Raw genomic sequence first — 144,179 nt, forward strand, 5'->3', positions numbered from 1 at the left:
GGTTGGCCGTGCCGAGCCGTCTCTGGAAGAAAGACGCCATCTAGCACAAGGCCTCTCTACCCTGGCAAGCCGGAGCTTTAACGTTTCCAGCCAGAGCTTTTCGGATTGTTTTCAGTGCTGTTTCTTCAGTGGTTGCTCTCTGGCTGTGTGGAGTTTCACCCTGTGCTCACACAAACTGGCACTCAGCCATGTGCAATGTGTTGGTTACATGGGGCTCTTGCTCCTTTTTGGCATTTTATCTAGAAATTTCCAGATGACCTGGTTTCCCTAAACTTCAGTTTCTTGTTTCTCAGACTCAGCAAGGCCTCTGGTGTGTTTGCATTCTCCTCTCTGGCGCTGTTACATGAGAATCATCTCCACAGCTGTATGCTCACTTCAGCTGGCTTCTTCCCTTGGCTCACAGGTCTGTGCTGCCTCTTGTCCAATGTTTGGAAATCTCTGCCCTGTTTCCTCGACTCGCTTTCCCAGCTGTTTATAGGAGAGTGAGTGCTGCATTCATTATTCCTTTGTTGATAGAAGCAGAGCTGGAATCTCGGAGGTACCCCAGAAGAATTTGCTGAACTGGATTTGGTCTGTGAGAAAGAAACATACATTCATTGCAGAATGACCAAGTGTTTGGCCTGAAGTTTGGAAGATGGCATTACCATTAACTAAGACTAGATCAGCTTTTTATTAAATTAATTAATGCTTTTTTTGAGATATGGTTTTTGTATATTATAGCTTTGGGTGCCCTACAACTTACTTTGTAGACTAGGCTGGCCTCGAACTCACAGAGATCTGCCTGCCTCTGCCTCCCAATGCTGGGATTAAAGGTGTGTGCCACCATGCCTGTCTTTTTATTTATTTTTAATTTCTTTGTAGATCAGCCTTATGAGAGTCTAAGCATGTTAAATTTGAGAGGCCTGTTACACCCAGGTGGGCATGCTAACATTGCTGTTGGATACATAAGCCAGGAGTTTAGAAGTCAGGTTACAAACACAAAATTCAAGAGTTGTCTGGGCATAGATGGTGCATAGAGCCCAGCCTAGTTACCATCACTAGGGAAGTAAGGCTAAGCAGAAAAGAGACGCTGAAGAAATCTCAGACGGTGTCACCCCCATCCGACCACTCTATCTGTGCGATCCGCCTACTCTGGCGCTGACCTCTGCTGGCCTGACATTTTCCATGGCCATCTGGATCTAGGCTGACTCAGAAATTTCTTTAACCAGTGAGCGGACAGCCACAGAATCTTCTGGAACCACTTAAGTTTCACCTGGCTCCAGCAGATGGGCTCTTCTGCCAGAACACAGGATGGGAATAAGATAAATGACCTATAACTTCTAGAGTGAGCTGCACCTTGGCCAGAACCCCTTGGCAGTCCATGGCGTTGCTCATACTGGGGACTCAGAAGAGGAAAGACCAGACTGATCGCCCTGGGCCAGATGAGTCATGTTTTTTGATTCAGATACTATCCCTGGCAATGTTACTCTGTGGCTGCCCCCTGTTATTTCTCAAAAGATCAAGTGTACATTCCAGACACCCCCAGTTTTCCTATGGAAATTAGTGATTTGACCGTAACTGCTATTAGCGCATTTAAAAATTACACGCATGAGCCAGGCATGGTGCTGCACGCCTTTAGTCCCAGCACTTGGGAGACAGGGGCTGGCAGATTTCTGAGTTCCAGGCCAGCCTGGTCTACCAAGTGAGTTTCAGGATAGCCAGGGCTGTTACAAGAAAACCTGTTTCAAAAACAAACAAACAAAATCTTGCTTGTGTATTTTTTGTGTGTTTGCGTCGGGGGTGGTGGTGCAGAGACCATGGCACACATGGAGGTCAGAGGATCCATTGCTTCTTTCCTTCACTGTACAAACCCTGGGGCTTGAACGCAGATCTTCAGCGTTGGTGGTAAGCACCCTTACCCTCTATCTCGCCAGTCTTATTAGCATTGTTCAGTCATGTTCAAGAACTGTTACACAAATATTCCTCACGAAAGTGTTAATAAAAGTTAAAATATAGGGCTGGAGAGAGATGGCTCAGCGGTTAGAGCACCACTGCTCTTCCAGAGGTCCTGAGTTCAATTCCCAGCAACCACATGGTGGCTCACAACCATCTGTAAAGAGATCCGATGCCCTCTTCTGGTGTATCTGAAGACAGCTACAGTGTACTTATAGAATAAATGAATAAATCTTTAAAAAAAAAAAGTCAAAATAATATAGTTTCCACTGCAGGAAGAAGTGGGTGGGTCTAAGCTTTTGGGAACACAGGGGAGAACTCACAAAGGTTGACTCTGGAGAGCAAGGGGGTGGGAGGCTCAGATCTTACAGAGTGGAGGGTGGAGTCTGCTACAGACTGAAGATGCATGGAGCAGAGATGTGGCACTTTCTGTCACCAAGGATCCCATCTGGCCAGAGGTGAGGTTTTCACCAAGAGCCTGGTTGCCTGGTGCAGGCAGGAAGCAGGCAATTTGCTTCATCTGAGGAGGTGACGTGTTGAATCAAGGGTCTGGGTTCTTCTGGGGAGGCACAGAGGACAGTGGGAAAAGGGAGCTTTACTGTCTCTGCTAGCCCTTCAGCCCACGCTCCAATCAATCCCCTGCCACGGGACCCAGGGAAAGCCACCGAGCTTTGCCATTAGGTAGATTCCCACGTATCCCAGTTCACACATGCCATTCACCCCTGCAGGCTTGTCAGAAGTGGTCCTTTCTAGCCCACAGGAGGCTTTTACAGAGGATGCTCCTTGCTCCATACTCTGCCTATTGCTTAGGGGTGCCTAGGAATGGCAGGAGCTGGGACACCGAGCAAGGTCACCGTTAAGGTCAAGTGAGGACGAAGCCTCCTTCTCTGATGCTTCCATCTCCCTCGACACTCCAGGGCCCATACTGTCCTGGAAGCAAGTCTCACTTTGCTCTGACCCTTGGCTTCTATGAAACCCAAGGCCGTGATCTAGCTATCCATTTCCCTCAGATCCTAGCTTTTCATCCAAAGAGGACACCCAGGGCCACCAAGTACATCCATACATGTGACATTCCTAAGCTGGCAGCTGGCCCCATATTGGTGTACTCCTGCTGCCCAAGGGAGTGACATTGGAACTCTGTAAATAGAAGGCTTTGGGGGACGCACTATTTCCAAATGGACATACCAGACACACCAAGGCCCACAGGGGTTTTCCAGAGCTGGAACTGCTAGTAAGCTAGTTTATTTAATCAAATCCTATAATGCTGCCTTTCAGTAATGCTTGGAAGAGCTGGAGGTGTAGTGCGGTGGCATGTGCAAGGCTCTGGATCTTTCAATCGATTCAGAGAACTTCAAATAACCCTTGGGGAATTATGTGCATTTTGGAGGAGGTGGGGAGGTGCTGAATGAACCTCGGTGACATGGTACATTTGCCAACTCCATGTCAACAGCAAGGCCAGAGGCTTGAGAGTCTTCTTCATCAAGGATTACCTGGTATGCACTCACTGCTAGAGGAAAGAGCTGCCCCTGTCACCTTTAAAAGGCTTTAAAAGTAAGCAACACTGTTGACAGGAGTGGGAAAAGGCTCAGCCTATAACATTTTAATCTTAATCCATGTCTTGGTACAAACCTGGGAAGGGTCAGGCAGAAGACGGCTGAACAACAGACAAGAGATGCCATATTCTGTATGACCCTGTAAATTGGAAGCCAGCACCTGAAGTACACAGGAGGCATGGACTTGCTGGAACCAATGTCACATTAGTCATTGATAGTGTTTGGCACCCATGTGACAATGGTAACAAATCTGACTGGTACCAGAAGTAGCCTGGGGAAAGATGTCACCGTGGGAGCAAGACAGTCTAACCAATGTTTTGCATGTCAGTCTTCTGGATGGGGTAAAGTGGGTGCTCACACAGCCAGGGGATATGCTCTGCACTTTACTCTGCTCACTGTCAAGCTCACAACAGAACTAGAGAGCAGAACAGAACCAGCTCTGCAGGGCTGCTCTCATTTCCTCGAAAAGGTGGGTACATTTGCAGTAGGGGAGCAGAGCTGGAGGCCAACTGAGGAAAGGGAGAGTGTGTGCTGTGTAAGCAGCCTGGGGCTTCTGGCTGTCTTGATATAAATCTGTGGTTTACAGCCCTTTTCAGCTGTGGGCAGCAGATAATTTTTAGTGACCACCTGTTGTAGACGGCAGTCTCAGAGACACATAAGAGGGGTACTGACACAGCATTGTGCCTATCATGTGAGCAACAACTCCACTCTTCTTGCCCTATAAAAGAATAATGGCTGACGGTATCTAGAGTTGCTATTATGCACCAGGCAACGTCTTTAAAAAAACACATTTAAGAACCATATAAACCAACTTTACAGACAGGAAATTGCCCAGAGCCAAATAATGAAAACATGTAGAATAGAAGCATTTGTTAGCTTTCTGTTGTGGCAAAATACTTTGGGTAAATCAACTTTCACAAGAGAAAAGGTTTGAGTCAGTTTCAGCTTCACCCAGGGTCACCTGGCCTACTTCCCGACCAGTGGTTGGAAAGACCTGGGATCTGAATGTCCCCTTCAAGGCATGATCCCCACTCACCTAGCTTCTTCCCACTAGGGCTGCCCTTTGAAGGTTTTATCATCTCAACAGTACCACAGGCCAGCCTTGATCAAGGTCTACCAGGGGATATTTCAGATCCAAGAACTACTGATGAACAGGAGGGGACTAAATTCTAAATCTTTATAGGGAAATGATTGGTCCTTGACACAAACAGGTTCACTCAAGGGGTTTGGCAATCTGATCTTTGTTTCTCTCAAGTGTTGCCTTGAGGTCATGAAGCACCACCGATACAGTAACTTCCTGTGATAACTGACAACCTATGTGTCACCTTGGACCCAGGTGAAATGGAAAGCTTGCCAATCAGGGGCATTTTGCAATGCACAACTGCTATTCCTAAGTCTACAAAATGGCTTAAGTACAAATCTGTGTCAAGACAGAAAAGGACCTGTGGTAGGTTAGGGGAAATCAAAGAGAAATGGAGTAAGTGGAACATTCCTGTGTCCTTGAATCCTTTCCTGGTATAGCAGGGAAGGGGGTTGAGCTTTTGAAGCCACGCAAGCCCTTAGGAATACAGCACTTCTCAGTTGTGTTGATGATTGCTGTAAGTACTCTAAAAACGCTAACCTTTAAACCACATATATGTATAGAGAAGGCATACATGTATACATTTTTTTCTTGTGCACATGCATCTGTATGTATAGAAGTACAAGGCTGACATCAAGACTCTTCCTCGGTCATCTCTTCCATATTCTTTTGTTTCTGGTTTTTTTTTTTTCTTCCGGTGCTGGGAACCGAACCCAGGGCCTTGAGCTCGCTAGGCAAGCGCTCTACCGCTGAGCTAAATCCCCAACCCCTCTTCCATATTCTTTGAGAACCTAGGACTCTCTCTTCCTAGAGCTGAAAATACGGAGAGTCTTCCACACCCAGTTGGCATGTGCCACGCCCAGCAATTTTGTGAGTTCTGGGGATCTGAACTCTGGTCCTCATGCTTGAAGCACTTAATTCACTTAATGCAGAGTCCTCTTCCCAGCCAGGTAATTTTTTTTTTTTTTTAAAAAAGTCTGAGTTTATCCACAGCATTCTTTAGTAATAATCCCATACACACTCTAGCTTGCACTCAAATATAGGCCCACATAAAAACAAGCTTTAGACAACAAAATGGCTAAAGCCCTAGTGAAGCATTAAATTCACTTCAAGTTCAAACAAACGTGTCCCGCTTGCCTTTAACTTTTAACCAATTTCTTTTTTTTTTTTTGGTTCTTTTTTTCGGAGCTGGGGACCGAACCCAGGGCCTTGCGCTTCCTAGGTAAGCGCTCTACCACTGAGCTAAATCCCCAGCCCCAACCAATTTCTAAAGGACCAGCACACAAAGATTTTTCCAATATTTCTAGACTTTGCGAGACAACTGGTTGATCTGTAATCTGGCACGGGTTCCCATGGAGCTTTGTGAACCACAGTAAGATGACTGAGCAGTAGCAAGTGCCTGCACTGAGCCTTTCTGAGGACTGCCAGTTTAACCCTAGCTTCCTAAGACACTATCCGAGGTTCCCTTCCTACATTCTCTGTGAGATGTTTTCACTGCCTGGTTATGGGAGACTACTTACATGCGACTTCTGTAAGAATATGGCCATAGGCTAAACTGTTTGTAAAAAAATATGTGTGGGAAAGGAATATGTGTGTCAAGGAGAGCATGTGATGGTGGGCCCCATAATACACACCAGTAAATATGCTTCCTATCCACAATGTACTCAAGTGTTAGTGCACGTTATTTTTGTTTTGTTTTGTTTTTTGTTTTTGAAACAGGGTTTCTCTGTGCAGCCCTGGCTGTCCTAGAACTTACTTTGTAGATCAGACCAGCCTCCTGCATGCTGGGATTAAAGATGTGTGCCACTACTGCCCAGTTTAGTGCAGTTTTAATAAGGGGTAGGGAAGAGGTTGCTGGCTGATCCCTTAACACAAAGGCAGCTACACATTGAGAGACATTTTAAGAGACTTATTCAACTACAACAAAGGCTTTGAAAGAGCCAAAAGAAACTAGTATTTGCATAGCTACACTGCTTGAAATGTATCCAAACAGAAAAGTTTGGGATCAAAGTGCTTGTTTCCACAAAGAACTACCTTTTACCTACTCTCCTTTACCAAGTGTTAGACACTGTTCTATAGCTGTGAAGACTCAATGAAGCATTTATTTAACTGGGAGGTGCAGGGGGCCTGCTTAGTTTCAGGCTTAGCCAGTTATCGTGGAAGGAAGCATGGCAGCATATATCGGCAGAAGCCATGCAGAAGGCTGTGGCAAGCAGTCTCCTGAAGAGGGCCTACAGTTGTGTGGCTGAGATGGGTGAACTGAAGGGCTGCTTCTTGGTGATGTGCGTTCTCGTGCTTGTCATCGCTGTAGTCCTCATTTTTCTGACATGTAATTGGGCAAAGAAAGACCTTTCCTGCCTACAGTCTGTTATGATTGATTCCCAGACATTAGCCCACACCATAGGGTAGACTCCCTGCTGAGTCAACATGAAGATGTACTTTCATGAATTAATGTTTAGATGATTCAATGATTTTATAGAATTCTAGACTTGGTTCAAATAAATTTAGGAAGTTAAAAGATAGAAAAGTCTTAGGAGATGGTTTTAGTTGTTTTGCCAGAAAGATATATACGAGCACAATGAGCTCTCACACACTAAATAAAAGCACATAAATTGTACTATGAAGAAAAATAGTCTTGGAACAAATTAATGATCAAGGAAAAACTTTCATTTATTATAGGTCAGGCCCAAGGATGAGGCCATGGGTGTACGCTGTGATAAAGTAAGGTCATGTAAACTATTGCTTCGGACTTAGGAACTCAAAATGAAACACTGCTTTGAACAATGTCCTGCTGTAACTCCCTCATGGAACATTTTATCTACGACGCACTTTTTTTCTTAACATAGGTAACTTTTATCTGAGAAGCTATATAAAGGCTGAGAAAAAATGAAGCCTGACTGTTGGGGCTGTGCTCCATCCACCATATGTGTGTGTACATATACATGATGCAGGCATATGTGTACATATAGGTGTGTACACTTGTGAAATTGATGGAACTGGTGGTTAGGCCTGCCGAGTGTGTATGCAGGACTTCTCCTCTTTTGTTTCTTGTCTGCTTTCTTAAGAGTTCAGTCTCCCAGGCACTCTGGCTGACCCAAGTAGTTAAGTTTCTTTTTCTAATCCCCTGATGCTATCTGCAGGAATTAATTACCAGAAGTTATCAGCTTTTAGTCTAGCCATTTTCTTATTCCACCTCAGTTTACCTGAATGTCAAAGCCAGTCTTTGATAAAACATGGAGCTGGAACAGTAGCTCAGAGCTACATCCTGATCCATAGGCCAAGGGGTAGGGGGTGGGGAGTAGAGGAGAAAGACTGGGCCTAGCATGGGCTTTTGAATCCTCAAAGCTCATCCCCAGTAACACGCTTCCTCCAGAAAGGTCACACCTCCTCATTTTTATAATCTTTTCAGACATTTCTACTTCCAAGTGACCAGTCATTCAAATGAGACGATGGGGTCAGTCATTCTTTTCAAAGCAGAACGCCAAGTAACCCAAACCATCTTAAACATTCAAGGTTTGATGAAATAAAACATTTATTAGAACCTCTTTCTTAGATTATACCTTTGGAAACAAACACATTTTATTCTACAAGCAAGCAAAAGGGACTCAGATAACTACTTCCTTTTGTGTGGATTGCTTTCAGGTCACTGTAGAAAGCTTAGGAAAGGACACTATCAGACAAGGTAAAAGGCTTATTATTCAGGGTCAGCTGAAAGTCACACGGCAGGGATAATCACTACTTCGTTACACATAACCTTGGACACTCATCTGTGGACTACTTTTCAAGCACAGCCTGGAGTTCCTGACAGCCGCTCACCCCAGCTTCACCTAGCAGTGCCTCCAGACACAGACACAAGTCATCCGCTTTACTGACCACCACCACCTGCTCTCAGAGCAACAGATATGCAACACTATTGGCAGTTCTGCGTTATTAAAAATTCCTTCCCACTGCCTACTGCTCAAAAAGCTAACATCACTGCAGACATCCAGCACTCAGTGAAAGCCACTCTGTGTGTGTGTGTGTGTGTGTGTGTGTGTGTGTGTGTGTGTGTGTGTGTGTGTGTGGTCTGACTGTAATCTGACTTCCTTTAATTTTTTTTGAATAAAATTACAGAAAACCAATGCTTATTACTTAATCTCAGTTTGGTTTGTTTTATAAGCTTAATTTACAATCTCAAAGGACTTAAAGTTTTTAATAAAAGATTTAAAAATCATAATAGAAATAAAGTTTAACCAGTCCCCAGAGATTTGAATGGAACAAACTCTGTCCTAATTGTAAGGGAATGAATGCCTTTCTCAAACGTAGTTTCTTCCTCTCCAGGAGTCTGCAAAGGGAGGCATGATGTTCATTTCATGAGGACCCACATGTAGCATTTAAGGCAGAGGCTGCAGAATTTCAAATACTATTTAGAGTCAGCTGACACACTCTGTGCACTGTCTAGATAAAGTGCTGTGTTTATTTTTTGCTTACCAATATACTAGAGAGCCAGTGCCTTTTGAAAAAAGAACAAAAAAAAAAAAAAAAAAAAAAACCCAAAAAAACCCAGGTTCTAGATTTTCAGTTTTATAGTATCGTCTTTTATAAAAAACACTAGTAAGAAATTACTTTATCTTAAAAATCTAATGGCATTTTAAAAAAAAGTCACAGACCTAGAAAACTGAGAATTACACTTAAATGTAGACTCTGGTTTTAGTGTATACTGATTTTATAAAGAATCCCTCTCAAGAAAGTGCCTCCCCCACACATGAGTGATGCTGGTTTGTAATAGAAATCTGGTAAAAAAAATATGGGACCTCCCCAGCTTTCATGGAAACAAACTCAGCTCTCTGTTGTTTTCTCCTATGTTCTCCAAAGACATGACATTGATCACCGCATTTAAAATAATCACGACCTCAACTCAAAATACGGTCATGAAAACAGTATGAATGTACTCCATGAATATCACATTTTCATACAGTTTGAGAAACACACACACAAAATATAGTGAACAAATTATGTATTTCAAATAAGCTCACGATTGCTTAAGGCATCTACCTTCTGCAGAGGATGACTTCAGACTGGCCTCACAGACAGGCCCCTATGCTGGACTAGCGGACACTCTCCAAAGCCACAGAAGCTTGTCTGGCTTTCTGCATCCATGAGCTGGATGTGGTTATCACAGACTGCAGAGGACAAGCCGCCCCGTGAACTGGAGACAGCACTCACCCAGGCTGCTGTGTCTATACACAGTGGGGTTTGACTAGGTCTGCCAAAGAGTATTAGAACTTTTTTCCAAAATCAAAACATGACCATTTTCTTAAAGACCAGATTTTAAAGGCTTTTAAAAAAATCTTTGTAGACCCAAGTTCATCAAACTTTGAGATTAGAATTTATAACTCAGTTGAATGTTCAGGACTACAGAAGTCATCTTGAGTCTTTCTGCGAAAATATGTGCATATCTTCCTCATGGAGTTGGGGGTAATGGTGACCTAGAAGAAAACCAAGAGTTAGAGACACCCCAAGTTAAAGTTCCAAGTCCTCATAGCAAGTGTCTAGGTCCTAACTGCCTTTCTCTTGAGCAAATCAAAATCAGCCCCTCAATCGATATAAGATGTAAAACCACCAAAACCAAAACAAAAAACAGAACAAAACCTAAAACTTAAATAGACACGTGAGGGACAAAGGGACACTGATGACAAATTTTTGGCTAGGAGCACAGAAGAACACTCCTACTAATGTCATTTTCTGTAGCAAATAGCTGAAAATATATCCCTATTCCCTGTCCCAGAAGCACAGGCCAGGTTAAGGACATTAAATGGGCAGGACACTTGCACATTAGGACTAAAGACGCCTCGTTTCTGCCTCTAAGTATGGACTGGGTTCCTCTCCATCCTCCTCTCAACTCAGAGCAGAGCCGTGTGAGCCCAGGACTTCACACTGAGGGACAGCAGTAGCTCTCCGCCGCCCTGCTGGTGCTCTGCAGGAATCACCCAATGCTCAGCCACTTCTGTCTGTACCAGGCTTAGGCTTTACAAAGCTCACCTATTTCTGCCACAATAATTAAATGTCATGTCAGTCAATGAACAGTGAACCTTAGAAATAAGTGTTCAGAATATTGCTCTATGCAAGACAACCATAGACTTGAGGGAAAGCTAACAAATAAAAATAAATTAAAAACCCAAGGATTCTGTAATTTAATTGCTTCGAAATATGTAACTTTCATTTTGAACATAAAATGCAACTACAAGCTGAAAATCTACTTATGGATGTTGGCAAGTCTCCCAAGAATAAAATTTACTTAAAAAAAAAAAAAGCCATACTGTCTACCAGGAGAGATATTTTTGAATCACACTTTGGATGGTGAAAGGAAGGTTTTAGTGAGTCAAGTAGTAAGACTGAGGAACATGAGCAGATAAAGGGATTAATGGACTAATGGCTGTCGAATAATTCAGCACAAAGCTATTAATCTGAGTCCAGACAATCTTGAGAACTGCATTTGGTCCCCTTCAAATAGGACATGCATCCTCCCACACTGTAGGCTTACCGGGCCTGGTGACGTCTTTCCACTCTGTCTTCTGGAACTGGGTGTCTGGGATGATGGACTTCTTGGGGATGAATTCTCCGCCTTGTGTTTGGCTGCCATGGCCAACAACCAGTTCTTATTCTCTGGGGAGCTATTCTCTTTGCCCACCATTTCAGATCCTTCTCCACAAGGTCCCAAAGGAAGAGGCAGTGGTCCACAGCCTTCAGAAGCAAAAGGACTGACAGGAGAAGGGGGCTCTGAGATGCTCGTGCCAGTACCTTCCGTCTTGCTTGATTTGGTAGGACCCGCAGAATCTTGGCTAAGGACTTCCTGGGTGCCGGAAAGGCAGCACAGATCCAAATGAAGACTCTCCACTTGGCCGTCAAGCTCAGTGACACAGTTGCAACTCTTCACACACTTTTGTTTCACACTCTCCAGACAGCTCGAGTCGAGACGCCTCTTCACTCTATTTCTAGATTCAGAGCAAGCATCTGCTTGTGATGACTTCTGGCTCACAGGAATAAGGGCTTTTCTTGGAGATGAGATCTTTGTCTCAGAAGCAGGTGGAGTGACAGGTGGTGATGAGGAAGGTGTTCGGGTCACCCAGTTTCTAAGTGACATCTTGAAAGATGAGGGTGGCTTGGGAGACACAGAAGAGCTGGAACCTCTTCTGCTGACTGGAGAACGGGTCGTGACCGGAGTGGTTTTGACTGAGAAGGTGGGGGTATTTGAGGGAAGGGGGAGGTCTCCCGCACAGCTTGGAGTACGAGCTGATGAAGGAGAGGAAGCAGATGGGCTGCACTGGGACCTGGGGGCTTTGGCAGGGGTGCTCAGGCTATTTGGTGCCGATACTGAAAATGAAGAAGAGCATGGAAATCAGAGAGCAAATGATATCCGAGTCTGGATTTTTCATCAAGGGACACATCTAATGTCATCTAAGGATTGGCTTGCCGGTAAATAGATAGCTAAGATCATTCCATTTCTACCATACCCTCCTAGCACTTTTCCTCCCCATGTCTAACTGCCAGCTTCCTAAGCCCCTGATGTAAAAATATACATTTTACAGTTGTCCCTTTTATCCTATGAATTTGGGAACAAACGTGACATTCTGACATATACATACATTGTAGAGTGATTAAATAGAGCTGACATACTCTATCACCTCCTGAGGAAAACTTATCAATGTATTCCCAGCAGTTTTCAAGTATATCACTATTGCTAATTGTAGCGACCATGCCAGCTTTCCCATGTTTCTGCTTGTATGCACACAAAACTTTATATCCTTTAGATAATTTCCCCCACTTGTTGATCTGCTCTTCTCATAAGCACCTGGTCATCACCATTCTATTCTGGATTTCTTTTTTTTCTTAAAGACAGGGTTTTACACGTAGCCCTGGCTGTCCTGCTCAAAGTCAAGATATTCACCTCCCTCAGCTCCCAAGTGCTGGGACTAAAGGTATGCACCACCACACACTCAGTTCTCCTTTAAAAAAAAAAAAAGGGGGGGGGGGGCTTATGGGTGTTTTGCTTGCATATGTTTGTGAACCCTATGCATGCCTGGAACCCTTAGAGGCTAGAAAAAGGTGTCAGATCCCCTGGAAGCAGAGTTGTTAGGCAACAAGTGGGTGCCTGAATTTGAACCCAGGTCCTTTGGTAGAGCAGCCAGTGCTCTTAACCACTGGGCAATCTTTCCAGCCCTATGTTATTTTTTTAAGACAGGGTCTCGGGTTGAACAAATGGTTCGGTGGTTAAGAGTGCTTGTTGCTTTTCTCAGAGGGCCTGAGAAAAGTTTTTCCCCAGTATGCATGTTGGACCCACATCTGGCCACTTACTACAACTCCTACACTAGGAAACCTGACACTTCTGGTCTGCACAGGCAACTGTATGTAGGTGACATATACTCACATACATAGATAAAAATGAATCTTAAAAACAAAACAGTTTCTCATATCTTTATGACAGAAGTATGGAGAAGGAGGAAGAAGAGGATGAGGAGATGATGTCTTCTTCCTAACTCTAGTCTTTATTTTAGGCTGAGGAAGAGGGATCATGAGTTAAAGGCCAATTAGGGTTACATAGTAAAACCCTGTTTTAAAAAAAATCTGATCCCTCCCTCCAATCTAAAAATTCCTCATTAAGCAGTGTTTTACTGTTTATAAACAACTGTCTTTATTTTCTTGTGATCACACTTAGCATATGCTGATTCTGCACCTTGGACATTATGCATAGCCTGCAGTGACTATGTGAATGCAGGTGTTTCTTCTACGCACTGAGAACTTCCTCTGGCTATATACCCAAAAGTGGGATTGCTGGGTCATATGGAAGCTCTATTTTTAATTTTTTAAAAAGAAATTGCTGTCCCATTTTCCCAAAGCAGTAGAAATAACTTATAGGAGCACTGATAGTGTACCTCCTCACCACATTTGTTACCCTGTATGTTAGTTCGTTTTGGAACAGGGTTTTACCATATTCCCAGACTGACCTTAAATTAAGGATTTCCTTAACCTTCTGGGATCACAGGAGTTCAACACCATGCCTTTTAACAGCTGAGGTGGACTTGTGTCATTGTGGACTGAATTTATATCTTCCTTCGACTAGTGGCATGTAACAATTTTTAACATGCCTTTTGAAATGTCTTCTGACAAATGTTTACTAGTAGCATTTTGCTCATTTGAAATTTTCTAGGCTAAAAACATTTTAACATGAGATCCTGTCTCTTTTACTCTCACATGAATGCAGGGTCCCACCGACATTTCTGGCAGTACACTAAGAAACAGGTGCAGTAACCGTAAACATGTAGCATGGTGCACTGTAACAGGAGTGCAGGTTGTTAGTGCTATCTTAGTCCTACATTACGTGACACTGTTCTTGTGAACATCTGAAGGCCTCAGGTTCTCCAACACAAACGCACAGACCTAACACTTGGCACAATCACTCAGTAGTTGCCTTGGGCTGACCCACACAACTTATCTCGTCACATCTGTGAAGGGAAACATCTTATCCTCACAAGGAGTGATATAGTGAGGTTATCAGCTTTCCGGCTTACTTTACAAATGGCTACTCATTTTCACAAGTCAAAGAATGCCAAAGAACACTCAGAATTCAGCCCCTGCTCTTTGGAAAGCAAATCAAGCTTGTTGGACAGGTCTGTGTCCTAATTCCACACACAATAAGTATTTCCTGAGAATCCTTACAAATTTTATGCTTCTGCCCTCATAAACTCTAACAGCTAATCCTGTATTTTTCACTTATTTTTGAGCTTTCCAAATTAAGTAACAAAAAAAAAAAATAAAATAAAATAAAACAAAACAAAACACTGAAACACTGCTACATTCTCAGTCACAGTCTTTCTGATAATTACTAAATTTCATTTACATGAAAGGTAAACTTAATGGACTGATAGAAAATGTAATTTAGGCTGAAGAGATGGCGGGATTGGGAGATGAAGGTGGTGGCTCAGAGCACTGGACTTTGCAGCGTACCTAGGTTCAGTTCCTAGTATTCATGTCTGTTAACTCCAGTCCTAGAGGGTCCAACTCCCCTCCTCTTCTGGCCTCTTCATATATACACGCAGGGAAAATACTCATTAAAAAAAAGAAAACCAAAACAAACAGAAACAAAACAAAAAAACAAAACCCCAAAACAACAAAAATCAAAACAAAACCCCCATAAAAGTATTTTTAAAAAGAAAAAGTAATAAATCACTCAGCAAAAATAAAGTTTTACAAGTGTTAAAATAACCTTTCCTCACTATTTTATTATTGTCTTGAATCAAAGTTTTTTAATTATTAACTTTTTAAACATTTATTGTGTTTGTGTGTGTGTGTACATGCGTGCGTGCTAGAGGGTATTTTGTGGGAACTAGTCTCATCCTTACCATGTGCATAAAAAAGTCAGGTTGTCAGGCTTGGTTAGTGCCAGTAAGGCATCTTGATAGCTCAAGACAAGAATTTGATACTTTCCCTTTAATTTTTGTCCTTAAGCAAGTGCTTAGGCTTGTCTAAAGTGAATTTGTTCTTCAGTAAAGTCATAGGTGGAAACATCTCTGCCCTAAGCTGCTAGGAAAAGGATGTTGGCTCCAGGATTTGAACACAGACAGTATGGCTATGGCAAGAAGCAGGAAGCTGTCATTGGCTGTACTGCTCAGTTCAGGTTGATAACCACCTCCTCCATTTAAACAGCCCATGTATGTATTGTATAGGAAGTCCTGAAAGACTACATGTCTAGCAACATACCGAATTCAGTGGGGTGCATAAATGGGGTAAAGAATAGTTATCCAAGGGTTTGATTTAATTTCATGGACTGTTAGAAAATGTAATCTGGGCTGAAGAGATGGTGGGGGAGGCGGGGGTTAGGACTACTGGCAAAACTTTGGGCAAATTAAAATTTTGTTTTTAAGTACTACCTAAATATCAAACGATGAAATCCTAGAGCGAAGAATCCCAGCAGGGTAAAGGAAAACAGCGAGCCTTCATCAACATTCTCATTTCCTGTGTTTGTACATGCCGACATTTACCATGTGTTTATTAGCACATGCAAATGCACATGCAGTTTAAAAACCCAACCATGCACTAAGGATCATGCTACCTACGCATACATGTTGTGCCCTTGCTCTTCCTTTTCTCGTTAACTGTTTTTCAGAACTCAGGTGTACTGCCCTCTCTAACAATGTGTGTTCACTTAATGACCCACTATTTTTTATTTAACTTTTGAATGTCAGTCTTTGACAAACCATGTGTGAGGTCTGATTGATTACATGTGGCCGGCTAAGCTGCTGTTCTGAAGACTTTTCCCTTCTTCTCTCTGGTGGTAGAGATCAAACACAGGGCTTTGGACAAAGTAGACAAAAGACTGCCACACATGGAGCTACAACCCTGCCCTACAAGCAAGACTCCACCCTGGCTTCTTAAAGTCAGTTCTTTCAAAAACTTTTAGAGTGCACTATTCAGCCTGTAGCTTCTTTATAGTCAAAGGAGAGCCACTTGGACCAACCATTCAGTCTTCTGCATATACTTCAGGATCCTGCAACAGGACACTACTCACTGCTTCTCTCGACAGCTTCACACGATCATACCCTCTCAGTTCATGTGTGTTTTGGCCCCTTCCTTGCAAGGCAAAAATCCCCATGTTTCAAGGATCTGATAACATTAACTTCACATATAGCTGCCCTCTCACAGAAGACATGGTTCCTTAAACCCTTCACTGATGTAGCCAGAAGAAAGGGTTATAGGATAGCTATCAGATCATTTTTACATCTGCTTCCTAAGCTTGACAGTGAGACCAGGAGGGGGACCAGGACTTTGTGTTTAGTAAGAATTGTTAAACAATGTGAAACTTCATGGCTGATAATGGTAAGGTGCTGACGGAAGCACCAGGAAACTGACAATAATTACCCTGATGTCTAATCAAATGACAACAAACACCTGAGCTTCAATAGTCAGAGCTCTGTATCTTTGCCATTAGGATAATCAATCATCTTGTCATTTAATGCCTAGACCAGAGCATCTCAATCTTGGCTGCATAACAGACTTACCTAGAACTTTAAGAAACCACAAACAGTTGATCTCCACCCACTACTTAAAAAAACCCATGAGTGGCAAAATATAAACCTTTCAAAAGCTCCACAAGTGGTTTTGATGCCTAGCCCAGACTGAGAACCTCTGGCCTCAACAGTGCTGTGAGATCTCTGTTAAAGAAACAGTAATAGAGCAGGTGCTGGCTGGAGAAGTAGGTCAAGGGGAATAAGGCTGTACCTTGCAGTTAGTATTAAGAAAGCCAGAGAGCCTGTCTGAAACTGGGACATACATATATAGCTAGTTAGACAGATAGATAGAAAGAATGAACTTGGCAAAGTAGAGGAACACAATTCTCAAAAAACCTGGCAGTGTAGGTAATTTGGAAGTTGGCTTATAGAGTGCAATGGCTGATAATACAGGAGACAAGGTTAGGCAGGCCTCAGACACACTCTTCCTGAGACTGAGGGCATGTGCTAGCTATCACACATCACAGGTTTGATGACTTTGGTCATCATGAACTTCATTGCTGCTACTACTACTACTTATTGCTGTCCTTACTCCTCCTCCTCCTCCTCCTCCTCCTCTTATTGCTGTCCTTCGCTGCTTTAGCGCTCAGAGCACCAGAGGCAGAGGAGGCATGTCAGTGCTCTCCTGCTGCAGCACCATCGCCTCGCAATGCTGTGCCTGCAACAGTACTCCAAATATCCACATGGCTCACCAATTCACTTACCTAAGTCAGTGAGGCCCTCATAGAAACATTTGACAGCAATTGCCATTCTTTCCTCTCACTATGCTAATAAGCACCTCCTGCTACTTGATGTGTTTTTATCTGAGATTTGAGTCTTCTGGTCATTGCTAAACAAAACTAAGAAGAGTTACATGACAGCCCACAAATATTTGTTAGCTAAATCCATTACTGTGCTTTTCATAGATGATAAACAGAGTCATGATCAGGGTATTTCTTTAAGAAATGCCAAGGGCTGGAGAGATGGCTCAGCAGTTAAGAACACTGACTGCTTTCCCAGGTCTTGAGATCAATTCTCAGCAACCACATGTTGACTCAAAACCATCTGTAATGCCCTCTTCTGGTGTGTCTGAAGACAGCAACAGTACTCACATACCTAGCCTCCCATAATACTCAACTAATGAAACAAACCAACAACAAAAACCAAAAACCTAACAGATCAACAACAAAAAAACCTTGGAGTATGCATGCTATCCTTACCTGGGCCGGTTTTCACTTCCTTTTTCTTCTGAGAGGTCCAACCTACTATGGAATGTTTATCACCTTCTGGTTTCTCCTCTAGGCCTCTGTTCAAGCGCCAGATTTTTAGTGTATTATCATCAGAGCAGGTTGCAATCTAAGAATGAGGAAAAGAATGTGAAGTTCCAAATAAAGTTTCACAACAAAATAAAAAAAGTAGATATTGGCTGAGGCCTCATGAGTGGTGACTAATTTTCTCTGCTGTAATATAACACAACAGATGACATCTAAAAGATCATCTACTTCTATCCCTTGTTACAGAATTATTCTAGATTTCCAATGTCACAAATGCTGTTAGCTTTTTACATGCACATGTGTACCAAGGGAGGACAGAGAAGGACTTCAGATTCCATGGGAATGAGGTTATAGATGGCTGGGAGTTATCATGTACATATGTGCTGGGAACTGAGTCTGGATCCTCTGCAAGAACAGCAGAGGGCTCTCTGTCCAGTACACTATTCTCTCCACAGCTACAGCCTTATAGCTACAGGCTCACTTCTTTTTGGTCTCTAAAGAAGATGGGCAACTCACATCTTTAACTTAACATAACATGTAATTATGGTTTCCTTTTAAGAAACGATTGATCAATATATAACAATTCTACAAGTTTCTTCTAAATTCTGCATGCTTAATCTTATTGCTAAAGCAAGGAGAACATTTCCCAGGTCAGACATAGCCTGTGCTCCAGCAGTCCATGACAAATGCAGTAGAGCCCCTCTCCTCAGAGATGCTCTTCCAGATAGGTAAAGGAGAAATCTGGAAAAACAAAAGTTCACTAGTCTGAAAGAAGTTAAAAATAACCTTTGCCCCTTTAAAAATATCTGACCATTTCTGATCATGGGCCCAAGCCTTTTATGGCAGAGAAAGCCCAGCTTGAAGAGCTAAAGGCAAATGGCCACTAATGCCAGAGCTGTTCCCCAGCATTTGTTTATACAATTTCTCTATTTCAGTCACTAAACAGAAAGGAAAAAAGAACACACGTTCTTTTAACTTGTGGCCCCCAAGAGACTGGCAACATTTTCCTTCCCTTACTGGGAGGCCAAAAGACATATTTTACTCAACAAAAAATGTTTGGAACTCCACAATTGCTCTATAGTGACAATAATCATCTGTAGACACCTATTGTACATCTGCTTCTTTACATTCTTTATCTTATTTAAAAACCCTTTAAAGCTGGGCACAGTGACATACACCTGTAGGCCAGGCACCTGGGAGGCTAGGACAGGAAGGCAGTGAGTTTGGAGCTCTGAGCTGGACAGCAGCAAAATAGTCTCTCTCAAAACCAAAACTCTACAATTTTTTTTTGGTCCAAAGTATAGTGATGAAATGGAAAACATGGAATTCAAAATAAGACCTCTATTCTTGAATTAAAAAAAAAAAAAACAAAAAACCTCAACTTCCCCAATTCTATGCTTTTGAAAAATTTATCTTAAATTAGTTTTAAAAGGAGTGGTCACTAGATGAGTGTAGCTAGTCTTGTCATTTCTGAGTCTTTTCTCATAGGAAATATAATAGTTGGGAAAAGTTGGCATAATTAAATAGTAAAAAGCGGTTTATCGGGGTTGGGGATTTAGCTCAGTGGTAGAGCACTTGCCTAGCAAGCGCAAGGCCCTGAGTTCGGTCCCCAGCTCCGAAAAAAAGAAAAAAAAAAAAAAAAAAAGCGGTTGATCTTAGTTAAGTTCACGTGGTCTGATAACCCACATAAAAAGCAAGGCACGTTACTAGATCCTACATAGAGTACTACAGTAAAGAGTTTAAGAAAGGGCTGAGTAAACAAGGAGCAATGCTGTAAGGACATGACAGTGTCATGATAAAGTCCGTCCTTGTATTCACTTATAAACCAAAGCGATGGAATAGCAAGACAAACAGAACCCTAGGAAAAACATGCAGTTCTGAAACTGCTCAGGCTGCCAGTGCCATGGGTCTGAAAGATTAGAAAACTGAAGTCAAAACCAAGACAAGCAACAAAGCTTCCTGTATGTGAACACAGCTCTACCTCTGGCCCCGTGGCTACTAGTTTCTGATCCGCTTCTAGCAGTTTAGCCTCAGGTAGGTAACTTGCCTGGTTAAGACTTGACAGTAAGCACTGTCATCACTTTGTAGCAAGTAGCCAGCTGTTACTATTAATGTACACTAGGAATATGTAAAAGGGGCAAGAACTTCCAACTCACCTGAATTCCATTTTGTTATTTTCTTGACTCTCTTCCCATCTTCACTTACTGCTCTGAGCTTTAGAGGGTTTTATGTATGTGTGACTAGGGTATGCAGGGGTACACAGAAGCAAGAGGAAGGTTGGGTATGCTCCCCATAGCTCTTCTGAGACAGGGCCTCCCACTAAATCAGAAGTTCATGACCACTGCAGCTAGGCAGGCTAGCTGGCCATCAAGCTCCTGGAATGTTCTCATCTCCGATTCTCAGCGACAAGTTATAGGCATGTGCAGCTATCTGAGCCTTTAAAATTGATGCTGGAGATTTGAACTCAGGTCCTTATGATTGCATAGCAAGTGCTTTTACCCAAGGAGCCATCCTCTAGATACTTTATTTTTTCATCTTAGATTTGGTTTTAAAAATTTTTTATCTATTTTTAATTGTGTTGTGTGTGTGTGTCTAAGCTTGCGACAGCAGGTACACATGGAGGTCAGATGAGTTGGACCCCCTGGAGCTAGAGTCATGGGCTGCTGGCTGTGAGTCTCCTGATGTTGATGTGGATGCTAGGAACCAAACTCAGGCTGACCTTCTAAAGAGCAGTGTTTGCTCTTAACTACCTAGTCATCTCTCCAGACCTTCACTTCAAATTTTAAGATTTATTTTCAATTCAAAATTTCACTCCATATTTAAGAAAAGGACTGACTTAGTGAATTAGAAATCTAGTACACAATAATTTCTCAGATAGTAGAGAAAAAGCGGGGAGAAAAAGTGTGTGTTGTGATGCACATGGGATATACATTCTGGTTTCTTTTAAATGTCTGAATGTGAAAGTCTGTTTTATTTTAAAAAGACCACGGGAAATGTGCAAATCTAGGATCCACCTTAGAAAATCAGTTCTGATGAAGTCTCATCCACAAACCTTGGTGAAGTCTGATGGACACCAGCACACAGACGTGACTTCTTGAGAATGACCCAGGAGTACGGTAGGAGGATGCCATGGCATGGAAACCTAGCCAGACCAAAGAGAGCAAGTTAGCAAAACAATGTTTGCTCCCCCATAGAGGCCAGAGCCTCCTTGACTATGTCTTACGCTTTAGGGTTGTGGATAAAGTCAGAGCTGTCTAAGTTCAACAGTCAGAGACCAGACTATGAGCTCAAACAGCAGCTGGTTCTCATAGAATTCAAATTGCGGCCACTGAGGGCTGAAGTTGAGTTCCAGGTACTGCTCTTCAACCCAGTCCTGCTTTTACACAGTCCAGACACATCTAGATCTTCCATAGCCAGCCACTTCCAGGACTATTAGAATCAACTGAATGCTGAAGGTACCGGAATGGGCAACTAGTTATTTTAGGATAAGAAGAAAGGTTTACTTTTCTGCTTAAAGCAAGACACACTGACTATGGCCAAAATCCAAAGCATCATCCTTTCATTTTGAATTGGATAACCTTCGATTTGAAGGACGGGACATGAGCTACAATTTATACTTTTTCATTCCAAATTTTCAGTTAATCTGTTTGAAGGACAATATAAAATTTCCAGAGAAATCTCACCACATTTTAATGTATTAAGAATTTAGATTGTCAAGTTTTGTGTCTATCACTAAAGATCCTGCTTTCTTATCATTGGATGCTTTCATTGATAGGCACTTGATAGCAGATAGCATTGTACAGTCAATTTTTTCTAAAGCTATCAAAACCTTTTAAAGCACACAGAAACCCCAGCGTAATAAAGAGTACAAGCTCACTTGGCTATTATTAGTACATGTATTTGAAAAGCAAGGTGCACTGTGAACACAGCCCCTACTTTCCTGAGGCTCTGAATCATGGGTCATTTGCAGGAAGGAGGCAACTTTGACAATGACTAAGTCAGCTTAAACTCTTCGGATTACAGCTAAGAGAATCCACACTGGTTCATGGGTTGTCTAACTCCTTTCATTACCACTCTTGTCTCTGTTATGAGGCAGATATATAATGACAAAATTGCAAAAACAAAGACTATACCCTAATTTGCCTCGTTTTATGTCTTAACACACACATAGATCGTTCCTACAATGCCGCAGACTGTAGGTGATTCTTTCACAGAAACATAACTTAGGAAGGATGTTAAGATTGTCTCTTACTATCCCAGCAGCCAGGAATTCTTCCTTTCTATTTGTGATGACCTTAGTCTGTGAGGCCTCTCTTTACTCAGGACTCAAAGATGAAAGGCAGAGGAAATCCTCACACCCATGCAAGCATCTCTGGTAAAACAATCAGGTTATTCTATGACCCTGCTCATTCCTTAGTTTCTAAGTTAGAGTCTACACTGAGGAGAACCTAACTGTATATACAAAATAGTAAAGTTTTAAGAATCACATGACCTTTTCTTCGATATATATTCTTAAATGAAAATATCCTCCAGCAAAATCATACAAAGGGTGACAGCAGAATTTTAATAATAGAACCATTCTGAACACTAAAAATGACCATCAACCGGTAAACAGATAAAAATGTTTTGCCTATAAAACAGAACATTCTTTCACATTACAAGTACTGTAGTAATGTGGAACTTGTCCAAACCTGAAGAATATACTAAATGAAGTCAGATACAAAGTACTACACATTATGTGATGCTATTTATATGGAGTGTCTGCAGTAAGCAAACATCCATGGAGAGAGGAAGATATAGTGACCACAGTGGATTATTAGTGATGCTGGGGAATCAAATGCAGGGCTCTGCATGGCTGAGCAAGTACTCTAACACCTTAGTCCTCTACCCGACCGTAACCTCCGTTTTGGTAAAAAGGGGAAGGAAAGAAGCCAACTGCTGATAAGGTCTTTGTGAACTTTGGTAACAAGGGCTTGGACAGCTCAGGACTATCTTAGGTATCTTACTTCAGGACTCATTTTTTCAGGAATTTCAAATAGCTTTGAATTGATTTTTCCAATTAAGTTTAACATTAATTTGTTATAAAAACCACTACTATAATTATTTGATTTCATTTCTTCCCCTTTGAGTAGGAAGAAAACAAACTATTTTAAAGTTAAAGCACTTTGAGTACTTAAGCATACAGGAAAAAAACCCATCAGCACTTTTTCTGAAAAAAAAAAAAAAAAATCTCCTTACTATGCCCAATTGGAAACCAAATCTAATCTTTATTTTTGCCATGAGATCATTTACACTTCCTAAAGTGTCAGGCTCAGTGTTCCGCCAGTCAGCGACAGAATGGCCATGCCAAATGAGTTTATTTATATCCACTTCAATACTACTCAGTGGCTTTATCAGAAACAGACAGGGGAAGAGAGGGTGGAACAAGAGGTGGGAAATGAAGAACGTTGTCTTTTTAGAATGCTGTGCCTTAGTATTAAGAGTCCACAGATTTAGTCCATTTTCCTTTAGGTCATTCTCTTCTGCCTTAAGATATAAACCTTTGTTTGTTCTCTCCTTATGCAAGGGCGTAGACCAGATGCAGTGAGAGCCTAACCTAACCCACTAGAGAAGCAGTAGCAGAGCTAACCTAACCCACTAGAGAAGTAGCAGAGCTAAGACACCCCAGTGGCTGGGACACTCAGTGAGCGGGAACCCTGTTTAAACTCCTCCTCCTTTAATAATGGAAAAGAGAAACTGAGCCATCTCACTGGGTAAATTCAAGTTTAGGAGCAGCAAGCGTGCCAAGATCTCAAATATCAGGGCCTGCACAGTGAGCTATGTGCAGACAGGCAGAACATCCTGTCTGAACCATGTCATCCAGTGGTGACGTAGAACCAAACCTGGGAATTAAGTAAGAGTCATCCACGTATGTGGTGGTCACAAGATCTCTAATGGGCTAGAAACCACATCAAGTGCTTAGTGTGCACCACCTCAATGCTCACTAACCAAACACAACATTTAAAAAGGATCCTGTGCTAGAGAAATTTAAAGAATTAGCAAGAAAATTTGTATATCTATTTACAAATATATATTTAATTACACACATAACCATGTATAATTGTAATTAAACAACTTATCTAAAATGGTTTAAAACAATGGTTGATATATATGTATTTTTGCATGAATACTTTAATCTAGCACTTATGTATGGAATTGGCCATTCTATATTTGATATGTCTAAATTTTCAGTTGGTGTTTTTCTTTCAGAAAGAAATCGTAAATGACAGACTTGTAGAATGAATGAAATTCTGTGACTAAGTTGGGAGTTAAAGTAGAGAAATAAATGAATTAAGACAGTGAGGGAAGAAACAAAACACAAAGCAAAACTTTGAAACTCAAAATTTTAAATATATAAGAAGCATTTGTACTAGTAATACATGAAGAGGCAGTTTAAAACTCCAGGAAGAATAAAGAAAGCAGGTAAAGGCATTTTTGTAAGATGGGAGTCTCAAATACACACTCATAAGAAAAATCTCATTAGAACTCCAGTAACCAAGATGCGCATTAGAGACAGGCCCAATACAACCGCCTTGGCCAGAGTGGCATCTCCGTCTCAAGACTGTCACAAGAAGCTGTCTGTGGGGACCATGTCATTCTTGCAACTCCAGGGTAAGAATCACATCCTTCTGCACTTCCCTAGGACTTCTTTCCATTAACACCAGTTAAGTTTCTTGGCTTATGGCAGTTGTTTAGACTTTGGGTATGTAAAATATGGTTTTTAAGAAGCATATGTCCACTTAATAAACAGTAATGGGGAAATCTATAAAGTAAGAAAATACTAATACTATTAATTGTATTAAAATACCTGTTAATAGCCTGAAGGCTAGATATTGCTGTAAGAAAAAAGAATAAGAAGAGTTATTATATCAACAGTTGTGAGCAAGTGTTTGCATGACTCTATGATGGATAGTATGATACCCAAGTTTCCAAGAAGCAACAGCATTGAAGGTATTCAGAATTCTCCATCTCCTGACAACCTGTCCAGCAGGACACAGAATGCCCCCCAACCCTGCACTTTTTTTTATTCATAAAAGTGCACAGCAAGAAGCGACCTTGCAAACACTTGGTGGGAAAAGCCAGCAGCGTGTGCTTGTGCTGCGTGACCTCACCCTGGACCACAGCCTTCTATTTGTGTGGGGATTTGACAACTCACCTTCCAAATGTAGGCAGCTTCATCACTTGAACCACTGATTAAAAACTGGTCATCTGGACTAAGACTTGATTTTACATAAAAGGTAGAGTTCTGGTGTCCATTGAAGACAGCCACTGCCAGGGGAGAAAAACCCAATTACTTGGCTGCCATCATTTCCCGTATTCCAATGAATGGAAGTGACTCGTACAAAACACACAAGTGTTATCACCGTCTCAACTTATGTTACCTGACAGGGAGCCAAGTGCCGAGACAGAGCAAACTAAAACACAGATTAAAATAAGGTTTGCATTAGACCCAATCTATTTAACATAGACTTGCTATGGAACTGACCAAATGTCATATGGCAATGTCATGAAAAAGAACGCAGGACGCAATCCTACAGTAAACACAGCCCGTGCCTATCTCAGCATCCTACAGGGTTCTCTCCATTGATAGCGCACTGATCTACCAACGTGAGCTTCTTGAGGGTGCGTCTCACTCTTTCTAGGCTGTAGTGCTTTAAACAGAATAAAACTTCAAGTATTTGTTGCATGAAAAGGTAAAAACAAGTGAAAAGAATCATTTGAATTATGGTTGACATGCCTTAGTTTATTATTTTATTTTTATTATTATTAATTTTTGTTGCTTGGAACTCAGAGATCCACCTGGATTTTTTTCTAATCTAACTACAACAGGCTGAATGACAGATGGACCCAGAGGGACACAATGTATGTTCATCTGTAAACTGCTTCTTTAGGTTTCTCACGAGAGACAGAAACAAATAACCATATCTTGTGCTCTTGAGACTACTGGCGTCAGAACACTTCTAGAAAACTTAAGCTTAGTTACCAGAGAATTTAAAGATAAAACAAGAAAAAAATCTAAAACAAAACATCTGAATGCTTCACAGAGGGAAGGAGGCAAGAGTGAGAATTTCAATGGCTTTGCTTAAGTATCACAGAAATCCATACCATTTAAAAAACACACTGGGAAAACAACCTTTGTGTTTATACCTTTTGAACAAAACCAAAACGTGGGTCCAAAGAGATGGCTCAGAGTTAAGAGCACTGGCTGCTTTTCCAGAGGACTTGGGTTCAATTCCCAGCACCTACACCACAGCCCAACAATAGCCTTTAACTGTACATGCGGATATAACACTCACAACTCAGCACCTCACTGGGATAGACCTACACAACAGCTTCATTCTCACACTGCTTCAAAGCCGGAGTTAGTCATCTTTTGCATTGAACTATGAACGAAAAATTATAAATTGAATTTCCTACTCACCCTATTTTTGTTTTTCTTTTTTTTCCAAAGATTTATTTATTTATTTAACATATACACTGTTGCTGTCTTCAGACACACCAGAAGAGGGCATCAGATCCCATTACAGATGGCTGTCAGCTACCATGTGGTTGCTGGGAATTGAACTCGGGACCTCTGGAACAGTCAGTGCCCATAACCACTGAGCCATCTCTCCAGCCTGTTTGTTTGGTTTTTAAGACAGAGTTTCTCTGTGTAGCCTTGGCTCCTGCACTCTACATGTAGACCAGACTGGCCTTGAACTCAAGAGGTTTGCCTGCCTCTGCTTACCAAGGGTGTGATTACAGGTGTGCACACCACTGCCCTGTTTTCATTGCCCTCTGCTAGTCTAGGAAAAGCTGGTATGAAGCACATTGCAAATGTTTCAGATATAGCAAAAACTTCTAAAACCCAATAGTTGCTTTCATTATAATTAACTCACTTTGGTTTATCATTCTGAGGTGAAGACAGTCTTATTATTCAGCTTAAGAAGGCCTTGAACGGGGTTGGGGATTTAGCTCAGTGGTAGAGTGCTTGCCTAGGAAGCGCAAGGCCCTGGGTTGGGTCCCCAGCTCCCAAAAAAAGAACCAAAAAAAAAAAAAAAAAAAAAAAAAAAAAAAAAAAAAAAGAAGGCCTTGAACTCCTGGTCCTCCTGCCTCAGTCTCCTAAACACGGGATTGTAAGCATGTGGTAATGCCTGGCTTCAGCTTAATTTTTCTATGCTAAACTGAACATGGGATATTAGCAAATTACAACACTGTGAATTGAAAAAAATTCACAAGCATAAAGTCCTTGTCCTTTACAAAGTCTTGGAAAGTAGTTACTAGGTATAACTGTTTATACATACATTTAACTCTATTTTTTGACACAACACAAGGTCTCTTTATTATGTAGCCCTGGCTGTCTTCAAACTCAGAGATCCACCTAGCTCTGTCACCTGAGCACTAAGCATGTGCCAGTACACCTAGCTAGCATTCTAAGCACAAATCTATCCAGAAGAACTATTTTAAAATTGCAGAAAGGCAAACTAAACTCAAGACCCTTTGGTACTATATTATAGGAAAGTATACATAAAATAGTATTCACTTGATAATGAACCAGGATTAGATTTCAACTTATGTGTGTCCTGTGAGCTGGTCAAAGATACCAGGTGTCTTCCCTATTATTCTATTCTATCTCCAACCTCAGACAAGTCTCTCACTGAAGCTGAAGCTTACCAATCCCACAAGACTGGCTGGCTCTAAGCCCCAAGCGTCTCCTAGAGCTTCCCTATCAGAGGCTACAGTGTGTGCTGTGGTGCCTTTTTTTGCCATGGGTCTAATGATCCAAACTCAGGTCCTCAGGCCTGTGTGGCAAGCACTTTACCTACTGAGCCATCTTTCCAGGTCATAACGTATTTTTTTTCTTTCTTTCCTTCCTTTTTTTCCTTTTGGCTGTACTGGGGATTGAATCTAGATCACCAGATAAGTACTCTACCAAAGAGCTAGACTCCCTAGCTGATTTTGTCTTTTGAAAAGGATTTGAACAGTCATGCCAATTATGGTTATTGCTACAAATCATGTAAGCTGGCCAGGGGAAAATATTTAGAAATTTCTCTAAGAGTACAACCAAAATGATCCAACTCCATAGAATTTCAGGATTTCTTGTTTATCAGCACATTTGGGAACTAAATGGCTCTGGGAATGGGATGTAAAATTCAAAGATTTTTAACCAAACCAAGCTATACTTGAGGAAGAACTATAATACTAGTACATATGTAGATTGCTTAAGTAACTGATTATCTTAAAATAATTCAATCCCCAATCCCCTTCTTTTAAAATCTACTAGTCTTAAGGATCAGATTCTATTCTTATATCCTTTAAAATCTACTTACTTAGAAAATTTCTCCTGCATATTTATATACCGTGCACACGCCTGGTATCCAACACTGAAGCCGGAAGAGGGCATCTGACCCCTGTGTGTACTGGGAATTGAACCTAGGTTCTCTGCAAGGGCAGCAGGTACTGTTAACTGCTGAGCCTCTCCAGCCCCCACCTCTAATTTTATATTCTTGAGAGAAAAGAAAAAAAGGTAAGTTTAGGGTGGGGGGACCACCTCAGGAACAAATGAGAAAGAAAGAACCTATCCGGGAAATCTACAATCCTCTAGTTTTAAAAGGATAAAAGTTGAGAACAGTTTTCCTTACGTTGTGAGTGTATCGAATAGAAAGGTTAGGATAATCTTACGGGGGAGAGAGCTGGCTTAGTGGTTTACCGAATTGGTTTTTACAGAGGTTCCAGATTTGATTCCTAGTGCCCATTTGGTGGCTCACAACCATCTGTAACTCTAGTTCTAGTCCTGTAACATCCACAGACATCAGGCATGCACTTGGTACACATACACGTAGGCAAAAAAAAAACAAACAAACAAAAAAAAAAAACACAAAAAACCCCTCATACATATAAAACAAGTAAATCTTAAAAAAAAAAAAAAAAAAAAAAAGAAAAGAAAAGAAAAGCCCTGAATCTAGACGAAAGAGCATGGTTCAGGAGCCTCACTGTCCACCACATACAGTAGGTTCTGCTCACTTGTGAAATGGTCATCGGAGCACACACTCAAGAAAACACCACAGAACTAATTAAAAATGGCAAAGTCCTCATGTGGCTAATGTTTCTTTCAGGAAAACAAAACAAAAATGCAACCCACTACTGAATTATCATTAACAAAAGAGCAAACAATAGTTTGCTGACCAGAGACCTTGAGTAAGTAACTAATAACTTACGTGGAGAAGTCTTTAAGCCAGTCATATTGAACATATAGATGTTGTCATCTGTGCAGTTAGCAAACAGAGTAGAGCCAGTAGAGTCTAGAACCAAACTTGAGTATCCTGGGAAAAGTTAACAGAGTGTTAGTGAGGGCAAAGTGTGGGGCTGAAAACAGTTCATGCTATAAGATAATTCTGTTTCAAAAACATAAAGAAATCAAGACTATATTAACATTTTTATCTTTACATCAATATACTTAACTGTGTCTCAAGTTTTTGCTGAGATTAGCCTGGCATTAACACTTTAATTGTTTTTTATTTTTAACGAAAATTCATATTTTACCCCAGATTCTACAAAGGCTTACCTAGTTTTCTAGTGCTGGTACCTGGGTACAGGAAAGACTTGGATGCTATGGGTTCTTGTCGATAAGCAGTGTAATTCTTGCGTAAATCCCATACTTTGATTATTCTAAAAACCAAGACAAGTACTTCATAAACCGTCTAGACCAGTGGTTCTCAACCTTCCTAATGCTGTGGCCCATTAATATAACTCCACATGTTGTGGTGAACCCCCTCACCATAAAATTATTTTCATTGCTACTTCACAATTGTAATTTTGCTAGTTATGAATCATAATGTAAACATCTGATATGCAGATGGTCTTAGATGACCCCTGGGAAAGGGTGGTTTGACTCCTAAAGGATTGAGAACTGCCAGTCAACACCTATCCTAACAATTTACTTACATGAGTATGAAATGACTTAATCTATGTCCTCTGGCACACTACCCAGGTATACCAAGGACAGCTCACTGGAACCCAATTTAACTGTTTCATACAATTGTTTCCAATGTCAAGCTTACAGTTTGTACAACGGAAACAGATGTGATGTGACCCAGTGATGAGTCACTGACACTTATTCCAGGGCAGTGGGAAAGGGAAGACGGAGGTCAGATGTCGACAGTCATTGCTCCATTGTTCTTCTAGAAAAAACACTTCCTAACCTTCAAGACTGCACACATCCCCGAAACACAGGGTACACACCCCATGCTTAGTTCCTATACATAACTCCTTAACTAAACACATTTTCCTGTGAAAGAGGAAAATGGTTTTCACTTTACCTATTGGAATAATTGTCTTGTTCCTTACTTTTACTTTGTGGGTTATCTAGAGCTACTCATTTATCATAAAATAGCAGGACCTTTAGTAAGACTTTTTTCTTTTAATTAAAAACTTGTACAGGATTGTGTTTGGAGTACAATAGGCAAAGATGCCCATGTAAAGAGCCCCTGCATAGAAACAACCTGTGCTTACTCTGTACAGAAAAGAACAAATGAACACGCCCTGCAGACTTACTTGGCCGTCAGTATTTAGACCACTCATAGGTAACACGTGCACAGAAATATGTAACTGTACTGTTTATGACACAAGCAAGCCACCCACCCTGCAGCAGCAGACACTGCTATGTGCTAGAGACAATGTGTTATCTCAAGACACCATGTATTATCTCAGTTTTTATTTTCCAGTGTGACCTGTAAATCTCTTCCCAGCTCCAGCACCTACTGTGTCTAAAATAAGGCACAGACATAATTACTTCAATGGGACTAGGTACCACCATAACTCACAAAGACAGTGGGGTAAGAAACAGAAGAAATAAAGTCTTTACCCATCCACGGCTCCTGCTGAGACTACTGTATTCTCATCCTGAAAGAGGACCACAGTAACACTCTGCTGGGAATCCTAATAGCACAAGAAAGAAAAAAGAAGGAAATTCTGTTTTGGGCATCGCAGCTTCACCAGGGTACTTAACAAGGTCCTGAAAGCTAGAGCTTCTGAAGCTGCTGTGAGACTGAGCCTCCTAAAGATGTCAGGAGGGTTCAATGATAGCAACATGGCCGCCTAAACAAGACCCTAAGACGCTCACTAACGGACTGCTGCTATCGTGGATGAGGGAGTCTCACAGGGCCCCGCACACAAACATAAGCAATGAAGGAATGCAGAGAGCAGGAGAAACAGTATCCCCCAGAGCAGAAACTTCCTGCCCAGTTATTCCATACCATGTGGTCAGCCCTGAAATCATATACACCACACAAACAGAACATGCTATATTCATATATTTAGGCATGCATGCATATGTGTGTACACAATAATAACAAAGAAGCCATGATTTTGAGAGATCAAGGAGTACCCAGGTAGGAGGCAAGAGTAAAGGGAAAGGGGGAAAGAATATGTTAATTTTTAAAATTTTATTAAAATAGAAAAAGGCAGGGCATGGTGGTGTGCTCCTTTAACCTTAGCAGGTGGGAGGTAGGTCTCTCATGAGCCCAAGCCCAACCTGGTCACATAGTAAGTTCCAGGTCAGCTGTGCTATTTACAAATTGTCTCAAAAAACAAAAACAAAACAAAAACAAACAAACAAAAAAACCCCAAACAAAAAACCAAAACCAAAGGAAACCAACCAAACAAAACCACACTTACAAAAAAGCAAAATGCCCCTAGTCTGGTAAGATGTTTCAGTGGGTGTGACACCTTTGTCAAGCCTGAAGACCCGAGTTCAGTATTCAGAATCCACATGGTAGGAGAGAACTGGGCTCTCCCAAGATGTCCTTTGAGCTCCCATGCATGCCATTTGTGTCTGTGTGTGACGTGGGCACACATGTGGAGGTCAGAGGACCACCTACCAGAGCCAAGTCTCTCTCTCCACTGTGAGTTCCAGGGATCAACTTTAGGGCATCAGGAATGACAGAAAGCTTTTTACCCGCCCAGCCACATTGCTGGTCCCCTTAATCCTTCCCCAGTAATTGCTGACATGTGAACTAAGGAAGCAGTGTAAGCATTACTCCTATGCATGTCAACATTAACTCATCAGCAAGGTGATCAGAACATGTACATGCACTTGTTGTGCAAGCTCGGCAGCCTGAGTGTGATCACAAGAGACCATGGTGGAGAAAGATGGCTTCTAAAAGCTGTCCTCTGATTTCCACATATTCACACCAACATGAGCACACCACACAGAGAAATAAACTGGTCACTGTCCAAGTCTGCTCAGAAGCTCCCTACCGCACAGAAAATGTTATCTCTCTGTGTCTGATTCACCAGAAAATGCTACTATATGTTCAGTTACATGTGCAGAAAAGGCACTGGTTAGGGGAACTTAATCTCCCAAGTGCTACTCCCTCACAAATTCTCTTAGAATCCAATGAAATATGACATTCTTCTAATGTCATCTGGTCTTCACAGACTAGAGTATGGACTGAAAAACTCATGGTTTAATCACAATAGTTTAGCAGTTACACTTCTCCCTAAATATTCAGATCTTACACATAGGAATATCAGAAAACTGCACTGAGATCAATGGCCACTCTCTTTTCTAGAAAAAATATGTACTATGGACATGTTTCAATCTTCTGTCTACTACACATACGACTACAGCAGCACATTCTACATACATGATGTAAACTGCAGCAGGGTCAGGGTCTAAGACAGTCTTATTTGCTGGTATGCCTGATCCATATATTGCAAAAAGGCAAGGCTGCTGATGGGCTGGGGTCTTTATAAGCTGAACTTGACTTCCCACATGCCTGACTCTGCCCTCAACGATGTAAGAAGCATCTACTTACTTTCTGCAGGCATAGCAATTCCCCTACCCCAATGTCACCAGCTGAGTGACTGTGAGTCATCCTCACTAGGCTATATTCAGGAGCTGCTGGCCATCCTCAAAAGACTGGGGAAAGATCTACATTCTATAAAGAGCAAGAGTGCCAGGAGAGCCTAAAACAAGGCCCCATGCATACCCGAGGGTGGGTTCTGGGTGTGTGACTTAGACTTACACAACCTTAGGGAGCCTACTTTTTATTTCTGAAGGCTCCTGTCTTTCTACAAGATCAGAAGGTACACTTATTCTCTCCTGTTGAGATAAAACTTTTTTGCAAATATGACAGTTTATTCACTTTTGTCTGGTTAAGAATGTGAAACCACATTCTTGAAGACTGGGAAAAGATTTTGTACATAAGATGCTTGTTTAAAGTAGCTAGTAATGACTTATGCTGTGACCCTTTAATCCAGTTCCACATGTTGTGGTGACCCACAACCTTAAAGTTGTTTTCATTGTTACTTCATAACTGTTAATTTTGCTATTATGAATTGTAAATATCTGATGATGCAGGGTATCTGATGTGACTCTCAAGGTAGTGCCACCCACACATGTGGAGAACTGCTGGTTTCAAAGCTGTATTTTTATTCTGCACCACACTACTGTGCCCCAAACACCAGGGTTCCCTTAATTTTCTGAATCTATTTCTATCACTCAAGGTGACTTGCTCCTTTTCTCCAAGTCTATATGACTCTGAGATCTCGGTGTACATCTATAGTAAGTACGTGGGATTAGCAGCTGGCCTGGCAGTCAGTGTAGTTCCTGCTTAACAGTCTTTGCTTAAGCATTTGCATGACTGAGCGTGCTTCGACGTTTCAAATATGGACAAATTCTGAATTTAGAAGAACCCACAAAAACTTAATATTGAAAAACTTCAGCACCATGCTTACGGCAAGTTGACGAAAACATCTACAAGTGACTAAAGCTCCACCCATCTTTCCATTACCTATCTTCATTAAAAACAACAGTGCACGTTTCAAAGAGCAAACAAAAAAAGTACATCTATGAAGACAGGGACTCATTTCCCATAAAAAGCTTGTCACTTGGACCTCAACATGCTTCTTCAACTACCTTTTCACCTTTTATAACAAATGCATGTATGCTCAGAAAGTTCAATCTGTACCATGTCTGCTACACAACCCACTGGAGTTAAGAACCATTGTAGTGGTATTAAGCGAGTTTTATACCAAAGGAATTCAGAGTTACATCCATCTTTTTGCCTAACACAATAGGCAAAAGAAGAAGAGAGATTTGATTCTCCCTACTGTTGAACGCCACTAATGTCATGCAGGTGGCTCACATCTACAGTCCTAACACTTGGTCGGCCTAGGTAGAAAGATCATGTATTTCAGGCCAGCCTAAGGATGCAGAGATCTTGCCTCAAAAGCAAGCAAACACAACAACAACAACCACCACCTATTTACACACACACACTTCTCTAAAACCTTACCACAGATGGAGCAAGTCCTTTTGAATTTTGTTTCTTCTTGGGTTTTGAAGGGGTTTGCTTGTCTGCAGTATTGTGAGCGCCACTGATTTGATTCACTTGTCTATAAAATCCATCTGAAATGTTCCAAGGGAATTGATTTTTAGTGTTTTCTGATTTCAAGCTGAAAGCAATATTTAAACATTTACACATAACCTCAAAATTTTGTGACTTTTGACTAACTAGTAAAATATACAATAGTTATTTAAAAAAACAAAAAACCCTGAAGAGGCTCAGTAGAGGTAGAGATCCTGATGATTTGATTCCCAACTCACACGTTCACATGGAAGGATGGATCCACATGTGTACTGTGCTATGTGTGTATACATACACACAGTAAATTAAAAAACAAAAACAAAACAAAAATCTCCCAACAACCCCAAAGAGCCAGTTTATCTCCCATGGTGAGTTTATAACATCACAAAGAAAAACAGATATAGTTATACAGTTTTACATACATACATAATGGCTAAAACGCGTAAACAATCAAGGTATCCTTTAGTGGACGAATGGATACAATGTGGTATACCTGGACAAAAGAATAATTCTGTGCTAAAAAGAGATGAGTTATGACATGACTCCAATTATGAAAATCTGGAAAGTCATGGAAACAACCCAGTGGTAGCAAGGCTTAGTGAGGAAGCATGAACACCAGAGCAGACATGTTTTAGGGCAATGAATGAAACTACTCCGTATTTCAATGGCAGACACATGTCTATTTGTCAATATCCACAGCATGTGTGACATGAGAAATAAACCCTGATGTGAGTTATGGACTTGGGGTAATTATGCATCAACCAACACTTGCCAGCTGAAGGAGGCCCCACCTGAATGACAGGAGAGGCTGCGCATGTGTAAGTGTTCAGTGTACATGGACCTCTCTGCACTTTTAATGTTGCTATGAAATTAAAAACTGCTCCACAAAAATAGCTTAATATTTTAAAACAATACATAATGGGAAACACACCAATGACCATCTCCTTTAATACCACTATTGTACAATACAAGCTTATATTCAATTTAATCATTTTTTAAATGCTAAATTATTTTTCTTAATGTGAGGAGAGAAGGAAGGGAATGTACCCCATGGTGCCAGAGTACAGAGGTTGTAGGACAACTTGAGGGAGTTTGCTTTCTCCTTCTACACGTAGGAACTGAAATCGGGTAGTTGGAGTTTGATGACCAGCACCTTTATCTGATGAACCATTTGTCAGGATGAAAAAGGAAAATTAAAAACAAACAAAAACTGGGTTCGGTCCCCAGCTCAAAAAAAAAGAACCAAAAAAAAAAAAAAAAAAAAAAAAAAAAAACCACCTCAAACAAACCTTTATTCAGTGAACCTATGCATTAGTAGTTTTAATTCTATCAATAATTTAGGTAAACAGAATTATAATTCAGAGACAGTATGAAAATAAAAACATGTACTAATTAATAGCTTTGCAATATTCATTACCCTGAGAACTGAGCAATGAGCAGGACTGGGAACACAAGTGCCCCCTGCTGGCAGCAGAGGAAATCACTAGCATTTTCATTTTGAGTATCTTGTTTTATTAAGCACAGGGTGAGCCACATTTATTAAAATTAAGACAGAACTAGTTTACCTTTTTTGTTGCACCTGGTGTCCCAGATCATAATGTTGCCATCTCTCCCACCAGTACAGAACACAGCTGTGGAAAGAGTTCATCAAGATGTTGTAAAACAAATCAGACATATTCCATGGAAATCACCCAGAGAATGAATGCATTCTCTAAAAGTACTGATTTTGGCGCCAGAGATTATAGTAAGAAAATGATATCATGTACTATCTTAAGTTCTATACACTTTTCACTCATTACCTGTCAATCTTCCTATTTCAAGATAAGTAACATCTAAAAAGTCTTCTTAGCAGGTAAAGTTCTTCTACCTCTGGGTATAGAAGAGGCACCAGCATTTAATAGAACACAGAACTTCCATTTATTTGTAATATTTTATGTTTTAGGTAAAAATGAAAGCAAGGTACATATAGCTTCAGTGGCATAGCGTTTGTCCAGTATACACAAGGCCACCGCAAAATATGCAGTCACAAAAAATTTAAAAAGAAATTGTGCTTCCTATGTGGAAGAGCGAGCAATTAACAAACTGATCAACTATAATAGCTATAAATTGAACAAAGTACCAAAACGACTACCTGAGAGCTTTGTGGATACTGAGTCAAAATAGCTAATTTTGTAGGAGTTCACAACTAAATCAGGTGATTAGACCAGAGCAAGCAAGGCAAGAGGTAACTAAAAGCCAATAGAAAAACCTGCCAGCTTCCCTTCAAGACAGATGAACCATGGAAGAGACTGGGGGTGGAGGGGGCTCTATCACAAGAGCTGCCCAAGCAGGCGAGCTAGACACAGGGAGAACCTTTTACTTGTGTCTTCAAACTCAGCCTCATCTCAGGATGACATGATAGAGGTTAACAAATTGAACTGACAGACCTATTGCCTTCCCATATTAATTACTGCACAACTCTGAGTAAACTAAAAACTGTCAAAATACAGTTTTAAAAAAGCAAATTTTATGGTATATAATATGGTTTGAACAGTGTACCAGTCAGGTAGAAGTACCCTCATCAAAGCAGCTTCTTTCTGCAGCAGATGGAGCTGTTTACAGAGACCCACAGCTGCTCAAAATGCAAACAAGTCATTATTCTATGCTCACCCTCAATTGGTACATCTACAACATAACCCCTATGCCAAGACTCAGTGAATGCCTAGGAGCCAGTGTTACAGATTCTGAGAGCCAGAAGAGCAGAACACCTGCTGTGAGATAGTGACTTCTAGATATAACACAGCCACTGTGCCTTTGAAATCTCAACAGTATGGCTGCCTAAACAAAACCACATAGTGACAATGCCCATTGACATGCTAGCATGGATAAAGGAAATTTCATAAAGCTTCACCCTTAGACAAAGAAGGACAGGAAAACCAATTTCCTCTGTGGAGCAGCCTCCTGATAAATTTCTAATCCCCAGTGGTCAGCCTTAAATACACGCACAAAAAAGCAACATTAAATGGACTCAGTAGGTTGTACATATAGTGTCAGGTCCAAAGGAAACTCTATTTCCCCAAACTCCAAAAGGCGGATGGGGCAAATGGCTATATGTGGGGATTATCAGCATTCCAAAGTATACTTTGGCCTCCAGGCTCCCTTGGCATAAGTACCTGTTACAGTTTTCTAAGTCCTAGTTTTTCTCACCACCTCCTTTACTCTAAACCTCCCTCAGCCCCAGCTACTCCTTCTCCTTATAACCTGCTTCAGCTACACTCTCCCTGTCTCTCACTTTGTCCCTCCTGCTTCGCTCACTCATGGCCAGGTCCAGTCTGCTGGCCATGTTTAGTTTACTTTCTCCCTCAGCTCTATTATTTCCAATGTCTCTGGCTGTTCTCGCTCTCATACCTACAATAAAAGCTTTCTAATACTATGGAGTGGCCATGTTGTCAGTTTGTACATATATACATGCTAATGTGGCCCACTTTCCCTGAGTCAACCAAAGTTTAAATTAACTTTCAGGTTTTATCTCTAAACAGGTGTGTGCTTTATTATACTTCTGATTAATAGTGAAGAAACTAAGGAAAGAAAACTGTCAGAAGGTCTGCCCATGATCAAGCAGAAAGTAACTACAAGAACAGCAATATCCTCCCAGTTACAGACATCTGACCCAGACATACATGTTTGAGAATGTGGACTGACATGAAAGGAGCTAGAGGGGAGAGGTAGAAATACTATGAATACAGTATTCACTTATGAAATTCTCAAAGTAAGTTTAAATTTAAAAAACCCACTGTAGCTGCACACTGGAAACCCTTGATGAAGTAAAACAGACAGCCCGTCTCATCTACTAGAGATGACCATCTAACTAGCATGTTAAATCACCGGGGTTGAGAACCACCGGCTTAGGATGAAGGACTGGCTTCAAACTAGGCGAAGAATGAAAAAGGTTCAAATACGTTTTCAGGAGACAAGGAAGTAAATTTATAGTTAAATTTAATTATCTACCAGAAAATCTAATGCTATTCCTCCTCTTTCTGGCCAAAGTGTACCCATGCCTATTTTACCAATCTTTAGAAGATAGTCATTCAGGAGGTAAATCTCACCAGTATCAGCATGTCCAATTAGGATCATTAGTATCTTGTTCATATAGGGTTGAATAACTGGACTAGTCAACTTTTCTACTATGCTACCATACAAATAATAATAAAAACCCACATAAAACTCCTCACTAACATTTATAGTCTCTCCAGGTTCTAAAAAAAATGAGTTCATACCTCATTAAAAAAAAAAGGATTTATTTATTGTATATATGTGTGTGTACTGTAGCTTTCTTCAGACATACCAGATCTCATTACAGATGGTTGTGAGCCACTGTGTTGCTGGGATTTGAACTCAGAACCTCTGGAAGAGCAGTCAGTGCTCTTCACTGCTGAGCCACCCCACCTCATTTTTATGCTCACAATTATTTTCCTGACTTAAATGATGTTGGACACTAATCTAATTAAAGTCATAAATGAAGGCCCAAGGAAATCAAAATGCTTTTGCAAAGTCTAAAATAAAAGTTGTCTGTAAGTTATTCTATGCATGGCTCAGTTGGGAGGGAGGGCAGGCTGAACGTAATGTGTTTCACTGACCAACCTATGGGGCACTGCAGGCAGTTTCCAACTCAGCTAACCATGCACTTCTAGAAGCCAGAATAAAGCCATGAGCTCCACATCTAACCAAATGAATTTTTTTTTTTTACATGACATTGGCATAAACTTATCCACACTTTAAAAAATTAGACAAAGGCACTGACAGATTAAAATGAGGTAAAAATTTCATGATCATAAATTTTTCCTATAAACGTTATGTAAACTTAAATCTAAGAATTTAACAAATGAGAATATTCTTAACTTCATGCAATCCACGGTTAATGAACAGTTATGTGGGATTAAAACTCATGACATACATTGCCCTTTCAGAATTCCAGCTAAACTGCAAGTACAACAGAATGAACTTAACTTTGTGACCTGGAAATGGTGGCACATGTCTGTAATCCCAACATGGGAGGCTGAGGTAGGAGGATCACAGGTTTCTGGGTAGTCTGAGAGCCTGTCTCAGAAAAGTAATACAAAATGATTTGAACTTTGGCAAAAGTCTAAACCAATCAAAACTTAGTTCCGCATTCCTGAGCACTTGTATGAATGAATAAATAAAAACAGGACATTTTGCCAAGTGAAGTGGCATGTGTCTTTAATCCCAGCACCTGCTTTACACAGTGAGGTCTACACAGTGAGACCCTGATTCCACAAACTCAAAACTAACTGTTGAGGGTTAGTCTGGTGCTGTTATGTAGTCAAATGCTAATACCTCTCCCCAAGTTCTAGTTGCCCCCGCACCCCCCGCAGATTCCCACACAAACCAAGTGATGCTGTGCAAACCTTGCTCTGCAATTTGAAACTATCAGTTAAATAAAGGTGGCTACAGCCAATTACTGCGGAGAAAAAAGAGGTGGAGTTTGAGTTTGGGCTAAGGATGGCAGGGAGTGACCATGAAGGATGAGAAGGAAGGAGAGAGGAGCTCAGAAGAGAAGATGAGAAAATAGGTCTCCATTAGCCATGATGGATCAGCAGAATGAAATGCTCCCATGACACCACACCGCCGGAGCAGAAATGACCCAAGAGAATCCAAACAACAAGTATTTGGGCAAGCAGCCGGTCTAGTGCTAGAGAAGTAGATGAGGGGTAATACCCCAGTAATTGCACAGAGCCTAATTACAAAACCAGTTTGAGTCTCATCCACTTGAAGCTAGACAGGGATAAGAATAAATTATCTTACAGCTAACAATAGTATTCTTCCCCACCTGCAAAGTTGGTTGTAGAAAAAGTAAAATTGTCCTAAATCTATGACCTTCCCAGGAAAAGCCAAAGATAATACCAAAGAATGGACGTAGGGGCTCAGAGGTGAAGAGTAATGACGTTCCAGAGGATCTGGTTTGATTCCCAAACCCCTCACCATGGCTCACAACCTCCTTAACTCTAGTCCCAAAGGATCTAGTGCTCTCTTCTGGCCTTGGCAGGTACTGCACACACACAGTACACAAACATACTTGCAGGTGAAAGGCCCATACACATTAAAACACAATAAAACAAAAATGTCATTGCATCTCCCCACCATTAAGGAAAATACTGAACACCAACCTACCTTTTTGAAACTTGGAAAAAGCTACAGACTTGAGGCTGCACTGGTGGCCTTTGCATGTTCCCATTAGCTCACCAGCTTTTACATCCCAAAATTTGGCTGTCTGATCACCGGCCGCTGTAACCTTCCAAAAATAATATAATAAAATTAAAAGAAAGAAACCCTTTATCAGCATCTACTCAGATCTAATAAAATGGAAGTCACTTACAAGTTTAAGTTCACCAGGGACCCAGGCCAGGTCAAAGACAGCATTCCAGTGAGCCATCCACTCTAAACAAAGAAATATGACAGATCCAGAGTGTGTTCTATGATAGTCATACAGTAGAAGTTTAAAAACAACTTTTATGGTAGCTTAAATAGGAATGTGTGTACTTGGACCAAAGGGAGTGGCACTATTAGGAGTCGTGGTCTTGTTAGAGTAGGGGTGGCCTTGTTGTGTGGGGGCGGGCTTTGAGGTCTACTATACTCTGTGCCTAGTGCAGCAGTCTCCTGCTGACTGTGGATCAAGATGTAGAACTCTCAGCTCCTCCAGCACCTGCACCTGCACCTGCACCATGCCTGCCTGCAAGTAGCCATGCAGATAATGGACTGACCCTCTAAAACAGTAAGCCCACCCCAATTAAATGTTTCTCTTTGTAAGAGTTGCTGTGGTCACAGTGTCTGTTCACAGCAATGAATCCATAACTAAGACATGTTGGAAGTTTTCATTATAAGATGGTAACTAGTACTCTACTGTTAAGAGGCCAAAGAGCATCATGGTGTCACAAATGTCACACAGCCCCTCCAAGACACCTGCAAGAGCTATCATCTAAAGTCAAACGAGGGAGAGAGGGGACTCAGTGGGTAAAGCACTTGCTGTACGGAGGACATCTAACAACTTCTGACCCCCACACTCGTGTCCATGCACTTTCCCAAAGTCCCCCTCCCCCAAAGAAATAAAAGCATTTTCATAGCATTAGAAGCATTTATTACCAAGGTAATAAATGTTAGTCTGACTTTAGTTTGGCATTTAAGGCCCTGCTTGCTAGCTCTGTGCAGGCGTGTATCCCTCACTGTTCTTACCATGTACATGATTACCTACCTTATTCCACTCAAGCTGACCAGCATCCTTGTATTACAACAGTAATTTACCAAAAGCTTTATGAATTAAAAATGCTAAAAATTACAGACTTACCCTTGAAACATGTCTTTTTGCTAGTTTGTGATTCTGTATTATATAATCTGACAAAGCCTTCTTCATTAGCAACTGCTAATATATGCTCCATACTGGGAGCTAAAGAGAAACAAAGAATATATAAGGACTTTCAAGATGAGTACAAAGGTACCAAATGATTCACAACAGGGCTAAGAGATGGCTTATGTCAAGAGTATTTATTGCTCTAACAGAAAACTGGGGTTTGATTCCTAGCACCCACATGGCAGTTCACAATTGTCTACAATTGTAGTTCCTAGGGATCTAAGGCCCTCTTCTGGCCTCTGTGGTTCATAAACATATATATACACAAGCAAAACACCCATACACATAATATAAAAATAATAAAAAAAACCCTGACTCTAACCATCAAAATAATCTTCAGATACTCTTACTTGACTAAATCAAGAGTGGTACTGGCCAATGGTAAATAAAATCAGGATGCAGACCACCAAAGAATACAATCTATTGGTTTTAAACTTCCTTTTCATGACTTTTCCTCAATTAAACATTAGACTGGAGACAAGAATTTCTATTCACATTTTTTAAATGATTGCTAGGAAAAAACCCTTCATTTAAAAAATCTCTGTACCTTATAAATCAGTTATGAGAATAATTTTAACATCTACCTAAGTTACTCTTCTTTCAAAGTCTATTTTCCCTCTAAGTATGAAGCAATGTTCTTTCTGTTCAAGCTTAGTGTATTTAGTCCTTTCCTTACCAGTACAGAAGGTGCATCCAAAAGGAGGAACTGGGACTCCCGTTTCTCCGTAAGATGTGTGCTCATCGTTACAGCTGCACTGATAACCACTTAGGAGAGATTGCAGAGGATAATGTGAAGACCACCCTACAACAGGACAATTCCTTTAAGAATTAAAAGGCAACATCATGTTTTAGCATTTCCCACAAATCTAAAGATAAATATCCTTAGTCTCGTTTGTCTTTTTGAGGCATGGAGGCAATGATTCTGCTTCTGCCTCCCAAGTGATGGGGATGAAAGGTCTGAGCTACCATACCTGGCTGAGTATTGTTCATATAGAACTTTATATGTGTAACTTAGATCTATTCACGATCTATGGTGCTCCAGAATACCATTTCTGGTGTTTTCTTTTCATTTCATTCATTCATTCATTCATTCATTATTTATTTATTTATTTATTTTACATAAGGTTTCTCTGTATAACAGCCCTGGCTGACCTGGAACTCATGTTGTAGACCAGGCTGGCCTTGAATTTAGAGATCAAGTGTTGAGATTAAAGGGACATGCCACTACTGCCCAGACATTTCTGCTATTTTCTTAAGCCATTTTAAGTAAGAAATCAAAACACTCCGAGGGCATTTGGGTTTATCTAAAATTTTCTTTGGCTTATTATGTAGAGCTTTGGTTGGCCTTGAACTTACTATGGCATAGATCAGAGTAGCCTTGAATTCAGAGTCCCAAGTGCTGGGATTAAAGGCATGTTCTACCATATCCAGCTCTGTCTTACATCTAAAATGATAGAAAATTAGTAATAGAAAATAGAAAATAGAAAATTAGTGTATTATGATCAGCACCAGTGCAAGGAGATCTGACTCTTTTAGCAAAGACACAGCCACTAAAGCATCACCAATTAAACTGTTCCTCCCTTCCAGGCAAAGTTTGCTTTTGTTTTGGGAGTGTCAAATGATAACCAAGGAGACAGCAATCATAACACAATCAGCATTCAAAGGGTTACTGTAACGACTGGTAATTTAACTGCCTTTTTCCAAAAATGCTGAAATTCTAGGATCCTAAAATTCTAACAGGAACCCAGTCACAGTATCTGAGATATGACTCAAAAGTGGTCTGTCCTTGCCCCTAAGGAATGAGGATTTAGAGAACAACTCAAAGTAAATTTTCATTTCATTCAGAAATAAAGCCAACTTTCTAATGTGCATAATAATGCTTCTAAATAATAAGTCGTCATCTAAACTCTGGTTAGCATGAACATGTAGGTTGGCTCATTTAAATGATAAAGGTTGAATGTTCTTATTCAAGACACTTGAAACCAAGAATGCTTTCAACTTGCTTACATTTTTCTGGTTGGTGTCCTGAGGCTTTTGAATATCATATTAACACTCAAAACCCTTCAGATTTTTTAGATTAACATGCTCAGCCTCAGTAGAGAAACACTCATTCAAGAAGCAATTGCTGACTGACCAAGGAAGTAATAAGCCGGCAGCTGCAAGTGCTGCAAGTGCTGCAAGTGTTAACTCACACCTAGGGCACTGCCAATCCTCACACGCTTGACCTGTTCTGGACGTGCAGCAGTTTGTCTATCCTGAGACAATGCAAGGTGTAAGACGGAGACATGAAAATGCCTTCCTTTTGCAAAATAGAATAAAGAAAGGGATAAAGATGATGGGATAGGGAGCCTCTCAGACAGAGAAGACATTTCAGCAGAAAAAACTCTTATTCTAGTTTGAGAAGAAAGGAGTGGAAAAGAGAAAGGGAACTTAATCTAGATTTAGAAATTGCTTATGGGGGCATGGCTCCATACTTTCAATATTAAGCAACCCTTTGAGTAATCTGTGAAAGACCACAACAAACAATTATATTCTCAAATAATCTCATCTAAAAAAAGTAAATTCGAAAACAAAAGGCTACATGTAAATGCATGTGTATGATGTGGGATTTTAAGTCCATTCAAAGAAGAATCACATAAGTAAAAACTGAAGATACAATTTGCTTTGGATATTTTCACAATTAAGCTAATTCCTTAACTCTGCCTCTCTACCTCAACTAATATTCAGACTGATAAACAGCATTTAAAGTGACTCATTGAGCAAGGCCTACTTAGTCCATTATTTCTGCATCTCCCCATAATTCACTTTTGGATCTTTATGAATTTGAATCTGTAGTATTCCCCAGACCCCAACACTCATCTGGAAAAGTCCATTCTTTCCTCAATACACAGCTAAAGGCCCACACTTACAAGAAATACACAAGGCTTTGCATTTTCAGAGGATCAACACCATATCAATTCAACAGCTTCCACATATTATTTCCAAAGCTGTTCTGTCTGTTCCCTTTCCTGTCACCTGCTTCACTTCCTTTCTATTTTCACAAAAGGAAGGTATCCTTCCATCCTCATCTTATACCTTGCATTGTCAAAAGATGAGCTACTATGTGTCCATTACAAATATTTAAAAAAAAAATAAAAAACTAGTGAGATCCTAACTATGAGACAATTTGAGATCATAAGGCGCACCAGATACCTAAGTCTATTTCTTTAAAAGATGCACTTTCAATAAAAATTTTGCTTTTTGCTTAAAATATAAGTCACTTGGTTTTTACCCATTATCCACTATGAATTAACTATGGTTATAATTTATCGGGTATTAAAACCAAAGAAAATAGTACTTTATATGCTTTTTGATGTAGCATGCTAGAGTGGTAAGAACTTTTAAATTACAATAGGATAAATTTGGGGGAGAAATAAGGTAGGAATATTCAGAAGAAAAAGCAACCGTACAAAACAGCTGAAGCATTTGCTCACCTTTGAAAAGCAGAAACCACAACTCCCAAGTTGGTATAATTGGGTATGTAAAAGGTTAAGGTATATTTTTGCATGTTTAAAGCTTACACTAAAAACTTTTAGATATGGACTTAAAAATTCTCAAGAGTAAGTAATTATATTCTATTTTACAAACATCAGCAGAGAAAGGAAACTAAAAGCACATTTTGGAGGCATATTATAATCCAGGGAGTAAAGTATCAGATTCCAGTCTGGGGAAAAGGAATACAGAAAATGGAAGAATCAGTTTGTGGTAAAGAGGCAGAGTCAGTGGGGATGAAGGAGATAGATTCAAGCAAGCTTAGGGGAATTTTTTTGAAAAGGTCATAATGAGGACTATGGAGTCTTTGAGTGACTCTCACTTTTTAGCTGGGATACCAGTTTAATAATGTCAGTCCCCAAAGTAGGTAACAGATTTTGGGGAAATGCCAACTCAGTTTGGGGCTTCAGAATGTAAGATGCTTGTGTGCCTGTCTAGATTAAGATCAACACACACAGCTTTTACAGAAACTAATCCAAAATATAGGGACTGGAATAGTGTGAGCACAGTGGATCCTTACTTAAGGCTATAATCATCCAAGCGAGTGGGCACAGCAACCCGGGAGGGGAAAGGAGACACACAGATTTCAGGAGGTAACAATAAAGGAATTCCAATGCCTATCACTGAACGAGTATCTGTAAACAGGAACGACAGGCTGAAAAGTGGATAGATAGAAAATATGTCACATAGGAAAAGAAGGTGGAGTTGAAACTCAGACGCTGTAACTCCAAAGACCGCTCACAAGCATTGTGCAGGGCGGCCATTCCTAACACAGGGGGAGTTTTGTAAAGTTCTAGGAGAGAAATGAGCAGAATGTAACTACAAGAGTATCCAAGGAGGAGTAAGAATACAAAGTTTTTGATCCGAGCAGGACCTCAAGGACCTTTTCCTCTTCTCAACATTATTAGGCCCACTCTTCAAAGTCTTAGTTTAACCACACATAAACCCAATCGCATTGCCAATGTTTCTGTAAAACTGCCCAAGAGAACTGTAGGAAATGAGCTGGCCTTCTATATGCTAACAGGAGAATATGGCTGAATTCCACCGTGCAGAGAAAAACGAATTTAATCCCGTTTCTGGAAATACCTAGGCATCAAAACACATTTGGAACAATACCTTTCCATCTATTACCCGTGGTCGCCTCGTGGGGGTAGCTATGGGCATCTTTTAGTCTGTATTTTAGAACTTTTCAGAGCCTGCAGAGATGGGGGAGGGGGCTTTGGCGCCGAAAAAGCAAGATTTAAGCGACTTCTCCGCCTGACTGAGTTCCTCAACTGCGGGCCACGCGCGCTAGTGCACGACAACGAACTTGCAGGGATCGCTAAGGTTCTGCAAAGATCGTACATCGCCTGTGCCAGTGCGTCCCCCATCCCCGACACACACCAGCCAGCTAACTCTAGTTAACGCGCGATATTGACGTAAGCAGCCAGGGGCCCGGGGCGCCAGTTAACGTCCTAACTTCGGCCTCCGTTCCGATCTAAAAAGCTCGGTTACGGTGAAGAGTGTCCTTCCAGAAGGAACCCGAGTACGAGGTTCTTCAGCGGTCCTCACTCGCCCGGATTCGCTCCTGCCGCGAGAGAACTCGAGGCCCGGAGTCGGCAGCGATCCAAGGTGGAGCGCCTGGGGGGAGGTGGTTCCCGCCACGGCCGTTGGGACCGTTACTCACCGTTCCTCAGGACGCCGAGCTGCGGCTGGCGGAGCACCGAGTTGAAGAGCATTTCGTCCTGAGGAGAAGACTCAGCTGAGGAGAACGCCGAGGAGATCGCCCCCAAGTTCCGCCGGAGCCTCCGCTTGCGCCCTCCACAGCGCGACACGGTTTTGCCTCCAACTCCCGCCACTGCGAGCCCCGGCCGCCAAACTCCGCGCCAAACTGACGTCATGCTCTCTGATTGGCTCTCGTCGCAGCGTTCTGGAGCCTCGGAGGCTCGGCCCCGTTGTTAGCCCCGCCTTCCTCTCGCTCAGCCGCGGGAAACCAGGGTTTACAAACTCCCTGAGCGCCTGCGCGGGGGGGCCACAGAAGCGCGGGCGAACCGCCGGGCGGCTTGGGCGCATGCGTACACTGCCTGACAGCTCACGGAGGGAAAAATCCGCGAGACCGCGGCGGGAGAAGATGGCGGTGCAGGGAAAGAGTTTGCAATCTTTGTGACTAGGCGAGTCCGGTAACTATAAGGATCATGGCGTCAAACTCAACCAAGTCTTTCCTGGCCGATGCCGGCTATGGCGAACAGGAGCTGGATGCTAACTCCGCTCTTATGGAACTGGACAAAGGTACGGAAGGAGGGGAACGGGAGAGGCGTCTGGGGGGAGTGGCGCCACCTTGTGGCGGCAGCTAGAGGAGTTAGAAAGGCGCATGCGCCGATGTATGGGGCGGGAAGCGCCGCTGTTAGTCTTGGATCCTGCGTTTGGGCGCTCGCAGTGCTGCTGGAGTGGCCTTGCACAGCGGGAGCAGCGGACTGCGCTAGCGAGTACGCCTTTGACCACTTGGGGGCACAGTCTCAGATTTCCCATACAGTAAATGAGACAATTCCTAAAAATCCTGAAGTCGGAGATTATATTTTAAAACGTTCATGCAGGTGAAACCTTCATCAAGAGAGCCATATGGTTTCCTGAGCGTTTTATAGCGATTTGTCTTGTGAGACTTCGAATGGCGAGTTCTATAACAGGTTCCATAAGGATGAGAACATGGTTCCATAAGGAAGAGCATGGCTGAACGCGCGCATTCTCTGCAGACAAGTTCCACGAGTTAGCGTCCCATGACTTTAGGGTTAGGAGTTGAATTCCAGTTCTACGAAAGCGAGTATGGGAAGCGACGTTATCAACTAGCCTGATTTGTCTGCAAAGTGGGCAATTTAAATGGCAGTGATGTGCAAAAAGATGCATCTATTAAATGCTGAAGAGGTACTCCTTTGTCTCCAGGTGGATAAGTCGCTAGGCAAGGACAGATAGTTATCTGTAAAGAAGTCCTGTGTTAATGTGAGACGTTTGTTTCTGTGTACTTCCAAGGTTTTTACCCCATGGACAATTCTTGGTTAACTGCAGCCAGTGTATAGCCTGAAGAGAATGGGACTAGAAACTAAGGATCTGCCTGCAAATTCACTTTAGTCCCTTTGACTTGAACATGCGTATTGCCTTTTAGGGATTTAAACAACAACAAAAAGTTAATGTTTGTATTGGGTTGTTTATTGATAGGTTATTTCTCCGATGTCGGTGAAATGAGCCAATTTAAGCCAGGTTAGATTGTATTAAAGGCATGTTTATTGGTAAGCTGTTCTGGAGTGGGTGAGTTCACTGGCCCCAAGGACCAAGGCCTGGCAAGTCACCCTGAGAAAGGGGAGAGGGATTAGGGAAGGGAGACAGAAAAGAGAACGGGGTGATGTGTACATAGGGAGAGAAAAAGACCAAACTGTCTGATTTCTATTGGGAGGAGACTCTGAGGGAAAGGGCGTTCAGCCCCTGGGCTGGAAGGTTCAAGGTTGGAGTCAGGGTGTGCTGGGAGAACCTGGTGGTCAGGTTGGCTTTGGTATGTAAAATATGCACCTCTGTCTCTTGTCCCTAGTTGAAACCAGTTACTGGTAAGAGTTTTTTAGGTTGGCCTGGACTCCCTAAAGCCAAGGATGACTCTCAACTTTTGATCTTCAACTTCCCAAGTCCTAGTTCTGGTGTGACCCACCACACTGGTTTATTCAGTGCCAAATACTTTGTTATTAGAGACACATCCTGCCCAGTGTAGGATTCTTAAAGAAAGTCTTTACTTTCTCTGATCTACCTAAAATGTTAGAGCATCTGGGTATACATTCTCATGACACAAAAACTGATGTCCATCTGTTATATTGGTTTTTACTTTTAACAAGTTACAGATCTTTGCCTCTGAAATATGAAGTTATAATAGGAACTTTATTCTTTAATATTGGATTATAATCCCCTTCCCACAGACATTTTTAATGTTCTAGTGTAGCTGATCTTGTCCCATGCTAAGAGTAGATAGTGTTGTAGAACAGTGACAAGGATAGAGAGCATGGAAAAAAGGATGTCTGGAGTTACCTTCTGAAAGTGTTGTGACCAGTGTGATGGTTTGCCATGTGAGACGCTTGCCGTGCAAGACTGACAGTCCGACCGATCCTTAGAACCCACAGTGGAAGAACAACTGACTTGTACAAGTTGTTTTCTACCTGTAGTACTCCTGTGCTTGCATTCACACACATGCACATGTGCACACACACACACACAATCATAATGAAATAAGGTTTACATTTTTAGAAAAAGTTGCTGTGGCTGTAGGGATGACTTGGCCTTTAAGAGGCCACACTGCTTTTTTGTGAGACCAGAGTTCAGTTCTCGGCACTCACATCTCAAACCTCACAACTGCCTGTAACTCTAGAAGGTCTGTTGTACACATATCTCCCCCTCCCCCTCCCCCTACATACACATAATTAAAAATAAAGATCTTTAAAAGAAAAGTTGCAGTTGTAATGAAAAAATTAATGCAGCCTTTTTAATAAGAAGAATTGAAATAAAAACACATATGTGTAATAATAAGTAGGTGGCTAGTGAGTGTTTTGTGGATGAGCCCCAAGCTCAAAGATACATTGTATAAGCCAGGAGCAACAGTGTGACACAGATGGGCCCAGGAGCCGTTGCTCGAGGCTGAGTCTCACAGATTTCTCTAAGTGTAGGTTTTCTAATGTAGATTATTATCACCAGACCAAGTATTTTCCCCTTAGGTGATTGGAAGTTGTCCAGATGAAAACAGGCAAGATCTCCTGCAGAGGGAAAGTTTAAGTGAAATCACTCAATACGATGGCTCTGTGCACACCTGACTCTGGAAAGGATAGGGTGGCAGTGGGGAAGGGAATGGGACTCACCACCTTTCTTGCTGCACATGCAGTGGAAGCTGGCATAAACTTAATGCTGTGGCGAAAACCTGATTTTGGAGTGCTAATTAAACTCTGAGAACTGGGCGAGAGTCAGGATGGAGTCTACACACTAGGATTTCCCTGGGATGTTACCACCCACCCAGCTCCACACATCGTAATTTTCCCTGTGAACAAAGACCACTGTTGGTCTGCCCACGTGTCCATGAATGTAATTGGTGTTAGGGAGAGTGAGGACTCTACTCCACAGCCCTTCTAAGAGAATGGTCCCTGCCACTGGGTGTGTACCAGGAGACTGACTCCTGGTCATTACTAGTGGTTTTAAGAGTAGACACATGGGATTCAGACTCTTTCCTGAGGATATTTATTACCAGACTACATTTAGTCTGACAGCGTTGATAAGTGAATCTTTAAGGTTATGTAGAACCTAGGACAAAGGCTAGTAGATTCAGCAACTAGGTGACTACATTGAAGTTGAATTAGGGAGGGTGGACTCTGCAGTCTGGTTGGTAACCCCTGATGGACAAGGTGAGATAAACTAAACAGAAATCCACTTACTGAAGCCACGGCCTCACTTTTATGTATGACCGTGAGCTGTTCTCTTATGGTGTACAATGGGGTTATTAAATAGTCTCAGTTTTGATTTGTTTTAACCAGTGTTTTCTCATGTGCAGTCTGCAGTATTATATGTCCCCTTGTTCATTTGCAGTGTTTTCTGAAATTTTGGGGAAGGATATTTAGTAATTATGTCAGAAATTGACTGCCATTTCTGCCTTCTAAATATGAAGTGACCTTTGTTAACTTTATTAAGCTGTGGATTATGGTTGCTTTCTGTTGTGTAGTTATACTTGGTTTATTTCCTTGTGACGCTGAGGCTTGAACAAAGGGTCTTATTCCTGGGGTTTATGCTGCTTTGCAGTTGAGCTGTATTTTAGCCCTGTGTGGTGATACTTGAGTTTCTTTTTTTGTCCCTGTTACAAGCACCTTTAAAAAGATGAATATATGAGATGCATACATATTAGCGATTCAGTTTTGAACCATGTTCATCTCAGCTACGGAAAGTGTGTGATAATTGTCTAAGTTGCTCTTTCATGGTGGTGCTTCATTAGTGGTGCTTTTAGTGAATATTGGTTGTATTCATGGTTACTTAGTGTCTCGTGACCTACGAGGCCCTGCCAGGGAGACACATGCTCTGATTTAGCAGCTGGAGATGGCAAAGCACTCAGGGGCGCTCACAGTTCCTGTGGCAGTGGCAGTTGCTAAATGACAGGAGCTCCCTGCAGCATCTCGTGTTTCTTAGCAACAGTAGTTGCTCTAGTCAGTCTGGCTGTGTGGTATTAGGTATTCTTAGAAGTTGAGCAGGCTTCAATGCCAGGTGTGGTGACATACCCTGTACCGACAGGGCCTGGGAGGCAGGCAGGATGGTTTGACTACTCCTAGTTTGAGATCATTCATAGTGAGTTCCAGGGCAGCCAGGTCTGCATAGCAAGTGCTTTTAACTGCTGAGCCGTCTCTGTGGGTCCTAAACTGATTCTCTTACACATAAAGCAGTGAAAAAAATTTTAAAATGTTGACAGTTGATTAAGACTATTCAGGAATATAAAATATCAGTGAATTTAAAGGCTGTGTTGAAAAGCAAGACTGTGTCTCAACAGTCAAACCCCAAGAAGTTTAGTCTTAAAAATGTTGAAGAGATTAACACATAATTAACCAGTAGCTTTTGCTGATTTCAGCTGAGGAATTCCAACACATGCGCCTGAGATTTCTGATGTTTGAAAACTGTGTGTGGGGCTGGAGAGATGGCTCAGTAGTTAAGGACACTGGCTGTTCTTGCAGAGACCCTGGTTCAGTTCCCAGCACCCACATGGCAGCTCGCAGCCTTTAGTGCCAGGTGAGATGATGCCTTCTTGTGGCATCTGCAGGCCTTGCAAGCACAAGGTACACATCTATACATACAAGCAGAATACCCGTGTGTGCGTGTGTGTGTGTGTGTGTGCGTGTGCGTGCATGCGTGCGTGTGTGTGTGTGTGAGTGTGTGTGTGTGTGTGTGAGTGTGTGTTATAGCAAATAAGAAAGTCTCAAAAATTTATAGTTATAGCTCTTATATTTAGGTCTTATGTTTCGGGTGTTTTTAGTGTAAGTTTATATATAATGCAGGCTAAGGGTCAAGGTTCATTTTTTAGTTAGGTGTTTTCAGTCTTTCCAGAAACAGTGTTAAAAAATTTCAACATTGAGCTTGGTCACTATTCTACTGTTGTGAAGAGACACCATGACCAAGGCAGCTCTTATAAAGAAAGCATTTAATTGGAGGCTTGCTTACAGTTGTAGAGAGCTGGTCCATTACCATCAGGCATGGCACTAGAGCAGCAGCTGAGAGCTTTACATCCTGGTTCGCAGGCAGAAGGAGAAATTGGACTTGGCATGGGAAAGCCTACCCCTAGTGGCACTCTTCTTCCAACAAGGCCACACCTTCTAATCCTTCTCAAACAGCTCCACTGACTGGGGACCAAACATTCAAACATGGGCTTACAAGGGTCACTCTTATTCAGACCCACAGCTATGCTGGTTACAGTCTCTTCTTTTCCTAGCATGAGTTAGGAAACTGTAACGATTCCTTGGAATACTAGGTTAGTCATAACCTACAAACTGTATTGTATTTTCATTCTGTTGAAAATACATTCTCTTATTTTCCTTCTGATTTCTTCTTTCCCCTATGGGTTACTTAACAGAATATTGATTACCAAATACTTGGAAGGTTTCTAGATGTTCTTCATGTACTGATTGCTAATTCAGTTCCTGTGTAGTCAAGAGCATAAACTGCGTGTGACTTGTTCCTTGCTCGTTGTGTTTTATTTCTGTAGTACCAGGGATTGCTTCTGAGAGTGTTAGACAAGTGCTCAGCCACTGAACTGTAGCCCAGTCCCTCTCAACCCTCCCCCGCCCCATGCCTCTGAGGCAGAGTTTTACAAAGCTGCTCAAGCTGGCCTTGTAAATGCTCTGCGGCCAATGTTAGCCTTGAAGTGTGATCCTCTTGTCTCAGCCTGAGTATGCAGGACTATATGCTTATACTACCAACCCTGGCTTCAGTCCTTTTAAATTCACTGATATTTTATATTCCTGAATAGTCTTAATCAACTTACAACATTTAAAAAATTTTTATTTTTTCACTGCTTTATGTCTGAGAGAATCAGTTTAGGACCTAGAGAGAGCTCAGCAATTAAAAGCACTTGCTACTCTCTCAGAGGACCCGAGTTAGGAGACTCACCACGAGGTGTAAGTAACTCCATCTTCAGGGATCCAACACCTTCTGGTCTGTGCAGCCACTCACATGTGTGCATGAGAAAAACCTTTAAAGTGAATGTTTATGAAATGCTGAGGCATTTACTTATTTGTTTGGTGGCTATTTTGTTTTGCTTTTGAGGTAGTTTTATATTATGGTATTGTGTTTTGCTTTCTTTCGAGATAGCCTTAGGTGACTCAGGCTGGCTTCAAACTTGGTATGTAGCTGAGGCTGGCTTTGAACTGATCTTTTGCCTCTTCACATGTGGTGCAATTGCAGGTATATGCCACCATCCATGCCCTGACTCCAAATACTTAGTATACATGCCATTTTTATTTATTTTTATTGTCACCTTTTTTTTTTAATTGTTTGTACTGCCGTCTTCCTGCCGTGGACTCCCTGGTGTCTGGGTCACAGGCATGTGCCATCTTGCCCAGCCTTCCACTCTTAGTTTTGAACAGTGCTTCTTTTACTTGTTGAAAAACTGCTGTCTTCCTGCTTGATAGGTCGGTATTTGACATTTCTGCCTGGAGCTACACATCTGTAACTAGTTCCTCCGGTGCCTTTCCATTAGGTCTGAGGTCTGGCAAACTCGGGGAGCAGTGTGAAGCGGTCGTGCGCTTTCCCAGGCTTTTCCAGAAGTACCCGTTCCCTATTCTCATCAATTCAGCGTTCCTAAAGTTAGCTGACGTTTTCAGAGTTGGGTAAGTGTTCGTGATGCCTGAGCATCTTAAAGGACAGGTTTCTTGTATCTCTCTCTGACATTGTGTCTCTGGGCCATTAGGCTCTTCAGTTACTCTGGGTGGATGAGTGATGCTTTGTACCACACTTTGGTATGGGATTTAATGACATTTTTAGAAAAAATGAAAAGTAAAGTTCAGAGAGTAATTATTTCTTTACGGAACAAGATAAATTACGTCAGAACAACCTTATTCTGCTACTGTGTATGTATTTTGTAAAACTGTAGGGTTTTTAACAGATTGTTTTTAGAAGTTCCTGATTTCATTTAGTGACTTGTGACATGAGATGCACATATGTGCAGTTTTTGAAATGTGTAAGCAGAATAAATGCCACTTCCTCATTTCTCTCCTCACCCTTACCTCTCCCAAGTTGGGTGGAGGAAGATCACCTGACACTGGCCGAGGCTGTGGCTTGACCACAGAGGTTAATTCTGTCCTGGGGCTGTTTCTTGTGTCAGGCTTTTAAGCACCTTTCAGCGGGGCTCAGGTCCTCCACGTACAGAGCTTAGTAGTGAGACAGAGAAAGACTCAAAGCATTGGCCTTAGTGCTGCTCTGACCCAAGTTATGTGCACCTTGACTAGAGTGAGCAAATGCTTTCTCCATATTTTTTCTAGAAACAACTTCCTGCGGCTGTGTGTTCTCAAAGTGACCCAGCAAAGTGAAAAGCACCTGGAGAAGATTCTAAACGTGGATGAATTTGTGAAGAGGGTTTTCTCGGTGATTCACAGTAATGACCCTGTGGCGAGAGCCATCACCCTCCGGTACTGTGTCACTGCGTGATTCAACCCAAGACTGACTAAGCTGTCATTATGTATCTAAAAGAACTTGGTGTTTACTAAGACTGCAAGAACATGGTGGCTGACCTCATTTGAGGTTAGGGTAACAGCTGCAGTGCTGTTCTGGTTGTTAACTGCTTTGCTTGTGTTTCAAGCATCCCACTGTGTAGGAGCTCCAATGTAAGAACTGGGTAGATTTCAGTACAGCGCATCCTTGACTCCTTTTAAACTTTTGAAGTTTCCCGGATTGGCATTGAACTTGGGAATCTTCCTATGTTGGCCTCTGGAGTAATTGGGATTCCATGTCCGTGCTACCGTGCCTGGCAGCACTCTTTCAGTCGTTTGTATAATTACAGGCATAATTGGGAGGACATTTTTGAAACCCAGATAACTAAATTATTGGTCTCCTTTTTGGGTTTTTCTGCTCGTATAGTCCTCTTTTTAACTAGAAGATGCAGGAAATCATCTTTCCTGAGTTTGCTTTTTTCTGGGTCAAGCCTAGGTTCAGAATTAGTCCTCCTTCTGCCTTTTGATTTAAGTTGAACATCATGTGATGTTTTAGTCAGTTCTTGGGGCTAGGGATGTAGCTGATTTGGTAAAAGTTCTATCCTAGCACTACTGACGTTCTGGGTTCAATTCCCAGCACAGCGTGATACTGGGTGTGGTGGTGCACACCCGTAATCCCAGCACCTGGGAAGCTGGGGCCAAGGGATCAGGGGTTCAGGGTCATTTTGGCTACGCAGTAACTTTAAAACCAGCTTGAACTGAATGAGACACCAAGATGTCATTGATTGTTACCTTTGAAACCATCCAGCAAGGCAGTGGTCACTCACGAATTTAATCTCAGCACTTAGGAGGCAGAGGCCAGCTAGATCTAGAGTGAGTTCCTGAAGAGCCAGGCCTATATAGAGAAGCTTTGTCTCGAAAAAACTAAACGAAGGAAAACAAGACCACCCCACCTAGCTTACTTGAGGCAATGGGTTCACTTCCCAACACCACAGAAACAGATAGGGGCTGGGAGGGTGGACACAATAACCAACCGGGAACTTAAAACTGAGACACCTAGTGGTAGCACTGGGGAGGCAGAGGCAGAAGATCTCTGAATTTGAGGGCAGTCTGAGCTACAGCAAACTGCAAAGAGACCCTCCCTATCTTTCCACAAAACGAAAAGTTGAAGATTGATCTCAGTAGTTCATTGATAGAATATTGTATAAAAGAAAGATATATTAATACAGAAGGTGACAGTGCTAAAAAGATTTTAGGGTTTTATGTGTACGTGTGAGTGCGTATTTGTATGTATGTACACATGCATGCCTGGTACCCTTGCAGACCAGAAGAGGGTGTCCAGTCCCCTGGAACTGGTGTTCTGAGAATTGTGAGCTGCTGAGTGGATGATAGGAACTGAGCCCAGGATCTTTGCAAGAGCAGCAGGTGCTGGCATCCACATTAGCTGGTCCCTGTCAGTGAGTATAGTATCGTAGGTTCAGAAAAGGTCTCAAGGAACATTGTCAACAGCGATTATTTTGGGAGGGGTCACAGAGTTAGGGACTCTGTCTGAATTGTTTCCACAAGCATGCATTACTTGAGTTTTTATCAGAAGCAACTAAGGAGAATAATAGAATTTTAAAAAGTATACTTTTCACATCATTTGGAGGTAGTTTGAATATTTTGACAAGGTATAGGCTCATACTTTAGTGTTTCATTCTGTGCATAGCCTGTATTTCTGAGTTCTAGCAGTTGGGCCTTAAGAACTGTTGCTGCCAATAAAATTGGCAATTTCTAGTAAGTTTTCAAAGAGATATATTTTAAAGACAGACTACTGCCTTTTAATCTTCAACAGTACTACTCAAAACAAGAAGCACCAAGGAATTGTTTCTAATGATGACCAATGGAGTTGTGCCTTGTTATATCACAGTAAAAAACTGCCCACCAGAATGTGTTGCAGTTGGCCTACTCTGATTCTTTCTGGTAGAGTATTAGACTAATAATAATTTATTATTTCTTTTGAGAAATTATTAGTTTCAAGTTTTCCTTATGAAATTTAATATAAATTAAAAGAATCCATATTATTTTTCTTTGTTTTTTGAGATAGAGTCTCATTGTGTAGACTGAACTCAACTCTTAGAGAGATCCTCCTCTGCCTTAACAGTGCTGGGATTAAATGTGTGCACCACTATGCCTGGCCATCTGTCTTGTTTATGAGGAAGTCAGCTACTCTGTGTAGTGAATTTCATCTCTGTAAGGGAACAAGGTGAGGTGTGTCAGGTCAGAGGTCACAACTGCCTAGGATACTGTAGGAACCCGGTGGTCTTAGTTTCAGTGGTCTGCAGCTTTCTGAAGTCCATGGCTTCCTGCAGAAAGGATTTCTCAAGCTCTCTGTGGTTTCAATTTAAACATTTATTTTTGTTTTCTAAATATATATATATATATTTTTTTTTCTTTTTTACTTTTTTTTATTGGGCGAGTGAGTGAGCGAGCGAGCGAGAGCTCTTTCACAGAAGTCACATTTGGGGATTCAGTTCTTTTCTTTGACTGAATTCAGAGACTGAACTCAGGTTGTTAGGGTTGGTGTCAGGCATCCCATTGAGCTGTGTCTGGCCCTGTATTTTCTAGACTTTATTTTCCTCACTGTTGCAGAAACTGGCATGAGCTGCAGGGGGCATCCTCCACCTCTGGGAAAATCTTCTCTTGATATGGTTGATTAAGAAAGCATTATGCCAGTGTTTATTAATGTGTGTGGGGGAAGGTGGAAAGTCTGTTTACTTTGTGATTCTGCTTCCTAGCAGGTATGTTGTATTCCTGATACCTTGTTAAAGTAGACTTCTTTATGCAACATTGATATCGAGATGCTTTAATAATTTAAAAGTTTTCTTCTGGGCTCTGATTCCTGACCTGTACTTCATGATGATTTTTTTTGGAAATATTGCTGTACTTGTCAAAGTCAGGGTAAAGAGAGGATGTAGCTCAGTGGTGGAAAGCCTGACTGACATGTGTAACAGCCCTGAGTTTAGTCCCCGGGTCTAGAGGAAGAAAGGAAAAAAGGGAGGGAGGGAAAGAAGGAAGGGGGGAGGGAGGGGCAGGCGGGCAGGAGAGAAGGAAACTTGGCTTTTGCTGTTTTAATACTTCTGATCTACTTAAGCATACAGATACGCTTGGATTTGAGTCATTGCCGGATTCCTAAGGCTAATCATTCTTAACCTGAAATTTATAGAGTGACCTAAACTTTTTGGGTTGATAAGCTAGCTTGCCTTCCTTTTCCTGTCCTGATTTTGAATTAAGTATACTTCTATGCTTTTGTTTCTGTAGGATGTTGGGAAGTCTGGCGTCAATCATCCCTGAGAGGAAGAATGCCCACCACAGCATCCGTCAGAGTCTGGATTCCCATGACAATGTAGAAGTTGAAGCTGCTGTCTTTGCAGCCGCAAACTTCTCTGCACAGTCAAAGTAAGCATAGGTCTTTTAGTGATTTGACTCTTGCAGGGAGTTTTGAAAGAATAACTCGATGTCTGTGGTCACTAAGGTATATAGAAAGGTGTAAATAATGAATCGTATTTTCCAAGAAGTTATATAAAATGTTGGGGGAAGAATATACAAATGTTGATCCCCAAAAGACAAGGTTCTCATAGCCTGGTTTGGGGAAAGAGCCTTTGGTAGCCTTCCATAAACACATCCATGACCCAAAATTGCTACTTTCTTATTGGCTTTGGCACAGATAATAATTTAAAATGAAAACTGACTTTGACATGTTCAGGATCTTAGAAGTGTGTGTGTGTGTGTGTGTGTGTGTGTGTGTGTGTGTCTGTTCTGTCTGTCTATGTATGTGTGCACATGCATAAGTGCATGCATGTATGTGTACATGTGTGTGGACACTAGAGGATAACCTCAGGTTTGTCATAGCTCTGAGTTGATATTTGTCTTTTTGTTTTGAGACAGTCACTGGCCTGCAACTTACAAAGCAGACCAGCCAAAAGTTCCAGGGATCCACCTGTTTTTGCCTTCCCTGATGCCAGTTTATATTCTGAGGGTTAGGAAGACTCAGATGAGGAAGGTGTTCAATCACAAGGACCAGCTCCATGTGGTAAACACGTTTTCCCACAGAGGCATGTGACTAACAACAGCTGAAGTGAACTCACTCCTATCTGCTATTCTTGAGAGGAGCACAGAACACATTCCAAGAGCAAGCACTCAGAATCCCCTCACATGACTCCATTCTTGGACTGTGTTTGGTTTTTAAAGTGTGTGTTTTGGAAGTTGAACTCAGGTCCTCAAGCTACACGGTTACCAATTGAGCTATGTCACCAGTTGCATAGTGTTTACTTATTGTTTCTGTTTCTGTGTGTGTACACCATATGCATGTAAGCACCATATGCATGTAAGTGCCTGTGAGGCAGGAAGAGGGCAGCAGGTGCCCTAGAGCTGGACGTACAGGCAGTTATGACCTTGTAGATTCTTCTGTGAGAGCAGTCAGTGCTCTGAACCACTGAGCCATCTCTCCAGCCCTATGGTTTATCTTGCTTGCTGAAACTGTCTCACTGTGCTCTGGCTGTCCTGAAACTGACTGTGTAGACCAGGCTGTCAGAGACTCTTCTGCCTCTGCCTCCCAGATGCTGAGATTAAAGGTGTCAGTCACTATACCCAGCCCAGCCCCATAAATTTTGAAATAGAATGTTGATCATGGTATTATTATCATGGCTTATTTGTAGTAAAGAAATGTCACCCCCAGACTGGACTGCTTCAGAAACGTATACAGTATCTGATTATACCTAACTCAAGTCCTCTCATTTCCCCCAGGCCCTCAGTGTGTCTCTGTCTGTGTTTATGCCCTTTTTTAGTCTTTCAGTGACTTGCGTGTGAGCAACCTCCACTAACTCCTCAGCCAGGGGTTGACTCTTGAGCCCCTCTCCTGCCACGTTAGAATACTGAGGACGTGACTTAGGTGGGTGTGTGCAGGTGTCATTGGCTGCCTGAACTTACTTCACACCACTTCCTATCCTTTGCCTCTTACATTCTCCTTGCCCCTCTTCCTCCTTCCTCAAGCCTTGTGAGGTTTGATATAAAGTGTCCCATATAGGACTGAGCATATGATCTGTTAGGAGAGTTTTAATTTTATAATCAGATAAGTGAATAATTAATTTTGCTTAAGCACCTGTGCAAAATTTGATAAAATTTGAAATCCCCAATTTTATTTCAACCTTAATTATATGTAGGTTCTCTTCAAATATTCTTATTATACCTTCAAAATTCTAGCAGTTTTAAACTTTACTGCTCAAAATTTTAAGTGTGGCAGTAATGGAGAATAGTGTGTGTGTGTGTGTGTGTGTGTGTGTGTGTGTGTGTGTGTGTGTGTGTGTATGTGTGTGTGTGCGCAGAGGCCAAAGTAAGTGTCGGCCTACTTTGAGTTGGGAGTTCAGGTTATTATAAGCTGTTGTATGTGGGTACTGGGACCCATACTCAGTGCTTTTGGAAGAGCAGCAAACACTTGACTACTGGACCATCCCCATTGCCAGCTTTTGTTGCTCCTGGTTTGTTGTTGTTGCTGTTGTTGTTACTGAGTGTGAGGTAATCATACACAGAGAACTTGTATTGTGTAGGACTGTGCTGTGAACAGTTATCTTCTGATTAACACTGTCAGGGTGACTGTACATCCAGTGGATCCAAAACAGTTTTCTACGTTCAGTTTCTCAATTTGTATAAATAGATAATTTAGTGATTAAATTTACGTATGAGGATCATCTTTAGTCCATTTCTTCTTGCTGTTATCAGAAACTGATTTTACTTTAGCTGTGGAATTTCTGATCCATCCGGGAAATGATGGCGCATATCACAGAAACTGCTTGTTCGTTTTTTGGACCTGATGCCCATTAATAGTATGTGGTGCTGGGGATGTAGCTTAGCTAGCATCTACAAGGTTCTGGATTTGAATCCCAGCAGCACAGACACAGAATTCATGTAGAAACTGTGTTAATATATTACCTGTTGTGTAACTTTTCCTGTGGAGGCATAAACAGACATTTATTCACCCCCAGATTGGACACTGTTGACAAACAAAAAATATTTCACAGGGTAGATTTTTGAGATTGTCTACAGGAGGATGAGTGAGGGATTGCTTATAAAAGCATAGGTGACTCACAGCTAGCTGTATCAACCAAAAAGTCCACCCCAACATGAGTGATGATTTAGGAAAGCTTCATCCCTGGAGCATCCTGTACTGGAGCCAGTAGGAAATCCTACAGGTTTCTGCTTATATAACTGTGATGCAAAGCTTGTGAATTTTCTGAGTTTCAGGAAGTTCCTGATACTTATCAGTTGTGTACCTCCTGAGCTTTGTAAGTTTTGTTTACTTTTTTTTTTTTTCTTTTCTTTTTTTCGGAGCTGGGGACCGAACCCAGGGCCTTGTGCTTGCTAGGCAAGCGCTCTACCACTGAGCTAAATCCCCAACCCCGTTTTGTTTACTTCATGGGTCCTAAGTAGTCTAAGGGACAGACTGTTTCAGTTTAGAGGATATTACTATACAACATTATTCTTCAATAATATATATTTGTTTTTATTATATAGTACCAGATTAGTCTCATAGGAAAGCCTGAAGCATTATGTTTCAAAGTGTTTATTAAGAAGATACATAATTTTTGTATCAGTTTTTATCTTTCCTTGGCTTGAGATCATGTATCTCCACCAACATTAGTGGGTTTCTGTTATTTCTTTCAGTTCTAGGTCTTGCTGAAATCAAAGTAACTGGCCAAATGCAATTTAAGATTTTATTTAGTCAGGCATACTGATATATCCGTTTAATCCCAGAGCTCAGGGGACAGAGGCAGGAGGATCTCTGAGAGTATAAGGCCAGCTAGTGCTACATAGTGAGAACCTATCTCAAAAACCAAAAACAAGGAAAAAGGAAAAAAAAAACTTATTTAATCTATTCTGCCTCTGTGCTGCATTTCACTTGCTCTGAAAGGGTTAAGATGGTGTATTGTAGAAGAGCTTGTTCTGGCCAGCTCCAGGCACTTTCACGGGTGCAGTGGACATAATGGGTGGTTTCATCTTCAGCCACTAACTAAAAAGAGCTGTGCTTTATTAGAAAGGAGTGGGGCAGCTGACCAATGGCTGTAATGCAGGAAGTCTGCTCTGGACTGTTGGCTGGGTATGACACAGAGATGGGGGATGGGCTTGTTCAACTAGTACATAGATGACTTTCTTTAGTCTCAGCAGTTTCAGTAGTGACACCAAGAATTTATTATTAGACCAAAAACTGAAAGAAAAAAACCCAAACACACAAAGCAGCAGGCTCCTACTCTGCATTTTTAGGCCCAAAGAGCTTAAACCAGATTTTTAATGTTCTGCCATGTTTCGATGTAGTTGGTGACTGTCCACTGTCCTTGCTCTTGAGGCAGTGGGCCTGGGAGAATGGAGCTGGTAAGTGAGGACTAAAGTCCCGTGCACTAGCCAACTTTATTCAGAGCATCACAGTTATGGTTAAGAGGGTTAAGAAAGGTCACCTGAGTAAAGTCTTAGGAGTTCAAGCCACATGTGGCAAAAGCATATTTTCCATAGAGGCATATAAAGGGTACTTAATTGGATAACATCGACAAGCCATAGTGAGTAACTTAAAGTAAACTCCAGTACACCTGGGAAGAGCATGAAAACACTCCAAGAACATTTCTGGTTTTTTGAAGAAAAAAGTCGCCAGACACTTGTCTTGTTTTCTTGCAGTGTTCCTATAAGCACTCAGGATTCTCCTCATAGGACTCCATTCTTGGACCATGTTCCGACAATCCACCATGTCCAGATACTATTCTGAATATTAGTAACAAGAACAAAGTCAGAGTTCTGTTAGCACAGGTAAAATTAACTACTGCTGTTGAAGTGGCCACAGTGGGCTGCTCGAGCAGGTTGACGAGACCTTTCCCAAGATGGCTTGGCCAAGGCTGAGTGTTGAAGAAGCAGCTCCTCCTTACCTTCTCCTTTGCTGCAGGAGTGGGGCTCGGACAGCATCTCTCAGTGTAGCTCAGGCTGGCTTCACACTTGAGATCCTCCTGCCTTAGCTCCTGATTACTGGGACTGCAGGTGCGTCCTGTCACATCTGGTCTGCCTTTACACTCAATAAAAATGTGTGGAAGATAACTCACTTTACTAGAAATTTAGGAGCTAATTTTTAAAATGTGTATCCATTTTAAAAATAACAAATCCAAAATATTTTAATGTAAAATATCTTTATATAAAAGTGTTTATTTTCTAAAAACAAATGATCTTGTGAGAAAAGTGACCTTAACAGTTTTTTTAAACATCTTTAAGGCCTAGCTAAATTCTCATTCATTTGCTTCTGCACTAACATTATATTGATTAAAGTACATGAAGAAAGTCCAGTCTCCCACAGATAGCAGTGGAGAGAGGAGGCTTATGAAGCTGTCTCAGGCTCGTGAGGGATTTACTACCTTGTGTGGTCTGTTAGGAAGCACTGGCTCCCTGCCACCTTATCAGGCCTGCATGTGAGAGCACCGCACCCGTTAGTCAGAAAGACTTTAAGGGTTAAACGTTCATGCTCACGGTAAAAAGTAACTTTTGCTGACAGCTAAAGTGCTGTAATTGACATAAAGGATTCTCGGTTGTTTGCCTATGTTATCAGCTGACTTTAACTCATCTTCCGTAGGTAGGCAGGTCTGAGTATCTGTGCCCAGGAAAACATACCATTTGCATCTTAACCCTAACATTTGGACTGGTACTGTGTCTGAAGAATATCACTATGTGTTTTTTTAAATTTAATACAATGAGTAATTTCAGTTTTGCTAAGAACATTATATACAACTGCGCTTGTGTTCTCTTTGTGTGTGTGTGTGTGTATGTGTGTGTGTGTGTGTGTGTGCGCGCGCGCTTGTGTGTTTGTGTTCTCTTTTTAATATGAGTTTACAGTAATGGAGAACACATGACCCGGGACAGTTGCTGCCATTGCCTTGATTCTTGCTACCTCATCTAGATTGTTACTTAGTGTTCCTTCACCAAACATGATGGATGGATGGATGGATGGATGGATGGATGGATGGATGGATGGATGGATGGATGGACGGACGGACAGACGGACGGACGGACGGATGATGCCAATGTCATTGTACCTGGATAAACTTTGAAATTGAAGTAAACGTTACTTAACACACAATGTGTTTGTTGTCAGGAGTTCATGTAAAAGAAAATATTCTGTAATTAGATGGTACTGATTCTGGAAGGCTGCAAACCCCTCACTCCAGCTGTAGGCTGGTAGTGCTTGACTTCTTCAGTAACTGTCAGCCTTTCAGCTCAAATGTACACTTGCTTGACTGGGGCACCCTTCCTTTTAACCCTTGCTTGAATGTTTGTGCACATATGTGCCTGGAGCCCACAGAGGCCAGAGGCTATCATTGGATCTCCTGGATTGGAGATACAGGTGGTTGTAAGCTGCTGGGTAGGGTAGGTCCTGGGAACTAAACCTGGGTCTTCTGCAGTAGGAGCTGGAGTTGTCAACCACTGAGCTATTCTTCCAGAGCACAGTTGTCTGTTGCTAAATACTCAGCCTTTCTGTTTGAATTTGAGTCAATTGTCTCAAAATAGTAGTTGAAATGCCATTGGCACCTTAATTCTTTTTCACAAAGAGTTTTGTTGAAAGACAGGAAGTTAGTGTCTTTACAAGGAAGACAGTAAATTAGTGTCTGCACAGCCAAGGAATTGTTTTTCCTACTTGGAGTTTGTAATTCTCTAGACTGAGTCAGGAATTCCATCTTTTCAGCATCTCATCATCTTGTGTAACCACAGGCTGAGGAAACAAGTCTTTCTCTTTCAAAGCAATGATTTTCCCTTAAGTGTAACAAAAATACTTTGCAGATACATTTTCTTAATTCTTTTTATAAGAAGGTATTGTTGCACAAACAAAAGTTTGAGAAAACATTTCACAGTTTTACCACAAAGCAAGACAAGGTATGCCCTGCTGTGAGAATTTCTCCCCGGTGGGACCAGGCCACACCTGCCCATCCGGGAAGTTCCCAGGACAGCTGACAGCTGAAGTGTTGTAATTTTGAGGAGCCATTGAGCTCAGAGGGCTTCCTCGCAGAGTCTGGGTGAGTGAGGGCTTGTTGACAGGAGTTTGTGGCACCTTTGGGGCCACACTGAAAGCCTTCATCCAGCGTGTATAATGGTTTCCCCATACCTGCAGATGGGGTCCCCTTCCCCTGATCTCCCCACATGTACTGTGGCCCCTCCCAAGGCCACGTGCAGCTAGGACAGACTGATGGGAGTATATAGCATATAACTGATGGGAGTGGTGACTGGATACTCAGGCAAGCATGCCATGGCCTCCCTGTCCCTCCTTTCTATGAGGGAACAGAGTCAGTCAACAGGTCCACTTGGGCTCTTCAGAAGCAAGCACAGCTAAATTCATGAAGATGGCAGCTCAGTGGTGCTCAGTGGTGCTGTGCCACCTGTCAGGTTCTGCTTTACACACGGAAAACTGCGTGTGATACCAAAATCTGACTGACAGGGAGGGCATGCAGATTAGGATAGGCAGTCTAAGATAATACAATACTCAAGGAACTCAGCACGCGGGTCAGTCATAACAGTCATATGTCACACTCATTGCCTAGGACATTTCTCAGACCAGGATATAGCTTAGTATAAGGCTTGCTCAGTGTGTGTGGAATCCTCGACTTGATTCCCAGCATTACACATAACAAAGAAAATCTAGAAAACAGAAGAAAGCACACATTACATTAGCTGTCAGGAGATGAAGTCCTCATTGCTGGTGTATAGAGAACTCGCACTGACTTGAGGTTGGCAGGATATTTCTTAGCAGCAGCGAATGTTTTATTTAGGCTCGTATTGAACTGCAAACTGTATGTTACGTCCTACACATCACTAGTGTGGCTTTGTAAGCCAAGCTATGAAACATTCTATTCCAAATGTTCATTGGTATTGGATGACCATCCTGTTAGAATCAGAAAGCTGTGTGTCTTTGAGGCCGTTTGGAGTAAGAAGAGTCGGTCTACACTTCTTTCCTGCTGGTCTGGTTGCTGTTCATTGTCAGAGCTTGTGTTAGCTGCATCCTCAAGCACGGGTGGAATGGGGGCCTTGGTTCTTGCTAAGGCTCAGGCTGAAGCAGCACTGGTTAGCATCTCTCCCTCAGAGCAGGGCTGGAACAGGGCTTCCACAGCCCGCAAAGTCTTGGTTGTAATTGAGTATTGATGCTGCTGTAATTGTGTTCTTTTCACTTATAAAACTTAATCACAGCCTGGCAGTGGTGGCACACACCTTTAATTTCATTACTTGGGAAGCAGAGGCAGGTGGAGCTCTCTGAGTTTGAAGCCAGGCTGGTCTATAGAGTTAGTTCCAGGACAGTGAGGGTTATACAAAGAAATCCTGTCTCAAAACAAAACAAAACAAGAACCAAAACCAAAAAACCTCAAAGCTGCCTTAATCACATTCAATTCTTTGATTTTTCAATGTTTTTGCCAATGTTTTAATTTTCTCTTTCCGAAGGGATTTTGCTGTGGGGATCTGTAACAAAATCAGCGAAATGATTCAAGGTATGTACATTTTATTTGGTGCTGTGAAGAGACTTACTAGTTTTGTTAATAATGTTTGCTCCTGTTTATTAGGTATATACTGTGTGCTAGTCATTATTTAAAACAATACTGAGTATCTTCTGTGTGCCAAAAATGCCTGGTACTTAGGGTCCAGATATAAAGCAAGACCAGTACTGTCCTGTAACCTAAGGTCTAGTCTAGTGAGCCTTAGACAGATACTGACAGGATGCTTCAAGTGCTGCAGGGAGACTGGCAGGGAGAGTGCCAAGCATGGAGGACTTGTCCTTTACCCAAGTTGATGGCAGAGCCCTAATGACATGACATGAAGGAAGGAAAGGACGTGGCCTGCAGAGAGGGGAGCAGTGCACGTAGGAGCTTTGCAGGTCTGTCAATAACATCCGCCCAGGGCTTTCCCCTGCAACTAAGATCAGGCCCCCATCAAGTATCACGACCCACGTTACCTCAGCATCTGTGAAAGGCAGTTACCTTCATAGCACTAGCCGTGTGCAGTTCTCAGAACACTGCTCCCTCTGCCTTCTGAGAAGTGGCATTGCTGTGCTATGCAGCTCGATGTGTTAGATCTTTGCACACAAGTGAGATGATGGACTGGAGCCGTTTGGTCTTGAGACTACAGCTTTTAAGCCCTGTGCTGTCTTGCCTCTCTAGACTATGGATTTCCTTAGGGTATTTTCACTCAGAGAACAAGAGACAAATGCAGTTTTAGCCTGCTTCCTTTTACTCCTTTGTCTCCCTCCCTTTCCCTCTCCCTCCACCTATCTTCCTTCCTCCCTTCCTTCCTTCCTCCCTTCCTCCCTCCCTTCCTCCCTCCCTTCCTTCCTCCCTTCCTTCCTCCTTCCTCCTTCCTTCCTCCTTCCTTCCTTCCTTCCTTCCTTCCTTCCTCCTTCCTTCCTCCTTCCTTCCTCCTTCCTCCTCCTTCCTCCCTCCTTCCTTCCCTCTTCCTCCTTCCTCCTTCCTCCTCCTTCCTTCCTTCCTCCTTCCTTCCTTCCTCCTCCTTCCTTCCTTCCTCCCTTCCTCCTTCCCTTCCTTTCTCCTTCCTTTCCTCCCTCCTCCCCTCTTTCCCTCCCTCCCCCCTTCCTTCCTCCTTCCTTCCTTCCTTCCTCCTTCCTTCCTCCTTCCTCCCTTCCTTCCTCCTTCCTTCCTTCCTTCCTCCTTCCTTCCTTCCTCCCTCCTTCCTCCCTTCCTTCCTTCCTTCCTTCCTTCCTCCCTTCCTCCCTTCCTTCCTCCCTCCCTTCCTTCCTTCCTTCCTTCCTTCCTTCCTCCCTTCCTTCCTTCCTTCCTTCCTTCCTCCCTTCCTTCCCTCCTTCCCTCCCTCCTCCCTCTCTTTCTCTCCTCTCCCTCCCTCTTCTCTCCTCTCCTTCCTTCCCTCCCTCCTCCCTCCCCTCCTTCCTTCCTTCCTCCTTCCTCCTTCCTCCCTCCTTCCTCCCTTCCTTCCTCCTTCCTCCCTTCCTTCCTTCCTTCCTCCCTTCCTTCCTTCCACCCTTCCCCCCTCCTCCCTTCCTTCCCCTCCCTTCCTTCCTCCTCCATTCCCCCCTCCTCCCTCTCCCCCTCCTTCCTCCCTCCTCCCCTCCTCCCCTCCTTCCTCCTTCCTCCTCCTTCCTTCCTTCTCCTTCCTTCCTTCCTTCCTTCCTCCCTCCTTCCTTCCTTCCTCCTTCCTCCTTCCTCCTCCCTTCCTTCCTCCTCCTCCCTCCCTTCCTTCCTCCTTCCTTCCTTCCTCCTTTCTTCCTTCCTCCCTTCCTTCCTTCCTTCCTTCCTTCCTCCCTTCCTCCCTTCCTCCCTTCCTCTTCCTTCCTTCCTCCTTCCTTCCTCCTCCCCTCCCTCCCTTCCTCCTTCCTCCCTCCCCCTCCCTCCCTTCCTCCTCCCTCCCTCCCTTCCCCTCCTCCCTCCCTCCCTTCCTCCCTCCTCCTTCCTCCTTCCTTCTCCTTCCTTCCTTCCTCCCTCCCTTCTCTCCTTCTTTCCTTCCTTCCTTCCTTCCTCCCTCCCTTCCTTCCTCCCTCCCTCCCTTCCTCCCCTCCCTCCCTCCCTCCCTTCCTTCCTTCCTTTCTTCCTCTCTTCCTTCCTTCCTTCCTTCCTCCCTTCCTTCCTCCCTCCCTTCCTCCCTCCTCTCCCTCCCTCCCCTCCTCCCCTTCCCCCCCACTTCCTTCCTTTCCTTCCTCCCTACAACACTGCCTTCCTTCCCCTCCTCTTCCTCCCTTCCTGCCTTCCTTCCTTCCTTCCTTCCTTCCTTCCTTCCTTCCTTCCTTCCTCCCTCCTTCCTTCCTTCCTTCCTTCCTTCCTTCCTTCCTCCCTTCCTTCCTTCCTTCCTTCCTTCCTTCCCCTCCTTCCTTCCTTCCTTCCTTCCTTCCTTCCCCCCTTCCTTCCTTCCTTCCTCCCTTCCTCCCTTCCTCCCCTCCCTTCCTCCCTTCCTTCCTCCTTCCTTCCTTCCTCCCTCCTTCCTCCCTCCCTTCCTCCCTTCCTCCCTCCCTTCCTTCCTTCCTCCCTTCCTCCCTCCTCCCTTCCTCCCTTCCTTCCTCCCTTCCTTCCTTCCTCCCTTCCTTCCTCCCTTCCTTCTTCCTTCTCCCTTCCTCCCTTCCTCCCTCCCCCTTCCTCCCTTCCTTCCTTCCTTCCTTCCTTCCTTCCTTCCTTCCTTCCTTCCTTTCTTTTACTTCTACCAAAAATGGTATTCCTGTGAGGCTAGCTTTGTGACATTATAAACAACATCACTCATTCAGTGGGCAGGTTCTTTTTGGTTTTTGGTTTTTAATTTACTTTGTGTGTAAGCCTGTTTTGCCTGCATGTGTGTCTATGCACTGTGTGCATGTCTGGTGCCTAGGAATGCCAGCGAGAGCTCCTGTGGATCTGGAATTAGAGAAGGTTGTGAGCCAGGATGTGGGTAGTGGGCAGCAAACCCAGGTCATCTAGAAGTGCAACTGTTTCTCTTAACAGTTGAGCTATCTTTCCTACCCCCTGAGCAGATATCTATTAAATGCCTGCTGTATTACTTATAATCATTCATTTTTCCTTAAGGTAATTCAAGGAACGTTTATAAAGGATTTATAAAAGGATAGGTAGCACATGCTACAGGCTAATGTATCCCAACCTCCCACTAGCTTTTATAGCCCTCTGGGGCCCGGGAGGAGGAAGTCAGAAGCAGAACCATCTTACTGGTTCCTACTGTGCCTTTGAAAAGCAGTAAGCTAGACATGGTGCTACATGCCTTTGGTCCCAGTGCTTGGGAGGCAGAGGCTGGCAGAGCTTTGTGATTTCAAGACCAATCAGATCTCTGTATAGCAAGGTCCAGGCCAGTCAGGGCTACATAGAGAGACCAATGTCTCCAGTACTAACAGAGCATTAGTATACTTTCTGATAAACCTACTGAGTTTGTTGGTTAGTTCTAGTGTAAATATCCTTAATATCATAGCCATTGTGGTGTATAATACAAATTGTAAGTGAAACTTTGCCAATTAAGTTACATGTTTCTTATTTTTAATTAAAAACAATCTCAACTATCATTAAGTATTGATCAGACACCTGACACAACTTGTTATTCAGGCTTAGCTACACCAGTGGACCTGAAGCTGAAACTGATCCCCATCCTGCAGCACATGCACCATGATGCCATCTTGGCCTCCAGTGCCCGCCAGCTCCTGCAGCAGCTGGTCACCTCATACCCCTCCACCAAAATGGTCATCGTGTCTCTACACACTTTCACTCTGCTCGCAGCCTCCTCTTTGGTTGACACACCCAAGCAGGTAATTCCCATGTTCTTTAACTGCTTATTCTTTATGAATGTCCATATGTAGTTTGTGATAAAAATAAGGAACAGCCCTAAGTTTTAATAATGTTAAGGTCTCTTTGATAAAGGTCAGTTTTCTCTTCTTCTTTTTTGTATATGAGTACACTGTCACTGTATTCAGACGCACCAGAAGAGGGCATCAAATCCCATTACAGATGGTTGTGAGCCACCATGTGGTTCCTGGGAATTGAACTCAGGACCTTGGGAAGAACAGTGGGTGCTCTTTAACTGATGACCATCTCTCCAGCCCGGTTGCCTTTTTCTTTTACACTCCTCCCCGCACCCATACATGCGCACGCACACACACGCGCACACACACACGCACGCACACACACACACCTCTGTTAGCCCTGGAGGACAAAGGCATTAGGAAATATGTAGAAGGATATGTTGTTTGTAGGAAAGAAAGGATGGTGTATCTTAAATGCCAGGTCCTCTGCTGGAGCCTGACAGGTTACAGGTACTGTTTGTGTATAAGGAGAAAGAGTCCCCCTAAGTAGCATAGCTCTGACCCCTGTGGGCCATTTCAGGACTGGTACCATTCATAGAGTGACCCTGCTGTCTGTCTCTGTAGATTCAGCTTCTGCTGCAGTATTTGAAGAGCGACCCCAGAAAAGCTGTGAAGAGACTTGCTGTTCAGGATCTGAAGCTGCTCGCTAGTAAGACACCACACACGTGGAGTAAAGAGAACATTCAGGTACATACACTAAGGGAAAGGAGATGCTGAGTTACCTAAGCCAGGGTGACATGGGTCAGATGAAATTTCTGCCTTAATATTTCACAGTGAGGCTTAAGTTTCAACAACTGAAAGCCCCAGAGATGAACTTAAGCCAGAGTGACATCCCTGCAATGCTTGTCTTGCTGCGTATGGTTTAGTTCCTCTGTTATCTGTTATCTGAATGTGTTCCCATGAGTGCCAATGACATTCCAGGCCAGGAGGCACCAGATCCTTGTAGAGCTGGACTTAAAGGAAGTTGTGAGCCACATTGTGTAGAACCAAACACAGGTCCTCTCAACACTGATCCATCTCTGTAGCCTCTGCCTCCTCCCACCCCATAAAGGTAGCTCCAAGACAGTGGTTCTCAGCTGTGGATCATGACCCTTTGGAGGTTGAGCACCTTGTCATAGAGGTCGCCTAAGACTGTCAGAAAATATGGATTTATACAGTACACTTCGTAGCAGTAGCAGAATTACATTTATCAAGAACGATAAACTCTTCAGCTTTTGGCTCAGAGAGAGATGGAGCAATCTTCTTCGGTCATCCTGAATCTGGGTTCTTCCGACACCAGTTGCCTCCACCGTGCTACCCAAGTTTGACCCCAGTGAGATCAAAGTCGTGGACTTGAGATGCACCAAGGTGAGGTCAGAGCCACATCTGCCTTGACCCCTAAGATTGGTTCTCTGAGTCTGTGTCCAAAGAAAGTTGGCGATGACGTTGTCAAGGCTGCTGGTGACTGGCAGGGTCTCAGGATTACAGTGAAACTGTCCATCCAGAACAAACAGGCCCACACTTGAGTGTACCCTCTGCCTCTGCTCCAATCATCAAAGCACTCAGGGAGCCACCAAGAGACAGGGAGCCACCAGAAAAACATTAAACAGTGGAAACATCACTTTGGATGAGATTGTCAGCATTGCCCAGCAGATGAAACACTGGTCTTTTTGGCCAGAGAACTTTCTGGAACTATTAATGAGAACTTGGGTACTCACAAGTCTGTGGGGTATAATTTGGATGCCCGCCACCCTCATGGCATCATAGATTACATTGACAGTGGTGCAGTGGAGTGCCCACCTAGTTAGGAAGCAAGAAGAAAATATTTCAATAAAAGACTATCTGATTTAAAAAAACAATGAAAATAATTTTATGGTTGGAGGTTACCATAACATGAGGAAATGTATTAAAGGGTCACAGTGTTAGGAAGGTTGAGAACCACTGGTCTGAAATTTTTTTGCCATTAGAATTCATAAATGGAGTTGCCATTAGAATTCATAATCTGGAGTCTCGTTTCCTGAAGGGAAGAGGATTTGGGCGATTCTGGATATAATGTGGCCAGCGTGACATGAACACAATAGCCTTGGTTCCTTGCATAAGAACCGCACAAATAATAGGATTTGAAAGTGGGAAAGGCACAGGTTAGAGAAGGGGTCAGAAGGAATAGGTGGGCATACGAGGGGGTAGTGGGTACATATGCTTGTACTGTTCTGTGTACACAAGAGGGTAATGTGTGAGTGTGTTCATACTGTACTGTGTACATGAGAGGATAATGTGTGAGTGAGTTCATACTGTTCTGTGTACACGAGAGGGTAATGTGTGAGTGAATTCATACTGTACTGTGTACACGAGAGGGTAATACGTGAGTGTGTTCATACTGTTCTGTGTACACAAGAGGGTAATATGTGAGTGTGTTCATACTTACTGTGTACACGAGAGGGTAATGTGTGAGTGTGTTCATACTTACTGTGTACACGAGAGGGTAATGTGTGAGTGTGTTCATACTGTACTGTGTACACGAGAGGGTAATGTGTGAGTGAGTTCATACTGTACTGTGTACATGAGAGGATAATGTGTGAGTGTGTTCATACTGTACTGTGTACACGAGAGGATAATGTGTGAGTGAGTTCATACTGTACTGTGTACATGAGAGGGTGATGTGTGAGTATGTTCATACTGTACTGTGTACACGAGAGGTAATGTGTGAGTGTGTTCATACTTACTGTGTACACAAGAGGGTAATGTGTGAGTGTGTTCATACTTACTGTGTACACAAGAGGGTAATGTGTGAGTGAGTTCATACTTACTGTGTACACAAGAGGGTAATGTGTGAGTGTGTTCATACTGTACTGTGTACACGAGAGGATAATGTGTGTGTTCATACTGTTCTGTGTACACGAGAGGTAATGTGTGAGTGTGTTCATACTGTTCTGTGTACACGAGAGGTAATGTGTAAGTGTGTTCATACTGTACTGTGTACACGAGAGGATAATGTGTGAGTTCATACTGTACTGTGTACACGAGAGGGTAATGTGTGAGTGAGTTCATACTGTACTGTGTACACGAGAGGAAAATGTGTGAGTGAATTCATTCGTACTGTGTACACGGGAGGGTAATGTGTGAGTGTGTTCATACTGTACTGTGTACATGAGAGGGTGATGTGTGAGTATGTTCATACTGTACTGTGTACACAAGAGGGTAATGTGTGAGTGAGTTCATACTTACTGTGTACACAAGAGGGTAATGTGTGAGTGAGTTCATACTGTACTGTGTACACAAGAGGGTAATGTGTGAGTGAGTTCATACTGTACTGTGTACACGAGAGGATAATGTGTGTGTTCATACTGTTCTGTGTACATGAGAGGTAATGTGTGAGTGTGTTCATACTGTTCTGTGTACACGAGAGGTAATGTGTAAGTGTGTTCATACTGTACTGTGTACACGAGAGGATAATGTGTGAGTTCATACTGTACTGTGTACACGAGAGGGTAATGTGTGAGTGAGTTCATACTGTACTGTGTACACGAGAGGATAATGTGTGAGTGAATTCATACTTACTGTGTACACGAGAGGGTAATGTGTGAGTGTGTTCATACTGTACTGTGTACATGAGAGGGTGATGTGTGAGTATGTTCATACTGTACTGTGTACACAAGAGGGTAATGTGTGAGTGAGTTCATACTTACTGTGTACACAAGAGGGTAATGTGTGAGTGAGTTCATACTGTACTGTGTACACAAGAGGGTAATGTGTGAGTGTGTTCATACTGTACTGTGTACACGAGAGGATAATGTGTGAGTGAGTTCATACTGTACTGTGTACACAAGAGGGTAATGTGTGAGTGTGTTCATACTGTTCTGTGTACACGAGAGGGTGATGTGTGAGTGTTCATACTGTACTGTGTACACAAGAGGGTAATGTGTGAGTGTGTTCATACTGTACTGTGTACACAAGAGGGTAATGTGTGAGTGTGTTCATACTTACTGTGTACACGAGAGGGCAATGTGTGAGTGTGTTCATACTGTACTGTGTACACAAGAGGATAATGTGTGAGTGTGTTCATACTGTACTGTGTACACGAGAGGATAATGTGTGAGTGAGTTCATACTGTACTGTGTACACAAGAGGGTAATGTGTGAGTGTGTTCATACTTACTGTGTACACGAGAGGGTAATGTGTGAGTGTTCATACTGTACTGTGTACACAAGAGGGTAATGTGTGAGTGTGTTCATACTGTACTGTGTACACGAGAGGTAATGTGTGAGTGTGTTCATACTGTACTGTGTACACAAGAGGGCAATGTGTGAGTGTGTTCATACTGTACTGGGTACACAAGAGGGTAACGGCTACATATATTAATAGTGTATATACATATGAAATTATCAAGCATTAAAAAAAAAGAATAAACCCAAAGAGAATGTCCAGATGTGGTGTCCACCTACAATACCAGGTAAGGGGCAGGTGGATTAGCGTTGGCTACGCAGTCTGCATCGAGGCTGGGCTACATCCAGAGACACTGTCTGGGAGAAAAGGAATCTACTCGGAGAAATTAAGAACATCTATGTCTAGAGACCAGAGGGCAGATGTAGCTGATGTTACAGTTGTGGAGTCACATTGGTGAGTGTGCCCAGGATTGGATGAGTGCTGGGGAGAGAACATGGCAGGGTGAGTGGTGAAGTGAGGGACACCCGCTGAAGAGCCTGATGGGAGCTCCTCGTGGTCACTTGAGTGGTGAGAGAGACTGTAAGCTGATGTCCCTAGCCTTCCCTGCCGTGACCTGTGGTGGATAAATGCGTACAATGGGAAGCTTCTCAGCCTCAGAGTTCTGTTCCAGCCGAGCAGTCATTGAAATGTGTGGACCGTGGGTCTGACGACAATCAGTCCTGAGATGCTGCTGCTTCTGGCCTGTTGGCTGAGAGTGCGAGTGTAGTCGGCTGCATTACACCAGAGGGTGGAGCCAGTTTTGCCTTATCAGTGTGATATGGTTCTGCTGCTTGCTGTCGCTGGGAAAAGGCACCCTGCTGCAGATTGATGGAACTGTCGGGAAAGGAGGCAGATTACAAGGGCAGAAATCTGGAGTGGATGACACTGGAAGGGCTTCTGTGTACAAGGGGTTGGTTCTGCCTGCTTCACACAGGAGCAGGAAGGGGACAGGTACTATCCTGGCATAGGCGCTGAGTTGGCAAATGGTGCCAACTGAAAAAACATCGTGTGATTTTACTCAGTTATTTTCACATTTATTTCTCTGGGTCAGAGGTCAGAGGACAGTAAGTGACTCTCCTTCCACCATGAGGCTGCCAGGGATTGATGGCGAGTGTCTTTAACCATTGGGCATCTCCATAGCTCTGTTTATTTTACTTAGGAAAGAGTAGTGACTGTGGATGAGAAGGAGAGAGAAGGGGTTTGCAGAAGCAGGAACACTCACGGTACACTCAGAGGCAGAGGGTTGCCGGGAGTTGACAGATCAACAGTATGTGATGTCTAGCAAATGAGTTTTTTCTGCAAAGCTACACGATGGGTCTTTGCTTTTCCTGGATTTCAGTAGATTTTAGAGTTGGAGCTACGACACCATAATAAAGTGAACTGGGTGCTTTCTCTTTTCCTGGTCTGTAGCCCTGAGAAACAGTCACAGAAGTTTTCTCTTTCCTGAGGGCACAGCTGGTGTGCTATACTGAGTCTGAGACTTTCTCCAGGAAGTGTGGTGAGAACACTTCCCATCACTGTGACTGTCACAGTGGCTTTTTCTGCCTCTTTGTGAGTCAGTTGGATGTCCTTGACATGAGAGTCGTCTCTCTTCAAGCTCACGATGCTTCAGTTCACAGTACATTTGCTGTGATCTTAGCATTGCAGGTCTCTGCGTGTCTGCCAGTATCTCCTTTCCTTCTGGCTGGTTTGTGTTGATGGTGCTGGGCTGGATTCAGTGCTCAGTACGCACCCCCAGGTCCCTGCCCTGTGCTCCTTGCAGTCTGAACTTACTGGAGCTTGGGTTTTTTTCCATTTTGTTTTGATTTGTTTTTGTGCTTTTCAAGTGTTTTATTTTCTTTCTTGCTTAATAATGAAAACACTTAAAGCTATTAATTTCCTATTTCTTATTTCCCATAAGTTACGATGTATAATGTCATCCGTGTTGTTAATTTGGAATGCAGTTTTAACAGACTTATTGTGGTCTAATTTATTTATAGAAGCTTTCTGGCTTTTTACACACTGGTTTCTCTAACCACTGCCACAAACTGAAATACAGGACCTTTTCTTCACCCTAGAGCTTCCTCAGATGTGTCTGTAACCAGTCCTTCTCCAACTGCTGACAATGTCCACTATGACTCCTGCCTCTAATTGTGTTGTGTGGGGCTGAAAAGACGATCACACTGTGAACCTGAGATTGCGTTATTTACTGGAAAAAGCTGTTTTAGTTGTGGTGTGGCTCCGCCTCAGGACACACCTTTAATCCCTCTGGCCGGAGTACAGACCCCGATCCCCTGTGTGCTCACCCTGACTGTCTCCCTCCCCACCAACAGCCACCTGCTCCGTCTTCCTGGTCCTGGGCCCAGTTTGCAGCAAGTGCTGCTCTGGATGCAGTTGTTTAAGTGGGTTTTTCTTTTGATTGAAAATAGATCCATGAGGATAATAATTTCTCAGAGTTCACGCTGGACAGTGAGTCACCACACAGTTCTTTGTTCTCTTCCCTGGGTTTCCTGTGCAGAAGTGACAACTCTAAATGGAGCAGTACCTCCATCCACATGCAAGGAGTCGTGAGCCTGCCTTTCTGTAAAAGTGAGAATCTTGTATGTGCATCTAAAGCTTTGGTCACATCACGGTCCATCCACCTTGGAGAGCATTGAGCTAGCAGACAGCAGACAGCGGCGTGTTCTTCCTGGCGTACAGTGTTCCCTTTGTGTTCCAGTCTTGCTGTGAGGACTTAGAATCATGTCCAGTACCTATAATAGTTTATCACAACCACCTTGTGAACACGAGTTCCTAAAGGAGGGATTGGTGGGTCCAGTAACCTTTAATCTGAAAACTATGGGAGATTTTAATTCTGAATTTAAATGGGTTCTCATGAAGTGTGTCTATACCAATTTTTATTGGGGTTTGCTTGTTAGCAGGAACCTCGTGTGTGGGTCCTAGCTAGTTACATGGATCTTATGTTGTGCAGTTTTGTCAGATGACGTTATATCGAGTCTTAATACTTTTTAGAGTTGTGTTTTTTATTAACCATAAGAAAAGAGACAGATTTAATTTTATTTTATCCAGTTGGTTTTTTTTTTTTTTTAGTTTATTAAGTGATTCATCCAATTAAAAATGTCATTAGCATGTTTTAAAAGTCTGGTATGCATTTGCATCTCGTCTATTTCTTGCCTGAACTTTTCTGGATTTAAAAAAAAAAAAATCTGTACCAGGTGTGGTGAAATTGCCTATTTCATCTATGCCTCTAACCCCAGAACTCAGGATGCAAAGGCAGGCAGATCTCTGTGAGTTCAAGGCCACCCTGACCTACCTAGTGAGATTTAGAACAGCCGGGGGTATTCTAAAAAATATAATATTTGTTCTAAATCACATCTTTCCCCATGTTTGGTTAATGGTTTTATTGGGATCTGATTACATTTATGATTTCCCAGAATTTTATTTTTATTTTAGTTTTTCTCTATTAGTAAGTTTAATCCAACAAGACAGTTGTCCTGTGATTGAGGTGCACATTACCCAGAATGAGATAGAGTTCTGTGCTCTGAGCACATGCTCCTAGTTCACTGCAGTGAAAAACAAGACCTCCATCTTGTTTAGTACCTTTGACTGCAGTTCTCAGTGACCCAACGACCACACAGCCAGGAGCCAGCAGGTTTTCCATGCACTGAATTATCAAGAGGTAACACCCACACCTGGTTCCCCTTTATTGGTAGTTCACCACATTTGTTATGAGGGACCTGGATGGGGTGGGAGTCAGAACTCATACACTTACAATAACGCTGGTCTCTGAGTTTGAGCTTCAACACTGGGAAAATGCAGTAAGAAAGTCCTTGCTGCCACACTGTGTTTTCTCTGTGTTGCTTTGGTTTTTACCCATGCCCCTTTTTTCTGTTCTAGGATACCACATTAATTACATCTGGTTATGTCTTTAGAGGCTCTTTTAAGGACTCCGACAATGTGACCTGTTTTGGTTTTTCTCCTGGAAAAAAAAATAGCTTAAAGTTTTGGGTTTTTCTTTTAAAGCTAATAAACATAGATAAATTGCATAGTATAGAAGTGTATATGTTTTGATATATTCTATTTATATCTCTCTGCATTTCAGGCACTCTGTGAGTGTGCACTGCATACTCCTTATGACAGCTTGAAGCTAGGGATGTTGTCTGTCCTCTCCACACTGTCAGGGACCATCGCCATTAAACATTACTTCAGTGTGGCTCCAGGTAAGGCAAAGAAAAGGTGAGATTCCTTTGTCTGTGTTCTGTCTCAGGTTGTCTTTCCTTTGTGAACCTTTAAGCTGGGCAGGTTTCACTTTGATATCCTGTCATATGCTGCTGATTCATTTGAGGATTGCTGCTTAATTGGTACCTGCGATGATAGAAGGGTGTCGTGTGCCTCTGACAGAAATGCCCTTGTAACTCCTGGGGACGAGCTTCTTTATCCCGTAGAACTAAGGCAAACTTTTTTTGTTCTTTTAATGAAAATTTTGTTTCATTTCTATTATTTCCTTTTCCTATCAGTTAATTTGAGTTAAATAACTCATTTGTTCTGTGTAGGTAAGGTACATTGTGGCTAGGTAGCCACTTGGCAGTAATTGCCTATTTCATCTACTGTCCAGAAAAGGACACACTGCAGAATAGTTGACTGATAATCTCTGCTGAGCCAGAATGATCAGCCTTCATAATTCTGCGTTTCAAAAGTCTGTCAGATGATCCCAGGCCAGAAGGCTGAAGACTTGCTCTCACGTGTTGCTAACAGGGGATTGTACAAGTAGACAATTGTCTCTTCAACCTGTCTCCATTTGAAAAGCCATGTTAGGCTTGATATATTTTCAGATGATAGTGGGTCCTTCTCAGATTTCTAATGTGGTTGAAACTAGTTATAGTCTCATAGCCTACCCAGGCTGTTTAACTTTGAGAAGACATATTTAATTAGATAGTTATCAGAGGATATACAAGCTAGCCAGGACATAACATAGATTTTAAGCCTTTCTTAGGATGGAATAGATAACTGAATGTTCTGTTTAACTGATAAGATGTTGGACTGGGTGTTAGGTGTATTTTATACTTTGTAAATTACAATTGATAATACTTGTGCTCAGCTTACATTTGAGAAAAACTTTTTAATTAAACAGAAAGGGTGAGGTGTAGGTTGGTGTTTATATGCAGGTGAGGACTGGCACAAGTGAGGCCAAGGCCATGATTGGACAGTAAAAAAGTCAGGCAGGGACAAAGTTTTTGTAAAGCGAGAGAAGAGAAAGTGAGAGAATCAAGATGGAGACAGAGAAGGACGACACAGACTGATCTGGGTGGTCTTGAACGGCCCTAGATAGTTATGTGTGTTTCTTAAGGGGTGGATTTCTGTAGTTAAATTTATCTTATCTAGGTGGGTGGTTTATATATTTATCAATTGGTTGTGAGTTTATTGTGTGGATGTATTGTGCATTGAGAATTTAACGTATAAATCTGATTGATAAATTACAACTTATTGAATCATGATTTTAATGGCTTGCTGGGAGTTTATACTTTAACTACCAGGGGGCAGTTGCAGGGGTGTGGGCAGAGTCTGTGGTAGGGAGCCATGATAGGCCAGCCACTGCTGGACTTGTAGAGTCCTGGCTTTACTGGGTAGCTAGAACTAGAGAGTTCTCGATTAGCAGAGAGCCACCAGGAGAGATACTATCCAGAAATAAATTATGGTTAGTTCCATGTGGCCCACCGGTCCGAGAACTAACTCTAGGAACCAGTGTGGCAGCAAGCTGAAATGGCTCGCGGAACACCTAGGTCTGAGAGTACTTGGGGGTAGTGTGGAGCCACTGAGGTAAAGATACCCGCAGTGCCATTTTCCTATGGGTGCCGTGCTAGCAGGGGGTAAAGGTTACCATTTTTAAATATTGACTGCAGCAGTTCTGCTCATGACCACATGGCATGAGGTTGTTGGGTAGATTCCCTGCCACGTGTCGTGATAGGAACTAGGACACATCGCCCTCTTGATCTTCTACATCTCCCTTGTGTGAATGTCCATATGTGGTCTGGACTGATGGTTGCCATGACTGACTGAATTGGGAGCCACAAATAAATAGAAGTGTGGGGTAGAATGCATTGTGGGGTAGAATGCATTGTGGGGTAGAATGCATTGTGTCAGTAGAAGTGTGGGGTAGAATGCATTGTGGGATATAACGCATTGTGTCGACAAGACAGTGACTGAGACATTCAGTCTCTGCAAGGCACTGCCACGGAGGCTGTGTGTGTGTCACAGCTAGTCCCTGTAGCATCTGTATGCACTGTGACCTAGAACCAGTAATGAGGCCACAGTGTCTTTAGTAGATGGGTTTGGGGGCTGTGCTCTTAGCTGTTCTTTGGCTTTTCCTTCTGTGTTTTAACCTTACTTAGTGTTGCAGTCTTTCTAATCCTGTGAGCTACTCACTATATGTTACCTATTTGTATAACGAAGTGTGCAACATTTTGAGTCTTAAAACTGACTTTTTCTGGGTTGGTGATTTAGCTCAGTGGTAGAGTGCTTGCCTAGCAAGCACAAGGCCCTGGGTTCGGTCCCCAGCTCCGAGAAAAAGAAAGAAACAAAACAAAACTGACTTTTTCTTCGCTCTTGTCCATCATTCAGTTTGAACTGCATTCTGATGATAGTTCTGGTGTCTCCAGAGGTCGCCCATGGCTGCAGTTCTCTGGAGCCTTGGCCAGAACTGTCAAGTCAAAGGTCTCCCCTTTCATAGTCTAGAACAGTGGTTCTCAACCTGTGGACTACAACCTACTTATGGGTCAGATAGGAGATACTTACATCACAATTCACAGCAGTAAGTTATGAAGTAGCAATAAAATAACAGTGTGGTCAGGGGTTACCACAGCAAGGAGCATATTAAAGGTCACAGTGTCAGGAAGGTGAGAACACTGGTCTAGAGGGTGAAGGCTTTAGCTGAACTGCTTGAGGTCTCTCCCTCCTTTGTTTAACTCTCAGGATCTGTCTTGGTTCTCAGGATGTTTGGTACTGGCAGATAAAAGCCATTGTTTCATTTATTTTCTTACTGCCAAAATAAGTCATAGGGCTAAGCCCAGGTAGGTGTGGAAAGATAAGTAACCCTTGATAAAAGGAAGCAAAAAACCAACCAAACAAAAATATCCCCTGGGATGGGAGAGACTGTCCTAGCTTTCTGTCTGAACAGTGTATCATCCGTCCAGTGTGTTTCCAATACATTATTCTTTATAAATCAGTTACTTCCAGTCTTTTTTTTTTTTTTTTTTTTTTTTTCCGGAGCTGGGGACCGAACCCAGGGCCTTTTGCTAGGCAAGTGCTCTGCACCGCTGAGCTAAATCCCCAACCCCTACTTCCAGTCTTTTACCTGTTAGTTAGCACTCTTGCCTCTGAAGATACGTGACTTTGTCTTAGGATGCTTTCACATGAATTATAGTTAAAGTTTTAAAAGTCACCAGGTGTGATGATACATGCCTTTAACCCCTGCACTTGAGAGGCCAAAGATCTCTGTGAGTTCTAGGACAGCCGGGGTAAAAGAGACTGTAGTAGTAGTAATAATAATAATAATAATAATAATAATAATAATAATAATAACAACAACAATAACAACAACAATAATAACAACAACAATAATGATAACAATAACATTAATAAAATAAAAATTTTCCATTTTTATCTTTAAAAGCATGACATCAGCCATTATACTGATGCTGTATAAAATTTCAGATTACATTAATGTGCGTAAATGGAAATAAAGTTACACAAAGAATAATTCAAAAAGCAATACATTTTTGCTGGTTTGTGAGATTTAGAGAAATTTCTGTTTCCTTTGGGCTTTCCTGCTCCCTCCCCAATAAATTTTCTAGTAGTAAATCTTAATAGGGGGGCTGGAGAGATGGCTCAGCAGTTAAGAGCACCCTACTACTCTTCCAGAGGTCCTGAGTTCAATTCCCAGCAACCACATTGTGGCTCACAACCATCTGTAAAGAGATCCGATGCCCTCTTCTGGTGTGTCTGAAGACAGCTACAGTGTACTTATATATAATAAATGAATAAATCTTTAAAAAAAATTTTAATAGGGGAAAAATATCAAGTTATAAAACATCACATAAAGAAGAAAGAGAATGGCTACCCCCTAGGAGTTCATTTTCCACAATTCTGAAAAAAACTGGCTATGTTGTTTCAGCTTTGTTCCATTTTGTCTATCTTAGAACATAAGAATTTACCTAACTGGTATTGTTACATCTCACCAGGAATCAGTAGATAGTTGTATAGCTTACACTGGCGGAAACTGTCTTGGCTCATGCCTGATGTAATTTTCAACCGTGTTGACCTCAAGAATTAAGGTCCTCTGGTACGAGAGGCAGGTCAGAGCCATAAGAAGGATAAAAAAGGCTGAGATTTGATTCTTCATGGGGCTCACACATTTACCACCAAGAGCTTATCTCCTGCAAACTACAGTATCCACAGCCTACATAAGAGTCAGCTGTTCAACACACAGCATGGGACTTGTCACAGACTTGGGAATCTGATTTTTAAGAGCACAGAAGAGTGTTGTGTTGTGTTAACGAGTCTATGACTGCGATGGTGGGCTCCCGAATGCCTTTGTTCTGTTTCTTCTATAAAAATAGAGTGGGTCTACTGAAGAGCAGTGTGGTCACGGATTCCTACGTGACCCTTCTGAGGTATAACTTCAGCAGTGTGGGGCAGGAAGAAGCAAGCAAAGTGTTCCTTATCTGACAGGAGGTGACACTGGCGTCACCATCTGGCTGGAAATCCATCAGCTCCTGAGTGCAGCCTGTAGTTATTTTGGCTTCTCTACTGTTTCTCAGTCAATTTTCATAATGTTTTTATGGGGAAAGTCTTATATTGATTTTAAAATAGTCATTGAAAAATGGGTAGCACACTCTTATTTTATCCCAACCAAGGAAGAATAAAGAATTAATGGAGTCAAGGTAGAAAATATTGTTAATTTATTAGGAATTTGATCATAAAACTGAGAAAACTGAATTGTTTTCTTGAACCTTATGAATGAATTGTAATCTGAGTTACTTTTCTCTGCTTGTTTAGGAAATGTAGACTCGTCCCCCAGATCTTCTGATTTAGTCAAATTAGCCCAAGAATGCTGTTACCATAGCAACCGGGCCATCGCAGCACATGGAGTGAGAGTGCTGACTAATATAACTGTGTCTTGTCAAGAAAAAGGTAAGTGCACTGGGGACAGGCTTGTGTGCTGCTCTGCAGCGTGGACAGAGCTCTGGGCATTGGGTCATTCAGTCGTTAGATGATGTGCACTGGTGCAGTGTCCTGATGCATGTGTCTTAGGGCTTTGTGTGGAGACCGAGACTGTGATTGTGGAGTTGCCATGTCTTGTAGGGCATTGACCGTTTTCTTCCTTCTGTTCGCTGTGGTGTGTGTGTGGTGCTGGGGACAGGGACAGCCTACGTAAGAGTCAGCTGTTCAACAACTGGAAACTTACCCAGGTCATCCAGGCAATAAATAGCTCGTGCCTTCACTTAGTGGCAGTGGAGCTGGCGGGAACAAGTGGAATTATCATAGAGCCCATCTCTAGGTATATGCAACACTGATCTGACTTAACAAACAAGGAGGGCATGTTTTATTATCTTCCTGACATCTTTTAAGTATAAAACTGGAAATGTTTCATGCCTCCATTCAAGAATGGGAAGTGCATTTTGGACTGTATCTGCCTCAGTGATCATGTTGACTTTTATGGGGGCCCCAAGCTCAGCAGCCCTACCCACAGCACTGTGTGGTTCTTGTCACAGTATTTCTTCACAGTTTGCCAAGGCCCTACAGTAATTTGAGAAACGTTCTCAAATTAGACATTTGATTGATTTGACTATTTGAATAAAAAAACATATCTTGCATGTGGTGTAAGAAACTGCTGCGTGGTCTCAGTGACCTAAGTTACCTGTGACATTGACAGCCTCAGGGACCATGAGTGTTTGGCAGTACGGTGCTTCAGCTGCAGGACATACCCAGAGCTTTCTTCTTAGGGCCAGTCTTTGCAAAAGAGGCCGACTTCCATGAGAATCTGAAGGTGTTAGAGCAACTGAAAGGCCCCTGCATGGTTTATGTCTGATGGGACACAGTTCTCTTAGCTGTGCTGGTAGTGATAGTTCAGCTTCTCTTTATAGCTTCATGATCTTACTTGTTGATTTAATATTTTATACTTTCAGTAATGTGGTAGAGTTAAGGTATTTGAAGAGAGTCTTTATATTTTAGAAACAATTTGCATGTGCTTCTATAAGGTTATTTTTAAAATTTTTCGTGCAGGGTGTTCATGTTTTGGACATCCTCTCCCCTTTCCAGGAAACTTAGGTTTACATGTTTGATTCCTGTATTAGACATGATGTGCCTTTCTGTCTGTGCCTTCCTGTGCTTGTCTCTCTCCCGACCACCCAACCTAATGTTTCTTCCAGATCTCTTGTCTCTGGAGCAAGATGCTGTCTTTGGCCTGGAATCCCTTCTGGTGCTTTGTAGTCAAGATGACAGTCCAGGTGCTCAGTCCACTGTGAAGGTGAAGATGACGTATTTAACTCACTGCCTCTGTCCATAGCCAAAACTGTGGAGATCCTAGGGTGCAGGCCATCTACTCTGCCGTAGCTCCTCAGATTTACCATTATAAAGGCAAAAGCAGCCATGCAGGAAATATGGTGAGGAGGATATCACTGTTCTAGTGCGGATGGGGCCAGACTTAGCCCGCAAGCAAGAGTTTTTTATCCTCTAGCTTAAACATTTACCCTTTCCCTTCACTTTAAAAATTGTAACTATGTACCTCAGGCTGGCCTGGAACTCACTATGTAGCCCAGGATTACCTTGGATTAGAAACAGTTCTTGTACCTCTGCCCTCCAGAGTGCTGGGATCACAAACATATCCTGTAATGCCCAGCTTGAAAAGTGGCCTTTGGCTGGTAATATCCTCAGAGGAAGACAATAGACGCCTGAGGTTGGTGCGTTTGATGAGCTTCCTTTGTTTAAGTTGCTGTCGACTCCCATGGTGTTCATTGCAATATGAACAGGCAGGAATCCAGCACTCTTACAAGTTTTATTCTGAGATAATCCGGATATGACCATGAAATAAAAACTTGAAAATTACTAGGCATTAATGTCTAAATATTTATTGATTCCCCAAGTGTAGAGGTTTTAGTTTATAAAGGAAGGGAAAATTATGGTTAGGAATTTTCACCTTCAGAGGCTGGGGAGTAGCTCTGCAGTTAAAATGTGCCATTCACGTTGAAAGGATTGCATCCGAGTGACTGATGAGAGGGAAAGTGTGGAGGCCTTCAGATGTGCTAAAGACTGTGGACTTGATTCTCTAGGGCGCGAGGAGACCTTAGACTGTTAGGATAGTAGAGAGCCCTGCCTTTGTTTTAGATAGCTGTTGTGTAGTACTTAATGGAAAGCCACCTAGCTCATGTGGCGAACGGTTGACTTTGTCTGTCACGTGTGCCCTCATTGCACTGATAGCTGGCATGGCTGTAGTCTGAAGGAAAGACAGACGGGCCCATCTTTTCTAGAGATTAGAACTAGTGGGACATTTGTGGTAGAAGACTGGAAGGGAGAATTTTAGAAACATAAAAAATCAGCTGTGGAAAGTGAGAAGCTTCCATGTTTTAGTTTCGTTGGCTAGGATAACACACAGGTCATAAGCTAGGCCTAACGGAGAAACTCTGCAGCTGTCAGGCCTTGGATTTCAGCTGAGCAATAAATAGAGAAAATTAGAAGCGTGTCTCCACACTGATGCTCACAAAGTCATCAAGGCATCTGAAGCCAAGTCCTCAGTAAGCTGAACATGCATGTGCCGTGCAGAGCAGTGATCTTACAAACATTCTGGAGTCCATCGCCATCCCAGTTCTCCTGCACTCAGTAGTTTACGAGTGCTCTGCGGAAGAAGGTCCTGGGAAATGCTATGGCTTTGCCTCCCACTCTTGGTGTGGGATTCACAATGTTGTGTTTCTTATGGAGGAAACTGGTGAGTCTACAGAGAACGTGTGCCCTTGCGTCTCCATAACTTGTACGAGGTGTTCTTCCTTGAATTTCACACGGGACTTCAAAGTGTAGCAGTGCACTCTCCCTCCTACCCCTTTGCAGCACTAGGGACTGAAGCTAGCCTCACAGGCCCGGCAGTCCTCTACTGATAGCATAACCAGGCTGTTCTCTCTGTGCAGAGTGCTCTCAGCTGTATGGTGAAGCTGGCCAAGGGCCGCCCGCATTTGAGCCGGTCAGTGGTTGACACTCTGCTAACTCAGCTGCACAGCTCGCAGGATGCTGCCCGGATCCTCATGTGCCACTGCCTGGCAGCCATTGCAATGCAGCTCCCAGTACTGGGTGATGGAATGCTTGGTGACCTCGTGGAGCTCTACAAGGTGATTGGACGATCAGCCACAGACAAGCAACAGGAGCTTCTGGTGAGGAAGGGGAACTGGTTTGTTGACAGATACTTAAGAATGTCAGCTCTACTGTTAGACTATAGGCAAAAAGCAAACAGGTTAACATAATCCCACAGGACTGGGGATATTATAGTGCAGTTCACAGTGTTTGTCCAGCATGTAGAAGACCCTAATTTTCATCACAGTACCTCAAAAAATACTTAAAAATAAGACAGTACCAGTAACTTTTGTTGTTTTCTTTTGAGACAGAGTCTGTGTAGTGCAGGTAGGCCTTGAACTCACAAGTGTTGGTTGGGATTACAGTTGTGAGTCTTTGTACCTGGCTACTAGGAGCTTTTTCTACACGTTAACCCTCCCCAGTTCATAATTTAACCACCTGAGCTGCCCAGAAGCCCAAAAATTTGTAAGCAGCATTTAGTGAGCAAAGTCTGTGCTAAAATTTCCAGTATCTGAAACACATTGTTTGCAAGCATTTCAAATAGAGACAGAACCTGTTTGGTTGAGAAGCCAAGTCAAGTTCAGGTTTAAAATAACTTTCTTAGCTGGACATGGTAGAGCACACCCATAATCCTAGTGCTTTAGAAGTTAGAGGGCTGGAGTGTTAGAGTTGAAGGCTGAACTTGTAGAGTGATGAAAGCAGTAAGTGGGTGTGTGGAGAACAGAAGAAAGTGACTTCCTCACAGACCGGCACCCTGAGAACTGGCTGGCAGTCACACCCACAGAGTGACCACAGCAGGAATCAATGACACTAAGAAGTGCTTTTCAAGTTTGGGGTTTTCATTTTATTGAAAATAGATTTTTTTTCTCACATAATAGATTCTGTTCGTTTTCCCCTCTGTTCTTCCCAATTCTTCACCCATCCCCACCACCACCACAAAATCTGGACCTACCCCCCTTCTGTCTCTCACTAGAAAATGAACGGGCTTCTAAGGGATAATAATATAATAGAAGGTAAAACGAAAACTAACACATTGGAGTTGGAAGAGACAGACAGAGAGTCCAAGAGAAGTCACAGCAGCCAGTGTGGTAGAACCAGCTTGAGCTCGCCCCGACCTGCTCACAGATAAATGAGACTCAGACTGTGGTCTTTATTTGGCTTTGACAGTGTTAGCTGTCGAGTGAAATCTACCCTGTCTCCACCCTGCCTACTGACTGTCTTTGTGTGACAGATAGACAGCAGCTTAAGGGAGGAGAGGAATTGAGCTCACCGTCTGCCAGGCACTGGCCGCATGGTGGGGAGAGCGTGGTGATAGGAGCCTTCCAGGGTGGTCATGTCACGGGACCCAGGAAGCAGAGAGCGATGAGCACCCCACTTGTCTTTGTCATCGGTCCAGGGTTTCAGCCATGGATGTGCCATCATGGGAGGGTGACTCATCCCACCTCTGTGAAAATCTGGAAAGACGTTACAGACACACTGAGCTGTGAGCCCGTGATGTCCTGATATGGGATCTGGTGCCGGGATGGAGCGCCATGACAGAAGACAAGGGGGAGGGAAGGGTTGATCTGGCACTTCCACATCGATGTCCATCACTGAAGGGAGTCAGGGTGGGGACTCAAGCGAGACAGGAACCTGGAGGCAGGAGCTGGTGCAGAGGCCGTGGAGGGTGCTGACTGGCTTGCTGCCCTGGCTTGCTCAGCCCGCTTTCTTACAGAGCCCAGGACCAGGGCCCAGGCATGACAGCACCACACTGGGCTGAGGCCTCCCCACCAATCACTAGTTAAGAAAATGCCCCTCAGGCGTGCCTGCCTCATCTTACTGAGGCATGTTCTCAGTTGAGGGTCCCTCCTCTCACATGACTCTAGCCTCTGTCAGGTTGACACAACTATCCAGCACCGGTGGTCACTTTAAATCCAGTCAAGTTGACAGCAAAGGTTAACGTCACACTCCCTGCGTTAACTCCTCCTTTTCCTCCTCCTCTCGGGAAACAGCCACCTTTTCTCCGTCTGCTGTACTCGGATAACCTCAGTTCCCCAACTAATGCATGCGTTGCTCTGCATATTTTAGCTGTGGAAAGGCCAAGCCAGCTTTCTTGGTTTGCCTTTCTTGCTAGTGATTGATATTGATCTCTGATTTATTTCACTGCAACTCTATCATAATTCATCTCTCAATTGTGAGCATTTTTTCTAGTTACTTGCTTTATAAGCAGTGCTCTGAGTAAAGGAATACTTAATTACTTAATGGCTTAAACATGAATCACAGAAAGTCCATTTTGTTCCTTTTTATTGTGCTTATTTAGTTATTTTTTGTCAGTGTGTACAAGTGCTCGAGGAGGGCCGAGGACAACTTTCCTTCCACCATGTAGGGCTGAGGTACTGAACCAAGGTCATCGGGCTTGGCAGCAGCCGTGTTTTCCTGAGGAGCCATCTCAGTGACCCTACATTCTCTTCTGTTTTAGTGATCTTTAATTTGTATCTTTGTCTATGAATAAAATTACATGTCTTTTTTACTTGTTGTCCACTAGGTAAGTTTGGCTACTGTGATTTTCGTAGCCAGCCAGAAAGCATTGTCTGCGGAAGTGAAGGCAGTAATCAAGCAGCAACTTGAAAGCGTCTCCAGTGGGTGGATCGTATATCGGATGGCCAGGCAGGCTTCCAGAATGGTATGGGCTTCCCTTTTGAGTGAAGGTGCTTGGTGGGATGTTAGCCCGTGCACCTTAAATGATGCAGTTGTTATTGTAGTCAGAACTCAAACTACATATGGAAGCTGTCTTTGTCAGTGTTCTGTTGCTGTGAAGAGACACCAGGGCCAAGGCAACTCTTGTAAAAGAAAAGCATTAATTGGGGCTGGCGTACAGTTTCAGAGGGTTAGTCCATTACCATCATGGTGGGAGTTTGGCTATAGACAAGAAGGTCCTAGGGAAGTAGCTGAGAGTTGTGTATCCTGACCCACAGGCATCAGGCAGAGAGACACTGAGCCTAGCATGATGTTTGAAGCCTCATAGCCCAACCGCAGTGACACATTACTGCAGCAGAGCCACACCTCCTAGTCCCTGTAGTCTCTTCAAACAGCCCCACTCCCTGAGAACCAAGCATTCAGACAGAGCCCTGGGCCCATTCTCAGAGTTGCTTGTTACTTACAGTCTCTGAGGATGGCACAGGGACCGTCCTAACTTAACTTTTCACATAAGCCATGGTCAGTGTGATAAGTAGGTGACGGTGCACACTTGTCTGGACATTGCTAGCCCCACTTGTACTTTGCTGTGGGTTGTGGGACCCGGGCATCTTCCCACCTGCTATTTCTGTCAGCACACATTATCAGCACACTTTTTTTTTCATTTTTTTTCCCCAACCCAATCATTGAATTTCTTTAAGAAATACAAAGTGTAGTTAGCATAGAAACCTGGGGCTTAGTCCAGAGACCAGAGTGTGTGGTTGGAGCGGGTGCTGTTCTGTGTCAGCTCCCATGGAGGAGAGAGCCTGCACTGTTGACATGTCGAGGATCGTGAGCCTCTCGCTGCCTCTAAGGTACTGAGTGCTGTTCACCCTCCACCAGTTAACTCTCAGCTCCTCAATGGCGCCTGCAGGACGATACAGGGCACTTGCACTTGCTGTACTTTAGACTCAGTCCTAGGCTTGAGTTACAGTTGGAGCTGTGTTAGTAAAGAACTTGAGGTGTTGTGTTATAAAAATCCGCTTGCATATTTTTCCTGAACAAATATTTAGACTGTCTTGAGTTATGTCATATGAGACGTGATTTTTGGGCATATTCTGGGTTTGTCTTCTACTTGCTGACTGTAGAGCCTAACCCTGGCCTCTTTCTTTGTTAGGGCAACCATGACATGGCCCGAGAGCTTTACCAGAGTTTGCTGACACAGGTCGCATCAGAGCACTTCTACTTCTGGCTGAACAGTCTGAAGGAGTTCTCACACGCAGAGCAGTGTCTGACTGGGCTGCAGGAGGGTAGCTTCAGCTCAGCACTTTCCTGCATTGCTGAGTCTTTGAAATTCTACCACAAAGGGATCGCCTCCTTAACAGTGAGTCCTCTCCCCAGTCAGGGTGGCGACTGTCATAGGATGCTCTCCTCTGCCTTGGGCTCTCCTCTTTTGACAACTTGTGAAACCTGGTGGTAATATCAGAAAATACATATACACAGAATCAAAACTCTTGTTAGTATTCGTAGTTGATGAAAACTATTTTGTATACCACGTGTGCAGAAAACTGCTGACTCGAGGCAGAGGGGTAAGTGCTCTGGAGAGAGGCCTCCTTCTTCCACATTCTTAATTGGTAAGACCTTGGCTTGGTGCGGTGCCACCGTCAGCACAGGTGTCACTCTCTTCTCTCCTGTCCGGTGCTCAGCAAGCAGAGGGTTTTGCAGGGTGTTTGTAAGGACTGAACCTGGAGCCAAGTGCGGGTAGGCAGATGCACTGTCATGGCATCCCCAGTGAGTATTTTACTTATAACTTCCTGAGTGTGCAACCCTTCACTACAGTCCCTGTACCGTAGTGACCCCCAGCCTTAAATTACATTCACTGCCACTTCGTAACTGTAATTTTACTTCTGCTATTAATTGTAATGTAAATATCTATTTTCCTTTGGTCTTGGGTGACCCCTGTGAAAAACCCAGAGTGGTCATGACCCACAGGTTGAAAGCCACTGCTTAATAAGTAAGAAGTTGTTGAATTCCAATGCGTGACTGTGGTTCTAGCAGTGTGGGGTTTCCAAGTAACAGTCACCGACAGTTCTCAGTTTGTAAGAAAGGACTGCAAGGAAACATTCCTTATCCTCTGAACTTTTCACCACTTTGCAGAAGTGGACCTCATCCTCAATAAGAACTTATCCCAGCCCTTCCTGTGTTAGTCAAAAGACATTTCTCCCTAAAAAGGAAGAGGTTCTGTGCTCAGCACTAACCATTTTTAAAGCATTGTGACACACATATATCGGGCTAGGCCTATTTGCATGTGTATGATGTATTTTAAATATTACTAAGCCTGGGCCATTCCGAAAGCAACGTAGATGTCATAGGCTCGCTATGCCGACAACTGTGGTACACTGAAGTCCTGCTAGGATTGGTTGACAAGGATTTGGAACATACATTCATAAAGACATAGCCCTCGTCTCCCCACCCGTCCATCCCTCTCACACCCTGAAGCTGCACACTAATCGCTCCCCCCTCTCCCCTCCCCTCCCCTCCCCTCTTCTCCTCTCCTCTCCTCTCCTCTCCTCTCCTCTCCTCTCCTCCCCTTCCCTCCTCTCCTCTCCTCTCCTCTCCTCTCTGCTTCAGATTATCTCCAGGTGCTTAACAATCCTAGTAGCTTTAATGCTGTGTAAATGATTGTGTGCTGTGTTGTGCTAAAGCATCCTCCTGTGTATTATGGGGAAGAGATAGGAGACAGTCTGCTCATGCACCTTTCAAGTGCATTTTCCCCTGAGGATTTGTAGTTAGGCATGGTTGAATCTAAGGCGGCAGGTGACTTTTCGTGAAGCTCCTTTCTTTATTCCAGGCTGCCAGCACACCACTGAATCCTTTAAGCTTTCAGTGTGAGTTTGTGAAACTCAGGATCGATCTTCTCCAAGCCTTCTCGCAACTTATTTGTACTTGTAACAGCCTGAAGACAAGCCCTCCCCCTGCGATCGCCACGACAATTGCCATGACCTTAGGGAATGATCTTCAGAGGTGTGGCCGGATCTCCAATCAGGCATGTTTTCATTTCTCTCCACTACACATGTCATTTTTACTTCAGAGATATTTGAAGATGAAAGGTTGTACAAATTAAAATCAATGTTATGTGTCAAATCCTTACTCACAAGTTTGGCCAAATAGGATGCCGATGTGTTGTTTAAAAGCCCCAGTGCTGTGTATTATACAGAAGGAATGGAATGACATTAAAGAGTTGGGAATGTCTATAAAAGTATTAGTTATCCTAGTGAAGCTCGAAGAAACGAAAATGCAAGTGTCTTGTCTCTAGATACCATAAGTAAATTATTACACCCTGTGAACATTTATAACTTTATTAGCCGTCTTTGTTGATTTTGTTTTTCCTTCTTTGTAGATGAAGCAGTCCATGGAAGAGTTCCGAAGCCTTGCCTCCCGGTACCGGGATCTCTATCAGGCGTCCTTCGATGCGGACTCGGCAACTCTGAGGAACGTAGAACTGTATCCTGTATTTCCTGGGGCTCCTTGTTCTTGGGAAGTAGTCTCTGAAATGGAGAGTAAATTTGCTCAACTGAAAATATAGATATTAAGTAGTGGTTTCTTCCTTTGAAATTTAGTAGGAGCAAAATTATTCTTAAGCTTTTGTTTTGGTTTGGTTTTTTAAGTTTTTAAAGGTTTCTCTTTGTAGATCAGTCTGACCTCAAACTCAGAGATCTGTCTGCATCTGTCTCCTGAGGGCTGGGGGTCAAAGGTCGGCTAACTTTACTCTTAAAGCCAATCTTTTAAAAAGGGATGGCTTCCTGGTGGTCTTGTCTACCTCAGAGAAGAGCTGCCACAGCCCCGAGTTGTGCACAGGGCAGTGATACACACCTGTTATCCCCCAAGGAACTGACACGTGAGTCAGGAGATCGAAGCCAACAGGTAACTAACTCAGCAAGGCTCCCGTAACAGCCACAGCACAGCACACTTGGGACTGATGACCTTGGTTCCCTCTCCTTTGCTGTAGTCACCGCTACATCTGTTCCCTGAAGCCATCCATATTTTTTATTAGCAATTTCCAGTCTCATTGGAAAGAAGAAAACAAACTGTTCTGACGTTGTCAGGCTTATGAGTTAGTTCTTGGAGTTTTCATTGATTGATTTATTGAAACTTAATGGATGCTCTGTGGCAGAAGTATGTGTGGTCTTTATGTTCTCGTGTGTGACTTAACACTGCTCTAGCCAGCAGCAGAGCTGCTTACTGATAGCCCACGCTATAGAAGCCCTGGTTTTGGATCCTGAATCAGCAAGGTGAGTTGAATGACGTTTGCTTTGTAAGTGCGTTGTTACCTGATGATTGTGCCGGTGTTTTAGAAAAAGGAGAGAGGAGAGCCAGAGTGCTCTCCTGGTTGTCTATGGTCTCAGGGCTAGGACAGGAAGCTGGGGGGACCCTCTCCCCTCTGCATTTACAGCATTCACCTAGATAACTGAGAAGGAGTTGTTTGAGTGTGAACGGTTTCTTCTCTGTGACTAAGCTTTGATGAGAGATTGAGTTAATCATTTTCCTTTCCCCCAATAACGAATTATTCAAAATAGTTGTATCTATTAAAGAAGACTTCGAGCACAGTGTGTTTGGGATGCCTTCCACTCTGCATTCACTCATGTTTGAAGCCAGGGAAGCCTGAGATTGCAAGCTGTGGTTTACCTACCGCTTGTGTCAGCACAGTGCTTGAGACCTCTGCCGTGTACGTCACGTGAGAATGTCAGTCTCAGCCACACAGATATTTTCTTCCACTTACTGCTTCTGTTGTAATATTTTTGTTTCTTCTCTTAATGAAAGTTAAAGTGTTGAACAGAGAGAGCTCTGGAGTCAGGCAGATGTGACCACAAATGTCTTCCATGCTCGCTCAGTGCATTTGCTCTCACTGAGGCAGGGGTGCATGAGCTGTAGGCATGTGCATGACAGCTCCTTCTGCCCAGGTCAAGGAGGGAGAGTGAGCAGGTGACACGTAGTGCCTCGCTGAAGTGCCTTAACAGCAACAGTTGCTCTGAAAGGATTAAAGGCCTGTTAGTGTGTAAATTACATGCACTGCACACACTTGCAGATAGCCCTTTGCAAATGTATTTAGGAGTTGAGAGTTTTGTCTTATCTCTGTTAGACATGTTTTCAGAGAAGAGGACAGGAAGGAATCTAGGCTTTCCTAGCTCTGCCCCCATAACCCCTGCTCCGTCCAGTGCTCCCTCTGTCCAGTGCTCCGTCCGGTGCTCCGTTTCACTTCCAGGCTCTCTGCTCATAGTGTTTCTTCAGCCATAGATAGCCCAGTGTCAGCCATCCCCAAGTCTAATGGCATGCTGAGTGATTTGCTAGCCTGCTCTCTGTCTGATGTTTATATGATGTCATATCAGTATGTTACTTGCTGGCCCCTTCTCAGGTGTCTTTCCTGTATGGTGACAATGAAACACCTTCATGTGAGTAGTTAAGAATTACGTCATTTGTAGTCAGATTTGGGTTCTAATTACAGCTCGTCACTTAATAGTTACATAAGTGTAGACAGATTAACCTTACCAAGCCTCAGTTTCCTTACCTGAAATTGGAAATAACTTCATTTTTGTAAGGTGATGTGTGGATGTGGACCGTGTTTAGCAAATGCACGGAGGTATCGAAGGAGTAACTGCTCGGGTTGGATTAACTGCTGGTCTCTACTTAGCTTCCAGGAGTATGGGTCCACAGGTGCTGCCCACGCGGACAGCGAGTATGAGAGAAGGATGATGTCCGTGTACAGCCACGTCCTAGAGGAGGTGGAGTCGCTTAACCGGAAGTATGCCCCAGTTTCCTACATGGCAAGTGGCATTTGTTTGCTAAGTTTTTATCATTGAGTTTTTAAAAATTTTATTGTTTTATTATTAAGACTTCATTGTAAAGGACAAATTAGAAATATCACACAAGTGTAGCCAGCCTTTATCAGCGCACCAGCACCTGAATAATGACACAGGAACCTGTTCTCGTTTGTGAAAGCTTAGGCCTTATAGCTTAGGCTTGTCCTCAACTGTTAACTCCACCTGTGCTACTGCGTGTTTGCCTCTGGCCTGTTACCTCTAATTCAGACGCACTCTATAATCCCTGTCAGTGGACTGTGCAGTTAGGGTGGCCAGCCTCTCGCTTTTACATTTTCACTGCATTTATCCACCAAAACACCAGTGATGAGTTAAACAGGCCCATCCGTGGCAGCCCTTAGCCTGTCTCCTGACCGAAGCTCTTACTTCCCCAGGTGCAGGCAGCTTTTATCAGGCCCACCTCGTGAAGGTGCAGGCCAACTTCTTTATCTTATGCTTCTTGAACAATCAGATTGAAGCTGTGTAATTCCTAACTCCAACTCAAACTAGAGTGACTCTGGGAGCTTTTTAAAAACCAACCATATCAGTATCCAGTCATCCCTCCCAACCACCTCAAAGAGAGTTGGCTCTAAGTGTGGAACAGGCCTGGCCCCCACGTGATACCAGGAGTAAGAGTGGAAGCCGGGCACTCATTCAGTGGATCCAGCATTAGAGCTTTCAGACACACAGGCACAGATAGCCAAAGTATTGGAGTGTCTAGGGCACTTGGAGGGCAGGCTGACAGAAACTACGTATTGTGTTCAGTATATTTAAACGTGTTGAATGCAGTACGTCTGGTGGGTTTAATGACAGCATAATCCTGCCATTAGACAAAGGACAGCATATTTTAGAGGCATCCATGTGATTCCATCATGCTGCCAGGCTTGAAAACACAGAATATAAAATTAGTAAATAAATCTAATTTTTAAAAAAATTAGAAAATGAGAACATAAAGTAGAAATCTGTGATTGCAGTTTTTGGGGGAGGGTGGTGCTGTTTGAGACAGGGTTCTCTGTATAGCCTTGATTGTCCTGGCAGTCACTCTGTAGCCAGGCTGGGCTCAAACTCAGATCTATTTGTCTGCCTCCGGAGTGCTGGGATTAAAGGTGTGTGCTGCCACTGCCAGGCACATTTCTTTTGTTTTTAATGAGTGAGTGAATTAACTCTTTAATTACGTACATTGCATGTGCATTCATTTGCAGGCCAGGAGAGGGCGAGATTCCTTTATAAATGGTTGGGAGCCACTATGTGGGAGCTGGGAATTGAACCAGGGTCCTCTGGAAGAGCAGCTAGATCTCTCTCTCTCTGTCTCTCTCTCTCTCTCTGTCTCTCTCTCTCTCTCTCTCTCTCTCTCTCTCTCTCTCTCTCTCTCTCTCTCTCTCTCTCTCTCTCTCTCTCTCGTGTGCGTGTTTTGACTGAATTGTTGTCAGTGTAGCACATTCTGAGGAGCAGGAAGGGTGTCAGGTCTCCTGGGCCTGGAGTTTCAGGTTGTTGTAAGCTAGCACATGCCTTAGAATTGAACCCAGGTCCTCTGAAAGAGCAATCAGTGCTTTCACTACTGGGCCTTCTCTGCAGCCCCATGATTGACTCTCGACATGGATGGCTGTGTTGCGTGTAGTTGTGGGTGTTGTGCTTGCTGTGGTGTTGCTCTTGGAAGCGTTTGTTGGCAGTTTTCTCAGCTGACTCCTCTCTCCCACAGCACACAGCGTGCCTCTGCAATGCCATCGTCGCTTTGCTGAAAGTTCCTCTCTCATTTCAGAGATACTTTTTCCAGAAACTGCAGTCTACCAGCATCAAGGTAAGGTAGGAAAAACAGTTAAGGTTAATACAGGTTTAAAAACCAGCGAAATGTGGCTGGAGAGACGGCTTGTTGAGTAACCGCACCTGACACAAGTTCAATCCCCAAGACCCGTATGGTAGAAGAGGATTCCACAAGTTGTCCTCTGACCTTCACATGTGCGCGCGTGACACACACACACACACACACACACACACACACACACACACCCTCAAATGTAATAAAAAAAACCCAGCTAGCTCTCATCTGAAGATTTAGCGAGACATCACTAAGATGTATTATCTTTACTTTAGCATAGGTAAGAATGTAGTCCTAAGACTTTAGCCCCTTCGTCTGATGATTTGAGGAAGGAAATGGGGTTTGAAAGTTACTCTAATAAGACCTGCATTTGGGTATGGGAGCCTGTCTGCCCCTTACCTCCAGGAGTGAGTAAGCCTCCTGCCGGGGCTCTGTGTCCGAGCAGGCTCAGCTCTGATGGAACCAGCTACCACTGCAGCACCAGGCCTGCCTTCTAAGTCCTGTAGCCACTGAAGGGCAAGCCTGGGGAACTAACCTACAGCGAGAGTTAGTGCACTGAAATGCTTAAGCCACTCAAAATTAAAAGCTATTTTTAATTCAGAAAGTAGAATTGTGAAAGGAGAGTGTCTCCTGAGAGAGACGGCTTGTTTTCTGTCTGTCAGGGAGTGTGTCCAATGAACTCTGTCCATTTAATGTTCTCGGTTGCAACTAATGTTCCAAAAAGACCTTAATAACCAGCAAAGGTGATTATAGAAGGGAGCAGGCTAAGGCAGGCTGTGTCTGCACAGGCTCAGCGACGTCACACTGGGCGTTCTGCAGTTAAGGTGCATCTGGGATTTGCAGTACTTTTTTTTTTTTTTTTTTTTTTTAAAGAAAAACTAATTTTAAAATGTTACTTAGCAACCTGGAGGCCGCAGGATCAACCCTAACACTCCCAATTTGTTTTTGTGTTTGTTGTGGAAACTCACTCTTTTTAAATACCACAGTGACTCCATCAATGTGAGTTATCTTTGATTTTTAAGTTTGTTTATATTTTTATTGAGTCTATGTTAAATTACTTAAGTGAATTAAACAATAAAAAAAATTTCTAGAAGCAAAGAGATACCCAGTGGACATAAACGTTTACACATAGCATTTCCCCTGAGGAAATGGTGCATGGAATCTCCCCTGCTGGCTGCCAGTGCCTTTGCCTGCCTCCCTCAAACTAAACAGGTCTGAGTGAGAGCCCAGAGGTATTAAAAGGAAGCTTGACGTGGATGGTCCCTCTGCAGGGTAGTGGCAGCACAATGAGGTCCTGGGAACAGCTAGCTGCCGGGGACAGTCGAGAGTGTGTCATCAGTCACCAGTGATCGGCGTGGCCAGCTTTGTTGAAGAGCTTGGTTTTGGTGGACAGCACTTACTTTACTGTTCTGTTGCAGCTTGCTCTGTCACCCTCTCCCCGGAACCCTGCAGAGCCCATTGCTGTACAGAATAACCAGCAGCTGGCATTAAAGGTAGAAGGCGTTGTTCAGCACGGGTCTAAACCAGGACTGTTCCGCAGAATCCAATCTGTGTGTCTGAATGTTTCTTCTACACTCCAGAGTAAATCCAGCCAGGACTACAAGGTAAATATCGAGGTCATAACTTAATAGCACAGCTGGGGCTTGGGGAGACTTAATGTTTTTCTTTTTTCTTAGCTTGAACCAGTTAGTAGACAGAGCATCCCAGCAGAGATCAAAAAATGAATTCTGTGACTCTTTAGTGCAGTAGGGAACCTATCTGAGGTCCACACAGCAAGAACTATCTGACCTTGTGCTTCTGATCAGGTTTCTTACCCAGCCTAGTCCCATGCAACTAAGAGAGCTTGGCCCTGTGCTCCTAGAGCGAGGAAAACAATGGCTCTCACCTCCTCATGCCTGCTTCCTGCCCTACAACCTTGTTTATAAGACCTTCCACCTCCTCATGGAGGAGTGCTGCCTCCCACGTGCGGTACGTAATGTACAGTGCAGGTCACCCTGTCCCGGGGGAACCTTGGAAATTTGCTCCCTCTAGATGTCCTGAGGTAGGTGAGCTAGCATCAATCAGGTTGCTGTTGCTATCCAAAACCAGCATCTTGCATGTGTGCCCAGGAGACACCAGTGTCTCTTTGCTCAGACATTTCTTAACAATTTTGTGGTGATTTAATCCACATTATGTCCCCAGATTAGTCTGATGTGTTTGAACTAAGATGTGTATAACAACAAGAGATGGGATAAAGGTTTAAAGGGACATTCAGGACTGGAGAGAATGCCCAGTGAGTAAAGTGCCTTCTTGCAAGTGTGAGGACCTGGGTTTGGATCCCCACAACCCAAGTACTAAGCTAACCCTAAGGGATGGAGTGAAGACAGACAGATTCCCGACTCTCGCTGGCCAGCCACCCTGGCCAAATACATCCATGAGACAAAGTCCACTGGTACACGATCTCAAAAAGTAAAGGTGGAGGGTGAATGGTTGAGGAAAAACACCCAGCACTGACCTATGGCCTCCACTACATGTGTGCGCATGGGCACACACTCACACATACATGTGCATACACATGCACATGCATACATTTCATCATCACAGCTTTAGGTAGGAAGCTGAGGAGGGACTGGTGGCTGTGGTCTCTGTTTTCTTTGGTGTTTCCTCTCTGCACTGTCTGCTCTGATAAGGCTCAGTCTCCATTCCCACATTCTCTTCCCTTTTCTTTGATTAATGGTGCCTTAACCACTCTATAAATATTGATTAAGTGGGCTGTATGGACTGTGTTTAGAATGCTCCTGTTATGGTTGAGGGATGTCAGATGATGCTGGAACTGTAATGAGAATTCCTGTGCCTGTCCTAGTCTGCAGGTGTCTCCCAGCACCCTAGACAGGGCCCAGCTCCAGGAGAACACTGGGTAAGCAGCTCTTGCTGGTTAACAATTCTTGTGTTCCAGATTCCCGTTGACAGCATGACCAATGAGATGGAGCAGAGGGTCGAGCCACATAATGATTACTTCAGCACTCAGTTTCTGTTGAACTTCGCTGTCCTTGGAACGCACAGCATTACAGTGGAGTCATCAGTGAGAGATGCCAATGGCATCGTCTGGAAGACGGGTCCCAGAACTACCGTGTTTGTCAAATCCCTGGAAGACCCCTATTCCCAGCAGATTCGCCTACAGCAGCAGCAAGCCCAGCAGCCTTTGCAGCCACAGCCGCAGCCGCAGCCTCGCGGTGCCTACACCCGGTTTTAGCTGTGCCACAAGCATGCGGCTACCACATGCCGTCAGGCTACAGGAAGAATCTTATTCCCGTGTACATTAAGTGTGAATGCTACAGTGTGAACCCAGTACTCACTGATTTCTGTAATGTAGCTTTCTGGTGATTATTTTCTTCTTAAAAATTTAGTGTAAGAAATAACCTGGCTTTTAGCCAAAAAAGTGCATTTTTATTTTTTATTTCTTTCTTTTTTTTTTTTTTTTTTTCCGGAGCTGGGGACCGAACCCAGGGCCTTGCGCTTCCTAGGTAAGCGCTCTACCACTGAGCTAAATCCCCAACCCCTATTTTTTATTTCTTAAACCCAGTCTTCGCCTCACACTTAGCATTTTTGTTGTATTATTCTTTGTGGTTGGTGAGATTTTCTTCTTCTAAGAATAGTCACAGATCTTTGGTAAATTTGACTGTGTCTCTGCCAGAATCATTGTGCTGACTGGCCCAGACCTGGGCTCTGAGGTAGGCAGAGGACAGTACTGTCCGGTCTGCGGGGCGTCCAGGGCTGGAGAGTCCGCAGGCACAGCATCCTGCTGCATCGCTGTCCCTCTTACCCACCTCCTGCCCTAAGGCCATGCTAGTTTATTGTTTTGGTCTTTAAAAAAAAAAAAACAAAACAGCTCACAGCTACTTAGAAAAGTTGGAAATGAATAGTGTGTTGTTTTTCCTGGTGTGTGGCTAGTGTGGACATTTTTTTCTACAATTGAAATAGGTTCGCACATGTCTTCCTGTTTGATGTAGAGGGGAAGATTCTTCTAGATGAGGTGTTGACTCTACACCTGATGTCTCCACGGCCATCGCCATCTCCGTGACGTAACCTCGGCCGGGATGCTCAGGGAACAGACTCTGGCTGGCCAGAAAAGCCCTTTTTCTACTTCAGTCATGCGGACACACACCGCATGCGCTAGTGGTCATCACAGGACGAGCTGAGGTGCCCATAGCCCGGGTGGTCGTCGGTGTTGAGTGCAGTGTGGCTGCTAAGGGTGCGAGCCCTGGGTTCCCTGTGTAAATAAATCTCCTAATTTCTCTGCTTGTGTTTTACTATTTCCTCTTCAAAGTCATCCTGATTCATGAGAGGATTTGACTTTCTAAAATGCTGTTTAGGGTTTTGTTTTTGTTTATTCCTGACCCATTGGCCCTAGGGCTGAGAAGCAGGTTCCCGAGTTCACTTGGCTTTCTGAGATATTCCCTCTGCATAGCCAATTCTGCTTGTCACAGCATGTGCACGTCTACTGTAAGTGACCCCCGCCCCCAGCCACCTAGCTGCACACCGTGCACAGTCTGCACTTGGTCAGCATCTGGAGACTGCCGCCAGAGTGCCAGGGAAGACCCATGCGGAGCCCGTGTCCTTTGCTGGATATGGAAAGAGCTGAGTCAATGTTCCATTTTGGGCTGTGGTGAGTCGCGTGTGTCTCTGTAGAGTCAGACTTTAGCCTCTTTGCAAATGACTGAATTAGGCTAGGTTTCTCCATTCTAATTCAGTTTTATTAGGTAACTGAAAAAAACCAAAGATGAAAACAAATTGGGGGAAAATATCTTTAATGCCAGAAATTGAACCAAGGAGCAAGGACCCAAGTCCCACTTACTCTGTCACCAGCCTGACAATCTCTCTGTGTAGCCCTGGCTGTCCTAGCACTCGATTATAGAGCAGACTCAGACTGCCTCTGCCTCCTGAGTGCTGGGATTAAAGACAGCCTGTCTTTTTTTTTTTTTTCTCCTCCTTCTTTTTTACTTTTAAGTAGTCAATATTAGAGTGAGTTGCAGGTCTCTAGCACGGAGAATTGTCCAGAAAGAATGCAAATCTAGTAAGACACTATTTTCTTATATTTTTAGTTGGGAGCCTAGCCTTAACGGCTGAGCCATCTCTCCAGCCCAAGACACTATTTTCTAAACTCTTGGATTCTGTGTACTGTGGTGACCCCCGGACCCCAACACAAGCCTGGAAAACAAATAAAAGCAGGTCCTGATGGTTCAGAGTGTGAAAGTAACTGAAGCAAACCAGACTCAGTACGTCCAGTGGAATAGGAGTGGCATTGTCTGACTGTATGTCCAGTGTAGTGGGTTTTTTTTAATCAACCTTTAAGTAGTTAGTTACTCAGGGAGAGGATTGTGTTTATAAACTTGACACTAATGAATGAAAAGGATAATTGAAGAAAAGCATGCTGGGTAGGAAATCAGCATGGCGGTTCCCTTTTTGGTAATTGACTGCCTCTCAGAAGGCAGACCTGCTTTTCTTAGTACTTAATGAGTGAGGGCATAGTCTTTGCACCTACACTGCCCACATTCAAACTTTGCCTATGTTTGTCACCTTAGGAAAGCTAAGCATTGTGTGTCATAGGGTTATAAATGCTGTGATGAAACACCATGGTGCAAAGCACCTGGAGAGGAATGGGTTTGTTTTGGCTTGCTTACTCTGAATCACAGTCTGTTGGTGGAAGCCAAGGTAGTAAGTCCATCGCGGCAGGAACCCTGAGGTAGGACTGACAGAAACCATGGAGGGTGCTGCTTTCTGGCTTGCTCTCCATGGCTTGCTCAGCCTGCTTTCTTACAGAACCCAGGAGCACCGTCCCAGGGATGACAGCACCCACAGTGAGCTGGCCCTCCCCCACCAATCACTAATTCAGCCCTCTACGGCAGGGTCTTACGAAGGCATTTTCTCAGTTGAGACTCCTTACCCTCTGATGACTGCCTCCCTTTCTTCATTCCTAACACGGAGACTTCCTGTGCTTTGTGCGTGGGTGGGAGGATTGAGTGTTACAGCGGCTGCAGTAGACACAGGAGCACTTCTGCCACGCAGCCAGCGCAGGGCTCACTCTCAGCACTACTGATGCTACTGTTGCTTTCCTCCCCACTGTCTTCAGTGTTGGCTTTGCTGTGTTCCTTTCCAAGAAGGTCTCCAGAGCCCTTTGTGACTGAGGCTGGCTGTGAACCACTAACCCTTCCACATTACCTATGAAATGCTGGCACTACAGGGACAAACCTCGCTGGCTGGATCGGTTCTTAGGTTTCCGACCAACACTCTTCCAGCTACACTGAGTAAAGAGAGATGTTTCCCTAGCCAAGCTGGGATTTCTTACCACTGCATATTATAAATCATTAAAGTATTTAAAAGCATATATTCACAGAAAATCATACAGACCGCTTCCATCGTGATGTTGATGGTCTGTTGAATTATGTTCTAGTGTAAGTGAGTGCTCCCTCTGTGACCTATGGAGCTCAGAATAACGTAGGTGGCAAGTAATTCGCAACTGGAAGTCACATCACTCTTGAGCGTGACTCAAGAGACCCTGGATTCCATCCTCAGTACAGAATTACAAAGAGGAGTTGGGGTGGAATGGTCAGGCATCGAGGGTCCCAGACCGGTCCGTTCAGGTTCTGCCCATGATTCACTTGATCCAGCCAGGCCCTTTGTCTTTCTGTGCCAGTACCTGCAGCAGACTGGAGAATCAGGTGACCCTGCTGGTATCTGGAACATGAGCAGCCCTGGATCACGGTGGGAATGTTGTAGATGTGCCACAGTGGCCACTGGTCACACTCGCTACTCAGTCTGTAAGTAGCTCGTGTGAGGGGACTCAAGCTTGCCTTCTCTCGCATTCCAGTTAAATTTAAACAGCCCGCTGCAGCCGGGAGGGTGTGAGTGAGATGAGGCCTCACTCTTAAGCTCCAGATGAGAGTCCACATAGATGACAGGAGAATTCAACAGCTGTGCTTTGTCTGGTATCTCCACATCGCGTTGGGTTAACAAAGCCCCACTTTCTCCACGGTGCTGCAGATGGAGCCCCCGTCAGTCACATGGCCACTAATTAATGGGGTGGGGGTATTGTGAGAAGTCCAACAGTTAGGTGGTTAGACTTGCTACCAACAGCTCTCTAGCAATGCACCCTCTCCCTATTGCCTGTGAACACAGACTTAATCAGAGCTGTGAATTTCACTGTCTGCTGGGCCCAGTCCTCCTGGGGAGGCTCAGTCTGAACTGCTACAAACAATGGAGCTTTCTATTGGAATTGGAGTGGAAATAGAACAGCTGATGTTTTTCTCCCCAACACTAAGACCTGTAACCACTGGTTTCCACAGACCCGAAAAAATCCTAAGTATTGTGAATTTACTTTTTTAAAAACTTTATTACAGCTGGGCTGGAGAGATGGCTCAGGTTAAGAGCACCGGCTGCTCTAGAGGACCTGGGTTTAGTTCCCACAAGGTGGATAGCCCCTGCTTTTGGGGATCTGGCCTCTGCAGACATCACGTGTGTGGTTCACATGTATCTGTGCAGGCAAAACACTCATGCAGAAAATAAATCTTTGCAGAACTTTGCTACAAAACCGTTTGCAGTCTTTCTTCCCTCCATACCTGCCTATTTATTTATTTCCCCTCACAATTCTCTCTCACATGGGCGAGTTTGTTGTGCAAAAAAATTTGTCCTGTGTATTATGTAATTCCATGCTTGGTGGAATAAGTTTGAGGACTGTCCTCTTTACAGAACCTGTCGACAAGTCTAGCTTTTGTATACTGCTGACAAGAAACGACTTTCTTGCCATTTCAGGGTAGGTCTTTTGTGGCAGGTTGCCGCTATGCTTGTTTTAGTAAAATTACAATACTATGAGTTGGGAAAATAAGAAATGTGAGCCACCCATCCCCCTCCTGAGAGAACCGTAAGACTACCCCACCCTCTGGCTTTCGAGGTGATTGATTTGTGGGTTTGTTGTTGGTTTGCTTTGGTTGTTGGCTTTATTTTTTTGTTTTTGAGACAGGTTTCTCTGAGTAGCTGTGGCTGTCCAGGAATTTACTATGCAGACGAGGCTGGCCTCAAACTTACAGAAATCTGCCGGCCTCTGCCTCCTGAGTGCTGGGATTAAAAGCCATACCTGGGGCTGGGGATTTAGCTCAGTGGTAGAGCGCTTACCTAGGAAGTACAAGGCCCTGGGTTCGGGCCCCAGCTCCGAAAAAAAAAACCAAAAAAAAAAAAAAAAAAAAGCCATACCTAATTCATCTGTGAGTTTTGCTGAAGCTTGTTTGAGAGTTTTGTTTACAGGATTAAGAACAGTGTGTCTGTCTGTCTGCCTGTCTGTCTTAAGACTGAGAGTTGTCAAGGGACACCAGTGTCCCTGAAGTGCCTGCCACCCACCGAACTCTGGAGCACAGGTGCTGTGTCTGTCAGCATCTCTCAGGCAGCACAGGCAGAGGTTGGGGGCCTGAGTGGTGACAGTGACATGATAAAGCTTATGACCCTCCTCCCCATCTCTGTCTGCCCTCACCAATCACCAAGGGCAGGCAGCAGGTGAAGGGGATCATTAGGAAGCTGGGACTGGAAGGGCGTTCCAGACTACTGTTAGAGCATACTGATGGCTATTGTGTAAGAGAATTGGCCTTTTGATAAGGATTGTGGAAAGGATGCAAAAGTGCATTTCTACAGTCGTTATTATCATTATTATTATTATTATTATTATTATTATTATTATTATTGCGTGTGTACTATGGAGGCCTGAGGAGGGCATTAGGATCCCCTGGAGCTGGAGTTACAGGTGGTTATGGGCCTCTACGTGGATGCTGGGAAAACTCAATTCTTTGAAAAAGCACCCAGCTGCTAACAGCCATGTCTACAGTGCTTGTTCTGAAATCTTAGTGGTGTCCTGTGTGTAGCAGGAGATGATCATGGGCATTAGGAAACTGGCCAGTTGCTGACCTCCCCTCCTTTTGGAGCACTTGGACCATATGTCCCTCTACTTAAAGACAGCTGGGAGCAGCTCCCCTGATGCAAGACCTGACAGGCTATTTGGCGACTTAGTTCTTCAGTGTTGCACTGCAAGAGCCTATCGCAGGACCATGTGGGCATCATAAGGTCTGTCTATGTTTACTGTGTTCCTGGGATTTAGTCCTGGTTAGGATTGCATTGTCCTGAGGAACTCATCTGGGCTCACACTGAGGGCGGTTGGCATGGAAGTCTGCCCTTAGCCCCCACATCTGAGTGACTAAGGAAGAACACCTTTCCTCCCCCTACGCAGGAAAGTAATTCACAGACATCCCAACTGCCGCTTAGGCAGCTTTTGTCCCAGCAAGTTTGTGAACTCAGCTAGTTCTCAACCATGCCCAAGGCTTGGCCAGCATTGGTGCGGGAAGTACAGCAGTGGACAGTTTCCTTGTGTTCAGGGCCACTTTGTTTCTCACTCAGGGTGTGAACCAGGTGCTAATGAGAAGCCTCCTCTGGCCTTGACAGCTGAAAACCAGCTTCCTCGGAACCTGATTTCTCCACACATGTGGGGTCTGGGTGGGCCTCTCCAGGTGGCTGCTGTACCTTGCTGTGAAGCTTAGCTCACTGGAAAGGAACACTCAGCCTGTGCCTCAGTGTTACCCAGCCTCACGCTGCAGGTTCCCCTCCTGTGCAATCGAATCCATGCATAGCAGTCTTAACGTGCCTTAGATCCGAGGGTTAGGAGGGAGATGGAGATTCCTACAAAACCTCTCAGGGGGTCTCTCCTGACTCCCGCCGTCCCATGGTGTAAATCCCATTACCCTCTCGAGACCCCCAGAAATAGCCTGAGCCAAATTCTCCAGACAGGTTCCTGCCCAGAAGTGTGTGTAGTTAGCTGCTCGCGAACATTGTCTTAAACGTGGAGTCTTGGATGTGTGGTGGCTCATGTCACCAACATCTGATACCAGTCCCTGGCGTGTCTTGGAGTCTCCCTTCTTGACACACTTCTCTGACCCTTGGTGCCATCCGTGGAGTGGAGCTAGTAATGCTCAGCTGTGTAGCATTGTGAAGAGTCACATGATCAGCAGAGTTTTCACCTTGAGTCATCTTCCTCTGACAAAGATGGCATGGGCCATGTGGGCTGGTGGCCCAGGAGGCATTCTGGAAAGAAACATCAGCTGCAGGTCAGCTCGGCCTCAGAAGAATGTGCTGGTCGAAGTGAGGACCCAAGGTTAAAGAGGAATTTACTCTTTCCATCCTCAGGCCTTCCTGTGGGCACAGCAAAAGCAGGGCCAGATGTAGTAGGTCCTTTCCCACCACAGCCAGCAGAGTTAGCCAGCTAGCTCAGGCAGACGGAGAGACTATATGACCTTGGCCCCATACCTTCAGCAGGTTCACATGGAGGCTTCAGCTGACAGCTCACAGCCCAGGGCCACCTGGGAAATTGTGGTCTCCCCACTAAGCACCTGCCTTCCAGAGGGCTCTGGCCTCCAGACAGATATAAATAACCCGAGAGACTGACTTGGAGCAAGTGGTGAGGGCTGTGGCCAAGAAGGGAAAAAAGGACAGAGAGAAGATGCACAGTGAAAATGCCCTGCAGGGAGGGGGGAAGGAGGGCCCCTGGCAGCTACAGTGAGGGCAGAGAGGCTGTTCCTCACACAGTGAGAGGCACCCTGGCAGGGGCTGGCCTACTTGTGAGGGGCTGTCCACAGCATTCCCTCCCTCCCTGTCCCAGCACCCCACTTCACAGCCTCACGCCTTCCTGGAGTGCTGGTTTTCACTCGTTTCAGTCTCCTCTAAGCAAAGTACTATTCCCAATCCATCCCAATTTAGGAGGAGGGCCATTCTGCCCATTAAATTCCTAATGTCACCCAAAGACCCTGCACACCTAGACACTAGCTGTCCTGGCAGCCACATTAGGCTGTTGACGCCCCTGTGCATAACCCCGGCTGCAGAAAAGAAGCATCCTGAACATTCTGTGTGTGCCTTGTGCACACGCTATGTTGTCCTTGTTCAACTCTTCCAGCTCAGAAAAAGCTGTCTATCCACATCGCTTCCCCATGTTCCTCCAGGGCCTCTTTCATTCACTCCCCCCCCCCCCGGAGCTGGGGACCGAACCCAGGGCCTTGCGCTCACTAGGCAAGCGCTCTACTGCTGAGCTAAATCCCCAACCCCTCTTTCATTCACTCTTGTCAGGCTACCTGGCCCATGAGGTTGGCCTCACTGGGCAAAGTGATTCCTAACGTTCCAGTTTCCTGTGAGTGGGAACATGCTCCTCTGCCTCTCCGTCCTCTCTCATGCTGGCCACTCTGTCCTGAGTGAGGGGCCCGTTACTCTCCTCAGTTACACGGTGTAAAGACGAGTGCATGACCCACAGATGTCAGAGAGGCCAGCGTGGTCCTAGTGTACTGGTCTGGGTCTGAAGTGGGAAGGCTTTCGCCAATTGTGAAGCTAATGTTTACAAGAACATTTTCCCTTTAAGTCAGACGTGATCGTGTACACCTGTACACAGCACTCCACAGAAGCAGGACTGGGAAACCAGCCTAGATTCCGGAATGAGGCCTTGTTGAAAGGAAAGAGCAAAAGAGGTGGCAAAGGGGGCTGGGGAAATGTCTCCATCAATAAAGAGGTGGCAAAGGGGCTAGGGAAATGGCTCCATCAAAGTGCTGGCCACACAGCAACATGAGCCTGAATTCAGATCCCCGGCATCCACAAAAAACAAAACAAAACAAAAAAAAAAACCCCAAAGAACCAAAAAACCAGGTCTACAGGAAATGTCTGAGATCCCAGTACATGGACATAGAGCTGAGAGGGGCCCTGGGGTTTACTGGCCAGCCAGCCAATTATTAAGTTCCAGTTTCACTGAGAGGCCCTATCTTTAAAACTAAGGTGAGAGTGAAGGCATTGGCCTTTGGCCTGTGTATCCACACACACACACAGGCACACATACACTCACACACCCAGACACAGGCACACACACACACACACACACACACACACACACACACACACACACTCACAAAACCATAGCCAAGAGAAACAGCAAGCGCTGTTGCTTGTTGATTCATGCCCCTAAACCTCACTTCCCTCCAGCAACAGCATCCCGCTGGTCAGCAGGTAGAACGTATATAGTCTTTGTGTGTCCAGCCATGTTCTCATGAATTGACTGAGGCCCTCATATGAACAGGTGTCAGAGGGAATGCCTGACATCAGGGCTTCTGTTCATCCATGGTGCTCAAGTCTAGGGAGGCATGAGGACAGTATCAACCAAGAAGGTAAATCAACCGTCACTCGGAAGATCCAGTGGAGAAAAGAAAATATCAGGGACAAGAAAGGAGAGGAGGTTACACCATGGCTTTGCCTGTCACGGCAAGCCTGGCCTTGAGAACTGATGAGAGGCATTAGATTCCCAAGGCTCACATCTGTGCTTACCCAATCGCTGCCCTCCTCCTCACACCCCGGAGCCACCTACTTTCACCTGCAGCTTCTGCAGAGCGTTGGCTCTCTCTGCAGAGCGTTGGCTCTCTCTGTAGCTAGCACAGTAGCAGGGAACCAGGGCCCAGGCTCCTGTTATCTGCCCTGGAGCAGATGGCTGCCCAGCACTGGTCCTGCCCAGGCCTTCCTGGATAGCCTGGGTATAGCCTGGGTATAGCCTGGGTGTATTGTACTGAAGCAAAACGCCCGTGCCCTGGGCAGACAGGCAGCAGTCTCCAGCAGCAGGTCTTCCACAGTCGGAGAGAAACATGGAAGAAGGGGGAGGGGTTTACAGCAAGAAGGCCAAGAAGGAAAAACAGCCACCAGCACTATAACGTCCCCGACCCTGAGAAACATGAGATAGATGTGGCATGTGTGACACAACAGTGGTGGGCGGACCGTGGCCACTCGTGACATGTTGACTCTCAGCTCTTTCACAGAACCCCAGAACAGTGCACATCTCTGTTCCTTGTATCATGTGGGTCTCGGTGTGCAGGAACTTTCCCCTCCAGATCTCCCCAGCACAGTGCAGCAATCTTGTCTCTACTGAACCCAGCGTCCTTTCAGAGGCCACCCTGGGAAGACCCCAGGCTGGTGCTGCCTGGCCTTCATCCTCCCTTCTCATGTCACGGTGTCCTTTCCTAGGCTGTCCCCACAGAGCTGCTGAGTGTGCTGCTTTGCACATTCGGTGTCCGTGTGTGTGTGTGTGTGTGTGTGTGTGTGTGTGTGTGTGTGTGTGACATAGAACAGGGCTGTTGACGATATTTCATTACTTAGAAGTCATATTCAGACGGGCTTGATGTAGTTTCTGGTCCTCCAGGCTAGGCTTGACAACTGGACTAGCCGTGTGAGAGCTATTATTACCCAGCTCTTTTCTGGGTATTGCTCCACTCAGTCCAAGCCAATAGCAGCTGATCCTAAGCTGCACACCAGAACACATTGTCCTCTGCTGCGGACCCGGTGGTCTAAGAGGCGGTGTAGGCTGCTCCTGAGGAACAGCTGAACTTGGGCTCCTCTCTGTTGTGACCAAGGGGCAGCTCTGTCCCTGTCTCCAGGCTTCACTCTCTCCTCTGGCCTGAGGTTGTGGGTCCTAATTAGAAAGCGCTCAGAGATCCCTGAAAAGACTAGCATTGTGCTGTAGGACAAAGGGCATTCTGTGACAGCGGTGGAAGAGGGAGGCTGTTAATGTAAACTAGGAAATAATAGGGCTGATTCCCAGAAGCACATTGATTTAAACCACAAAAGCTCCCTGGAACAAGGCTTGAGAACCATAAGTCTGAGCAATCAGCAACCCCGAGGGAGGGAGCCATTTCAGGCCCAAGCTCACTCTGTGCTGTCCTTCAGGGTCTCAGTGGTAGGGTTTAGTGCTGCCCTGCTGAGCTCACAGAGGACACCTGCGAGGCCCATCCTTTTTCATTTTTTCCAGAATAGCAAAGAATTGACAGTCCCACAGTTCGATTTGTTTGTCTCTGAAATGTACAAAGCGGACATGAGTTTCCACAGTGCCTAGAAACTGGAGAGCCACTCTGTGTCTGCGTAAAATAAAATTCACTTAAAAAAAAAAAATCATCGGGGCTGGAGAGATGGCTCAGCGGTTAAGAGCACTGACTGCTCTTCCAGAGGTCCTGAGTTCAATTCCCAGCAACCACATGGTGGCTCACAACCATCTGTAAAGAGATCCGATGCCCTCTTCTGGTGTATCTGAAGACAGCTACAGTGTACTTATATATAATAAATGAATAAAAAAAAAATCATCACATCACCCCAGATGGCATATACATTTTCAAGCACACTCCAAGGCAAACAAATAAAGCCTTTTCATGGCAAAATTCACCACAACCAACATATAAAATGGTGGGAAATATATTTATAGTGTTCATATCAAGCTGGATATCCCAGCACATGGAGGCTAAGTCAAGACATTCATGAGGTCAAGTCAGCCTTAACCATAGTGCTTTCCAGACCAGCCTGGGCTACCTAAGGAGCCTGTCTCCAAAACAAACAAAACAAAAAACAAGCTGTCAAGAAATACACATGTGTGTGCACACGTGTATATGTGTGTATATAATAAAAGAAGGTCAAATGTAGTCATTTAATTTTCACTCAATTATAATCACAAATGCAAATTTTCTTTTGCAGCACGTCATACAAAACCATGTAAGTACAGTTCTGTTTTGATGAAGAAAACAGTGCAGCACTAGGTCAGACATTGTTAGATGTGTCCAAAGAAAAGAGAGTGAGGGAGATCCAGCACAGGAAGGGGATTCTGAGAGGGGCAGGTGGAGTGAGAGAAGCCACAGGAGCTTTCTGTCTCAAAAGCAAACAAAGCAACTACTAAATAAATAATGAACTTTTTATAAAAATAATGTGACTCTTAGTAATATATTACTTAATTGAAGAAAATATTCAAAAGACTTAATTTTTTTTTTTAATAGTAAGAAACAAACTCACTTCAACTGCTTACTTCCCAGGATATGTATCAGGGATAGAAAAAAAAGCATGTGTGTGTTCCCTTTTCACTGACACAGATGAGCATTTAGCAGAGTAAACAGCCAAAACAGGCCTGCAGACACCTGCTCAGTAAGTGGGGCTTCCCGCTCTCCTTGGTCCAGCCTCTTTCTGGGATGGTCAGGGGGGAGGAGTGGAAGCCCACAGTGCTCAGCCTCAGCTCTGTCAACACCGCCCAGCTGCCTTGTGGGTCAGGCAGCTGACAGGGTGGACGGGAGGGCTATGCTGGGGACACGGGGTGTGGAGGATGCTGCCTGCTGCTCTGAGCACAGCCTCTAGTCTTCACGAGCCCCTCCCTCTGTTCAAACCCTGCGCGGCCCTGCGTGAGTGCTGTTAGGGACAAGCAGAGCGATCAGAGGATTTCCCAAGACTGCTTAGAGCTAAACAGTCACCAAAGCGCTCCACGAAAGGCCTGTGGGTTGTGCATCCCCAGGCTCACCATTTTGGGGTTCCGTGGCCCCCACTGGTTCCTGTCCCCTCTTCCTGATCCTTTGGGTTCTCTGTGGTGCTAGCAGAGCTGCCAGCCGAGATGGATGCTACTCCATGATGAGGTATCTAAAGCCTTGGGCTTCCCTCAGCGCCCTCTCGAAATGGTGCCATTCTAAGGTACCCAGTGGCAGGGGGTCCTGGAGAGGGCACTGCCCCGAGATGGGCACATGAGGCATGGAGAAGGGCCAGGCAGAGGAAAGGCACTGAAATCAAAATGGAAGAGAGGAGACAATGAGGAAATGTCCCAGGGGACTCACCTCTCCATCCTCCTCCCTGCTTTCTCCCTTGATCTAGTGCTGGGGACAGAACCCAGGGCCTCACATAGCTAAGCTCTGGGACTACAGCCAAACTGCACCCTAGTTCTTTCTTCAGCTTAAAAATAAATTAAGCTGCAGAGGTGGCCCAGGGGTCAAGAGCATGTGTGTTCTTCTGGAGAACTTGAATTTGGTTCCCAGCACCCAGGCAGCTCACGACCAGCGACAACTCCAGCTCCAAGGGATCGAGGTCCCTCTTCCGCCATATTCTCTCTCTCTCTCTCTCTCTCTCTCTCTCTCTCTCTCTCTCTCTCTCTCTCTCTCAGCACAGGGTCTAAGGATAGAGCTTAGTGGGTGGAGTACCTGCCTTGCATGTGCCAAGGTCTGGGTGTGATCCCCACCCCCAGCACTGTGTGAACTGGGTGTGAAATGACTGAGGAGGTGGGGAGTCCAGTGTCATTCTTACTGAGTGTGAGGCCACTGTGGGCTACAAGATCCTATCTCAAATCAAAGCTAGCCATTAGCTAGCTAACCAGCTACATAACAAACACAGGCCTTTACCGCACCCTGTTTTCTAAATCATTGCAGAGTCTGGGTATGGAGACGGATGCTCGAGACTGGACCGTCTAATGCCGTTCACTCCAGGAGTCTGACATTTGTCAGTGTAGGCCAACCCCACTGTGAGCAGTGCCGGAGCAGTCATGAGCAGGGAGAGCCAGGCATGAGGGAGGCCATCACTCGAAGACACTGGTCAGTGACAATGGCCTTGATGTCCCAGCTAACTGAAGCCGGAAAGGACAGATGGAGACAAACCAGGTTCAGTGTCCCCACGAGAAAATCTATTAGGTTGCGTCCAAGCCCAAGATGCCATGATTTTACCCTCTATACCCAGTGCTCATTGAGGGTATAGGCTTGCTTCCTCCTTCCTTCCTTCCTTCCTTCCTTCCTTCCTTCCTTCCTTCCTTCCTTCCTTCCTTCTTTCCCCCTCCCTTCTTCTTTTAGGTTTTTAGTTTGTTTATTTTTGTTTTGTTTTGAGTAGTTCTGGCTGTCTTGGAACTCACTCTGTAGACCAAGCTAGCTTTGATCTGCCTGTAGATCTGCCTGCCTCTGCCTCCCGAGTGCTGGGATTAAAAATGTGTATCACTTTTATGAAAAATTATATATATATAATATGCCAAATATATATATATATATATATATATATATATATATATATATCCCCAGGGCCCTGGTTGCATTTTCTAACTGGAAATCACAAACAGGAAACTCTTCCTAACATTAGCCCTAGCTGGGTGCCAGCCTGTGTCACTTCTTCAGGCCACCTGCCGGACAGAACAGGAAACAGTCTGGAAGTGAAGCAGCAGAGGTCAGGAAGGAGGGACTTGGGCTGTGCACCTTTCCACCACCACACAGAAAGGAGGCAGCTGGTGCGGAGGCACAACGGATACAGAGGGCCTGGTGCAGGACCTACCCAATTCTAGCTGCATTGGTCAGCACCCATGGGAACAGAACCTGTGTGCCAGCCAATCAGGTATTGGGAATAAGGGACTTAGTACAAGAATGAGGTGGTACACACTGAGTGAAGCCAGGGATAGAGTTCTGAAAGAAGCGGTGAAGAATCATAAACACCTCGTGTCACCATGCCCAGCCCGGCCTGGGTCAGCACTGACCAACAGCAAGGCAGGGCAGGCTGCTCTCATGGCCTCCTTGGGAGGGATGAGCACTGCTGCCTCTAAGCAGTTGCTGGAGGGGCTGTGGGTCACTGTTGGTAAAGACGTGTCTCTCAGCACCTCCGTCCTAATGAGGCAAGCCACCGGGGCCTGGCTTCCCACCGTTTCCCTCATCGTCGGACGGCTGCGACCGCAGCCTCACATTTCATGCAGTTCCACACAAGCGAGTCCAACACAACTAAGGGGACGGAGAACACCCCCGATGCTCATCAAGGGAAGAGGCCATCTTGGGTGGCAGAACTCTGGGTTGGTTGAACTTCTAGAACTGGGCAGTGGGGAGAAGGGGAAACAGACAGATGGACAGACAGACAACTTCTGGGACGTTCTGGAAGCTCAGAGAATGAAGGGTTGGTGAGAAAAAAAAAATCACGGGACAGTCGGGACATGGAACGTGGCGTGGCAAGACGTCTTTCCTCGTGCCTATGTTTGCCTCATTCTGTTTTGTTTCTTTTTCTCTTGCTTTTCCTTTTCTGTTAAGACAATGTCTCGTTGTGTAGCCTAGGCTGACCTCTAGTTTACAGCAATTCTCCCACCTCAGCCTCCCGAGTACTGGGATTTACAGAAGCGAGCCACCACACGCCGCTCACCAGCGTACTCCTCCTTTTCTCTGGGTAGTGCCTCATCCTTCCAGAGTCTCCAGCAGCCGCTCTCCCTGGTCAAATTCATACAGCTACTTGACGAAAAGAAAAGTGCTTTCCCACAAGCTTTACCAAGAAAAAAATCCTTGACTTTTCTTTCCTTTGTCACTGACGCTTGGCTGAACTCCCAGGCCGCTCTGTGTCAGGTGAGCGAGGGAGCTTCTGTTATGGTCATCATGGCTGTCCTTCCTACACACCTCAGAAAGAAGGGGACCAGGGAACCTTGATCAGCAGCCATCACAGTCCCGGGCCATAAATTACAACTGAGGCTGCACCTTCACAGATGGCCTTCCATGGCCTCTCAAGGTGCCAAACCAGCTGCTCTTCATGACCTCTTCATGTCTCCAAAGCCAGCACTACCTGGGTGACTCTTGGGCATTCCCAAGTAGCACTAGGTGAAACCTTGGCTATCTCTGGAACACAGCCTCCTAGTGCTCTCTCATCTGAAGGCTACTAGCAGAATACTGACTACAGGCAGCTATGATGAGGTCAGTTCCCTAGAAAACACTCTTGGAAACTGAGTATGGGAAGTGTTAGGCATGGGATACACACAAAGGAGCAGAGGGACGGGGAAGAGATTGGGTGTCAGTCAGAGCCAACAAGAATCTCAGGTGAGTCTCACAGAACAGCTCTTTGGAAGTGTCTCACCTGAGACCAGCATGTTGAATCTGGTAAATCCTCGTCGGAGAGAGACTGCACACACTTTACATATGGAGATGACTTCCGGGTATTTCACCTGTGAGTGTCAGCAGTCAATACCTCCAAACAGGTGCAGGAATGAAGCCTTCAGTGTTGAAGAAGGAGGCACGGCATGGCAGTACACCCTGCCACCACCCTGCCACCACGGGAAGATGAATGAGTCTCCATACCGAATATATAGAATGAATCCATACCGAATATATAGAATGAATGAGCCCAAAGATAAAATTGTAAGCTGGCCAAGTGCCAGGGATTCCCAAATGTTTACCAGAGGATTCTTTAGCCTTAGCTTGGTTGGAAGTTGGTCCAGGATTTGACAGAGCTGTCAATATGGATAAGGAGAAATGGAGTTAGGTTCTGGGTACCCTGGTCTACCATCAGAGCCACACAGAAGACAGAAGACAGATTCCGGGGCCGTGGTTTAGGGATTTACTACTTGAGGGTCTGAGGCAAAACCTTGAAAGTCTGTTTTGTTTTGTTTTTTTTTTGGTTCTTTTTTTTTTTTTTCCCGGAGCTGGGGACCGAACCCAGGGCCTTGCGCTTCCTAGGCAAGCGCTCTACCACTGAGCTAAATCCCCAACCCCGAAAGTCTGTTTTGGTATCTGGATTTAAGTGGTTCCATTCGTGAGCAATCTCTAGCCTATGACGTCTATCTAGTGACCAAAACGGCAGACTTTTCTGCAGACTGTCCAACAATCTGATTAAATAGTGTCGCCACCAGGCGTGTAGCACTCAAATGTAATCACAGAACTTAGGAGGCTGAGGCAGGAGGATCCTGAGTTTGAGGTTCACTCCTAAGTTACTACTATTTAAAGTTTTACCAATAACTGAACATTAATAAACATTATATATTAACATTTATATATAATAATTCTACATATAATTATTATATATAATATATATATCCCCTGAAAGTAATTCCCACAGTGGAAGGAGTGCTGCTACCTGAGATATTCAAATCATGGTTTCCAGGGACAGTTTCAGCATCCTTGGTGCATGGTGAGAAAGAGTCTCACTATGTAGCCTAGGCTGGCCTCAAACTTGAAATCTACCTACATAGCCTGCAGAGTGCTACAATTATAAGAACGCACTGTTTTGCCTGGCTAGCTTGGTATTTACTGACCATGAAAGTTATTTATGGTTTTAAATTCTCTTTATGTGTATGGCTATTCTGCCTTCATGGATGCCTGAGTACCGTCTGCATTTGGTACCCACAGATGCCAGAAGAGGGCACTGCGTTTCCTGGGCTGGAATCACAGAGGGCTGTGAGCGGCCACGTGTGTGTTGGGAACTGAACCTGGGGACCTCTGGAAGAGCAGCCAATGCTCTTAACTGCTGAGCGGTCTCTCCAAAAAGGAAATCAGCAGAGAGCCACTGGGGGATGGGGTTTAGAACACAGACTCTAGATAAGCCATCCAAGTCCTAGCCCAGCTTCCACAGGAAGCCTACACACCACCGCCTGTGCGGCCGCCATGTGTTTAGTGATCCCTGAGAAGTTCCAGCACATCCTGCGAGTCCTCAACACCAACATCGATGGGCGGCGGAAAATAGCCTTCGCCATCACTGCCATTAGGGGTGTGGGGCAGAGACATGCTCATGTGGTGTTGAGGAAAGCGGGCATTGACCTCACTGAGAGGGCTGGGGAGCTCACAGAGGATGAGGTGGAACATGTGATCACCATCATGGAGAACCCACGACAGTACAAGATCCCACAGAAGGATGTGAAGGATGGAACGTACAGCCAGGTTCTGGCCAACGGTCTAGACAACAAGCTGCGTGAGGACCTGGAGTGGCTGAGGAAAGTCTGAGCCCGTAAGGGGCGGTGCCACTTTTGGGGCCTTTGTGTCCACAGTCAGCACACCAAGACCACTGGCCGCAGGGGCCGTACTGTGGGTGTATCCAAGAAGAAATGAGTCTTTGGGCCTTTGCTGTTAATAAATAGTTTATATACCTGTGGGGGGAAAAAAATCCTAGCCCATCACTTACCACATGGCCCAGAAAAAGTACTCACTTGCCTACATCTCCAGTTCCTCTGTAAACTGAGGGTGCTGGTGTACAGTCAAGGTCAAGTGTAAGAGGTACTCGAGTTAAAACTTTCAAAGTTACAGCCATGCCAAGCACATACTAAACCCTGTATACATTCTGTGGGTTGATTTGTGATTGCTGTAAAAACTCCTCTCAAACTTAACAGCCTAAAATGTGATGCTCTCTTGGTTCTTTTGTTCTACACCACTTTCTATTAACTGTGTCCCAAGGCTGCTGGAAGGTCCAAAGGGTCCTCATGGGCAAGGGTGACGCTTGTGGCTGGTCATCAGATATGTGCTCAGCCGAGTGTCCATCTAGTTGAGGCCTCTTTGTAGAACTCCTATGTGGCTGCAGGCTTCCTCATGTGGTGATTGGATCTCATTGAGAGTCTCCTAAGACTGCATATGGTTCATCCTTGTAAGTTACCTCCGGCCACTTCCATTATCTTCTACTGAAGCAAACAAGCTTCAGGCCCAGCCCAGATAAGACTGGGGTAGAAGTATGCCCTACCTTCTATTGACAGAGGCGGTAGAGCCAATCTGTCTGTCTGTCTGCAATCTATAACAACTTAATATTACTTTTGTAAAAGTGTATGTTGGGGTGGGTCTACATGAATAAAATATTTGATAAAATCCATACTGTTAACTGAATAAAATCTATACTGTTAACTGAATAAATAATGCATCTATAACAAGAAAAGTAAGTAACTTTTCTTCCTGTCTTCTTGGCCTGTTGTTTTGTTTGCTTGTTTATTTTGTAGGTAAAGTACCCTGATTAGTCCTGGATGTCATAGAACTCACTACATAGACCAGACTGGTCTTGAACTTGCAATGATCCTCCTGTCTCTGTCTCCTGAGAGTCCATGCTTAGCCTAGTAATTCTCTTATTTTGAAAGATTACATGAAGATTTAAAAAATTAATATGAGCCAATACTGTGATAGCTTTATCAAAAAAAATAAATAAAAGAAAGGAAGGAAGGAAGGAAGAAAGAAAGAACAGACTTTGGTCAAATTACATACATTAACAAAGTTGTGGGTCTAAGGAGATGGTTTAGTGGCCAAGAGTACTTCCTGTTCTTACAGAAGACCCAGGTTTGGTTCCCAGTAGAGCCACATATAACTCTGGCTCAGGGGGATCTGATGCCCTCTTCGGGGCTCCCTATGCATGTGGTGCACATAAACTCATGCAGGTGCACACACACATGTATGCAAGTGCATGAACATGCAAATATAATAAAGACATGAACCTAAGGAGAGAAGACGCTGTAGTCTAGATCAAGAAGGAAGAAGGAAGAAAACACTAACAGTCCCGTGGCTGTGTGCTCACTTCAGAACACCACACGCCATGCTGGATTCTGAATGCTGAGAAGCACAAAGGCTGACAGGATGTATCAAGGCACAAGTGAGGTCAAAAGGACCCCATGGAGAAGGCTCCAAGGACACCGGAGACAAAGACGTTTGCTACAACACCTGTGCTCCATCTCAGGAAGGGCTACCATGGGAGGGAGGCGTAGCTTCCAGTCCTGACGATCCAGGAACACTGAATGGCAGTGACATGTCAGGGGAGCATGTCTGAGGTTCTTCATACAAAGAAAGTATAAGCTGTAATCTAAATTATAAATCAAAGCACTCTCCCCTACAAGCTACAGCTTGCAGGTTACCTGGAGATCCGTGTCTCAGAGATCTGGAAGATCAGGACCTCACCCTGAGGAGGTAACTGACCCAGATGACATACCAAGTTCCTTCCAAATCCCCAAGTATGTCACGTTGGTTTATGTGGGAGTAAAAATCAAACACATGGTTGTTTGCTCGAAGAGCCTTTGCCCACGCCGGGTTAGAGGCAATGACCTGAGCTAAATGAGTTCTTCATATTCCTCGATGGTTCTTCATGTAGTTCTTGCCCTTCCTGTGAAGACCTAATGAGTTACAAACATCCTCAGGCGAACCCTAGCTACACAATGATATCCCGGGTGTTCACAGCCTTACAGTTTGAAGGCACAGATACACATCCTCACCATATGGATGTGTCCTAGTTAACGTTGCCAACTTGCCATAGTCTACAGTCATCTGACGGGAGAGTGTTGGTTGAGGAATTGCTAAAATCAGATCGGCCTGTGGGCATATGTGTGTGTAGGGGGGCTTACATTATTAATTTTTATGCAGGAGGGCCCAGCCCATTATGGGCAGCACCGTCCCTAGGCAGGTGGTCTTAAGCGGAATCAGAGCCTGTGACCAAGCCAGAGAGCAATCCAGCAAATAGCATTCCTCATGGCTCCTGACCTGCCGTCCCTCGGTGAGAGACTATTACCTGGAAATGTAAGCAGACAAAGTCTTCCTTCCTTAAGTTCCTTTTAATCATAGTGTTTCATCTCAACAACAGAAAGGAAACTAAAACAAGGCACAACAGCCTTCCTGGATCTAGTCATTACCATAGATGGTTACCCGTGGAGGTGGCAAGGCCCCAAAGAGTAAACGGTAGATTCTTGACAGCGAAGAGCTTAGGGAGAACGTGGGAGTGTGAGTTTCAGACTTTAAGAGATGGGAAATGGAATCCGTTAGGAAGAGCTTAGAGGAAGAGGTGGCAGTAACCTCTGTGTCATTGTGCACAGCTTGGCTGGGGCAAGAGGGCTGTGTGCCAGTCTTAGGAGTTCAGCTTTCCCAAACATAAATCATATTGTCTCTATTGATGACTATAAAAACTGCAATCACCTCAACACACCAGGAACTTCCTGATATATGTCTTTCCCTATGAGTTTAATACCAATGCAGCGGTGATGTCTCCCCAGGGGCCAGGGTCCAACGGCAGGAGCAGTTGCTCCTCCATCTTCTGCGCCATCCCCACTGCACTTCGCCCACAGTGGAGGTTCCCAGCAGCCATCTGCTCAGCACGAATCCTGTTATCTTGCCCTCAACTGGATCAGAGATCACATATGAAATTGTGTTCAAAGGGAGACCCAGGCTTTCCGTGAGAGAGAGGCTGTAATGTGGAAACCGTGGGTGGTGGAGAGGGGAGAGCCTGCTGAGCTGTGACAGAGGAAGGAGAGAGGAAGAAGGGAAGCAGATGCCCAGAGAGGAGCTGAGATTGGGACAGGCATCTCTTGACTGGGACTGCAGCTGCCCACTTCTCCGCATTTTATTGTCTTGGAATCTGACACTTTCCTATCCTCTGGGACAGCCATGACTCTGTACCTTCATGGATCTTTGCGTTATGGAAGCCTGGGTGACGGAATGGGAACCAAATGTTCACTAACAGCATTTGACCTCTGTTGGGTAAAGAGAGAGGTTCTAATATGTTTGCCTGGAAAGTCCAACCTCAGGGCCCTTCAGCTCCCTCCTTGTCTGTCCTGTGGCCGCTTTGGGGACATTTCCCCACAGGAAGTGTGGTGGCAGCTGTCTCTGTCTCTTCAGTGTGCCTCAGGCACAGCGCTCTGCTGATCACTCCGCTGGCTTTCACTAGTGGGGCTCAGCAGTCCATAATCCCTTCTTTGTAGGAAGGAGGTGGGTGTCCCTGAAGCTGTTCTCACAGGAAGTGACATACCACAGAGGCAGTTCCTTAGACAGCTGGGGCTCGGCCTCTGGCTGTGACCCCAGTATTGTCCTCTTCACCCTCAGTCCCCATTTATGCTGGGGACAGGCCTAGCAGTCAGAGAGGTCACCTCACCGTTCCTTTCTTTTTTTTTTCCTTTTCTTTTTTTCGGAGCTGGGGACTGAACCCAGGGCCTTGAGCTTGCTAGGCAAGCGCTCTACCACTGAACTAAATCCCCAACCCCTCACCGTTCCTTTCTACATCTCTTCTTGACCTCTGCCCACGGACTCTGCACCCGGCTAGCATCACCAAGAACCTTGTACCGATGACTGGGAGGTTCCTCGTGCTGCAATCTACTCTCATGTGCTTAAGTACCCGACTCCATGTCTGTCTGGGAGCCTGGAGGCCCGTGTCTGGATTGGTTTGTGTCTCTGGTCTCTAGCCTGGTGGAGAGTCCAACTGTTTGTATAAACATCCGGGGAGTAAATGACTGAGTGAACAAACAAACAATCAAACCAGCTCAGCTCCTTTCCCTTTACTGCCCTTCCAGTCTGACATCGTGAATATGCTGGATTTCTCTAGTCATGTTTGTGGGAAGGAGTGTATACATGTATGTGCACGTGTGGATACAGGTGCCCTCCACTGTGGACGTGCATGTGGAAACCAGAGGTTGCTGTCTTTCTCTACTGCCTCTTAGATTTTGAAACAGTCTCTTACTATACCTGGAGCTCACTGCTTTGGTCAGACTGTTCATCCGGTTGGTCAGTCTGTGGGGTTCACCTGCCTGTCCCTCACACCACATTATGGATGCTTTCACACCAGTGCCAGAGATCTGAACTCAGGCCCTCAAGTCTGTGCAGCAAGCACTTTGCCAACTGGGCCATCTCTCCAGCCCCTGATTTTTTTTTTCTCCCTCATGAAAATTTTAAATTGTATTTATTGTGTGTTTTGTGGTGTGGGGGTTGGTACACAGCCCATGGCAAGCTGGTGGGAGTCGAAGACAACCTTCCTGCTTCTCTCACTCTGTCTCTGTGTGTCCAAGGATCTGACTCGTCTGGCTTTCATGGCAAGCACACTTATCTGTTGAGCCGTCTCCTGGCCACCAATGTTTCTTCCATAGTAGTTGTATCTTTTTTCTCCCTTATATCAAAGACTATGAAACAAACACCTTTCTTTTCAAACCTACTAGCACCACGCTGCACATACTGGGTAACCATTCTGAGAGATGTGTGTGTGTGTGTGTGTGTGTGTGTGTGTGTGTGTGTGTGTGTGTGTGTGAGAGAGAGAGAGAGAGAGAGAGAGAGAGAGAGAGAGAGAGAGAGAGTTCTTTTTGCTTTTACAAAGCTTTCAATAGCAATCCTTTTTGCCCTCCTTCTCTGTTAGGGAGTTTCACAAATGGTGATTACTTTCCTGCCCTGTCCTTGCCCCTTCCCTCCTGTGGCCTATGGTCACCACCTCAACTCAAATGACCTTTGGCATGAACAATCAAGAAAAGGTTTTGCTCAAACATCAGAGAGAGGGGCAGCCAATTAGCTGTCCTGGCTGCACACAGGGAAGTCCTCCAGGACACATTCCTGCCCTTTGTCACTTGCTGAGAGGAGCAAACAAAGCTGTTGGTAGCTCACCAGAGTCCTGGCCAGTAAGGCAACAGATGTGCTTGGTGCTGTGGTGACCTCTCTAGGGGACACACACCCCTACCATGACTCTGAGGCCACAGGCTGCTCTTCCTTTCCACTACAAGGCAGGGAGAGGGCAGAGTGGCTGGCTTCATCCTAAGGCTGTGGAGGACAGAGGGCTGAGGAGAGGAGAGCCAGACTGGAGAGGCCATAGAGAGAAGCTCTCTGCAGGGCTGGACCAGCTCTCAAAGTACTTGGCCCTTCTCCCGAGGAATACCACCTCTCCAGTTGCAAGGCAACCACACAGCAGTGCTTCCAGGCCCCCGGACTCTCTGGGCGCAACAGCTCTGCTATCGTCCTGGTCCATATCACCTTCTTCAGTGGTGGGACGGTTCCCGGAGGGGAATAAGTTTATACAGAGGGGATTCACGGGGAGGGCAGCTAACATGCAAGTGCCCGTGCTATGTCAAGAGCCTGTCTTCCCTCCTGCGTCCTCTCTTCTCTCCTTCCTGCCCATTAACAAGGAATTTAATTGAACTATTAAATTGTGCGTGTTCTGAGTTAGTGATAATCTCCTCTAAACGACCTCTCTTTCACATGTCTGATTTGCTGTTCAATCTCTCAATTTCCTGCCCATTAGGCAGGACATGAAACTGATGGACTATTATTCTGACTTCAAAAAGATGGAAATAGGCAGGATGTGATGATTCACACCTTAGTCCCAGCACTTGGGAGGGAGAGGCAGGTGGATTCCTGTGAGTTTGAGGCCAGACTGGTCTACATAGTAAATCTCAGGACAGCAAGGGCTACAAAGAGAGACCCTGTCTCAAAAACAAACAAACAAACAAACAAACAAACAAACACACAAACCAAGTAAAGTAAAATTAAAATTAAAAATGAAAACAGGGCTCAGAGGTTAAGAGCACCAGCTGCTCATACAGAGGTCCCTGGCTCGGTTCCCAGCACCCATAGGACAGCTCGCAACTGTCTATAACTCCAGTTCCAGGGGATCTGGCATCCCCACACAGACAGACATACAGGCAAAGCAACAGCAAACAAACAAACAAACAAATAAATAATAGGGATAATTTAAAAATGAACAGTAAGTAGGAAGGAGGAGTCCTGCCTTCGGGAATGGGGCTGCGTGAGATACGCCAGGTGCAGGAAGGCAAACCCTCTGCACAGGGAGACTCTGAAGAGCGAAACTCACAGAGGCAGTAGACGCTGGTTACCAGGAGTGGGGGAGGGGCAGAAGGATGCTGACTCATTACAAGGTGAGTGATTTGTAGCTGTGAGGTCTCGAGTGTGATTACGGGAGATGTCAGTCATATGTGAAATTCTCGAAGGAAGTAGTCCAGTGTTGTTAACACAGGGACTGAGATAAAGGGATAAAGATAGCAAGAGAGTTGGGGAGGGGAAGCGAGCTGTGTGTGAGAAGAGGACGGTGTCACGGATAAACACGTCATCACCACGTATGCACACATGGAAAGCCTTCTGCTTCTGCTACACTGCAGCCTGCCTCCACAGGTCCCCGTGGCGGGACCCGCCTGCTCCCCATGTTCCTTGCCTCACAGACCGGACCTTCTAAACCCCAATGCCAGATGAAACTCCACACTTGTGAAACAGACATTTAAAATATATCTAATTCTTATTTGTCAATCACACCTCTAGGAAGCCTTACAAAACAACAATTATGATGGCATGAACCAGGAATCTGAGCTCTTGAGAAGCTGAGGCAGGAGGAACAAGGATTTAAGATCAGCCTGATCTACACAATGAGTTTGAGGCCAACTTGGGCTGCATGAGACCCTGCCCCAAAATATAAACTGAAGTAAAACAAGAGAACAATAAAAAACCGCCCCCACCCCCACCTTTTACATCGACTCAGTGCAAAATAAGCATGTTCCGAATATAGGAAATATTAAAATAAAAGTAATTGCTCTAATCATTAAAAAAAATATAGGAAGTTGCTTGTCTTTTTATAGCTACACAACAGAAATTCTTCTGTTACATTTCTGTCTGTCTGTCTCTAACTTCTCATGAGAAACTGAGTCTCAGACCTATTCTCAGAGCTACAAAGTAACTGAAACATAGGTCTGAAAAACAGGAGGGTAAATAGGACCCGTAGCCCTGGCCTGTAACTCTGGCTATCAGGGAGCTGAGGCAGGAGAGTCACAAGCACAAGGCCAACTGGGCCAACCCAGTGGGACCCTGTGTCCAAATAAAGAGCGAAAGAGCTGGGGGGTGAGGCAGTGGCCGAGCCACGGGCTGCAGATTAATCGACACACGGGAGGATAAACTAGCTGTGATTGACCCGTCACGTCTCCCCTCTCCTGTAGTCAGATATGACTGAATGGGCGACCTTCTGTTCAAGGGCTGCACATGAATGTGTTACTTCTTGTCTATAGCTTCCTGCCTGTGCCTCTTCCCTAGTGTCCTTCCCCTTCCCACACAGTGGGACCCAGCCACAGCAGTGACCCAGTCTTGACTTCAAGGCCTAGGCATGGAGGAACACGATGGAAGAAATAGGGGCCATTCTGTAATCAGGTGTGACAGAGCACCTCGGAGCCTGGAAGGCTTACCTTGAGTAATTCCATGAGAAAGAAGGAGACCTCTTAAGATCTGGGAATGTCGGCGGGACTCTGTCAGCGCAACCTGATTACTCTTATGAATATGGGAAAGGACCGAGAAATGCTGTTGATGTTGAAATACCTACAAACCATGACATTGTCTCAACAGCTGAGAAACAAAACTGGTGTTATTTACTGGAAGACTGGTGTCATTTTTCTGTGGCAAAAGTCTTTGGCGAGAAGTCACTTGCAAGTGGTTGAAGGACAGCCCGCTTGACTGTTAAACCCTTAGCTCTGGAAGAGGGAGCTACATTGTTAACGTGTGCTACCTGCCTCTTCCAACATCCCTCCCCCCACCCAGGCATTACAGAAAGATAAAGCTGACCGGGCCACACCGTCCACAGACAATGCATCCAGAAGGAACATCTCTACAGTTAGAAAAGACAGTGCTTGTATACCCTGAACAGGAAGCCGACCAGAGTTGCTCAGAACATTTCCCAAAGGCCACTGAAGACTCCCAGCCAAATCATGAGCCAAGCATCCAGGAAAGTGAGAATATGGTCTAAGGGTCTCCACAGAAGTCTGAGTTCCAGATGGAGAGACCCACCCTCACGCTGGGCTGCTTCAGAGAGGCAAGCCACATAAGAACGCTGTCTGTGAAAAGACCTGGCGAACTGACCGAAGACTTTCAAGGGAATTAAATTGTCAAAGAAACGATAAGGCTCATCAGTTTAAAGAAGTGTGTACAAGTTTAAGCCTTCAAATGTCGGGGGGTGAGGCCCTCACATCTGTATTGTCAGAAAACACTGTGTGAAATCATCACAGCTCCCTAGGTATGGACTTTTCAGTGCACACATTTCTCTAGGTCAGGTTCTGCAGGGAGACTTCACTTAGAATGTCCGCCTCAATCTATGTCCCAGCTCCCTTTCCCACAGGAACCTTTGTTTTGATTTTGTCCATGTTTATCTCTGTATTTACCCTGCTGCAGACACCTGCAGGTGGCCCTGACCCCAAAAACTCTCTATTACCCAACTACACTATCTGCATATTGCATCTGGGAAACCAAGAGGATTAGTTGTTATAGGCCAGATGTGAACTTCATATAGGAAGGACTTAAGACCAAGAGTCTTGATAGAACTATGCTCAGGTCTAGCCAGATGACTTTGTAGCACTTTTCCCAAAGAGTAGACAGTGAAAAGATGAACCACGGAGAAGAAAGCAGCATGAAGAAGTGATGTAACAACAGCTCCCTCCAAAAGCTTTAAAAGGCACAAAGGAGGAGATTCAAGTGACCAGTAACAGTATGAAAGGATATTTGGCTCAATTGGTCATGTGATGGAAATTCAGTTCCAGCTGTGGCCTGCGGCTTCTCCTGGGACACAGCTGGGGCTGCCAGTCTAGCTCTGTTGAGTGTGACTAAGTCATAAGTGAATAAAAGGGGGCAAAAGAAGTCAGGCAAAGCTGATGGTATCCAAGGCAAGAGGATGAAAACAGTACGGTGTGTACACAGAGTGGGGTGCTATTAAGCCTTACAGGAAGAAAAGCCCGCCATTCGTGACAGCACAAAAAAATCTGGAAGACATGTAAGTGACATTAGAAGGCGTAGAAAGAAAACTGGTGACCTCATTTAGACGTGGGATCTGAACAAGTTAAATTCAGAAACGTGGAATAAAACGCTGGCCGTCAGAGCTGCGGGAGGACGGGAGCAGTACAGCTCATAGAGCAGCTCAGAGAGCAGTGCACTCCCTGGCAGAGGGAGGAAGAAAGCTGTGTCCCCGGCGTTAGAGCTCTTCATCCATATGCAGAAAACAATGTCAGCAGAAACATCCAGGCAATGCCATGTTTTCTCCTGTGCCATTCCTTCCAGGGGCGACATTGTCATCTCAAATGGTTGGAGACTTAATCACAGCTGAAACTGTTAATCACGGCTTATTGATTCGATTAAGGTGATTACAAAGTTCTTGCCAGGAAGTAATAGACTTCAAAGTCCATATATGTTGAGATCATTCTAGTTGCCACCTGGAAGGTGGCAGTCCAAAGTCTGGAGAAAGGAGCGTAAGACGTATCAGTGTTCACTAAGAGTCAGCACGGACTGATATGGCCGATGTGTGCACTCCTGTTACTGCAGGGAGCTGTTTCCAGCTTGACACAAGAACCCCCACCCATACTAGAGGCCTGGAAATGCAGCGAACAGGGAGCAGATGGGGCCTGTGTTGAGATTTGCTAGCAAAGAAATCTGCAAGGGAAAAAATATCAAAGAACCAGGAGAGAACTGTCCCAGCCCATGGGCTCATCAACCCAGGCATCTCTGAAGGCCTGTTGTGTGGCGATCTCTATGGTGGAGGCAGAATTGAGGACATGACTGAGAAAACTGGGCTCTCAGGTCTTTTGGCTCTTGTCAGTTGGGAGGGTCCTGGGTTGTCTTGACTCCCGTCTGTGGGTTATTTTCAGGCTGGCTTCTGTCACTGTGCCCTAACAGCTTCTCTGGGTACCAATATTTCTTTTATCCAAAACTATCTGGCTATTTCTGCCTGTGTGCCCCTGTTCTAAACAGGATGCTGTAGCTTAGAGGTGTTTTGTTTCCCAAGAGTTCAGCTCCAGAGCCTAGTGCAAGATGGTCAGTGTCCCTGGGGACGTCACCTTAGGAAGGGATTGTTATAGCTTCTGAGGGCTGTGATTGGTAGGGAGAAGGAAAGAGCAGCGAGATGTATATACCTGTTATCCTAGCACTTGGGGGAAGAGGCAGGAGGATCAGGAGTTCAAAGCTAGATTGGGTCACATGAGACCTTATCTCAAAACCAAACCAAACCAAAGGGGGCTCTGAGGATATGGTTCAGTGGATAAAGAGCTTGGTGAGCAAGCACAAGGACCTGAGTTCAGATCCCCGGCACCCGTATAAAAAGCTGGGCATGTACTACCTGAGGACCCAGCTATACCTCTCTTGGGCATATACCCAAAAGATGACCCAACATACAACAAAGACATGTGCTCCACTATGTTCATAGCAGCCTTATTTATAATAGCCAGAAGCTGGAAAGAACCCAGATGCCCTTCAACAGAGGAATGATACAGAAAATGTGGTACATCTACACAATGGAGTACTACTCTGCTATCAAAAACAATGACTTCATGAAATTCATAGGCAAATGGATGGAACTGGAAAATATCATCCTGAGTGAGGTAACCCAATCACAGAAAAACACACATGGAATGCACTCATTGATAAGTGGATATTAGCCCAAATGCTCGAATTACCCTAGATGCACAGAACACATGAAACTCAAGAAGGAGACCAAAATGCGAAGGCTTCACTCCTTCTTTAAAAGGGGAAGAAGAATAACCTTGGGAGGGATTAGGGAGGCAAAGTTTAGAACAGAGGCAGAAGGAACACCTATTCAGAGCCTGTCCCACATGTGGCCCATACATATACAGCCACCAAACTAGATAAGATGGATGAAGCAAAGAAGTGCAGGCTGACAGGCACTGGATGTAGATCTCTCCTGAGAGACACAGCCAGAATATGGCAAATACTTAGGCGAATGCCAGAAGCAAACCACTGAACTGAGAACGGGACCCCCACTGAAGGAATCAGAGAAAGGACTGAAAGAGCTTGAAGGGGCTTGAGACCCCATATGAACAACAATGCCAACCAACCAGAGCTTCCAGGGACTAAGCCACTACCTAAAGACTATACATGGACTGACCCTGGACTCCAACTGCATATGTAGCAATGAATAGCCTAGTAAGAGCACCAGTGGAAGGGGAAGCCCTTGGTCCTGCCAAGACTGAACCCCCCAGTGAACGGGATTGTTGGGGGGAGGGCAGTAATGGGAGGAAGATGGGGAGGGGAACATCCATCTAGACGGGGAGGGGGAGGGGTTAGGGGGAATGTTTGCCTGGAAACCGGGAAAGGGAATAACAATTGAAATGTAAATAAGAAATACTCAATTTAATAAAGATGGAGAAAAAAAAAGCTGGGCATGGCTAGGCCCCTTATGGCACTTAAGGGGCCAAGTCACTGGGTCATGACAGATGGACTTGGCTGTTTTTGTTGGCTGATTTTTGGTTTTTCAAGACAGGGTTTCTCTGTGTTGCTCTGACTTTCCTGGAACTCGATCTGTAGACCAAGTTGGCCTCAAACTCAGAAATAGGCTTGCCTCTACCTCTGGAGTTCTAGAACTAAAGGTGAGAACCACTACACCTAGTCAAGAGTCAGAGCTTTGAAAGACATGGCTATTGAAGTGCATTCTGGGCTGAGGCTAGAACAGTGTGAGCCTTCACTGAGACGACCCCCCCCCCCCCAGAGCACAGCACTGCTTAGAGAGGATGGTGAAGACAGGCAGTCTCAGAGAAGAAAGAATTGGATTTCAGCAATTACTAATCGGGTTTTAGCAATGCTAAAACATCCAAGTGAAATATATGGAGAAAGACTGGGGACAGACAGGTCTGGGAAGGTGCTGCTAGAAGCTGTCGGTGTAAGAGAAACAACCATTTGTTAAATGCAACACACAGGCTGAATCCAAGCCCTTTCCTTACAATGTTCATTTAAATCCTTAGCCTCTTCCAGAGCTCTGCCCTTTGTTTTGTGTGGAGACAGTCTCTGTACTTAGTCGAGGGTAGCTTTGAACTTCACACCCTCTCGCCTCCACTTCACAGATGCTAGGATTACAGGTGTGTGCTGGTATGCCCTACCGTGAGCATCAATATTTCTATCACAGTTTTGTTAAAAAGTAAATAGACACACAAGAAGTTATTTCCCAAGGCAATCCAGCCAATCGGTGGTTGGATGGGACTCAAACCTGGTACCCAGATTGTGAATGCTGGAGAGTTGAGCATGGGTAAATTGGTTTAGGAATAGAAAAACCCACCTGCTGGTCCTTAACTCAAAATGCCGCAGTCCCCAATCTATGTGACTATTCTGACCTCGAGTTTGCTCAAATTTCTTTAGCCTCCCCCCACGCCCCTTATATGGTCGAGTCTTTTTGGCTACAAGTGCCTGGAAACCCTTGACTCAGCAGGCCAAAGCCACAATGAAATTGCCCCCATAAAACAGGAATGACAAGGTAGGCATCTCTAGAGTTAAGGGTCATGGAGAACTTCCTCTCCTCTAGTCTGTGTCTTTAGCTGGTCACTGCGCAAAGCCATTCTCTGGATGGACAAGAGGAGCTGCCTGAACCAAAGTGCAAGTCAACACAAAGACTGACAGCACTCATGGGCAGAGGCCTCCATCTCCGCGGCATCTCTCTTTCATTCAAGAAACCTAGACGGTAAGATCTACCCTCAAATCCTGATACCTACAGTTGGGTTACACACCCATCCCTAATCAGTCACGACCCCTGATTGGTTTAGTGAAGCTCATGGCCATGTGGAAGACAACAGATCAACAGTAACAAAGTTGGGGTTCTCTTAGAAAGGGTGAGCCTGCCGTGGAGTGGGGACCGGAGCCGGGAAGGTGGGGAGAACGGTAGTGTGAGAGGTGAGAGGGTTGGTGGTAAGGCCGCTGGGCACAGGACATCAGCACACAGACTGTTCTTGCTGTGCTCTTTAGAGCACCATCATCCTCCCAAGGGGTAAAGACTGAGGATGGGGGTTGTGGGGAGGATTTTACTTCCTTGATGTGTTTGGTGGCTTGTAAGAATGGCACCTACAGGCTCACATATTTGAATACTTGGTCACCAAGGAGTGACACTATTTTAAAGAATTAGGAGGCGTGCCTTATTAGCAGAAGCGTGTCACTGGGAATGGACTCTGAGGTTTCAAAAGTCCAAGCCAGGGCCAGTGTCTCTCTCTTTCATCCTGTGGCCCAGGATGTAGCTATAGGCTATAGCTTCAGTGCCTGACATGCCACCATACTGACTGTCATGATGATAATGAACTAAAATTTCAATTCTTCAAAACTGTAAGCAAGCCCCAGTTAAATGCTTTCTTTTATAAGAGTTTCCTTGGTTACTGTGCCTCTTAACAGTAGTAGACAGTAACTAAGACAGTGTGTAAAACACAAACACAGACGGAATCTGTGAAAGAAATTGTAGTCTATCTAAAGTTAAGCATCTCTGACACACATCCATGCACTTCTCTCGGGTGCTGGGGGCACCACGCAAACACGACCTGCTCTGCAGAGAGCTGTGCTGTACTCAGAGCTAAGGGAGAACGTCTACAATCCACCTCTGGCTACGTGTCTATTCTGTCTCTCATGGTTCCAGACAGAGTGGCCCATGTTCATTAAGTGTTCTGCCTGTGACAGTCACCCTGCTGAGTGCCTGACAGGCATTGATGGGCTGTCTTTGTCAGGTGACAGGAAGGTCACGTAATTCCTGTGGGAAAGTGGGTGAGTGGCACTTAGGGTAGAAACAAGACTAGTATTGAGGATTGCAATGACGAGAGTCTTCACTTTCCACAGGAGAACAAGATTGCAAAGATGGCTGGAGGCAGCCATGCTGTAATCAGGAACTGCAGCATAATACACCCACATACACACACACACACACACACACACACACACACACACACACACACACACACACACACGCACCCTAAACAGTAGGTATTCTTTTAGTCCTGGCTGTAAATGAATAGGGAAACAAAGATAACAGTTCAAATGCTAGTATTAACTTAACTCACTAAAGTATAAAGCACTATAAACACTGAGAGGAAACAGCTTCACTTGTTAAAAAATAATAAAGAAGAAACTTTCTCCAAAGCACTTTGGACAGTGCCGTCCTGTTTGGCGACACGGAGGGAGTGCTTTCTCTCTGCTCACACTCCTGAGTTTGGATGCCTCCCATCCTTGCACTTGTGGCACTGGGATTCTCCACCGGAGATGGCTGTAATGTGAAGCCTCACTTCTTCTGGGAACTTCATCTGCTCCCCAAACTTGCTTTCCCTCCTTAAGTCAGGGTATTGTCCCTCTCGCCTGCTCCCCCAGCTCCTGGGGCTGCACAGGAATCTCGACCAGTGGCAAGGCCTGCAGTCACTCAGGCTTGGTGACAATTTCACTTCTAACGTTACTCTTTTCATTGCTTTGGCACAGTGCCATTTTTGGAAGACAGATTCCTCCTTTTGGATTGTCTGTTTCTGTCAAATGTCATGTGGATTCATCAGGAAGAGACAAGGGGTCAACAGAGCAGGTTTCCTGTGTGAACTAACAGACAGATAGTGATCAGTCATCAGCTGACAGACCTGCAGGAGCTGGTGTGGCTGGTGGCTGGTGATGGTGCATGTCCGTTGTTTATGCAGTGATCTGTAATGTGGAAAAGCCATTTGTACCTGGTGCAGCCAGAGTCGGTCTGTGGCCACAGAGGCTGAAACGAGAGCAGTATCACCAGGTGGCTGTTATTATTAACTAAAGCATGGTAACTGAAATCCATCCATCCTAAAACCATGCAAATAGAGATTTGCTTGCATAGAAGGAAGCAGGCAGATTGGTGACTTTATCAGATGAGGCAAGGGGGCACAAATAGCGCCAAGTGATTTAGTTATGCTTGCACAACAGGCAAATGATCACTTGAGACACCTAATTCAGATCTCCAGATTTCAGATCCAGCTCTCTCTTGTGAAGGTCACTACACAAAAGGGGCTGCTTGCTCATGGTTGACTTTCCCTTATGCCTGCCCTCTGGCACCAGCCAGACAGGGGTCCAGCCTTCTCTTCCCCCTCAGTCTCACTAGATGGAATATGCCTTTAAACAAAAGGGGAACAAACAAACAAACAGACTCAGCACAAGTCCTTGCCCAGGCCTTACCTTCTCGCTTTATCATTGAGTATTACAGTTCCCACTGCAGTCATTCCAGGGCAGTGCATGCAACATGCTGAGTGGGGTGCAGAGGCGTATACTCAGATATGAAGGCACTTTCTGTGTCACTGGTTCAAAGAAAAGCAATCAGATCACTGCCTTGAAATCTGCTAGGCCTACAGCTTGGCTGAGGGTGGTCCCTGCAGGTCTTACATAGGGAAATGTCTTAGTTAGGGTTTTCCTCCTGTGAACAGACACCATGATCAAGGCAAGTCTTACAAGGGACAACATTTAATTGGGGCTGGTTTACAGGTTCAGAGGTTCAGTCCATTATCATCAAGATGGGAGCATGGCAGCATCCAGACAGGCATGGTGCAGGAGGAGCTGAGAGGTCTAAATCTTTGTCTGAAGGCTGCTAGCAGAATACTTGCAGCTAGGATGAGCCCACACCCACAGTGATACACCCACTCCAACAGGGTCAGGGCACTTCTTATAGTGCCACTCCCTGGGCCGGGCATATACAAACTATCACAAGAAGCTAATCTTGCCAAGACATAGGAATGAAAATCTGGTGCAGATTGACTTTATCAACCTGGATTAGACTTTGAGGAGTATAATATCAGGGTTTATTCCCAATATATTTAAGCCCAGTGAAATTTTAAAAGTTTCCTGGTGTAATACAATCACAAGTGTAATTACATTGAAACTCAAGTCAGGTTGGTGTCATCTGTTCCAGAAGATGGGTTCTAGAGATAGGCTACCTGTGCTAGCTTAAGGGCCTAATGGTCTAGCCTGGTCTCTGTCATACAGATAACAGAGGTCATTTGGGCTATTAGCCACCTCTGGTTATGAGAACTTAGGGGAGGCCTCACTAAGCCATCTCCAGTTCTGGTTGTAGGAGCTTGCTATGGCCTGGCCCAAGAGATAACACAGATCACCAAGCTCTTAGTCACTCCCAATTCCCAGCTTTCTGGATGGAAGAACACGCTTTTCCTCTTTCCCATTGGAACGATGTGCCCCAGATGCTGGATGGGAATAGTGTCACCAGGTGACTGCTAAGTGTTTCAGTTAATTGTGTGGTTAATTCTCTGGAGATCTGTGGGTGCAGGGACCTTCATGCTCTGCTCCCAACATGTGGTCCTAGCTGCACCTAGACTAAAGGATTCTGCTCCTGCTCAAGCCCCTCCTCTCTGGACTGCAGCTTCCAGCGAAGGAGCATCTGGCTTGGGAAGGAAAGTTGCCTTCGGGGACTGCATACGGCGAAAGCAGCAGAAGAGAACATTGGTTGGGAAGAAGAGGAGGAAGGGAGAGCCGGCTGGTGCTCCGAGGGACACCCTCTGCATGGAATCTCCAGCACAAGTAGGTAAGGTCTACTCTTGACGTCTCCGGGTTCCCTTCCTGTCTTTTCTACTATAGCTCGCTGACTTCCTTGTGAGTCCACCCCAGAACCAAAACACGTGATCTCTCCTTTCCCTTAGAGAGTTACCAAGTGGAGTCCTTCCATCCCCGTGGGATGGAGTTTCCCAGCAGTCTCATTAAGTGACTCTAGGTGGGGCTGGGACAGACACTCAAGGGAGGAGGTTGAAGTCGCTGACAACAATGGGACTGGAAGCTGTTGAAAGAAGGAAGGAAAGGTGGCCAAGTCTGCTGTTGACTTGGGTCCCAAGCATGCAGCCTTGCACCAACGTCTCACGCTCTGAAAGACAGCAGTGTTCTGTGTGCCTCGCTAACCTCCATACTCATGTACCTAGGCTTGGGACAGCATTTCCTTTGGGGGGAATTTCCTTTCCCCCCATCTAACGACGTCAGTGCAACAGCCAATCATGAAACCCTTCTCACCTTGCAGTGGTGGGCATGCAACCCAGAAATGGCCAATCAGATCCTTCTCCTTGGCCTTGTATATATGGATTCAGGAAAAGAAAAACCTTAACTAAGTAGAAGTTAAGCTATTTGAAAGCAGAGCCACCCTGGTATAGAAGAATCTGTCCACCCATCTGTCCATCTGTCTGTCTGCACCTTTATTTATCTTCTGGATTTTCATAATGTTTACATATGGCTAGAAACCCTGCTGAGAGCCGGTTTGTGTATGGAGTGTGCGAGACAGCATGTTTAAGTTGTGCTGTCTCCTGACAACCTATGGGCAGCTGAGGCACAGACCGGCACAGGCGGTACAGAGGAGCAAGGGTTCATAGCAGACTCGTTTGATCCTCAGGTCCTGCATGCAGCAAGTCTGTCTTCCAAGCTGCCTCTCAAAGATGGGTAACCCAGATCCTGCCCACAGAAGCACAGCTTGTAAGGGAGTCGGAGTTCTGTGGTATAAAGGTGGCTGAATGCTGTCACAGAAGCACAGCTTGTAAGGGAGTTGGAGCTCTGTGGTATAAAGGTGGCTGAACGCTGTCACAGAAGCAAGTAAATTCACCAGGCTCCACTAGGGAGAATTAGTTTATACCTAACTGTACTTAGTCACCCACCCAATTTGTGGGATTCCTATTTCCTGGGATGCCAAAGCGAACCTCAAAGTGCCCAGTCCCCCAAAGGTATTTCAGGCTGTTAGGGATACTGGCCATTGAGTAACAAGCAACATTCACAATGTTCAGCACAATAGTTGCATCCCGTAGCCCCCTCCTGCAGAGCCTGGTGCTGTCTGGTCATATTTGCAGTTGCCCTGAAACCTCTTGAAGGAGGGCCCCCCCCACACACACACAAATTACAGGGATTCCTTTTCAGGCCCCTGATTAGGCACAAACCACACCCAAACGCCTATTTTCTCAGAGAGATGGTTTATTGAGTGAGGAAGGAGAGTGAGAGCGGCTGTCAGCCCCGCAGGCAGAAGGACAGCAACAGATGGCCTTGCAGATGTGATTTATAGAAAGAGAAAAAGGGGAGGTCCGTGTTAGAATGAGCTCGGGTGTGGTGGCATATTTTGATTGGGCATGCTAATTAGGTGAACCAAAGGGGACTGCTGGTTGCTGGACTTCAATACTTTGATGCCTGGACCTTGGTAGTTGGCCTCAGGAGGAGGACATGGCCAAATAAAGGAATAGACATTGCTGGCTAGCTTTAGGAATGCAATCTTACGGTTTTCAGCAAGGCAGAGGGAATCGGGGAGAAGGGCAAGGCCTCCAGAGCGATGTTTTCAGAGTCCCTTCACTCTTTCTCCCAAGAATAACTGGCCTTGATTCTCAATCTCTGCTCTACATGTTCATTGGATCCCACTGCTTCCTGCTATAGCCACAGCGAGCAGGAGCTGGGATAAAACTAAATATATATTATTATTATCCATCATCTGCTGAGAGAAATTAATATGCACATGTCACTGGCAAGCCATTTGCCAGGTGTGTGACACAGTCTGTCATTTAAGGTTGGTTTTCAACCTTTTCTTTCCCTTACTCTGAAACACTGCTTTCAAACTGGGCGAAGCAGCAGCGTGGGCCTACCCCTCCCTTTCTCATGCACAAGTGGACAAGTCACTGACGGTTACTATGGAGGGAGGGGCCTGTGCAAAGGGTATGAGGAAAGATTGGGTGTGTATGCACCTTAGCCGCCAAGGCATACCTGACCATGAACCCACTGCAACTCATTCTTGTCTATAGGCACAGTGACAAGAAAATTACCAAGATGGACACGACGGCTCACACCGTTAGCCCCAGCACCCTGGTCTAAAGATCGAGCTCCAGGTCAGCCAGGGCTACACAGAGAAACTCTGTCTGGAAAAACCAAAACAGTAAATAAATAAAAACAAGAAAGTTCGATGTCAACGAAGCGGTTAGACCCACACCACTGGTCTTAGATCTCAACTACCTGCAACAGTAGAGTTAAATGAGCAATGAATCAGAACTGAAAGCAAGAGTGCCAGCGACTGGAAACTTTGACCCACTTACGACACACTGGTGAGGAAACGCCAGCCCGGACAATGCGCACGGGGCCCGGCAGGGCCTCTGCTGTGCTGCTGTCAGCCTTCCTGGTGGCAATGCCCACACCAAAAATCCTCAAAATTTGGTTCCCTCTTAGCTTTGCTTGTGAATTTCACTTAGCGAGTTGTCACGGAATAGGGTTCAAAGGTACATAAAGGTAAAGATGTTACAGTCTGCATTTGCCGTCTTCCAAAGGCTCACGTGTTCAAAGTTTGTTCCCTAGTGAAGCACTGTTCAGAGGTGAGGCTTTGGGAAGTGATTGGACCACGGGAGCTCCGATCTCGTTCATGGGTTAATCTACTGATGATTGACAGATGGGTCCATAGTGTGGTGGGTTCTTAGGAGGTGGGACCTGGCTTAAGGAAGTCAGATTTGGGGGCACCTTATCCTGTCATCTGTCTTACTATAGACCCAGAACCAATGGAGCCACTCAAGCATAGGCTGTAACTTGTGAAAATGTGAGCCAAGACACGCCTGTCCTCCATTGGGCTGGTTTGCTCCGAGTCTTTTGTCACGGTGCTGACATGCTGACTAGCATATAGAGTATATAGCTTGCAAATGGCTTAGCTCAAAGATTATAGGAAAGACTTGTTTTTTCCTGACTCAGTTTCTAAGTCAAATGGGCCTGAGGGAGAAGGGGCTGGCACATAGCCAGGTTGTTCTCAGGAAGTTCAGACAAGATGCTACACCTGAGAAGCAGGGATGTTTGTCTCCTGCCTTCCCCCCTTGAGTTACCCCAGGGCCTCAGGCACTAAGAAAACACCCCAGCTCGATAGGTTACTGCACTGGCTAATGTGTCTTGGAAGGTTTTCTTACTTGCTGATTTTAAAGAAACCAAGCATCCCAGAGCAATGAAGGCTGAGATTGGTGGCTCACAAAAGATTTGAACTATCTTAGTTTAAAAATTAACAACACCAAAAAAAAAAAAAGTTAGGAAGTAGTTTGGCAGAAAACCTGCAATGCTGGCCTTCAAAGGGTACTATGCCTGGGTATTTCTACCTTAGAAATTAACACTTTCCCAATGCATAACACTTCAGCTCGAGAAACACATTTGCGTGTATTACCAAGTCTCCAGAGAGCAGGTGTAGTCTCTGAGGTGACCTGAGGTAATTCACAACTCTGTGACCTCTTTTCCCTTCTTCCTCTAACCCTCTCCTCCTGTCTCCTTGGGTTTGTATTCCTCCTAAAGTTTTTCCTTTCTCTCTTGTTCATTTTGCTGTTTCTTAGTTTCTGCTTTAATAGTTCTTTTAGCTCTTGTTCAGCCTCAGAATGAGCCATAGGCCTATGCAGGGTTAATCAGAGTTCAGACCCTGTTCTAATCCAACCAGGACTTTTGAAGTCTGTGCTATAATATCAAAATATTTATTTTTCCAAATGAGTGAGGCAGACCTTCCGTACAAAGCCCTTTGTTTTTAGATACTCAAATAGTGAGTGGGTTGTGCACGGAAAGCCAATGGGGTGCAGGGTAACATCTACCTGTGGCCTCCATGAACCAGCCAACACAAGCTGTGAAATCTAAAGTTCAAGGCAGCAGAGGTCTCTTACGGGCTTCATTGTGCCCCACCTCTCCAGATTTACATTGGAAGTTCTGTCTATCTCAGAATAGGACCTCGTCTGGAACATGACAGACAAACGGTTATACAATATTAAAATGAAATTAAAAATGAAGCCATACACATGAGACTCAATGTAAATGATAGGTATCTTCTATAAAGGGGAGATTAAGGACACAACCACACACAGAGGAAAGACTGACCATGTGAGAATACAGGGGGAGAATGGCTACTTAACAGCTGAGAAGGGAGGCATGGAGCAGGCTGTTACTTCACAGCTCTCAGAAGGATTCGGTCTACGTTCTGATCCCTGAGTCCTGGCCTTCAAAGCCGTGAGAAAATGTAACTCTGTTCTTATGCTACCCAGTTCATGGTATAGAGCATGACCCCTGGACAGTTTAGAAAAGGGAGCAGCATGAACAGAGACTCAGTTCCCCCCACCTTGTCACAGGATTGTTTTAAGTCTGAAACGGTCTAAGAGAAGCAAGCTTCAGAGACGAAGCTGTAATGGTGAAGAAAGAGATCGGCACTTGTTTTGGAAAAGCTTGGTGTGTGTGTATAGTAAGAGCTACCTGCAAAGAAAGGTGCCAATACTCAAGAAAGGCAGACAAGTCCACGGCTGCAGAGAAGGCATCCAGCAAAGACTTATGCATAGAATTACAGACAGTGGGATCCGCATATCTCAAAGAAAGGAGAGATTTACATGCTAAGCTGGACAAAGGTGGAATGCGGCCAATTGGAATCTTCCCCAGCTTTCCTGGGTCTGTGTGTAGCATGAAATACTGGGCTATGACAGTGTTTATCCTACAGGGTTTGGAATGTGTGCCAGGGTCACCTGATTCCAGAAATGGCGACAGTGGATGGCAAGGTGATTTAGTGGGTGAAGGCATTGGCCACCAATCCTGACAACACATCACTGTGAACGGAATGGTAAATTCTAGCTGTCCTGTATAAGGGGCTCACAGTCCAGGTATTTTATTTTACTCAAAAGCTGTAAGCCTAGATTGGGCAGCTTTGGGGCTATTCTAACTTATTTCCCAGCCACCATCTGTCCCTTGTTTCTTGCTGGTTTTCCTGGCCATATACTCATAGTCTGTCTCCTTTCAAGCTGGCCTCTTCCACTCTCCGTGTCCTTTCTTCTCTCTCTCTCTCTCTCTCTCTCTCTCTCTCTCTCTCTCTCTCTCTCTCTCTCTCTCTCTTCTCTCCTGAGAGCCTTACTTGATCCTTAAGTCCCACCTTTCTCCCTCCTCTGCCCATTCACTGGCTCTAGCCTTTTATTGACCTTGGGGAGCAAGGCTTACGAAGCATCACTTGGTTTACGTGAGGATCTGCTCACAGGGTGACCAGATCTTGGGAGGCAGTATTTACCATTTAAATACAAGCAACACCAAACCAACCGCCTACACATCACCACATAAATAAATTAAAAATGTAACTTTGAAATGGCTATCATAACCAGGAGCCTGTGGTTGGCTCAAGCTGGGTTCCTACTGTGCTAACATAGTGTTCTTTGCTGCTAAATCAAAGTTCCTGTCTTTAGAATGAGTTCTCTTCAGCGGGCACACCTGAATCCCTTCCCATGGCTTGTTTCTTTCTGTTCATAGTACTTAGAATCCTCTAATGGTCTCCATGATTGCTACTTGTCTCTGCTGAAAAGGGCATTGAGAGAGGTCCAGGACTTTGGGCTTGTTCACTGCTGGTCTCATCAACACATGCCCGGCCCATACAGGGTCCTCACTGGTTGGTCAGTGTTGAGACTACATTTGCATCCTCTCGGCTTCGTCGTTGGACCACACCTACTGATCCTCTTAGACCTGTTCCTCAGTCTTCTCCAGGCTCCGCCCTCCACCCCACCTTAGAATGCTTCTTCCATTCCTTTTCTTTTTTCTTTTTTTTTTTTTTTTTCGGAGCTGGGGACTGAACCCAGGGCCTTGCGCTTCCTAGGCAAGCGCTCTACCACTGCGCCAAATCCCCAACCCCTCTTCCATTCCTTTACAAGGACATTTCCATCACTCTACAGAGCACATGCATTTTCACAATGCCTGCTTTTGCTCTGCTTCTTGTTTTTGTTCTCTCTCACCCCTCCCTTCCTCCTTTCCTTCCCTTGCTCCCCACCCCCTTTCTTTTTGTGTTGTTGGAGACTAAACTCGGGCCTTAAGCATGATAGATTAGTGATCTGTATCTCCAGCTATAACAAAATACCCAAGGCTGGGTAATTGTATAAAGAAAAAGATGCGTGTTTATCTCAGAGTATCGGAGGCTCAAGAACATGGTGCCAAGCACCAGTTCACCCTGTTGAGGGCCTCGGCAGGAATGCGTCAGTTAGTGGGTGGTGAAAATATAGATCATAGATAAGGCAGGAAGCCAGGGACTGTTCCAGGGTCGAGTTTGGCCTCTTGTAAAAACTCATGCTGGCAAGAAAGCTACAAACTACAGGGTCCCACAAAGATATTAATCCCTCCGGGAAGCATAACCCCAAAGACTTCAGGACTTCTCACTAGGCTCCACCTCTTGAAGGTCCCACTACTTCTTACATTGTCACAAGGATGCCAAGCTTTAAACAGACACACGCCCATGTCTGACAACTTACAGTAACCAGTAACTCGGGAGCAAGGGAAGGGCGTGGATCAGCCATGGCTCACTGTGAGGTACTAGCCTTACTATGTAGCCCGAGAGCTGAAATAACCAAACATGAGTATGGGAAAGAAGGCTTACTGCCAGTCCCCAGAACGGGATGGTAGGCTAACTTGGATGATATGAAATCAATAAATCAGAGCAAAGATTGCAGAGTCTCCTTATAGGTGAAAATGAAGGTCTCCTTGATATGCAAAGTGGAGCGAGCGTCACCTGGTGCATCTGTGAACGCCTGGGACTCTGGTGTGGCATGGTGACTGTCAATTCAGAAACCTTGCTGGAAAAGAGAGGGTTGAGACCCTCGGAGTGTGAAGTAGCTGGACTGGGACCACAGGTATCAGACCATCCTGGGAACAGGCTGATGGGAACTGTACCCCAAAGGTGGAGGAAAGGCCCATGGGTAATGGAAGTGTGAGGCAGGTAGTATGGAGTTCAAGTACAACAGACTGATTCTCTTCCCCTGAATCACGATGTTGTTTGCATTTTAAAGAGAAGAAAATACAAGCTGTGAACGTCTCTTTTCTGAGGGAAGAAGTAAGGCTCTCAGGTTGATGCTTCCCATGTGGAAAGAATTGAGGACAGGTCTGCTTGCCTGCCAAAGCAGCAACCTGTGGAGTTTCTTAATCCTGGGGCTGGGGCGGGGCCACAGACGTCATCCTGCCTGTTCATTCGCTTACTCACTGAAATGTTTCCAAGCCAAACACTAAATTATACAAAAATAAATGTTCACAGCTAGTCCAACTAAAGACCATAATCTCCTGGATCTGTGTAACCCATAATGCAGTTGGAGCATGTGCTCTCTGGCAGCCTTCGGGGCAGGGTCCAACTAAAGACCATAACCTCCTGGATCTGTGTAACCCATAATGCAGTTGGAGCATGTGCTCTCTGGCAGCCTTCGGGGTAGGGTCCAACTAAAGACCATAACCTCCTGGATCTGTGTAACCCATAATGCAGTTGGAGCATGTGCTCTTTGGCAGCCTTCGGGGCAGAAAGTGGTTAGGGAGTCCACCTCACAGCGGTGGCAGAGCTGAACAAATTCTAGTCCACTGGGTCAGCCTGGGACTACAATAACATGGCTTCTTGCTGAGGATGTTGACAGGGACTATTTGAGCAGAAATATAGCTCCAATTAGGCTACGGGCACAGCCATAATAATCACTTAGCTGCAGTTGTCAATGAGCCACTCGAGGGAAGACTTGGTTAGACAGACCTGAGATGCCTGCAGACACATGAGAAATTGTTGCCAGTGTCACATCTCTCCTGACTAGATCACTGCCTTCCAGAAGCAGAAAGATGAGCCCAGTCTGAGCCATAGCATCTAGTTTCAAAAATACAAAGTGTATCTCTCTGGGAAACACTGCAGGGCAATCCCCTAGATCGCATGCATGTGTGTTCTTGGCCTCTCTTGTGGGTATGCTGCATGAGTGATGAGAAAATGCTCCAAACTTATGGGCGTGAAGAAAGCACATCCCTGAGAAAAGGAAGCTGTGACACATTTGAATCTGTTTATTCTCAAAGTAACAAAACCTCACCTCCGTCGATATCATTGGCCTCAATTTGCCAAGTGATAGCTGGCCACGGGCAAGCACACATCAAACCATAGTTCCGTCTCTCTGTCTGTTTATATGCACGTTTTAGAATGGCTACAAAAGGGTTAAAGGAGGTACTGTAGAGTTCAAGTTCAAGGAGGCCTTCTTGGCAGAACAGAAAACTGATACAAATGCTCAATTACTGCAGTGCTGAGGTAAAAGAGTAAGAAGCCAGTTGCTGTAGAGTCTCGGGGCTGAGTTGAGCTGCAAAGGTTCTGTACCTGTAGAAGGAAGGTACAGGAACAGGTGTGGACAGGCAAACTAGGTAATTTGAATGCATCAAATCTTTGCATCAGTGGGGACTAAGCTGAGTGAAAGCCTAGGGAAGGAAGAGAGGTCCTCTTTTCATCCTTTTCACACACACACACACACACACACACACACACACCACACACACACACCACACACTCAAGCACGCACATTTATATACACACACTATGCATACTCAGAATCACATACTCAAGCACACAGACATATTCCTGCACATGCACACACACACACACACACACACACACACACACACACACACACTGTCTGTCTGTCTCTCCCTCTCTCTCTCTCTCTCTCTCTCTCTCTCACACACACACACACACACACACACACACACAGTGGGTGGTCAGATGACAGGTCAGCAGAACCATTACTACTGCAGTATTGGGTGTCTAGTGTTTGATAGCTTCTTGAACCAGAATTCTGATCTGGTTTTAAACTACCCATGCACTGATGTGTTCCAAGTCTATCTTGATAAATTTATAGTTGGTCTTTAATTTCATGCATCAGTTATTTATTAGTCTGTGATCATGAGTGGTATGGGACAGGTGACAGTAAGATGTAGAATCCCCATGCCTCTACATCTGCACTCAAAATGCTACTCACAGAATGGAGTCTGCAGGGACAAGGCACAGCCTGAAAACCATTGTTTCATACAACAAGAAATAACGTAGAGCAAGGCATAGCAAGAGGTTCCCACCTCTTGTCACAGGTCCCTCTGTCTTGCACTATGCTGTTCAGGGAGATGGAGCAAAAGAAGACAAAGGCAGGTAACAGAGAACACTCCAGCCAGCCCTGCTTAGGCTTTCTGTCTCGTAGGACTGTTGAAGGTTGGGATCCCCTGATCTGAGAAGATGGCTGGGGACAAGAAGTTTATGAAGGTTCTCTCTCTTCCTTTTTTATTTTTGTTTTACAAGATAGAGTTTCTCTGTGTAGCCTTGGCTGTCCTAGAACTAGTCTGTAGACCAGGCTATCCTCAAACACCCGGAGATTTGCCTGCCTCTGCCT

The 144,179-nt window shown here is 44.5% G+C and overlaps 2 protein-coding genes and 2 pseudogenes across 5 annotated transcripts; 3 read left to right on the top strand and 1 right to left on the bottom strand.

Annotated features, from left to right (window-relative positions):
- Positions 1 to 9,548: 9,548 nt before the first annotated feature.
- Dtl (denticleless E3 ubiquitin protein ligase homolog) lies at positions 9,549 to 47,033 on the bottom strand. Of its 4 annotated transcripts, none has more exons than XM_032915483.1 (15): positions 46,854 to 47,033; positions 42,333 to 42,458; positions 41,594 to 41,692; positions 40,628 to 40,689; positions 40,423 to 40,543; positions 35,820 to 35,885; positions 34,183 to 34,295; positions 30,747 to 30,820; positions 29,448 to 29,551; positions 29,101 to 29,205; positions 25,059 to 25,171; positions 20,916 to 21,005; positions 17,810 to 17,945; positions 11,090 to 11,919; positions 9,549 to 10,034 (listed from the first exon to the last, which is right to left on the bottom strand). In XM_032915483.1, exons 1-15 carry the CDS (start codon positions 46,903 to 46,905, stop codon positions 9,936 to 9,938), a joined length of 2,190 nt encoding a protein of 729 aa, XP_032771374.1. In that variant the 5' UTR covers positions 46,906 to 47,033; the 3' UTR covers positions 9,549 to 9,935. The 4 variants fall into 4 exon arrangements, with proteins under 4 accessions (XP_032771374.1, XP_032771376.1, XP_032771377.1 ...); XM_032915485.1 differs by lacking the exon at positions 46,854 to 47,033 and adding an exon at positions 46,304 to 46,418; XM_032915486.1 differs by lacking the exon at positions 46,854 to 47,033 and adding an exon at positions 43,013 to 43,089.
- A 218-nt stretch (positions 47,034 to 47,251) lies between these two features.
- Ints7 (integrator complex subunit 7) lies at positions 47,252 to 101,296 on the top strand. The gene is made up of 20 exons (XM_032914808.1): positions 47,252 to 47,455; positions 53,913 to 54,042; positions 54,694 to 54,840; positions 58,162 to 58,299; positions 66,349 to 66,395; positions 69,945 to 70,144; positions 70,763 to 70,885; positions 78,462 to 78,579; positions 83,414 to 83,548; positions 84,787 to 84,884; positions 86,536 to 86,775; positions 89,220 to 89,357; positions 90,525 to 90,731; positions 92,199 to 92,393; positions 92,748 to 92,851; positions 93,571 to 93,639; positions 95,037 to 95,169; positions 96,902 to 97,000; positions 98,437 to 98,622; positions 99,954 to 101,296. The coding sequence occupies exons 1-20, from the start codon at positions 47,362 to 47,364 to the stop codon at positions 100,248 to 100,250; spliced, it is 2,898 nt and encodes a 965-aa protein (XP_032770699.1). The 5' UTR covers positions 47,252 to 47,361; the 3' UTR covers positions 100,251 to 101,296.
- On the top strand, positions 71,269 to 72,023 carry LOC116911054 (annotated as a pseudogene).
- Positions 101,297 to 117,216: 15,920 nt separating the features above from the next.
- On the top strand, positions 117,217 to 117,696 carry LOC116911731 (annotated as a pseudogene).
- The last annotated feature ends 26,483 nt before the right edge of the window (positions 117,697 to 144,179 follow it).

Source organism: Rattus rattus, chromosome 10 (assembly GCF_011064425.1).
Source record: "Rattus rattus isolate New Zealand chromosome 10, Rrattus_CSIRO_v1, whole genome shotgun sequence".
Taxonomy (NCBI): domain Eukaryota; kingdom Metazoa; phylum Chordata; class Mammalia; order Rodentia; family Muridae; genus Rattus; species Rattus rattus.

What these genes read in the sequence shown, in the direction of transcription:
- Dtl (XM_032915483.1), bottom strand. Translation starts at nt 46,905, where the DNA reads ATGCTCTTCAACTCGGTGCTCCGCCAGCCGCAGCTCGGCGTCCTGAGG. An exon ending in TTTTTCCAAGTTTCAAAAAG is followed by an intron (nt 35,886 to 40,422) that starts GTAGGTTGGTGT and finishes CTCTTTCCACAG; the next exon opens with CTGTGTTCTGTACTGGTGGG. An exon ending in TGGCTTAAAGACTTCTCCAC is followed by an intron (nt 25,172 to 29,100) that starts GTAAGTTATTAG and finishes CTCCCCTGGCAG; the next exon opens with TGGCTGTCTTCAATGGACAC.
- Ints7 (XM_032914808.1), top strand. Translation starts at nt 47,362, where the DNA reads ATGGCGTCAAACTCAACCAAGTCTTTCCTGGCCGATGCCGGCTATGGC. An exon ending in AACTTCTCTGCACAGTCAAA is followed by an intron (nt 58,300 to 66,348) that starts GTAAGCATAGGT and finishes CTCTTTCCGAAG; the next exon opens with GGATTTTGCTGTGGGGATCT. An exon ending in ATGCCCCAGTTTCCTACATG is followed by an intron (nt 95,170 to 96,901) that starts GCAAGTGGCATT and finishes TCTCTCCCACAG; the next exon opens with CACACAGCGTGCCTCTGCAA.